Source organism: Liolophura sinensis, unplaced genomic scaffold (genome assembly GCF_032854445.1).
Source record: "Liolophura sinensis isolate JHLJ2023 unplaced genomic scaffold, CUHK_Ljap_v2 scaffold_14, whole genome shotgun sequence".
NCBI classification, from domain to species: domain Eukaryota; kingdom Metazoa; phylum Mollusca; class Polyplacophora; order Chitonida; family Chitonidae; genus Liolophura; species Liolophura sinensis.
Window position 1 is genome coordinate 445,769 of NW_027017953.1, and position 121,896 is coordinate 567,664.

The 121,896-nt window shown below is 42.7% G+C and overlaps 4 protein-coding genes across 4 annotated transcripts; 2 read left to right on the forward strand and 2 right to left on the reverse strand.

The window, feature by feature from the left end:
- Positions 1 to 16,971: 16,971 nt before the first annotated feature.
- On the reverse strand, positions 16,972 to 25,105 carry LOC135481247 (kelch-like protein 24). The gene is made up of 2 exons (XM_064761090.1): positions 24,996 to 25,105; positions 16,972 to 21,268 (listed from the first exon to the last, which is right to left on the reverse strand). Exon 2 carries the CDS (start codon positions 21,044 to 21,046, stop codon positions 19,319 to 19,321), a length of 1,728 nt encoding a protein of 575 aa, XP_064617160.1. The 5' UTR covers positions 21,047 to 21,268; positions 24,996 to 25,105; the 3' UTR covers positions 16,972 to 19,318.
- Positions 25,106 to 25,973: 868 nt separating this feature from the next.
- Positions 25,974 to 38,689, forward strand: LOC135481236 (transmembrane protein 14C-like). Its single transcript, XM_064761068.1, has 4 exons — positions 25,974 to 26,083; positions 30,922 to 31,023; positions 33,773 to 33,860; positions 38,320 to 38,689. Exons 1-4 carry the CDS (start codon positions 26,011 to 26,013, stop codon positions 38,360 to 38,362), a joined length of 306 nt encoding a protein of 101 aa, XP_064617138.1. The 5' UTR covers positions 25,974 to 26,010; the 3' UTR covers positions 38,363 to 38,689.
- Positions 38,690 to 38,697: 8 nt separating this feature from the next.
- On the reverse strand, positions 38,698 to 65,225 carry LOC135481235 (p21-activated protein kinase-interacting protein 1-like). Its single transcript, XM_064761067.1, has 10 exons — positions 65,134 to 65,225; positions 64,429 to 64,594; positions 63,116 to 63,236; positions 62,339 to 62,466; positions 60,653 to 60,735; positions 57,838 to 57,900; positions 53,383 to 53,480; positions 42,806 to 42,914; positions 41,051 to 41,354; positions 38,698 to 40,303 (listed from the first exon to the last, which is right to left on the reverse strand). Exons 1-10 carry the CDS (start codon positions 65,218 to 65,220, stop codon positions 40,236 to 40,238), a joined length of 1,227 nt encoding a protein of 408 aa, XP_064617137.1. The 5' UTR covers positions 65,221 to 65,225; the 3' UTR covers positions 38,698 to 40,235.
- Positions 65,226 to 65,305: 80 nt separating this feature from the next.
- On the forward strand, positions 65,306 to 112,719 carry LOC135481255 (tRNA selenocysteine 1-associated protein 1-like). The gene is made up of 10 exons (XM_064761100.1): positions 65,306 to 65,455; positions 66,972 to 67,069; positions 67,228 to 67,327; positions 74,539 to 74,585; positions 77,182 to 77,285; positions 79,548 to 79,695; positions 87,137 to 87,302; positions 98,177 to 98,222; positions 108,769 to 108,827; positions 111,854 to 112,719. The coding sequence occupies exons 1-10, from the start codon at positions 65,414 to 65,416 to the stop codon at positions 111,932 to 111,934; spliced, it is 891 nt and encodes a 296-aa protein (XP_064617170.1). The 5' UTR covers positions 65,306 to 65,413; the 3' UTR covers positions 111,935 to 112,719.
- Positions 112,720 to 121,896: the final 9,177 nt, after the last annotated feature.

The following is a 121,896-nucleotide window of genomic DNA, read 5'->3' on the forward strand; positions in this document are numbered from 1 at the left end:
GTGAATGTTTTATGTAGATAAAGTTGTTTGCGCACGCGCTAAATTTTGGTGCATATTTATTGGGTGAATTTTATTGAGTATTATTGTTGTATTCTTCATTGTTGCATGCCTTGTTTTGATTTTTTGGTACCCAGTTAAGTGCTAAACAATTTGCGTTACATGATTAGTAATTGAATGATTGACAGCGATGTTTTTAATTCAATAAATGAATATATAAATCTAAAGGGTTTGGCTTGCTCCTTTTTTAAATATATATTTTTTTTTCATCATTCTTATCTGAATCTGTTTTTCAAGTAACGGTTATTGCCTTCGCAGGGAGCCGTTTGTGAGGTTATAGCCCTATATCCATTTAAACTGGATTTAACGGTCACGCAATCAATGCACGCCACAAATGGCGCCTTGAACAATCTATGTGAAGCCAGGCTAAACAACATGACGTCCTCTCAGTTCTTGTTTGGTTTTCTCAGTCTTCTTTCTGTTGTTTTGGAATATTAGGGGATGAAACAGAAATATTTCTAACATCCGGATTCTAGTTTATTTATTTATTTATTTATTTATTTATTTGACTGGTACACAAGAATTGAATTCAGCTACAAGACAGAGGTCAGCGTTGTGGAGGAAACCGGACTGCCCTGATTTTACCACAGCCTTTCGCCAGGCAATTGACAAAACCCCTTGACCTAAGGTACTGCTCAGATCTGCGACAGTTGGGTTCGAACACGCATCCATCCAGTTCGTAGTATAGCTATAAAGATGTGATGATAAGGCGTAATGTCATCTCTACGTGTTATAAAGCGATTGTCCTGCTAAATTCGCCACGAGAAATCACTGATTTCGGTCATTACCAGCAGGCCTCCATTATTACAGTGGTCAGTTACTGTCAAAGCGACCTGGTCATTTTTCTCATTACACAACTCTACTCCGAATATGCAGTCCACGTGATGTTTCTTTACTCACCCCAGACTTTCACGGCTCACCTTTATCCGCACGGATATTACCGCTAGCTGATTTAGAACTGCCGCCTTCATCAGCTTATTACAACATGTTGACGGCAGATATTAAAAGGACATAACTAGGCATTGTCCTCAGTGCTAGCCACACATGCCCCCGGCAAGGACTTTGCGTCTGGGATAGTCCGGTCACCGCTGGGTGGTTGTGACAGCTCTATGCGTAGACACGACGACCCTGTCCTTTCCCGGGCCTGTCCCTCAGCCCTCTGATCTTGTCTTACATCCGACAGGAGCCCAATTTTGTGGATTCACACGGGACGTGGCTTGGACGAGATAGCCGGGAACTACGTCAGCCAACGGCTTCAGCTTACAGTCACCGAGATGTAAAAGCACTTCCGTTTTGAGTGGTTTCTACAAAGCAGCTGGCGACCTGGGTCTGTGCTCCAAGCACCCTGACATTCAATACAAATCAGCCGCTGCTGACCGACCGCGTGCCCTTTGGTTGGTAACTGGATGGTTGTTCGTCATCAGTCAAAGCACAAAGCTCTACATGGAGGAGAAATAGCTGACCAATCAAGCTGATTTTTGCGCACTCACCGCATTGTCATATATTATTTTGCTACAGACTGTCCACCACAAACCATTCGCCTTTCCAGTCATACCAAGTGGTCTTCAAATCCTTTCTAAGACAACCTGACAAGCCAACATTTGCAGTTAGGTGTGTACACTAATGAAAACATTTGCTTCCCCCTCAACACCGCCATCACCACCACCCCACCCCCCCACCCCCATTATATGAGATCACCTCACACAATATCTATTCACTCAAATCAACATCACTGCATTTTTTCTACCGAAGTCTGCCTCAGTCATGGTGCTAGGAGATGTGTGAGCTCTTTCAGTTTAAGCTTTTACCTGAACAGTTGGAATAAAACCTTAACTGAAGTGAACTGACATGATCGTACTTCGCCAAGGTTTAGTTCGCATGCCCATGTCTACAATATCGGCTGTCTTCATAAATGTCATCATGTATTTCCTATCAATATACTTAACCAATCGCTTCAAATATACATGTATTCAGAGGGCCCAAGAGTCTTTCACCAATGCGGTCGCTGTGAGTTCAAGCCCAGCTCATGCTGGCTTCTTCTCCGGCCGTACATGGGAAGATCTGTCAGCTATCTGCGGAAGGTCGTGGGTTTCCCCTGGGCACTGCCGAGTTTTCTCTCACCATACTGCTGGCCGCCGTCGTATAAGTGAATTATTCTTCAGTACGGCGTAAAACATCAATCAAAAAAAATAAATAAATAAAATATATTTAGGGGGCCTCCGTGGCTCAGTTGGTTAGCGCACTAGTGCAGCGTAATGACCCAATGATCTCTCACCAATGCGGTCGCTGTTCAAGTCCAGCCCATGCTGATTTCCTCTCCGGCCGTACATGGGAAGGTCTTCCAGCTACCTGCGGATTGCAGTGGATTTCACCCGGTCTCTGCCCGGTTTCCTCCCACCATAATGTTGGTCGCCGTCGTATTAGTGAAATATTCTTGAGCACAGCGTAAAACACCAATGAAATAAATAAATAAATAAAATCAAATATATTTAAGCTGAGAAACATAAATACCGGTGCAAAAATTTCCTTCCGACGCTTGAAAACTTTGTGAAAAAAAATGGTCTGAACGGGAGAAGGTAAAGATTAAATTCAGTCCATGACAGTTGGCTTGAGCTAGTAAAGGAACGGTTGTATATGCACTTCATCACAACAACACTAACAAACAAGTTCTGAAGGACCCTACTGCGGGAAAGATACTTGATGACTTCCAGTGAAAATACCTGACTTTTCCTGCAGACAAAGCTCCTAATAATATTATATATGTCTGCAAGAATTATTACTATCAGGTTCTTGTAGAGGAGCTTAATGTGACCACTCCCGCAACATCAACGTATTCCATAACGACATATACTCTGGAGGAACTATCTAAAAAACACCAGTCCTTTCTCAAACAGAGGAGTATATCCGTACCTTCCCTTCACACCGACATGCCATAACTTTACTGGTTTCCAAAAATGCATAAATCCCCATACAAAGCTGGCTTTATTGCGGGGTCAAGATGCTGTACCGCCAATCTTATAGTCACTCTTAACAAAGGCACTACAAGAACTACGGTGATTTTGGAAAAACGTACTGCTCAATTGCAAAACAGTCAGGCGTCAACTGTGTGTGGATTATTAAAAACGCCAAACGTCTGCGGAACCAGACGCTGAAATACAGGTAGAGTATAAGGACATCTCTCCCTGGCATTTCTCTACTCTCCATACAGACGCTGAAATACAGGTACAGTATAAGGACATCTCCCCCTGGCATTTCTCTACTCTCCATACAGACGCTGAAATACAGGTACAGTATAAGGACATCTCCCGCTGGCACTTCTCTACTCTCCATACAGACGCTGAAATACAGGTACAGTATAAGGACATCTCCCGCTGGCATTTCTCTACTCTCCATACAGACGCTGAAATACAGGTACAGTATAAGGACATCTCCCCCTGGCATTTCTCTACTCTCCATACAGAAGCTGAAATACAGGTAGAGTATAAGGACATCTCCCGCTGGCATTTCTCTACTCTCCATACAGACGCTGAAATACAGGTACAGTATAAGGGCATCTCCCCCTGGCAATTCTCTACTCTCCATACAGACGCTGAAATACAGATACAGTATAAGGACATCTCCCCCTGGCATTTCTGTACTCTCCATACAGACGCTGAAATACAGGTACAGTATAAGGGCATCTCCCCCTGGCACTTCTCTACTCTCCATACAGACGCTGAAATACAGGTACAGTATAAGGGCATCTCCCCCTGGCACTTCTCTACTCTCCATACAGACGCTGAAATACAGGTACAGTATAAGGACATCTCCCCCTGGCATTTCTCTGCTCTCCATACAGACGCTGAAATACAGGTACAGTATAAGGACATCTCTCCCTGGCATTTCTCTACTCTCCATACCGACGCTGAAATACAGGTACAGTATAAGGGCATCTTCCCCTGGCATTTCTCTACTCTCCATACAGACGCTGAAATACAGGTACAGTATAAGGACATCTCCCCCTGGCATTTCTCTACTCTCCATACAGACGCTGAAATACAGGTACAGTATAAGGACATCTCCCGCTGGCATTTCTCTGCTCTCCATACAGACGCTGAAATACAGGTACAGTATAAGGACATCTCCCGCTGGCATTTCTCTACTCTCCCTACAGACGCTGAAATACAGGTACAGCATAAGGACATCTCTCCCTGGCAGTTCTCTGCTCTCCATGCTACTATTCCTCACAAATATTTAATTGATCGAGTTTCACCATTAATTGAATGTATCGGTGTTTAATATAACGTCAAAAGTAACAAACATTTCTTCTGTTCCACGATATTCAAAGGTTTCCATTCATGGGATGTTTCATTGTTCAACGAGTTTCTTGAATTTCTCATTAATAAAATTTATGTGAAATTCGCGGAAACCACATATCAACAGTGTAGATGTATTCCAATGGGTACAAAATGCACACCCTTTTTTGACTGACCTATACCTGCTCTCGTACAAACAATACTGTATACAGAAACGACATGTATCACAGAGTAATTCTCACCAGGTACGATCTTCATCATTCACTGAACGGTGTACTTATGATCTGCTAGCTTTAAACAATCCATATACAGCAAATACAATTAAAGAGAGAATTACAGCACAGAGAGTAAGGCCAGAGTAGTGACGCCAGTGTGATAATTGGCCAATGGTCACAGGTAACCGGTGAAATACGGCCTCTTGTCAATTTACCTCAGAAACGGTTTTATTCTAACTATTCATGTAAATGCGTAACTAGTAGAAATGTACACGTCGTCTAACACCATGGCTTAAGCGGAATTAGGTCAAAAATTAATCACAAAAGGCTGTCAAAGATATACATCCACCTGCTCTGGATTTAAACGAAGCCATAGGCTATCCAGGTGTGCATCTTATCTGGGCCTGCTTAAGTGGCATTAAATAATATGATTGGGCCTGGGCCTGATCCCTTTGTATTGTGTTAATGCTATTATATGTTAAGTGGCAACAACACAGCATTTTTCGTTTTAGTCAATCTAGACCAGAGACGACTAACAAATACATGTTGTAATTAACATCACTGAACTTTTTTTTACCTAATTCTGCTTAAAGCCAAGGAGCTAGTGGCCGTATTTCACCGGTTACGTGTGACCTTTTTCCAATTATCACACTGTCGTCGCTGCTTTGGCTTTACTCTATATGCTATACGTCTTTAATTATTTTGTACAAGGACCATATCCGTTTCGTCTCTTGCATGGCGTGTGCATACCTCGCCTTGTAGCATTTGCTAAATCCTCTGTGTTATGTGACTATTTCAATCAGTCTCACAAGTTGATACTGTAAAATCTAGTGTGTCAAGGTTATTCCATCAAGCGCCTTAACCCCGAGTTTCTGAAGTTTTACAATGAGTATAATTTTCTTGTAAGTAAATACAGCCAGAGTGTCCAAACTCTCCGACATTCGGCTTTATGGTTGTATCTACGTGTAATTCCGCTTACCCCGGGGCCGTGTGTTTATCGTGTTCAACAAGATCGCCATGTTGGATATATGAATAGTTGCAATCAAAGCTCAACTAAGATATCTATTATAGACAGCTTATATACTAGCACGGTACACAATTTGAATACCGTTTTCACTCATTCCCCTCGAACACTGCTTGCCTCTTTCAAACATCACTGAAAACAGTTGACTGCTTCTCTTTGCATGATTCAGAACTGATTACGAAAAATTAATTGAAAACTGATGACTGCTAATCAAGTCATCACCACTGCCGCAGTGGTTTGTTCGTGCCTCCTCACATCACTCCAGTCACATCCTCACCAACCGCTGCCACAGAGGTTTGTTCTTAGCTCCTCACATCACTCCATTCACGTCCTCACCAACCGCTGCCACAGAGGTTTGTTCATAGTTCCTCACATCACTCCATTCACGTCCTCACCAACCGCTGCCGCAGTGGTTTGTTCTTAGCTCCTCACATCACTCCATTCACGCCCTCGCCAACCGCTGCCACAGAGGTTTGTTCATAGTTCCTCACATCACTCCAGTCACGTCCTCAACAACCGCTGCCACAGAGGTTTGTTCATAGTTCCTCACATCACTCCATTCACGTCCTCACCAACCGCTGCCGCAGTGGTTTGTTCATAGTTCCTCACATCACTCCATTCACGTCCTCACCAACCGCTGCCACAGAGGTTTGTTCATAGTTCCTCACATCACTCCATTCACGTCCTCACCAACCGCTGCCACAGTGGTTTGTTCTTAGCTCCTCACATCACTCCATTCACGTCCTCGCCAACCGCTGCCACAGTGGTTTGTTCTTAGCTCCTCACATCACTCCATTCACGCCCTCGCCAACCGCTGCCACAGAGGTTTGTTCATAGTTCCTCACATCGCTCCATTCACGTCCTCACCAACCGCTGCCGCAGTGGTTTGTTTATAGCTCCATACATCACTCCATTCACGTCCTCACCAACCGCTGCCGCAGTGGTTTGTTCGTACCTCCTCACATCACTCCATTCACGTCCTCACCAACCGCTGCCGCAGTGGTTTGTTCATAGCTCCATACATCACTCCATTCACGTCCTCACCAACCGCTGCCACAGTGGTTTGTTCTTAGCTCCTCACATCACTCCATTCACGTCCTCACCAACCGCTGCCACAGTGGTTTGTTCATAGTTCCTCACATCACTCCATTCACGCCCTCGCCAACCGCTCCCGCAGTGGTTTGTTCGTACCTCCTCACATCACTCCAGTCACATCCTTACCAACCACTGCCACAGTGGTTTGTTCTTAGCTCCTCACATCACTCCATTCACGTCCTCACCAACCGCTGCCACAGTGGTTTGTTCATAGTTCCGCACATCGCTCCATTCACGTCCTCACCAACCGCTGCCACAGTGGTTTGTTCTTATCTCCTCACATCACTCCATTCACGCCCTCGCCAACCGCTGCCACAGAGGTTTGTTCATAGTTCCTCACATCCCTCCATTCACGTCCTCACCAACCGCTGCCACAGTGGTTTGTTCTTAGCTCCTCACATCGCTCCATTCACGTCCTCACCAACCGCTGCCGCAGTGGTTTGTTCATACCTCCTCACATCGCTCCATTCACGTCCTCACCAACCACTGCCGCAGTGGTTTGTTCATAGCTCCTCACATCACTCCATTCACGTCCTCACCAACCGCTGCCGCAGTGGTTTGTTCATAGCTCCATACATCACTCCATTCACGTCCTCACCAACCGCTGCCACAGAGGTTTGTTCTTAGCTCCTCACATCACTCCAGTCACATCCTCACCAACCGCTGCCGCAGTGGTTTGTTCATAGCTCCATACATCACTCCATTCACGCCCTCACCAACCGCTGCCACAGTGGTTTGTTCATAGTTCCTCACATCGCTCCATTCACGTCCTCACCAACCGCTGCCGCAGTGGTTTGTTCATACCTCCTCACATCACTCCATTCACGCCCTCGCCAACCACTGCCGCAGTGGTTTGTTCATAGCTCCTCACATCACTCCAGTCACGCCCTCGCCAACCACTACCACAGTGGTTTGTTCATACCTCCTCACATCACTCCATTCACGTCCTCACCAACCGCTGCCACAGTGGTTTGTTCTTAGCTCCTCACATCACTCCATTCATGTCCTCACCAACCGCTGCCACAGTGGTTTGTTCTTAGCTCCTCACATCACTCCATTCACGCCCTCGCCAACCGCTGCCACAGAGGTTTGTTCATAGCTCCTCACATCACTCCATTCACGCCCTCGCCAACCGCTGCCACAGAGGTTTGTTCATAGCTCCTCACATCACTCCATTCACGCCCTCGCCAACCGCTGCCACAGAGGTTTGTTCTTAGCTCCTCACATCACTCCATTCACGTCCTCACCAACCGCTGCCGCAGTGGTTTGTTCATACCTCCTCACATCGCTCCATTCACGTCCTCACCAACCACTGCCGCAGTGGTTTGTTCATAGCTCCTCACATCACTCCATTCACGTCCTCACCAACTGCTGCCGCAGTGGTTTGTTCATAGCTCCATACATCACTCCATTCACGTCCTCACCAACCGCTGCCGCAGTGGTTTGTTCTTAGCTCCTCACATCACTCCATTCACGCCCTCGCCAACCGCTGCCACAGAGGTTTGTTCATAGTTCCTCATATCGCTCCATTCACATCCTCACCAACCACTACCGCAGTGGTTTGTTCATAGCTCCATACATCGCTCCATTCACGTCCTCACCAACCGCTGCCGCAGTGGTTTGTTCGTACCTCCTCACATCACTCCAGTCACATCCTCACCAACCGCTGCCACAGTGGTTTGTTCATAGCTCCATACATCACTCCATTCACATCCTCATCAACCGCTGCCACAGTGGTTTGTTCTTAGCTCCTCACATCACTCCATTCACGTCCTCACCAACCGCTGCCACAGTGGTTTGTTCATACCTCCTCACATCGCTCCATTCACGTCCTCACCAACCGCTGCCACAGTGGTTTGTTCATACCTCCTCACATCGCTCCATTCACGTCCTCACCAACCGCTGCCGCAGTGGTTTGTTCATAGCTCCATACATCGCTCCATTCACGTCCTCACCAACCGCTGCCGCAGTGGTTTGTTCTTAGCTCCATACATCACTCCATTCACGTCCTCACCAACCGCTGCCGCAGTGGTTTGTTCTTAGCTCCTCACATCACTCCATTCACGCCCTCAACAGCCACTTCTGCAGTGGTTTGTTCATACCTCCTCACATTGCTCCATTCACGTCCTCACCAACCGCTGCCGCAGTGGTTTGTTCATAGCTCCATACATCACTCCATTCACGCCCTCGCCAACCGCTGCCACAGTGTCACATCGCTCCATTCACGCCCTCGCCAACCACTACCATAGTGGTTTGTTCTTAGCTCCTCACATCACTCCATTCACGCCCTCACCAACCACTGCTGCAGTGGTTTGGTCTTAGCTCCTCACATGGCTCCATTCACGTCCTCACCAACCACTACCACATTCGTCAGTAGCCCCATTGTCCATGCCCACCTTAAGTGATGGCATTCGTCAGAAGCCCCATTGACATTGTCCATGTCAACCTTAAGTGATGAGACTCTTCAGAAGCCCCATTGTCCATGTCAACCTTAAATGATGACATTCGTCAGAAGCCCATTGTCCATGTCAACCTTACGTGATGACATTCGTCAATAGCCCATTGTCCATGACAACCTTAAGTTATGACATTCGTCAGAAGCCCCATTGACATTGTCCATGTCAACCTTAAGTGATGAGACTCTTCAGAAGCCCCATTGTCCATGTCAACCTTAAATGATGACATTCGTCAGAAGCCCATTGTCCATGTCAACCTTACATGATGACATTCGTCAATAGCCCATTGTCCATGTCAACCTTAAGTGATGACATTCGTCAGAAGCCCCATTGACATTGTCCATGTCAGCCTTAAATGATGAGATTCGTCAGAAGCCCCATTGATATTGTCCATGTCAACCTTACGTGATGAGATTCGTCAGAAGCCCCACTGACATTGCCCATGTCAACCTTAAGTGATGAGATTCGTCAGAAGCCCCATTGACATTGTCCATGTCAACCTTAAGTAATGAGGCTCATCAGAAGCCCCATTGTCCATGTCAATCTTAGTGATGACATTCGTCTGAAGCCCCATTGTCCATGTCAACCTTACGTGATGACATTCGTCAGAAGCCCCACTGACATTGTCCATGTCAACCTTAAGTAATGAGACTCATCAGAAGCCCCATTGTCCATGTCAACCTTAAATGATGACATTCGTCAATAGCCCATTGTCCATGTCAACCTTACGTGATGACATTCGTCAGAAGCCCCATTGACATTGTCCATGTCAGCCTTAAGTGACATTCGTCAGAAGCCCCACTGACATTGTCCATGTCAACCTTAAGTGATGACATTCGTCAGAAGCCCCATTGTCCATGTCAACCTTAAGTGATGAGATTCGTCAGAAGCCCCACTGACATTGTCCATGTCAGTCTTAGTGATGACATTCGTCTGAAGCCCCATTGTCCATGTCAACCTTAAGTGACATTCGTCAGAAGCCCCACTGACATTGTCCATGTCAACCTTAAGTGATGACATTCGTTTGAAGCCCCATTGTCCATGTCAACCTTAAGTGACATTCGTCAGAAGCCCCACTGACATTGTCCATGTCAACCTTAAGTGATGACATTCGTCTGAAGCCCCAATGACATTGTCCATGTCAACCTTAAGTGATGAGACTCTTCAGAAGCCCCATTGTCCATGTCAACCTTACGTGATGACATTCGTCAATAGCCCATTGTCCATGTCAACCTTAAGTTATGACATTCGTCAGAAGCCCCATTGACATTGTCCATGTCAGCCTTAAATGATGAGATCCGTCAGAAGCCCCACTGACATTGTCCATGTCAACCTTACGTGATGAGATTCGTCAGAAGCCCCACTGACATTGCCCATGTCAACCTTAAGTGATGAGATTCGTCAGAAGCCCCATTGTCCATGTCAACCTTAAGTTATGAAATTCGTCAGAAGCCCCATTGACATTGTCCATGTCAACCTTAAGTAATGAGACTCATCAGAAGCCCCATTGTCCATGTCAACCTTAAATGATGACATTTGTCAGAAGCCCCACTGACATTGTCCATGTCAATCTTACGTGATGACATTCGTCAGAAGCCCCATTGTCCATGTCAACCTTAAGTGATGAGATTCGTCAGAAGCCCCATTGTCCATGTCAACCTTAAGTGATGACATTCGTCAGAAGCCCCATTGTCCATGTCAACCTTAAGTGATGACATTTGTCAGAAGCCCCACTGACATTGTCCATGTCAATCTTACGTGATGACATTCGTCAGAAGCCCCATTGTCCATGTCAACCTTAAGTGATGACATTCGTCAGAAGCCCCATTGTCCATGTCAACCTTAAGTGATGAGATTCGTCAGAAGCCCCATTGTCCATGTCAACCTTAAGTGATGACATTCGTCAGAAGCCCCATTGTCCATGTCAACCTTAAGTGATGAGATTCGTCAGAAGCCCCATTGTCCATGTCAACCTTAAGTTATGACATTCGTCAGAAGCCCCATTGTCCATGTCAACCTTAAGTGATGACATTCGTCAGAAGCCCCATTGTCCATGTCAACCTTAAGTTATGACATTCGTCAGAAGCCCCATTGTCCATGTCAACCTTAAGTGATGAGATTCGTCAGAAGCCCCTTTGTCCATGTCAACCTTAAGTGATGACATTCGTCAGAAGCCCCACTGACATTGCCCATGTCAACCTTAAGTGATGAGACTCGTCAGAAGCCCCACTGACATTGTCCATGTCAACCTTAAGTGATGACATTCATCAGAAGCCCCATTGTCCATGTCAACCTTAAGTGAAGAGATTCGTCAGAAGCCCCATTGTCCATGTCAATCTTAAGTGATGAGACTCGTCAGAAGCCCCACTGACATTGTCCATGTCAACCTAAGTGATGAGACTCGCCAGAAGCCCAATTGTCCATGTCAACCTTAGTGATGGCATTCGTCAGAAGCTCCACTGACATTGTCCATGTCAGCCTTAAGAGATGAAATTTGTCACAACAACTGCACTGTGCAAAATACCTGTAAAGAGTACATATGGTAAATGACCGAATAAGTTAATTTTTAGAGGCTAGACCGATGTCACAAAATTTCCCTTTTGGTGCTGAAACTGACATTTTTCAAGCTGAATATCATTCAAACTACCAAACAATCCTCCAAAGACTTTGAATAAAACTCTTATAATCTGGCAAAATGAGCAACTTAGTCAAGCGCGAAATTGTAAGTAATTTACTGTAGACATATTTGTTTTATATATCTGGAAACATTTGAAAACACGAAAAAAAACACAAAAAATTTGTGAATATTTCAACATGTATATTTGATCTTTTTTTAAATTTAATATTAACATCATACAAAACAAACAGCTTAAATACTATACATAGCAAAAAAGTATACACCTTGATCCCAAGTTTTGAAGCTGGGAAAATATTGTGAGATTCTTTGACTTGACTACAACACCAGACGTATACTTCTACCCCACAGGTCAAACAGCTCTGATAAAACAAAACATACAATTACAGGAAATATTCAACACAAAGCCACAGTATATACCTATACATGTATACACATGTACATATATTAGCTTAAAGGCAAGAACAATAATGATCAATAAATAGAAAACCTCCAATTCTGTTCACTGTTCGGGAAACATGAAAAGGGAAATTCACTATTGGAATACATGCATTTTTACTAAGATAATGTCCAAAAGTGAATTCATGGTACGCTGATAGACACTTAACGTTTGTGTCCACATCACATATCCACATGGTACAGAATAAAGCTGAAGGATGCAAAGGAAGAAATACAGTTAACAGCAGAAGTAGTATTGCTTGTCAGGGAAGCAGTTTGGCAATGATAATAATTCTAATTACAGAAAACCATGACGTAGGTAACAAGGTATTTCAACTTCCACAAGATAGTGTGATGAAAAGGCAGAGAGAATATTTGTGTGGGGTTGAGAGGAGGGGAATGGTGGTTGGGTGAGGGTCAAGGTGGAAGAACAAGGTGGTCGTGGTGGTGGTGTGTGTGTGGTGGGAGGGTGGGGACATGTGGGAAGAGAGATCTGTCTATTTTTTGCCCGTCAACTTGCTCCCTGCAGGCTATGTCATTAATGGAGGCTTGTAAAGAAAAAACAAAATATTCCTTGCCTCACTTTTATTTTTCATAGTTCCAGATTTGCACCCTTCCTTAGTTTTCACAGTTCCTGATTCGCACTTTGCCTTATTTTTAACAATCCCAGATTTCCTCCTTTCCACACTTTTCACTGTTCCAGATTTGCACCTTGCCAAACTTTTCACGGTCTTATATTTGCAACATACCTTATTTTGCACAGTTCCAGATTTGCACCTTGCCATATTTTTCACAATCCAGATTTGCACCAATCGTTATTTTTCAGTTCCACATTTACACCTTGCCTTACCCTACATGAAGTCTTGTGGCCTGCCTCTTGTCTCTATCCTGATGGATGACATGGGATTCAACCCACAAAATCATTCAGGTGACAAACAAATATACAAAGTTTGGGCAAATTCTCACGCTTAATATGACATCAGGATGGAGAGATGTGGCAGTGTGAAGATTGCCACACAATGTAAATGAAGGCTGAATTCTCCTGTAGGTGACCCCTGTACACAAGCACTACTACCACACATATCCTACACGTCTTAAAACTCTCAAGAACTCTGTCTGAACCTAATCGGTAGTAAATAAATATTCGGTGGCTTTCACACACCATGCAAGGATTTCCTTCTTTTCACACATCTCATGGGTCAAGTTGACAGGCTATATGAAGGCATTATCATGACAAGTTGACAGGAATTTCTCTGACCAGCTGATAGCACAGATGTAATACAACATATATGAACTGAAGCCACCTTGATCAATTAGTTCAGGCTAGAAACACAGTACATCTGTCCACACAATACAGAGGTATCTTTGCTTGTATTACTCCAGTTCTCTTAAAACTGAAGGGCACAATTGCATGTTTACCACTACAATCTTTTTCACAATCTGGACAGTTAAGGATGGGTGCGACATGAGGTAATTTATCTTTATTGCCATCAAACCATCAGGATTATGAATTTTGTACAGACTATGATTGACTGTACCTGATAATTCATTTAGGTACCTTCATACACCCAGTCAAAAGGCACCTTCATGCATGTACTGTCATAAGGTACCTTCATGCATGTACTATCATAATGTACCTTCATACATGTACTGTCATAACCTATCTTTATACATGTACTGCCATAATGTATCTTCATGCATGTACTGTCATGATGTACCTTCATACAGGTACTGTCATAATGTACCTTCATACAGGTACTGTCATAATGTACCTTACACGTACTATCATAATGTACCTTCATACAGGTACTGTCATAATGTATCTTCACACATGTACTATCATAATTTACCTTCATACACTAAATTTAGCATAAACACAAGCACTGGTGTTGGAGTCCATTTCACCATCATTGGAACTGCAGAACACTGGAGGAGAACTAGGAAAAGGCCCCAGCAATCTTCATGTAATCTTACCTGGAGTTTGCAAGAAAATAACACTGGGTTATGAGAAATTTATCCTTGCTATTTTACATAGGATTGTTGAACAACTTTACAATGTATCCATCTTCGTACATATATGCATGTGCAGACTTTTTCGACATTTTGGATAAGTTGACCAACTTAAGAGCTTCAAAAAAGTGAGTTTTAATTACTGTAAATATAACAATGCTGTTAAAGTATGCAAAAAAAAAGAATACTTGAACTGGTGGGGGCAGGTGGTGGGCGGAAAATATGTAACTATTGCAGCAAGATAAAATTTCTTTCTTCAAAGTTTAGGGTTTCAATTTTATTAACAGCAAAAATTTAATCTGATGAGAAAAGTGGAGAACTTAAAAACTACATTATTTACAGAGCAATGACTAGACTAAACTGTCATCATGTTAATAGGTGTGTCTGACCTAGATGTACTTATAATACCTCAAGGCGATGAACAAGACATGAGAAGACATACATCATGGAAAATCAAATATCGCAGTTATTGGGCAATGACAATGTCAATGACACTTTACAGATTACAAGTATTGAGGAATTAAAATACATCCTTAATAGGCTAATAAGAAATGCTGGAGATAAAGAGGACAGGCCCCAAATGATAGTGGGTAATACAGTACACATATATTCGGCATAGCTGTTTGTCGACAGTCGTCATGTGCTAACATTGCTCTTGTTAGAGAAAAGCTTGACAGATAACTTGTCTTTTTTATGGAAGAGTTTGTGGCAATGTTGTACAATCAGCATGGGGGGTGCTTCAGGGACAGCTGAATCATCCTAACACGTGGCATTATCCACACAGATATCATACATGTAACTTGTCAAGTAGGCTAGAGCCTCCGTGGCTCAGTCGGTTAGCGCGCTAGCGCAGCGTAATGACCCAGGAGCCTCTCACCAATGCGGTCGCTTGGAGTTCAAGTCCAGCTCATGCTGGCTTCCTCTCCGGCCGTAAGTGGGAAGGTCTGACAGCAACCTGCGGATGGTCGTGGGTTTCCCCCAGGCTCTGCCCGGTTTCCACCCACCATAATGCTGGCCGCCGTCGTATAAGTGAAATATTCTTGAGTACGGCGTAAAACACCAATCTAAAAAAAAAAAAAAAAAAAAATCAAGTAGGCTAGCCTTGAAAAAAATAGGCTAGGCACATGAGGGATATTCTTTATTCTAGCTAACGAAAAAGATATGAATTTTAAAGAAATTATAACTGAGACAGAAATATATTACAACACTTTCACAAATCCCAATAAATCTGCAGAGTTGACTGAGTTGGGTTTACATACAATAACCTTATAATGAATGACGGCGTTACCAGTGAATACATTGCCTTACCAGTCAATGCATGGCCTTACCAGTCAATACATGGCCTTACCAGTGTATACATGGCCTTACCAGTCCATACATGGCCTTACCAGTGTATACATGGCCTTACCAGTCAATACATGGCCTTACCAGTGTATACATGGCCTTACCAGTCAATACATGGCCTTACCAGTGTATACATGGCCTTACCAGTCCATACATGGCCTTACCAGTGTATACATGGCCTTATCAGTCCATACATGGCCTTACCAGTGTATACATGGCCTTACCAGTCAATACATGGCCTTACCAGTGTATACATGGCCTTACCAGTCAATACATGGCCTTACCAGTGTATACATGGCCTTACCAGTCCATACATGGCCTTACCAGTGTATACATGGCCTTATCAGTTCATACATGGCCTTACCAGTGTATACATGGGCTTACCAGTTCATACATGTATTTGAGTTCACACCAAAAAAAGAACACATCGTAGTTCGTTTTAAATTTGAATGCCTTCAGACACATTGATCCCTTAGCCTATTTTCTGCCAGTCTGATTGCCATATAGAATGACTTTATCCTAATTTACACAAAAAGCAGTGAAAAGTAAATGGGTTGAAGAGATTGTCTACCAGTACATGTACTCATGTCTCATTGGGGTAAGATTTTGGCAAATAGGTCACTGATTTCTGCTGCACTTCATCTCCATCATGTCAGCAACCTGTGCACTATACCAGATGATAATGTCCATATCCGACACTGGCACTATACCATATAATTATGTCTCTACATCTGACACGGGGGCTGTACCATATGATTATGTCCCTATATCTGACACAGGCGCTGTACCATATGATTAGATCCCTATATCTGACACGGGCACTATACCATATAAGTATGTCCCTACATCTGACAAAGGCGCTGTACCATATGATTATGTCCCTATATCTGACACGGGCACTATACCATATGATTATGTCCCTATATCTGACACAGGCACTATACCATATGATTATGTCCCTACATCTGACACGGGCCCTATACCTGACACAGGCACTATACCATATGATTATGTCCCTACATCTGACACGGCACAGGCACTATACCATATAATTATGTCCCTATATCTGACAAGGGCACTATACCATATGATTATGTCCCTATATCTGACACGAGCACTATACCATACGATTATGTCCCTATATCTGACACGAGCACTATACCATATGATTATGTCCCTACATCTGACACAAACACTTTACCGTATGTCCAGGTATCTAACACAAGCACTATACCATATGATTATGTCCCCATTTCTGATGCAGGCACTGTACCATATGATTATGTCCAGGTATCTGATATGGGCACTGTACCATATGATTTTGTCCCTGGATCTGACACAGGTGCTGTACCATATGATAATGTCCTTAATTCTGACACAGGCACTGTAAGACATGATAATGTCTCTATACCTGACACAGGCACTATACCATGTGAATATGTCCCTATATCTGACACTGGCACTGTAACACATGATAATGTCTCTATACGTGACACAGGCACTATACCATGTGATTATGTCCCTATATCTGACACGGGCACTGTTCTACATGATAATGCCACTATATCTAACACAGGCACTGTACCATATGACAACGTCCCTATATCTGACACAGGGACTGTACTACATGGCACTCTAAAACATGATAATGTCTCTATACCTGACACAGGCACTATACCATGTGATTATGTCCCTATATCTGACGCTGGCACTGTAACACATGATAATGTCTCTATATCTGACTCAGGCACTGTACCATTTGATAATGTCCCTATATCTGACACAGGCGCTGTACCATATGATAATGTCCCTATATCTGACACAGGCGCTGTACCATATAACAATGTCCCTATCACTGATACAGGCATTGTACCACATGATAATGTCCCTATACCAGACACTTGCACTGTACCATATGATTATGTCCCTATTTCTGACAAAGGCAGTCTACCATGATAATGTCACTATATCTGACACAGGCAATGTACCATATGATAATGTCCCTATTTCTGACACTGGCACTGTACCATATGATAATGTCCCTATATCTGACACTAGTACTGTACCATATGATAATGTCCCTATTTCTGAGACAGGCACTGTGCCATATGATAATATCTCTATATTTGACATGGGCATTGTACCACATGATGATGTCCCTATCAATGACATGGGCACTGTACCACATGATAATGTCCCTATATCTGACACAGGCACTGTACCATATGATTATGTCCCTATTTCTGACAAAGGCAGTCTGCCATGATAATGTCACTATATCTGACACAGGCACTGTACCATATGATAATGTCCCTATTTCTGACACAGGCACTGTACCACATGATAATATCTCTATCACTGACATGGGCACTGTACCACATGATAATGTCCCTATTTCTGACAGAGGCCAGAAGTATGATGATGGTGATTACTGGCTGTAAGCTGTTTCACAATATCCATATAGCATTGTGAGACTACAGTCAAACACCGTAGATGCTGACAGAAAACAGAAAAAACATTTGTATTATACATGTACATATAGCTTGCTGTGCAGGACACATTAAGTGCTTGTCTGACCTGCTTTAAGAACATAATAGCATATACATGCAAGAGCTGCACCTCTCATTCACATTCTGTACAATTATATTTTGTGTAATACCTATATGTAGAGAAATTAATCACAAAACATTTTCTGTTCATCATAGGCAGGCTGATAAATGATGAAGAGAAGCGAGCAATGACATTCTAAGCAGATTTCAATGTTCACACAGGTACAAGTGCTGTAACCTATTCTCACAGCCATGTTGGAGACCGTCAACTTTGGTTGTTAGAGATCCAACATGGCAGCCAGTACAAGTAACTGAGCAGCACTTATAGCAGCCAGTACAATTAATCGACCAGTATTTATGGCAGCCAGTACAATTAATCAACCAGTATTTATGGCAGCCAGTACAATTAATCAACCAGTATTTATGGCAGCCAGTACAATTAATCAACCAGTATTTGTTTGGATAAAGCTCACCTTGGAATTCAATGCCAATTTTACACAATCAACACAATGTAATGACAAGCAGAACATTAGTGTTAATCATTATTTGTTCAATGTAAAATCACCACCACTCCCCACCACCCCACCTCAAAAAACTTAATATACCTTTTAACAACGTAAGCACAGAGGTGGCAATATGCTTACCAAAGCATACACATTACACCAACTCACACTACAAGTCTACACGATACTGTTTACTCTCTGATATGTGGCAACCATCAAGATTTGGAATATGGACAAAAAGAAAAAACATACTAGTGCATGAGTCAACTTTTAGTGAATCTGCTATGGCATGGAAAGTCTGTTGTTCTTCCCTGAAAATTGTGGAAATGTTCATGTGTAAATTGTGACCTATTCCTGACCTTTGACCTGAATTACCCACAAGTCTATGTAACACACCTGTCTACAATATCAGAGTAGCATCACCACCTTAGAAACAACCTGAACAAACAACATGGCAAAAACAACGAAATATCAAATTTACATCTCTTAGGTACATCTTCAAAAGTAAAGCTATCCGTTTGGTTCTTGTGACATGAAATATTTAAGAAAAACATGTAATGCCCTTGTGCTTTATGATAAGTTATCACAACCAAACCATTTAAATGATTTCATACCACAATTCAGCAACAGAACACACAAAGTCTTCAGCAGTGCTCAGTAGCAGCATCAGCAAGGACGCCGTGACACAAACAGTGTGTCACATAGAAAGCGCCACACAACCATGACACGCTCGCGGATCAATCATTGACCGCTCTATGGTCCACTTGTTAGTGGCCGGATCATAGCACTCTACAATCTTACTGGGTTTAGAGTCGACCAATCCGCCCGTGATGTAGATCTTACCGTTGAGAACGGTAGCGCCACTGTGGATATGTGCATAGTGCATGTCAGGCAGACGCCGGAATGTCCGCTTGAGTGGATTGAGCGTGATCACCTTCTTACTGTCCTCCCAGATGATGTAGAATATTCGATTCAGAACAACGATCTGTGAGAACTGAATAGGCTCAGGAAGAATGTACTGTTCCCCCGAAGTCTTGACAGCTGAGCTGGTGCATAGATAACTGTCTAACGTGTTTACTTTGGCGTCTCCCTGAAGTCCTCCGATCTCAATCAGCGTCGTGCTGTACGGAACGATGCGCGACTGCTTCCTGGGGAAGGGGCACTGACCGACCACTGCCCACGAGTCCGTCACTGGGTCGTACCGGTCAATATCCTCACGGTCAACCACACGGTCATCGTAACTAATCCCACCTATAATATAAAGCTTCCCGTCCACTGCCGCAGACGTGTGACGAGCACGCGGCTTCAGGAGAGACGCTCCCGCCGACCACGTCCTTTTCATTGCATCAAAGCGCCACACATTCGTCACAATCCGTCCGTCTAAAATTCCACCTGTGACTACGATAGAGTTATCTACGGTAGCCACACTGTACCAGGACACGGGCTGGGGGAGGTCGTCCACAGAGCTCCACTTGTCCTTCTGGGGATCAAACATCTCCACCCCCTGTGTAATGAAGCCGTTGATGCCGCCCACCACAACCATCACCTCCTTAGCCACCGTGGAGGGTCGTGGGTGCACCTGTTGCGCCTGCATGCTGCGCCTCCGCTTTCCCTGCTGGTCATAGATAGACTCATGGTGTTTCTGGGCCTCTGTCACCAGCAGCAGACTCTTCTCACAGCTCTGTATCAGCGAGTCCTGCTCTATCACTTGAAGGTATTGTCTGTCTACAATCGGCAAACGCACCAGCTCCAGGATCTCATACAGGTACTGTTTACGACTGTTCAGGTCGTGATGCATCCACCGCATTACAGCATCATAAACTGTCTCCTCGCTGCGCACGTCAATCAAATCACTAGAAATGTACGCTAGAAGACGATCCTTGGGAAGAATGAGGAACTCATCGTACTCCACCACTATACTGAAATTATCTAGAGTATATTTGTGACTTTCCTCGTGGAGTTTCTTACAGGAATGCAACTGGGCAAAATGCTCTATACCAATACAGTTGGACGGATGCAGCTGTTTCTGAAGGAACTTGCAGCATATATCCACAATGGCAGGGTACTGAAACAGGCTTCCTGCAGCTAATAACTCCTGCGCGTTTTCCTGTGTCACCTCTAACTGACCACTGTATGCGTAATCCACCAAACGTCTTAAGGTCACAGGGGAGATCTCATTAAACAGGACTTTAGCCTCGCGACTTTCTCGTAAGTCACTGCTGAACATGGCTTTAAAGTAAGGACTGCTCACGGCTAAAACATTTCTGTGGACGGGGAACTCTTCACTCCCCACACACAAGATGGCGTCTGTGAAGGCGGCCTCACTGCGGAATAGATTAAGCTTGTTGAGGATGTCGTCACCATAGTCTGGATTCCTCAGCAGCATGGTCTGCTCAGGGAAAGGTTCGCTACCTCGCCTTTCCATGGTCAAAGGGCTGGTCAGAAGTGAATAGTGAGAGCGTTGGCTTGTTGGCTGGTCTGCTGGTCAGTCTACACCCTGACAGAGCTGGGAGTAGCCGTGTCAAGGACAGCTTAGGGACATTCCCTCGCACACACAGCTGATCTCCATACTGCATTGGAGGAGGGCGCTGCCAAAAGAACAATGTTGCTCCTGAGCCTTTGTTGTTGTTGTTGTCAAGGCAGGCACCTGGATAACAGATCAAGATAATCTCAGATTATGAAAGTTCGATGGTAATCTCTCAGAGTTAAACCCTTCCCTTATTGAAAGCTTAGCACCTGGGCTTAGTATACCCTGGGGCGTGTGGGTACTGGCACTGTATGTAACAGACAGTTTAACAAAACACCTGTGTTTAGAGATCCATGTACAGGATGTTGGCAATTAGTAGCTGCAGCAGGAGAATCAGTACCGATTCATCTCTAACAGCTGATACACTTATTTCATCCAGTCACCTCACCTGCACACAGTAACTTACATCTTCTAAATCTCCTTCCATTAATGCAAATATCTCATGTTAAGGTGACAAATATGCGGTAAAACATTTATACATTTCAACTTTTATGCGGCTGCCCTCTGTGCACTTGTTAGTGGAGTAGACAGATTTTAAGTTGAAAACAGAGGGTGTTAATGACTACCAGGTGTATATTAACAATGCCCTGACTACAGCCTGGGTCTGAACATGCAAACAGCTTGGTCAACGGTGACAGCCCTCTACAAAATGACTCCGCCTAATCCTGACGCCCCTGTGGTTTGGGTGGTACACATGCTGATACCAGCAGGACCACTCGCACGCTCCCACTAAACCAGCTAGGGTTATCGGGTATTATTCACCGGCGACAATGGGTGAGATAAACAAGCTTTAGTCTCAGGCAATGTCCATGGACAATGAATAGAAACCAGTCAACTATGAAAGGCAACCAATAAATGACCACTTGTCATGCCAGAACGGCTGCCTATAAAGAAGTCTGCCTTACATATAACCATTATTTAAGTTGTGGCAGATGTACATGTAGGTTCAGAGATCATGCCAGTTGTCTTTTTAGAATGTATAAAGACCTACAAGGACAGAAGCTACCATGTTATGATCAACCCATGGATATGGCTTTGATATATGTGAAGGTCAAATCTGGCACTGCAAGTTAGTCCGTAAGATAAAACATTTAAAAATACTAAAGGTAACAAATTTTACTTGCATCTGAAAGGAAAAAAAAGTGACTAAGTAAACATAAATACCAATTGGGAAGATATCAAGTCATTTAAAATTTACCCCCAAAAACATACCCTAGCAAGAGAGGTCTCAGCCAGGTAATAACACTGATAACAAATCAAAATTAGAAAAAACTTCATTTTTGAGGATTTTCTTTCTTTCATATAACCCCTCTGTTTTAGGCATATTTTCTGTCAGTGGTCGAAAATATCTGAAAATGATGTTATCGATGAACATACTGGGAATGGGGACAGGTCTAGCGCCCCTAATTTGGGCTCTCCTTCAAACAAGGTGGTTTTGTCAGCTATCATTGTTGACGTCACCCAAGCAGGCTATTTAATTTCCAGACTGACAGCTGGGACCTTAGAACTAGTGTAGTCAAAAGGCATCTTTACACCCCAGCAAAAGATGTTTTTTTATACTTTTGCATCTTCATCAACATCATATACTCCCTGTTAAGAAATAAAAACCTAATATTTCATGTCTTCTTCAGCTTAGCCCTGGAACAGCTTCAGAGTATGAGAACGGAAAAGATTAGGCTGACTTTCTTCTTTTAATCTGAGTGTTACTATAACATAGCCAAGCTGTGCCAAATGGGATCAGATGTGAACTTGGAAAGGAAGGACTGATATTGTTCATCACTATAACATAGCCAAGCTGTGCCAAATGGGATCAGATGTGAACTTGGAAAGGAAGGACTGATATTGTTCATCACTATAACATAGCCAAGCTGTGCCAAATGGGATCAGATGTGAACTTGGAAAGGAAGGACTGATATTGTTCATCCACTATGGCACTCAACATACTGAATGAAACAACCATATGACCAATAAATGATGCGTGAAAATTACAATCAAATCTAAATCAAGTCAACAGTTTTCACGGTTCAACCAAGAGCAGAAATGACAGAAATGATCCAGAGATGAGTCATGAATGCATGTCGTCGGGGGCAGAAGAGGGAGAAATCTGTGCCATGCACTTGTCGTCACGGACAGAAGAGGGAGAAATCTGTACCATGCATTTGTCGTCAGGGACAGAAGACGGAGAAATCTGTGCCATGCACTTGTCGTCACAGACAGAAGAGGGAGAAATCTGTGCCACGCACTTGTTGTCATGGGAATAAGAGGGAGAAATCTGTGCCATGCACTTGTCATCACAGACAGAAGACGGAGAAATCTGTGCCATGCACTTGTCGTCACAGACAGAAGAGGAAGAAAACTGTGCCATAAACTTGTCACAGACAGAGGAGGGAGAAATCTGTGCCATGCGCTTGTCGTCACGAAAAGAAGAGGGAGACATCTGTGCCATGCACTTCAAAAGGAGCTCAGACAAAGCGTCATGTCAACTTAGATTTGCTGGCAAAGTTGCTCCATTTGAAAACTTGATGCACTGAACTACCCAGGCTTGCACTTAAAATATGTTGAGGCTGGTCTTCTCTTAGCATTGCCAGAGGAAAGGAATCTTATTTTAGAAATATCTCATTTAGAGTGAAATGGACAGAACACCCTGTCTGCCCTCACAAAATATTTATTGTTCCCCTCATCTAGTTTATTTATGCATCTTTTTTGACATCTTTTCTTCCAAGCAGTTCTGCAATGTCTGGACTCAAAATTTTACCTAATAATTTATTTCATGATGGTGTTTAGTACATACAGAGAGTTCATGACCCTTCCAGAACACAACTTACAAATAGCAATCAACAAGACAAAATGAAGACAACTTATGCACAGAAGTTGTACATATTGACATAGGGTTCATGTTTGTTTTGCAGCATCCATTCACATGTCATTTAGTCTGAGTACACTGACTGTTGGATGAAGAATATTTGGATATGTCATATTCAGGGCAGCTCAATCTAGTCCGATACCAGCACAAATGGTTAAGAACAGATGACGACCGAAATAAGCATTCCACTTATCTCTAGCTGGTCAAATCCACGTCATAACACTTCTTCTTCCCATCACTGCACATAATTCTGTAATGGACAATGGAGCTGGTCTGAAGGTGGAGCAGCTTTGAAAATGGCATATATAAATATTCCTCAACCAACACTCAGTGTACTCGGATTTTGTTAATTGGAACAAGTTTTAAACGGGTTAGAACATAAGAAAATCGCAAAAACCTGTTTGACAGCCAATCATCACAAATGTTTTGAATCTATGGTTAAATGTAGCTGATCAGTGTAGATCAACTGCCTCAGCAACTGTGTCAGAATTCAAAACAAAGAATGTTCTGATATTCACTCTGGGGCCATTCTTGGGCGATCAAAATGTTGCAAAATCTTTAGCGCACTTTGGTACTACAGTAAGTAATCATTCAGTAGCTGAGTAAATTGCAATGAACCGGTAGTGTAACTCTAAAATGTAAATTAAAATCAAAGAGAATGCAATTAAACTTAAAATGTATCCACTTTTTCATTTCAATGTAAGTTATGTAAATGATCCAGAATTAAATTGTGAACAAATATCATAATTAACAAAAACTTAATCACAATGGTGACAATCCTCTGGACATCACGTTGAAAGTTGTGATTAGCACATTTACCCTGGAAATAACATAAACGCTTCTATGTCGTACATGTAATCCGTTCGCTGCACTAAATTTAATCTTATATTGCTAAAAAGACTAAAGTTTGCCGGCCAATCCATCATTAAATCTATTCGACGTATTTATCTGTATGAATGCCCCAAAAAATGTTCAAAAACTGACCAAGAAGTCTCCATGACTCATTTCACGTCTTTCTAGACGGCCATCTTTCAGTGTTCTCGAGGAACCCCCATTTCTGACGTCACGAACAAGTACTGTCGGAATCCCCCAACAAGGGAAGACTTCCTAGGTGAAATATACCCTACAGTTTATAGCAGATAACAGACGTTCACATTTTATATGACATAACTTTTCGCACTGCGCCCCTTCTGTAAACTTCAGACCTTCGTGTACGTGGTAATACTGTATTATATTGAATTTGACGATTCGGATTTCACACCTTCCGGTATCACTGAAAACTGCTGACTTCAGTTTACCGGGTAGTTTAGTTTTTCTTTCAAGCAGTAATATCTTCCATTAAAACCATATATTCAGGAGTTTATTTGACTGCCGCTTGACGCCCTGGACCCTGATTTGAACACTTCGTTGACGTGGCGGCTGATATAACTGTTGTGTTAACCCCAGTGATTACATTTGTGGCATTTGTATTACAAACAAAAGCAAGAAGTAAAAGATTTTTTGTGACATCATACTGTACTGTATTCATACTGTAAAGCCTCGTAATAAAACATATTTGGGAGTTTGAAATTCATTGAAATGCTCTTCCCAAAGTTAACAACGTTTTAAAATGTAAATATCGGTTTTAGAACCTATAAATAGGCCTACAACTCGAGCAAGGGTTTCCATGAACTATTGATAAGTTTAAAGCTTTCAATACATTTTTTTAGTCATTTTAAAATGCTTCCCACCATTGAAGAAAGAAAACCTTTCCGACTGATATAAACAATACACTTGCAATTCCTGTCAAAATCAGCCTTTTAGTTGCTGTTAAATATGCAACCAATTTGCAAGCTACAAAGCCGTCTCCGAGTGTCCTTAGACCTGTACCGGTAACTGGAATATGACGTCATGGTTTTGTGGGGGGTTATTTGTCACCAGGCCTTTTTCATTCGGTCCCATTTGAACATCGCGAGTGCTGGCTCGGAGACATAACTTCTATTTGTCAACCAACTCAGAGATGGCAGATATAATCAGTATTGTTTATGCGTCTGTCGTGGCAATTGGTGGAATTATCGGATATGTCAAAGCCGGTGAGTAGTCCATGTGTACAACACAATCTGTAAAATATTTCCTTCTGCGGTAAATATGTGCAGTTTTTCACGAGTTCAGCCTCGGCCTGGGTGAGTTACGGTTGCACTTCCTCAGAAAGACCTCATCATAGAAGTGTTAATGTCCGTCCAGTTTTCGTGAATCTTGTATTGACATTGTGCTTCTCTCACTTTTTAGCTCGGGTTTCGAAGTAAGGGGAGCAATTGTGAAAGGGGGATCAGATGTTGTCGGTGACGGTGTAGGTAGGCGATGTCGAGTTTGGTTAAAGTTTTTGGCAAATAGGTTTTCAGTGTCCACCTTATAGTACACAGATATAGCCAATCGTCAGCAGCGATTTGCACATGAAATACCCAGTTCACATGGCCAAAATTTAAATCGGATCAAATCACAAGTGGTTTCAGCCAGTTGTGAAAATGCATGCGTTCACACGACCATGTGGTCAAGCCAGGTTTAAGCCTGTTCAGGCATTTGTCAATTCACACTGTCACATTTAAGCCAATTCAGGCATTTTCAGGCATTGGCTCAGTCGGTTAAAGCGCTAGCGCAGCGTAATGACCCAGGAGTCTCTCACCAATGCGGTCACTGTGAGTTCAAGTCCAGCTCATGCTGGCGGCTGTACGTGAGAAGGTCTTCCAGCAACCTGCGGATGGTCGTGGGTTTCCCCCGGGCTCTGCCCGGTTTCCACCCACCATAATGCTGGTCGCCGTCGTATAAGTGAAATATTCTTGAGTACGGCGTAAAACACCAATCAAAAAAAAAAAATAAATAAACTCAACTAGCGTGTAAGCTCAACATAACACAAACAGTGGGCAATAGTTGAAATGTGCCAAAAGAAATTGATTTTGTCTTGCACTCAGACCTTAACTGTTAAGAGAATGTCCCTTGTGAAATGATTGAATGTCATAATTATATTGATATTAGATTGGTGTTTTGACGTTGGTTTGGAGGGATGATCATGTGTAAATGTTACTTTCAGCACCAAAAGTAATATTTTGTATTTATTAACCCCTTAAAATGCACCTTTTTAGAGTGAACTTTTAGAGCAAATACAATATATAACTCTTAATTTCATGCACAAAAAAACAATCACGTGAAAAATGGATGAATTTCTTGTGTTTAGTTGGTTTTAAAACATATCAAGTGATCACTGCATGTTTATGTTTTGAGTTTTTCTTTTGCCATGAATTTCACGTGCTGACCTGGTTGTTAGACAGACCCAGTCTGGACTATATTCCAGTTTGTGGCCGTTATCTGCACACTGGTTAAGTGTAATGATGGAACTGTGTGTAGGACACGAGACCCTGTACTGTATAAGTTTATTGCCTGTTACATACCTGTGACGTGCTACACAACAGTGGGCAACAGCAACTGTCACATATCTGTGACGTGTGCTACACAACAGTGGGTAACAGCAAGTGTTATATACATGTGACGTGTTTTACGCAACAGTTGGCAACAGCAACAAAATGTGTTACACAACAGTGGGCAACAGCAACAAAATGTGTTACACAACAGTGGGCAACAGCAACCGTTACATACCTGTGACATGTACTACACAACAGTTGGCAACAGCAACTGTTACATACCTTTAACGTATTTTAAGCAAAAGTGGGCAACAGCAACTGTTACATACCTGTGACGTGTGCTACACAAGAGTGGGTAACAGCAACTGTTACATATCTGTGACGTGTTTTACGCAACAGTGGGCAACAGCACCTATTACATACCTGTGATGTGTGCTACACAAGAGTGGGCAACAGCAATTGTTACATACCTGTGACTTGTGCTACACAATAGTGGGCAACAGCAACTGTTACATACCTGTGATGTGTGCTACACAATAGTGGGCAACAGCAACTGTTACATACCTGTGATGTGTGCTACACAGTAGTGGGCAACAGCAACTGTTACATACCTGTGACTTGTGCTACACAAGAGTGGGCAACAGCAACTGTTTCATATCTGTGACGCGTGTTACACAACAGTGGGCAACAGCAACTGTTACATACCTGTGATGTGTGCTACACAATAGTGGGCAACAGCAACTGTTACATACCTGTGATGTGCTACACAGTAGTGGGAAACAGCAACTGTTACATACCTGTGATGTGCTACACAGTAGTGGGCAACAGCAACTGTTACATACCTGTGATGTGTGTTACACAACAGTGGGAAACAGCAACTGTTACATACCTGTGATGTGCTACACAGTAGTGGGCAACAGCAACTGTTACATACGTGTGATGTGTGCTACACAAGAGTGGGCAACAGCAACTGTTACATACCTGTAATGTGTGTTACACAATAGTGGGCAACAGCAACTGTTACATACCTGTGACTTGTGCTACACAAGAGTGGGCAACAGCAACTGTTACATACCTGTGATGTGCTACACAGTAGTGGGCAACAGCAACTGTTACATACCTGTGATGTGTGTTACACAACAGTGGGAAACAGCAACTGTTATATACCTGTGATGTGTGTTACACAACAGTGGGTAACAGCAACTGTTACATACCTGTGATGTGGGTAACAGCAACTGTTACATACGTGTGATGTGTGTTACACAACAGTGGGTAACAGCAACTGTTACATACCTGTGATGTGTGTTACACAACAGTGGGTAACAGCAACTGTTACATACCTGTGATGTGTGTTACACAACAGTGGGTAACAGCAACTGTTACATACCTGTGATGTGTGTTACACAACAGTGGGTAACAGCAACTGTTACATACCTGTGATGTGTGTTACACAACAGTGGGCAACAGCAACTGTTACATACCTGTGATGTGTGTTACACAACAGTGGGTAACAGCAACTGTTACATACCTGTGACTTGTGCTACACAAGAGTGGGCAACAGCAACTGTTACATACCTGTGATGTGCTACACAGTAGTGGGCAACAGCAACTGTTACATACCTGTGATGTGTGTTACACAACAGTGGGAAACAGCAACTGTTATATACCTGTGATGTGTGTTACACAACAGTGGGTAACAGCAACTGTTACATACCTGTGATGTGGGTAACAGCAACTGTTACATACCTGTGATGTGTGTTACACAACAGTGGGTAACAGCAACTGTTACATACCTGTGATGTGTGTTACACAACAGTGGGTAACAGCAACTGTTACATACCTGTGACGCGTGCTACACAACAGTGGGCAACAGCAACTGTTATATACTTGTGACGTGTTGTATGCAACAGTGGGCAACAGCAACAGAATGTGTTTTACAACAGTGGGCAACAGCAACAAAATGTGTTACACAACAGTGGGCAACAGCAACAAAATGTGTTACACAACAGTGGGCAACAGCAACAAAAAGTGCTACACAACTTTGGGCAACAGCAACAAAATATGCTACACAACAGTGGGCAACAGCAACAAAAATAGAAATCTTTTTGAAGATCTTTCTGGCAATTTCCTTTTGTGAAAAGAAAAGGATCATCATCAATTTTCATGCAACATTAAAGACAAACACAAACTAAACTTTATCACTGAAAACATTGTCAATAGTGTAAATCACATGAAAGGCAGAGTGACTATAACTGATATATAAATGCCACCTTTTGATTATTTTTATTCCTACACTGGAAGCCACTGAGTGTGTGGCTTCAGAACTAGCCTTGGATTATAAATTTACAGCTTCTACTGCTCTCTCAGTTTATAGTGAACTGTAAATTTAAAGCGTCTACTGCTTTCTTAGTTTATAGTGAACTGTAAATTTACAGCGTCTACTGCTCTCTTAGTTTGTAGTGGACTGTAAATTTACAGCTTCTACTGTAAATTTCTGGCTTTTACTGCTCTCTCTCAGTTTGTAGTGAACTGTAAATTTATGGCTTTTATGTTTGTCTTAGTTTATAGTTTACTGCGTCTACTGCTCTCTTAGTTTATAGTGGACTGTAAATTTATGGCTTCTACAGCTCTCTTAGTTTATAGTGGACTGTAAATTTATGGCTTCTACAGCTCTCTCTCAGTTTATAGTGAACTGTAAATTTATAGCTTCTACTTTTCTCAGTTTATAGTGGACTGAAAATTGATAGCTTCTATCGCTCTCAATTTATAGTGGACTGTAAACACCTCACAATGTCACACAGCGTATTCGACAGCAATGACATTGCAGGATACCAGGTCAGACAGACTGGCAATCTCCAGGTTTATTATCTGTCACACGCCTGTGAAGTGTTACACACCTGTTAAGTGTTACACAACAGTAGGCTCACATGCCCTAAATACCTCACAACATCACCACAACCTTACACAGTGTATTCCACAGAGATCAGATTATGGGACTCTGTGTTGGCAGTCCCTTGGTTTTTAGTGGACTGTAAATTCATAGCTTTTGCTGCTCTCTCAGTTTATATAAAGCGGACTGGAAGTTTATAACTTCTGCCGCTGTCAATTAATGGAAAACAAGTCTTTTTCAATCCATGAGACAGACTACCATCAGAATTTGTGAGCGTGGTTTTCAATAAACAGATGCAAAGTATTTTTCTTTTTACCAGATAATCCTGAATCTGTTCCATGATACTACAGCCTGTAGTACAGGTCTAAGTGGGATGTTTTTCCATGTTTTCCAGGGAGTTCTATGTCACTGGCCATGGGTTTGTTCCATGATACTACAGGTCTAAGTGGGATGTTTTTCCATGTTTTCCAGGGAGTTCTATGTCACTGGCCATGGGTTTGTTCCATGATACTACAGGTCTAAGTGGGATGTTTTTCCATGTTTTCCAGGGAGTTCTATGTCACTGGCCATGGGTTTGTTCCATGATACTACAGGTCTAAGTGGGATGTTTTTCCATGTTTTCCAGGGAGTTCTATGTCACTGGCCATGGGTTTGTCATGTGGGGGTCTCATGGGAATTGGGGCCTATCAGACGTCAGTGGACCCCCGGAATATTTGGCTGTCTTTAGGTAAGTCTGTATGAAAGTCTGTATAGTCATGGTGCTGGTTCTAAATTAGCATGAAAGCATTTGGTTTGACAAGGAGGACAGGTAAGAGCAGATAGGTTATCATCAGGACACTCAGTGACAGTAATCTGTGAATGGTCTGGGTGTCATGTCTGCTGCTCAAGACAGATTGTTGCCACATAATCAACATATATCACATGCTGATTCAGCTGTAAACAGATTGTTGTCACATGGTGCAACATATGTAACATGCTGATTCGGCTGTAAGCAGATTGTTGTCACATGGTGCAACGTATGTAACATGCTGATTCAGCTGTAAACAGATTGTTGTCACATGGTGCAAGATATGTAACATGCTGATTCGGCTGTAAGCAGATTGTTGTCACATGGTGCAACATATGTAACATGCTGATTCGGCTGTAAACAGATGGTTGCCACATGGTGCAACATATGTAACATGCTGACTCAGCTGTAAACAGATTGTTGTCACATGGTGCAACATATGTAACATGCTGATTCGGCTGTAAACAGATTGTTGCCACATGGTGCAACATATGTAACATGCTGATTCGGCTGTAAACAGATTGTTGCCACATAATCAACATATATCACATGCTGATTCAGCTGTAAACAGATGGTTGTCACATGGTGCAACATATATAACATGCTGATTCGGCTGTAAACAGTTTGTTGTCACATGGTGCAACGTATGTAACATGCTGATTCAGCTGTAAACAGATTGTTGTCAAATGGTGCAACATATGTAACATGCTGATTCGGCTGTAAACAGATTGTTGTCACATGCTGCAACATATGTAACATGCTGATTCAGCTGTAAACAGATTGTTGTCACATGGTGCAACGCATGTAACATGCTGATTCAGCTGTAAACAGATTGTTGTCACATGGTGCAAGATATGTAACATGCTGATTCGGCTGTAAACAGATTGTTGTCACATGGTACAACATATATAACATGCTGATTCAGCTGTAAACAGATTGTTGTCACATGGTACAACATATATAACATGCTGATTCGGCTGTAAACAGATTGTTGTCACATGGTGCAACATATATAACATGCTGATTCGGCTGTAAACAGATTGTTGTCACATGGTGCAACGTATGTAACATGCTGATTCAGCTGTAAACAGATTGTTGTCACATGGTGCAACATATGTAACATGCTGATTCGGCTGTAAACAGATTGTTGTCACATGGTGCAACATATATAACATGCTGATTCGGCTGTAAACAGATTGCTGTCACATGGTGCAACGTATGTAACATGCTGATTCGGCTGTAAACAGATTGCTGTCACATGGTGCAACATATGTAACATGCTGATTCGGCTGTAAACAGATGGTTGTCACATGCTGCAACATATGTAACATGCTGATTCAGCTGTAAACAGATTGTTGTCACATGGTGCAACGCATGTAACATGCTGATTCAGCTGTAAACAGATTGTTGTCACATGGTGCAAGATATGTAACATGCTGATTCGGCTGTAAACAGATTGTTGTCACATGGTACAACATATATAACATGCTGATTCAGCTGTAAACAGATTGTTGTCACATGGTACAACATATATAACATGCTGATTCGGCTGTAAACAGATTGTTGTCACATGGTGCAACATATGTAACATGCTGATTCGGCTGTAAACAGATTGTTGTCACATGGTGCAACGTATGTAACATGCTGATTCAGCTGTAAACAGATTGTTGTCACATGGTGCAACATATGTAACATGCTGATTCGGCTGTAAACAGATTGTTGTCACATGGTGCAACATATATAACATGCTGATTCGGCTGTAAACAGATTGCTGTCACATGGTACAACATATGTAACATGCTGATTCGGCTGTAAACAGATGGTTGTCACATGGTGCAACGTATGTAACATGCTGACTCGGCTGTAAACAGATTGTTGCCACATAATCAACATATATCACATGCTGATTCAGCTGTAAACAGATTGTTGCCACATGGTGCAACATATGTAACATGCTGATTCGGCTGTAAACAGATGGTTGTCACATGGTGCAACGTATGTAACATGCTGATTCGGCTGTAAACAGATTGTTGTCAAATGGTACAACATATGTAACATGCTGACTCGGCTGTAAACAGATTGTTGTCACATGGTGCAACATATGTAACATGCTGATTCAGCTGTAAACAGATTGTTGTCAAATGGTACAACATATGTAACATGCTGATTCAGCTGTAAACAGATTGTTGTCACATGGTGTAACGTATGTAACATGCTGATTCAGCTGTAAACAGATTGTTGTCAAATGGTACAACATATGTAACATGCTGATTCGGCTGTAAACAGATTGTTGTCAAATGGTACAACATATATAACATGCTGATTCAGCTGTAAACAGATTGTTGTCAAATGGTACAACATATGTAACATGCTGATTCAGCTGTAAACAGATTGTTGTCACATGGTGCAACGTATGTAACATGCTGATTCGGCTATAAACAGATTGTTGTCACATGGTGCAACATATATAACATGCTGATTCAGCTGTAAACAGATTGTTGTCACATGGTGCAACATATATAACATGCTGATTCAGCTGTAAACAGATTGTTGTCAAATGGTGCAACATTTATGATTTTGGGGAAGAAGATGACCATGTAAAATGTTAATGTCATCTTAGCGAAAGCCATATAATGGCACCTGTTTTAGGATGATTTGGTACAATTAACCTGCGTGTGAACTGTTTCAGCTGTGAGTGCATTGCTGACTTGTGTGATGGGCTACAGGTTCTCTAACTCTGGGAAGTTCATGCCAGCCGGACTTGTTGCCAGCCTCAGGTACACCTCTTACCTTTGTCTTGTGGATACTGTGTAGTGTATATAGTGAGTACTGTGTAGTGTATATCGTGAGTAGTGTGTAGTGTATATCTTGGGTACTGTGTAATGTATATCATGGGTATTGTATAGTGTATATCATGGGTACTGTGTAGTGTATATCATGGGTACTGTGTAGTGTATATTGTGGATACTATGTAGTGTATATCTTGGGTACTGTGTGGTGTATATCATGGATACTGTGTAGTGTATATCATGAATACTGTGTAGTGTATAATTGTATCATGGAAACTGTGTAGAGTATATCATGGGTACTGTGTTTTGTATATTGTGGATACCGTGTAATGTATACATGTATCAGCTGTGTAGTACAGCTGTGGATACTGTGTAGTGTATATCGTGGGTACGGTGTAGTATGGATATCATGGATACTGTGTAGTGTATATCATGGGTACTGTGTAGTGTGTATCGTGGATACTGTGTAGTATGGATATCATGGATACTGTGTAGTGTATATCGTGGATACTGTGTGGTGTGTACCATGGATACAGTGTAGTGTATATCATGGATACTGTGTAGTGTATATCATGGATACTGTGTAGTGTATATCGTGGATACTGTGTGGTGTATATCGTGGATACTGTGTAGTGTTTATCATGGGTACTATGTAGTGTATATTGTGGATACTGTGTAGTGTATATTGTGGATACTGTGTGGTGTATATTGTGGATACTGTGTGGTGTGTACCATGGATACAGTGTAGTGTATATCATGAATACTGTGTATGTATATGTGTATCGTGGAAACTGTGTAGAGTATATCATGGGTACTGTGTTGTGTATGTATATCATGGACACCGCGTAGTGTGTAAATATACATGTGTCAGCTGTGTAGCACAAAGGCCACAATGTAACACCCACCATCCCACCCGCCATCCTAACTTTAGTTTTACATGGGCCTGAACTGCTTTGCTGGCCTAGGCCTACTTCTACGAAGCCCACCTAAGGGTATGAGGGTACATAACGGCAGTGTCGACATAATTTCTACATCGCTGGTTGCCATGGTATTTACACGCTCATAATGTTAAGAAGGCTTCGTACACTTTGTACAATGGTTAGAGTGGCTGCCTCGTAGTTAACATACAGGGAATCAAACCCAGGTCTGGTCATACCAAACATTTTAAAAATGGTACTTGTTGCTGTCTCGCTGTGCGCTCAGCACTAAGTTTAGAGCCAGCTAACAGGACTGGGTTGCCTGGTGTTCAGATATCGTGACTGGGTGGGATGTCATGTCTGGTGTCTTCGGCATAATACTTCAGTGGTACCAGCACTTTCGTGACATGAGCTCGCCCAGCCACAAGATGTATTTACACATGCACACAGGCCCAATGACTCATTGTTGTGATGAGACTGATAAATTGTTAAGCTCGACGTAAAAAGTATGCACACATACATGCACACTTACATACATGGGCCAGGGTCTCCATGGCTCAGTTGGTTAGATCGCTAGGGCCGCATAATCACCCAGGAGCCTCTCACCAATGCTGTCGCTGTGAATTCAAGCCCAGCTCATGCTGGCTTCCTTGCCGGCTGAACGTGGAAAGGTCTGCTAGCAACGTGCAGATGGTCATGGGTTTTCCCTGGGCTCTGCCCAGTTTCCTCCCACCATAATGCTGGCCATCGTCATATAGGTGAAATATTCTTGAGTGCGGCGTAAAACACCTATCAAATAAAAATAAATATAAACATCAAATAAATAAATAAATACTTACTTAGGCCCTGAAATAAATTAAAAAATCGATACGCTTTCTGAAAATTTTGTCTTCAGAAAAAACAAATTTTAACATTTGAAGTACATTATGTGATTAAATGTACTTATCCGTATTGGTTGGCAATTTTGAAACTGCGCATATCTAAAGCTGTGTAAGGCAGAAGATGGGGGACAACTGTGGATTGTTTTGATCATATCAGACATTGCAAAGTGAGAATAATGTTACACATTAGTCACTTCAACTGTGTTGAGAGCTATGCGATTGGCTTATCAAGAGAGTTGGGGGCCTCTGTGGCACAGTGGGTTAGCATACTTATGCAGTGTAATGACCCAGGAGCCTCTCACCAATACGGTCACTGTGAGTTCAAGTCCAGCTCATGCTGGCTTCCTCTCCGGCCGTAAGTGGGAAGGTCTGCCAGCAATGTGCAGATGGTGGTTGGTTTCCCCTGTGTACTGCTCGGTTTCCTCCCACCATAATGCTGGCCACTGTTGTATAAGTGAAATATTCTTGAGTGCGGCGTAAAACACCAATCAAATAAATAAATATTAACAGAGTTAAGAGCTATGCAATTGGCTTATCAAAGCAGTTAAGATCTATGCGATTGGCTGATCAACCGATTTCAGAGCTATACGATTGGCTTAGAGCAGTTCATTGATAAAAATCAGCCAGTGAAAAGCTACACATGCGTCAAACTGTTTTACGACGTGATTTTGTTGTCTGCATTGAGTGCAAAAATATAGAGACTCTATGCTATGGAGGGTCCTTCATCAGTTTCACCTCTTGTAACATAAGAATGATGTTTCCATTTTTTAATTTTCTTGTCTGGTAGAGTGTAGCTGCTTTTCAGCTGGGTTATTGTACATGCTGACATGCACACTAAGCACTCATGTTGTCAGGACTCCTCGACATCTTCCTTTGTATGACAGGCATGTTTGTGAACTGTTGGAAACAAGTATCTGTTGCTCTGTTATATATAGATGATAATGTCAAATATCCAGCCAAACTTGTCAGTAAAGGTAGTCCTGAAGTGTATATTTTTCCTGTGTATAAATGTTACACTTTGGAGTCACACCTTCTACATGTCTATAAGAGAAACATGGTATAAATGTTACACTTTGGAGTCACATCTTCTACATGATAACATAATCTTGCTGATTGGAAGCTTAAATACTTTTCAGTACTTAGTACTTTTTCAACAATGCATTTATGGCATAAACAGAATCTCCAACTTTTAACCCTGCAGTATCAGATTTATTAAACTTGTCCAAAAAAAGAGAAGTTTTAAATTTGATATTACACCATCACTCATTGGAGATTCTCCATGTATTTATACTTTATTGTTTCATTGTGTTTGAGGAGTCTTGTCTTGGGACTAGACTACATGTACATCTGTCTGTCATTGTGTTTGAGGAGTCTTGTCTTGGGACTTGACTACATGTACATCTGTCTTTCATTGTGTTTGAGGAATCTTGTCTTGGGACTAGACTACATGTACATCTGTCTGTCATTGTGTTTGAGGAGTCTTGTCTTGGGACTAGACTACATGTACATCTGTCTGTCGTGTTTGAGGAGTCTTGTCTTGGGACTAGACTACATGTACATCTGTCTGTCGTTGTGTTTGAGGAATCTTGTCTTGGGACTTGACTACATGTACATATGTCTTTCAATGTGTTTGAGGAATCTTGTCTTGGGACTAGACTACATGTACATCTGTCTGTCATTGTGTTTGAGGAGACTTGTCTTGGGACTAGACTTCATGTACATCTGTCTGTCGTTGTGTTTGAGGAATCTTGTCTTGGGACTAGACTACATGTACATCTGTCTGTCATTGTGTTTGAGGAATCTTGTCTTGGGACTAGACTACATGTACATCTGTCTGTCGTTGTGTTTGAGGAGTCTTGTCTTGGGACTTGACTACATGTACATCTGTCTTTCATTGTGTTTGAGGAGACTTGTCTTGGGACTAGACTTCATGTACATCTGTCTGTCATTGTGTTTGAGGAGTCTTGTCTTGGGACTAGACTACATGTACATCTGTCTGTCATTGTGTTTGAGGAGTCTTGTCTTGGGACTTGACTACATGTACATCTGTCTTTCATTGTGTTTGAGGAGACTTGTCTTGGGAATAGACTTCATGTACATCTGTCTGTCATTGTGTTTGAGGAGACTTGTCTTGGGACTAGACTTCATGTACATCTGTCTGTCGTTGTGTTTGAGGAATCTTGTCTTGGGAATAGACTTCATGTACATCTGTCTGTCGTTGTGTTTGAGGAATCTTGTCTTGATATTAGACTGCATGTACATCTGTCTTTCATTGTGTTTGAGGAATCTTGTCTTGGGAATAGACTACATGTACATCTGTCTGTCGTGTTTGAGGAATCTTGTCTTGATATTAGACTGCATGTACATCTGTCTTTCATTGTGTTTGAGGAATCTTGTCTTGGGAATAGACTATATGTACATCTGTCTGTTGTTGTGTTTGAGGAATCTTGTCTTGATATTAGACTGCATGTACATCTGTCTTTCATTGTGTTTGAGGAATCTTGTCTTGGGAATAGACTACATGTACATCTGTCTGTCGTTGTGTTTGAGGAATCTTGTCTTGATATTGGACTGCATGTACATCTGTCTTTCATTGTGTTTGAGGAGTCTTGTCTTGGGACTTGACTACATGTACATCTGTCTTTCCAGCATCCTGATGCTCATCAGATTTGGCTCCAGACTGTTGCAGTGAGATGATTGGATGACGGACAGCAAAATGGGAACAACGTCGCAAATGTACATGGTTGCAGTTTAATATTCCATCACTGGTTGTGATAAAAACAGACATTTGGGTTGTCGGGAGAAATGATGGTGATTGACCTACAGAAGATATTCAAGGGACACTGAACCGAGAAAAGTGGATAATGACGTAATCTGTTGTGGCTAGTAATCACATTAGACTTGCCATCGATACAGCCATTGTTTTAATTGGTACGCTCCAGGGTGATTGTCCCTGTACTAAGCGGTTGTAGCATAAGGCACATTCACATTTCAAGTTGGGCAATACTACACTTGCCATAACAGATTAGAAGACAATGGCCTTTGAAGTTTTATTCTTCATCTGCTTTCGAAGGCTAATTTAACAACAGCACTTTAAGGTCACACATTCTACTTGGTATTTTCAGTGTCTCCATAATATTTGCTTTGAGTTACTTCAAATGGAATTATGATTTAGGATGTAGAGTTTTAATGACACAGATATTTACTGTGAACACTCACATTAATAGTGTGTTTGTGTACACAGAAATACTCCACTTGTACATATCCAATACCATGTAGGGGTACTTAAACTTGATTTGATCAAGTTTGTCACATTTCACATACAGCAACTTTTACAGCCTTGATCCAACAGGCAGAGAAGACTCGATCCACTCGACTTGATAGCTGATGAATATTAATAAATATGGTATTTATGAACAGAAAATGAACAGAAAAAAAACAACCACATGCATAGGTTCCTCTCCCTCTTTAGTATGACTGAGGACAAAACCAGCCAGAACAGCTAGCTGCTTCTTTCACAAACATTTAAAAAATAAATGAAACTGTAATTCTGCATAGTTTTAAACGGTCTTTTTAGTGATACCTACTTTGAATTTTTCAGGTCTTTTCCTTTAATGAAGGTGAGTTAATCACACTATTTGGTTTACTGTCTGCTTCTGGTATAGAATAGATCAGGGAAATGGATTTCCTTGGTCAATGTACATAATTTCATATGAAGAAGATAACTCAGTGGCACCAGTGATAGCTTGTCATTTAGAATGTTTTCACAATGTTCAATGTATGTACCGTCTTGTGTGTGTGTGTGTACATATACTTGTGGATTAATGTATGACTGCGACTTTTCATCGAGGACCTTGCAATTTTGTTTCTGCTAAATTTCAGAGAAACTGGCGGTGTTACTTTTGTCATGTTGAATTTTAGAATGCTTTGGTTAACTTGTGTAATACTTTTTTAAAATATTTTGTTCATTTATATCATCTGATTGCTACTCCCGGACTGGTTAATGCATCAGACAGCTCAAAATGCAGTACGTCCCTGTGTACAAAATGAAAAACTTGCTTGGTGCTAGGTTGTATGTCTTAGTTTTTAGTTACACATGAAATAAAGAAATTCCTCATATATTTACAACATACTCTGTTCATATGAAGTTTTTCATTGAAGATGAAGTGCAGAGATGAATGAAGGTTTATGCCTGATAATTTCTAGAGCGGATTGGGCTGCTCATATGGTGGTGTGGTCACACATGGTCTTTAATGTTCATCTGATGACCCAGAGTGCTAGAGGACAGGACGCTGCTGGAGAAAACCAGGGTGGTGGAGGAAACCAAAGAACTGTGTAAATTAAATGTTCTGCATTTTTTTTCGTAAAATCAAAATTTCATGCACGCAGCGCCACTTAGAATAAAAGTTACACAAAATAATTTCAGAAATATGTCTTAAAAATTGGGTGAAGACAGGGTGTGAACAAATGAAAAAGCCCTAAATATGATAATAAAAAAACTGAAAATGCAGGTCAATGAGCTAAAATTTCAACATTTAATGATGATTACAATGCAAATTGCAAGCTTATGAAACTTTCTTTGGATTTCTCCTTTTCTTCTTCATGGACCTATGCTCCGAAGGTGGAAATTCATCTGTTCAAAGGAAATGAAAACTAATAAAAGTACAACTTCTTCATGAACTGTGCTATGTGCACACTGTTATCAGAACTGTGCTATGTGCACATTGTTATCAGAACTGTGCTGTGTGCACACTGTTATCGGAACTACATGTATGCTATGTGCACATTGCTATCAGATCTGTGCTACATGCACACTGTTATCAGAACTGTGCTATGTACACACTGTTATCAGAACTGTGCTGTGTGCACACTGTTATCAGAACTACATGTATGCTATGAGCACATTGCTATCAGATATGTGCTACATGCACACTGTTATCAGAACTGTGCTATGTGCACACTTATCAGAACTGTGCTATGTGCGCACTGTTATCAGAACTGTGCTGTGTGCACACCGCTATCAGATCTGTGCTATGTGCACATTGCTGCACACAAGCAACCATATTTTCTGTTCTAGTCTACCAAGTCAATCCCATGAAGTCATCGATGATCCAGTAAAGGTCATGTCATTTGCTGACTGAATGAATAATCGATTGGGGTTTAAGTACGAATTTTGTAGACTTCTCTATGAAACTAAATATGAAAAGCACATTCTGCCTTGGATGACATGTCTGCTCAAAACAGCATTAACAATAAGTTAAGGAAGGCAAACAGACTTCCTACTTCCGATTTTGACCAGATTGCCAAACATCAACATCTCTGTAAATGTGAGATTACAAATACAACACTGTATATAAGCTGACTAACATTGAGTAAGTACCTGTGGCAGGTCTTTGCTTTCTCTTCCGTTTAGCTCTGTTAACATATTTCCTGTCTGGTTGCTGATTGGTTACCTTTGATGAAGGAACCCTGTGTGCTGTCAAATCAGCATCAGACTCACTCTCAGACTGACCTTCCACCAGATCATTTGATCCTGTCCCCACAGAGTTGTCTTTCTTGGATTTCTCTTCACTGGCACTCTTAACTGTGGCAGAGTTATCTAGTTTTGATGGAGTTATGGCAACACATGTCAGCCTGAATTTTGTATTGTGTTCACATAAAAGGCTGCACTGTACATCTGCCTTCTGAAAAACAAACAAAACATCCTGCATCATACACAATATATAATGTTTACAGTCCATGAGTTCAAACTGACTGACACTGTGACGGTCATTGTATTATATGATGTTTACAGTCCATGAGCTGACACTGTGACAGTCATTGTATTATATGATGTTTACAGTCCATGAGCTCAAACTGACTGACACTGTGACAGTCATTGTACTATATGATGTTTACAGTCCATGAGCTCACACTGTGACGGTCATTGTATTATATGATGTTTACAGTTCATGAGCTCAAACTGATTTAGACTGTGACAGTCATTGTACTATATGATGTTTACAGTCCATGGGCTCAAACTGATTTAGACTGTGACAGTCACCGTACTATATGATGTTTACAGTCCATGGTCTCAAACTGATTTAGACTGTGACAGTCATTGTACTATATGATGTTTACAGTCCATGAGCTCAAACTGATTTAGACTGTGACAGTCATTGTACTATATGATGTTTACAGTCCATGAGCTCAAACTGATTGTGACTGTGACAGTCATTGTACTATATGATGTTTACAGTCCATGGGCTTAAACTGATTTAGACTGTGACAGTCACTGTACTATATGATGTTTACAGTCCATGGGCTCAAACTGATTTAGACTGTGACAGTCATTGTACTATATGATGTTTACAGTCCATGGGCTCAAACTGATTTAGACTGTGACAGTCATTGTACTATATGATGTTTACAGTCCATGGGATCAAACAGATTTAGACTGTGACAGTCATTGTACTATATGATGTTTACAGTCCATGGGCTCAAACTGATTTAGACTGTGACAGTCATTGTACTATATGATGTTTACAGTCCATGGGCTCAAACTGATTTAGACTGTGACAGTCATTGTACTATATGATGTTTACAGTCCATGGGATCAAACAGATTTAGACTGTGACAGTCATTGTACTATATGATGTTTACAGTCCATGGGGTCAAACAGATTTAGACTGTGACAGTCATTGTACTATATGATGTTTACAGTCCATGGTCTCAAACTGATTTAGACTGTGACAGTCATTGTACTATATGATTTTTACAGTCCATGGGCTCAAACTGATTTAGACTGTGACAGTCATTGTACTATATGATGCACACATACACAAACAACGAGTTCCCATCTGATTAAGACTTTGTCACCTTCCATTAAAGGCAAAAAACCAATATAGTCATCATCATAACACACACCTTTTTAGATAACATTTTCTGTATGTCATATCAGTTTTTTGCTTGAAAAGAAATTTAACTGCTATGGATGCCATCAATGACAGAGAAATATGATCCTGTAAACCAATTAATACAAAACCTATCAGGACAGTTGCAAATGACAGAGTCTGGTACTCAGATGTCATCTTAATCGCAACATTAGACAGGCAAAAGGGCCTTAACACGCCATAACAGATGTAATGACTCTTACCTCATCTGTGTCAATTTCCCACACCTTTATAAGACCGTCACTGGAGACTGACACCATTAGCTGCTTGTTGTTGTTGTAAGGACTATGCCTGCACCCCAAGCCACGGATTCTGTGAAATAATGGCACACAGGTGATAACAGAGTTTCTAGAGGACGGAATGATGATTGGCACGCAGGTGATAACAGAGTTTCTAGAGGACGAAATGATGATTGGCACACAGGTGATAACAGAGTTTCTAGAGGACGGAATGATGATTGGCACGCAGGTGATAACACAGTTACTAGAGGACGAAATGATGATTGGCACGCAGGTGATAACAGAGTTTCTAGAGGACGGAATGATGATTGGCACGCAGGTGATAACAGAGTTTCTAGAGGACGGAATGATGATTGGCACACAGGTGATAACAGAGTTTCTAGAGGACGAAATGATGATTGGCACGCAGGTGATAACAGTGTTTCTAGAGGACGGAATGATGATTGGCACACAGGTGATAACAGAGTTTCTAGAGGACGGAATGATGATTGGCACGCAGGTGATAACAGAGTTACTAGAGGACGGAATGATGATTGGCACGCGGGTGATAACAGAGTTACTAGAGGACGGAATGATGATTGGCATGCAGGTGATAACAGTTACTAGAGGATGAAATGATGATTGGCACACAGGTGATAACAGAGTTTCTAGAGGACGAAATGATGATTGGCACGCAGGTGATAGAGTTTCTAGAGGACGGAATGATGATTGGCACGCAGGTGATAACACAGTTACTAGAGGACGAGATGAGGATTGGCACACAGGTGATAACAGAGTTTCTAGAGGACGGAATGATGATTGGCACGCAGGTGATAACAGAGTTTCTAGAGGACGGAATGATGATTGGCACACAGGTGATAACAGAGTTACTAGAGGATGAAATGGTGATTAGCATGCAGGTGATAACAGAGTTACTAGAGGACAAAATGATGATTGGCACACAGGTGATAACAGAGCCTGTACAGGTGTACTACAGTATAGTTGTCTGCTTATTGTCACCAAGGCTCTATGAACAGTGAGAATGGTGGAGTGAGTGAGTGAGTGCTTGGGGTTTAACGTCGTACTCAACAATTTTTGAGAATGGTGGAAGTCAAGTGACCTTCAATAAACGTTACACTACAAACAGCAACACCAGTATAGTTGTCTGCTTATTGTCACCAAGGCTAAACCCTACACTACAAACAGCAACACCAGTATAGTTGTCTGCTTATTGTCCCCAAGGCTCCGTGTACAGTGAGAGTGGTGGAAATCAAGTGACCTTCAATAAACTTTACACTACAAACAGCAAAACCAGCAAAGTTGTCTGCTTATTGTCACCAAGGCTCCGTGTACAGTGAGAGTGGTGGAAATCAAGTGACCTTCAATAAACTTTACACTACAAACAGCAACACCAGTATAGTTGTCTGCTTATTGTCACCAAGGCTCTATGAACAGTGAGAATGGTGGAAGTCAAGTGACCTTCAATAAACGTTACACTACAAACAGCAACACCAGGGTAGTTGTCTGCTTATTGTCACCAAGGCTAAACCCTACACTACAAACAGCAACACCAGTATAGTTGTCTGCTTATTGTCACCAAGGCTCCGTGTACAGTGAGAGTGGTGGAAATCAAGTGACCTTCAATAAACTTTACACTACAAACAGCAACACCAGTATAGTTGTCTGCTTATTGTCACCAAGGCTCCGTGTACAGTGAGAATGGTGGAAGTCAAGTGACCTTCAATAAACGTTACACTACAAACAGCAACACCAGTATAGTTGTCTGCTTATTGTCACCAAGGCTAAACCCTACACTACAAACAGCAACACCAGTATAGTTGTCTGCTTATTGTCACCAAGGCTCCGTGTACAGTGAGAGTGGTGGAAATCAAGTGACCTTCAATAAACTTTACACTACAAACAGCAAACCAGCAAAGTTGTCTGCTTATTGTCACCAAGGCTCCGTGTACAGTGAGAGTGGTGGAAATCAAGTGACCTTCAATAAACTTTACACTACAAACAGCAACACCAGTATAGTTGTCTGCTTATTGTCACCAAGGCTCTATGAACAGTGAGAATGGTGGAAGTCAAGTCACCTTCAATAAACGTTACACTACAAACAGCAAAATCAGCAAAGTTGTCTGCTGACTGTCACCAAGGCTCCATGTACAGTGAGAATGGTGGAAATCATGTGGCCTTCAATAAACATTACACTACAAACAGCAACACCAGGGTAGTTGTCTGCTTATTGTCACCAAGGCTCTATGAACAGTGAGAATGGTGGAAGTCAAGTGACCTTCAATAAATGCTACACTACAAACAGCAAAACCAGCAAAGTTGTCTGCTGACTGTCACCAAGGCTCTATGAACAGTGAGAATGGTGGAAGTCAAGTGACCTTCAATAAACATTACACTACAAACAGCAAAACCAGCAAAGTTGTCTGCTTATTGTCCCCAAGGCTCCATGTACAGTGAGAGTGGTGGAAATCAAGTGACCTTCAATAAACACTACACTACAAACAGCAACACCAGGGTAGTTGTCTGCTTATTGTCACCAAGGCTCCATGTACAGTGAGAGTGGTGGAAATCAAGTGGCCTTCAATAAACGTTACACTGCAAACAGCAAAACCAGCATAGTTGTCTGCTTATTGTCCCCAAGGCTCCATGTACAGTGAGAGTGGTGGAAATCAAGTGACCTTCAATAAACATTACACTACAAACAGCAACACCAGGGTAGTTGTCTGCTTATTGTCACCAAGGCTCCATGTACAGTGAGAGTGGTGGAAATCAAGTGACCTTCAATAAATGCTACACTACAAACAGCAAAACCAGCAAAGTTGTCTGCTGACTGTCACCAAGGCTCTATGAACAGTGAGAATGGTGGAAGTCAAGTGACCTTCAATAAACATTACACTACAAACAGCAAAACCAGCAAAGTTGTCTGCTTATTGTCCCCAAGGCTCCATGTACAGTGAGAGTGGTGGAAATCAAGTGACCTTCAATAAACACTACACTACAAACAGCAACACCAGGGTAGTTGTCTGCTTATTGTCACCAAGGCTCCGTGTACAGTGAGAGTGGTGGAAATCAAGTGGCCTTCAATAAACGTTACACTGCAAACAGCAAAACCAGCATAGTTGTCTGCTTATTGTCACCAAGGCTCCATGTACAGTGAGAGTGGTGGAAATCAAGTGACCTTCAATAAACATTACACTACAAACAGCAACACCAGGGTAGTTGTCTGCTTATTGTCACCAAGGCTCCATGTACAGTGAGAGTGGTGGAAATCAAGTGACCTTCAATAAACGTTACACTACAAACAGCAAAACCAGTATAGTTGTCTGCTTATTGTCACCAAGGCTCCGTGTACAGTGAGAGTGGTGGAAATCAAGTGGCCTTCAATAAACATTACACTACAAACAGCAAAACCAGCATAGTTGTCTGCTTATTGTCACCAAGGCTCCATGTACAGTGAGAGTGGTGGAAATCAAGTGGCCTTCAATAAACATTACACTACAAACAGCAACACCAGGGTAGTTGTCTGCTTATTGTCACCAAGGCTCCATGTACAGTGAGAGTGGTGGAAATCAAGTGACCTTCAATAAACGTTACACTACAAACAGCAAAACCAGTATAGTTGTCTGCTTATTGTCACCAAGGCTCCGTGTACAGTGAGAGTGGTAGAAATCAAGTGGCCTTCAATAAACATTACACTACAAACAGCAAAACCAGCAAAGTTGTCTGCTTGTTGTCACCAAGGCTCCGTGTACAGTGAGAGTGGTGGAAATCAACTGGCCTTCAATAAACATTACACTACAAACAGCAAAACCAGCAAAGTTGTCTGCTTATTGTCACCAAGGCTCCGTGTACAGTGAGAGTGGTGGAAATCAAGTGGCCTTCAATAAACATTACACTACAAACAGCAACACCAGTATAGTTGTCTGCTTATTGTCCCCAAGGCTCCATGTACAGTGAGAGTGGTGGAAATCAAGTGACCTTCAATAAACGTTACACTACAAACAGCAAAACCAGCAAAGTTGTCTGCTTATTGTCACCAAGGCTCTATGAACAGTGAGAATGGTGGAAATCAAGTGACCTTCAATAAACGCTACACTACAAACAGCAAAACCAGCAAAGTTGTCTGCTTATTGTCCCCAAGGCTCCATGTACAGTGAGAGTGGTGGAAATCAAGTGGCCTTCAATAAACGTTTACACTACAAACAGCAAAACCAGGGTAGTTGTCTGCTTTTGTCACCAAGGCTCTGTGTACAGTGAGAGTGGTGGAAATCAAGTGGCCTTCAATAAACATTACACTACAAACAGCAACACCAGGGTAGTTGTCTGCTTATTGTCACCAAGGCTCCGTGTACAGTGAGAGTGGTGGAAATCAAGTGGCCTTCAATAAACATTACACTACAAACAGCAACACCAGGGTAGTTGTCTGCTTATTGTCACCAGGGCTCCGTGTACAGTGAGAGTGGTGGAAATCAAGTGACCTTCAATAAACATTACACTACAAACAGCAACACCAGGGTAATTGTCTGCTTATTGTCACCAAGGCTCCGTGTACAGTGAGAGTGGTGGAAATCAAGTGACCTTCAATAAACATTACACTACAAACAGCAACACCAGGGTAGTTGTCTGCTTATTGTCACCAGGGCTCCGTGTACCAGTGAGAGTGGTGGAAATCAAGTGACCTTCAATAAACATTACACTACAAACAGCAACACCAGGGTAATTGTCTGCTTATTGTCACCAAGGCTCCGTGTACAGTGAGAGTGGTGGAAATCAAGTGACCTTCAATAAACATTACACTACAAACAGCAACACCAGGGTAGTTGTCTGCTTATTGTCACCAAGGCTCCGTGTACAGTGAGAGTGGTGGAAATCAAGTGACCTTCAATAAACATTACACTACAAACAGCAACACCAGGGTAGTTGTCTGCTTATTGTCACCAAGGCTCCATGTACAGTGAGAGTGGTGGAAATCAAGTGACCTTCAATAAACGCTACACTACAAACAGCAACACCAGGGTAGTTGTCTGCTTATTGTCCCCAAGGCTCCATGTACAGTGAGAGTGGTGGAAATCAAGTGGCCTTCAATAAACATTACACTACAAACAGCAACACCAGGGTAGTTGTCTGCTTATTGTCCCCAAGGCTCCATGTACAGTGAGAGTGGTGGAAATCAAGTGACCTTCAATAAACGCTACACTACAAACAGCAACACCAGGGTAGTTGTCTGCTTATTGTCACCAAGGCTCCGTGTACAGTGAGAGTGGTGGAAATCAAGTGACCTTCAATAAACGTTACACTACAAACAGCAAAACCAGCATAGTTGTCTGCTTATTGTCCCCAAGGCTCCATGTACAGTGAGAGTGGTGGAAATCATGTGACCTTCAATAAACGTTACACTACAAACAGCAAAACCAGTATAGTTGTCTGCTTATTGTCACCAAAGCTCCGTGTACAGTGAGAATGGTGGAAATCAAGTGACCTTCAATAAACGCTACACTACAAACAGCAACACCAGGGTAGTTGTCTGCTTATTGTCACCAAGGCTCCGTGTACAGTGAGAGTGGTGGAAATCAAGTGACCTTCAATAAACGTTACACTACAAACAGCAAAACCAGCATAGTTGTCTGCTTATTGTCACCAAGGCTCCATGTACAGTGAGAGTGGTGGAAATCATGTGACCTTCAATAAACGTTACACTACAAACAGCAAAACCAGTATAGTTGTCTGCTTATTGTCACCAAAGCTCCGTGTACAGTGAGAATGGTGGAAATCAAGTGACCTTAAATAAACGCTACACTACAAACAGCAACACCAGTATAGTTGTCTGCTTATTGTCACCAAGGCTTCGTGTACAGTGAAGATGGTGGAAGTCAAGTGACCTTCAATAAATATTAGAATGAGGGGAGCAGGATTTCATCCTTAGACACTGATTGGTTTTGGGCTAACCAACGCTTTACCCAAATGAGACATCCGCCCTCATTTTCATCATCGTGGTCTGGGTTGCCACAACGCATGTGCTGTCTCAGTGAATCACCATGAAAACACCAGCAATGGACACCCACCAACACACATGTCGCCTCAGTGAATCATCATGACAACACCAGCAATGACACCCACCAACACAACTCGGCAATAACATGCACCGACACAACTGCTGTCTCAGTGAATCATGATGACAACACCAGCAATGATGCCCATCAACACAACTCAGCAATGACACCCACCAACACAACTGCTGTCTCAGTGAATCAAGATGACAACACCAGCAATGACAACCACCAACACATGTGCTGTCTCAGTGAATCATGATGACAACACCAGCAATGAAACCAACCAACACAACTGCTGTCTCAGTGAATCATTATGACAACACCAGCAATGACACCCACCAACACAACTGCTGTCTCAGTGAATCATCATGACAACACCAGCAATGACACCCACTACCACAACTGCTGTCTCAGTGAATCATCATGACAACACCAGCAATGACACCCACCAACACATGTGCTGTCTCAGTGAATCATCATGACAACACCAGCAATGACACCCACTACCACAACTGCTGTCTCAGTGAATCATCATGACAACACCAGCAATGACACCCACTACCACAACTGCTGTCTCAGTGAATCATCATGACACCAGCAATGACACCCACCAACATAACTGCTGTCTCAGTGAATCATGATGACAACACCAGCAATGACACCCACCAACACAACTGCTGTCTCAGTGAATCATCATGACAACACCAGCACACGTGCTATCTCAGTGAATCATGATGACAACGCCAGCAATGACACCCACCAACACATGTGCTGTCTCAGTGAATCATGATGACAACACCAGCAATGACACCCACCAACACAATTGCTGTCTCAGTGAATCATCATGACAACACCAGCACACGTGCTATCTCAGTGAATCATGATGACAACGCCAGCAATGACACCCACCAACACATGTGCTGTCTCAGTGAATCATGATGACAACACCAGCAATGACACCCACCAACACAATTGCTGTCTCAGTGAACCATGATGAGAACACCAGCAATGGCACCCACCAACAGATGTGCTGCCTCAGTGAATCATGATGACAACACCAGCAATAACACCCACCAACAGAACTGCTGTCTCAGTGAATCATGATGACAACACCAGCAATGACACCCACCACCACACGTGCCGTCTCCGTGAATCATGATGACAAGACAAGGAATAACACCGACTAACACAAATGCTCCCTCAGTGAATTATCACAATGACGACACCAACCAACACATATGCTCACATTAGCCTTAGTTATCCCAAGAAAGATAACAAGGTCAAGGAAATCAATTTAGATCTAAATCTGTTCTCCACCAAAGAAAACTATCACATGCAACATGAAATCAGATACAATGAAGAAAACTGTTCAAGGCAACATGAAATCAGGTAAGTGGGAAAGTACTGTCAAAGGCAACATGAAATCAGGTAAGTGGAAAAATACTGTCAAAGGCAACATGAAATCAAGTAAGCAGGAACATACTGTCAAAGGCAACATGAAATCAGGTAAGCGGAAAATACTGTCAAAGGCAATATGAAATCTGGTAAGAAAGAAAATACTGTCAAAGGCAACATGAAATCAGGTAAGCGGGAAAATAAAGTCAAAGGCAACATGAAATCAGGTAAGCGAGAAAATACTGTCAAAGGCTACATGAAATCTGGTAACAGGGAAAATACTGTCAAAGGTAACATGAAATCAGGTAAGTGGGGAAGTACTGTCAAAGGCTACATGAAATCAGGTAAGCGGGAACATACTGTCAAAGGCAACATGAAATCAGGTAAGCGGGAAAATAAAGTCAAAGGCAACATGAAATCAGGTAAGCGAGAAAATACTGTCAAAGGCTACATGAAATCTGGTAACAGGGAAAATACTGTCAAAGGTAACATGAAATCAGGTAAGTGGGGAAGTACTGTCAAAGGCTACATGAAATCAGGTAAGCGGGAACATACTGTCAAAGGCAACATGAAATCAGGTAAGCGGGAAAATACTGTCAAAGGCAACATGAAATCAGGTAAGCAGGAACATACTCTCAAAGGCAATATGGGATCAGGTAAGCAGGAAAATACTGTCAAAGGCAACATGAAATCTGGTGAGAGGGAAAATACTGTCAAAGGCAACATGAAATCAGGTAAGCGGGAACATACTGTCAAAGGCAACATGAAATCAGGTAAGCGAAAAAAATCCTGTCAAACGCTACATGAAATCTGGTAACAGGGAAAATACTGTCAAAGGTAACATGAAATCAGGTAAGTGGGGAAGTACTGTCAAAGGCAACATGAAATCAGGTAAGCAGGAAAATACTGTCAAAGGCAACATGAAATCTGGTAAGCAGGAAGATACTATCAAAGGCAACATGAAATCAGGTAAGTGGGAAAGTACTGTCAAAGGCAACATGAAATCAGGTAAGTGGAAAAATACTGTCAAAGGCAACATGAAATCAGGTAAGCGGGAACATACTGTCAAAGGCAACATGAAATCAGGTAAGCAGGAAAATACTGTCAAAGGCAACATGAAATCTGGTAAGCAGGAAAATACTGTCAAAGGTAACATGAAATCTGGTAAGCAGGAACATACTATCAAAGGCAACATGAAATCAGGTAAGTGGGAAAGTACTATCAAAGGCAATATGAAATCAGGTAAGTGGAAAAATACTGTCAAAGGCAACATGAAATCAGGTAAGCGGGAACATACTGTCAAAGGCAACATGAAATCAGGTAAGCGGGAACATACTGTCAAAGGCAACATGAAATCAGGTAAGCGAAAAAAATCCTGTCAAACGCTACATGAAATCTGGTAACAGGGAAAATACTGTCAAAGGCAACATGAAATCAGGTAAGTGGGGAAGTACTGTCAAAGGCAACATGAAATCAGGTAAGCAGGAAAATACTGTCAAAGGCAACATGAAATCTGGTAAGCAGGAACATACTATCAAAGGCAACATGAAATCAGGTAAGTGGGAAAGTACTGTCAAAGGCAACATGAAATCAGGTAAGTGGAAAAATACTGTCAAAGGCAACATGAAATCAGGTAAGCGGGAACATACTGTCAAAGGCAACATGAAATCAGGTAAGCAGGAAAATACTGTCAAAGGCAACATGAAATCTGGTAAGCAGGAAAATACTGTCAAAGGTAACATGAAATCTGGTAAGCAGGAACATACTATCAAAGGCAACATGAAATCAGGTAAGTGGGAAAGTACTGTCAAAGGCAACATGAAATCAGGTAAGCGGAAAAATACTGTCAAAGGCAACATGAAATCAGGTAAGCGGGAACATACTGTCAAAGGCAACATGAAATCAGGTAAGCAGGAAAATACTGTCAAAGGCAACATGAAATCAGGTTAGCGGGAACATACTGTCAAAGGCAACATGAAATCAGGTAAGCGGGAACATACTGTCAAAGGCAACATGAAATCAGGTAAGCAGGAAAATACTGTCAAAGGCAACATGAAATCTGGTAAGAGGGAAAGTACTGTCAAAGGCAACATGAAATCAGGTAAGCGGGAACATACTGTCAAAGGCAACATGAAATTAGGTAAGAAAGAAAATACTGTCAAAGGCAACATGATTTATTTATTTATTTGATTGGTGTTTTATGCCGTACTCAAGAATACTTCACTTATACAACGGCGGCCAGCATTAATGTGGGTGGAAACCGGGCAGAGCCCGGGGGAAATCCATGACCATCCGCAGGTTGCTGGCAGACCTTCCCACGTATGGCCGGAGAGGAAGCCAGCATGAGCTGGACTTGAACTCACAGCGGCCGCCTTGGTGAGAGACTCCTGGGTCATTGTGCTGCGCTAGCGCGCTAACCAACTGAGCCAAGGAGGCCCCAAGGCAACATGAAAACAGGTAAGCAGGAAAATACTGTCAAAGGCAACATGAAATCAGGTAAGCGGGAAAATACTGTCAAAGGTAACATGAAATCAGGTAAGCGGGAACATAAAGTCAAAGGCAACATGAAATCAGGTAAGCGGGAAAATACTGTCAAAGGTAACATGAAATCAGGTAAGCAGGAAAATACTGTCAAAGGCAACATGAAATCAGTTAAGCGGGAACATACTGTCAAAGGCAACATGAAATCAGGTAAGCGGGAACATAAAGTCAAAGGCAACATGAAATCAGGTAAGCGAGAACATACTGTCAAAGGCAACATGAAATCAGGTAAGCGGGAACATACTGTCAAAGGCAACATGAAACCAGGTAAGCGGGAAAATACTGTCAAAGGTAACATGAAATCAGATAAGTGGGAAAATACTGTCAAAGGCAACATGAAATCAGGTAAGCGAGAACATACTGTCAAAGGCAACATGAAATCAGGTATGTGGGAGATTCAAGTTTAACCCTGACTTCTGTCTCACATACTGGCAACCTTAATCCTCAAATAATCAGTTATTTACCAGCAAAATAATAAACCCATTTTACTGCCGAATTCATAACATAAAACTGTGAAGCCATCAACACTTGACCAGAGCAGAATGCCTACAAGCTTACCTTACAGTGTTGGACTTCACACAAGACAGGTGTTTGTTGTCCTTGATGTTGTGAATAAAGATTTCGCCACCTTCTCCACCATACGCTATCACCTCATTCTGTAAACATACAAAAAGATAAATCACCTCATTCTGTAAACAGACAAAACATAAATCACCTCATTCTGTAAACAGACAAAACGCAAGTCACCTCATTCTGTAAACAGACAAAACATAAATCACCTCATTCTGCAAACAGACCAAACATAGATCACCTCATTCTGTAAGCAGACAAAACACAAATTACTTCAATCAGTACACAGACAAAATATAAATCACCTCATTCTGTAAACAGACAAAACACAAATCACCTCATTCTGTAAACATACAAAACATAAATCACCTCATTCTGTAAACAGACAAAACATAAATCACCTCCTTCTGTACACAGAGAAAACATAAATCACCTCATTCTGTAAACAGACAAAACACAAATCACCTCATTCTGCAAACAGACAAAACATAAATCACGTCATTCTGTAAACATACAAAAAGATAAATCACCTCATTCTGTAAACAGACAAAACATAAATCACCTCATTCTGTAAACAGACAAAACACAAGTCACCTCATTCTGTAAACAGACAAAACATAAATCACCTCATTCTGCAAACAGACAAAACATAGATCACCTCATTCTGTAAGCAGACAAAACACAAATTACTTCAATTAGTACACAGACAAAATATAAATCACCTCATTCTGTAAACATACAAAACATAAATCACCTCATTCTGTAAACAGACAAAACATGAATCACCTTCTGTACACAGAGAAAACATAAATCACCTCATTCTGTAAACAGACAAAACACAAATCACCTCACTCTGCAAACAGACAAAACATAAATCACCTCATTCTGTAAACAGACAAATCACAAGTCACCTCATTCTGTAAACAGACAAAACACAAATCACCTCATTCTGCAAACAGTCAAAACATAAATCACCTCTTCTGTAAACATACCAAACATAAATCACCTCATTCCGTAAACAGAAAAAACACACACGTGGGGAAAGAAAGTACAGCGAGAACAGTTAGGACATCATGCTACAATAACTGTGGCTCTGTCAACTATAATCTGATGAATTTGATTTGAAAGGTGTACCTAACTAAGGTAAATTGACCAGAGACAACCAATTTGCAATGAATTTGCAAATATAAACAAAAAACTGAACATATAAATGTACATGTTAGGAGACAACTTTACATGTCCAGCATTCATAAAGGTCCTTGATCGATCATTCAGTTTGCGCAGAGGGTATGCAGATTTAAAAAAAAGTGTGATCGATCACTCAGTTTGTGCAGATATTACGCAGTTTAAAAAAACAGTGTGATCGATCACTCAGTTTGTGCAGATGTTACGCAGATTAAAAAAAAAGTGTGATCGATCACTCAGTTTGTGCTGATGTTATGCAGATTAAAAAAAGTGTGATCGATCACTCAGTTTGTGTGTTATGCAGACTAAAAAAACAGTGTGATCGATCACTCAGTTTGTGCAGATATTACGCAGATTAAAAAAAGTGTGATCCATCACTCAGTTTGTGCAGATATTACGCAGATTAAAAAAAGTGTGATCAATCACTCAGTTTGTGCGGATGTTACGCAGATTAAAAAAAAAGTGCGATCAATCACTCAGTTTGTGCAGATGTTACGCAGATTAAAAAAAAAGTGTGATCGATCACTCAGTTTGTGCAGATGTTACGCAGATTAAAAAAAGTGTGATCGATCACTCAGTTTGTGCTGATGTTATGCAGATTAAAAAAAGTGTGATCGATCACTCAGTTTGTGCAGATATTACGCAGATTAAAAAAAGTGTGATCGATCACTCAGTTTGTGCAGATGTTACGCAGATTAAAAAAAGTGATCGATCACTCAGTTTGTGCTGATGTTATGCAGATTAAAAAAAGTGTGATCGATCACTCAGTTTGTGCAGATGTTACGCAGATTAAAAAAAGTGTGATCGATCACTCAGTTTGTGCAGATATTACGCAGATTAAAAAAAGTGATCGATCACTCAGTTTGTGCTGATGTTATGCAGATTAAAAAAAGTGTGATCGATCACTCAGTTTGTGCAGATGTTACGCAGATTAAAAAAGTGTGATCGATCACTCAGTTTGTGCAGATGTTATGCAGATTAAAAAAAGTGTGATCGATCACTCAGTTTGTGCAGATGTTACGCAGATTAAAAACAGTGTGATCGATCACTCAGTTTGTGCAGATGTTACGCAGATTAAAAAAAAAGTGTGATCGATCACTCAGTTTGTGCAGATGTTACGCAGATTAAAAAAAGTGTGATCAATCACTCAGTTTGTGCAGATGTTACGCAGACTAAAAAAACAGTGTGATCGATCACTCAGTTTGTGCGGATGTTACGCAGATTAAAAAAACAGGTGAACAATTTCCTGTTCACTCAAACTGTTGTAAAAAAAAAATACTGAAGTGAAAGAAGTGATAAGTTATCACGTCTACATTGTACAAGTGGGTTGAAAAAGCTACATTTTACAAAAATACTGACAGTGAAGTGAAGTGGGTGCCACAGGTAACATGTACATGTCTACCAACAAATGGATGTCAGGTAAAATGTGGAGGTACAGTTATTTATTACAGTTAGTTATTTCCCGATGATCTAACCAAAAAAACCCAAAGCTCGAGATGTTAAAAGGGAGGTATGAAATGCCTCTCCACCCCAGTTGTATAACCCTTGCTGTAGCATTAACTAATATGAATAAAGGTATAAGGTGTACTGCCACTGACAAAATGAGGGGGCATGAGAATGAGGCCCACTGCTTTTCTCGCGCAGATTCACAATGGAGATCTAGTGACATACTGTGATGTCAAAATCCAATGTAACAATGATGTGAATCAATCTGAATGACAAGGTAATCACAGGCTTAACACAATGTCAATGTAATCACAGACTTAACACCAGTGTCAAGGTAATCACAGAGTTAACACCAGTGTCAAGGTAATCACAGACTTAAAACCAGTGTCAAGGTAATCACAGACTTAACACCAGCGTCAAGGTAATCACAGGCTTAACACCTGTGTCAAGGTAATCAGACTTAACACCAGTGTCAAGGTAATCACAGGCTTAAAACCAGTGTCAAGGTAATCACAGGCTTAACACCAGTGTCAAGGTAATCACAGGCTTAACACCAGTGTCAAGGTAATCACAGACTTAACACCAGTGTCAAGGTAATCACAGACTTAACACCAGTGTCAAGGTAATCACAGGCTTAACACCAGTGTCAAGGTAATCAGACTTAACACCAGTGTCAAGGTAATCACAGGCTTAAAACCAGTGTCAAGGTAATCACAGGCTTAACACCAGTGTCAAGGTAATCACAGGCTTAACACCAGTGTCAAGGTAATCACAGACTTAACACCAGTGTCAAGGTAATCACAGAGTTAACGCCAGTGTCAAGGTAATCACAGGCTTAACACCAGTGTTAAGGTAATCACAGGCTTAACACCAGTGTCAAGGTAATCACTGGCTTAACACCAGTGTCAAGGTAACCAGATTTAACACCAGTGTCAAGGTAATCACAGAGTTAACACCAGTGTCAAGGTAATCACAGACTTAAAACCAGTGTCAAGGTAATCACAGGCTTAACACCAGTGTCAAGGTAATCACAGGCTTACATTCATTCATTTCATTCCTTTAAACCATTAAACAAAAGAGGACTGAGTGACTGATGTTTACCTGAGCCCTGGGGATTGACTGACTGTATGACTGGCATTTACCAGAGTCCTGGGGATTGAGTGACTGACTGCATGACTGGTGTTTACCTGAGCCCTGGGCATTGAGTGACTGACTGCATGACTGGCGATTACCTGAGCCCTGGGGATTGAGTGACTGACTGCATGACTGGCATTCACCTGAGCCCTGGGGATTGAGTGAGTGACTGCATGACTGGCGTTTACCTGAGCCCTGGGGATTGAGTGACTGACTGCATGACTGGCGATTACCTTAGCCCTGGGGATTGAGTGACTGACTGCATGACTGGCGATTACGTGAGCCCTGGGGATTGAGTGAGTGACTGCATGACTGGCGATTGCCTTAGCCCCGGGGATTGAGTGACTGACTGCATGACTGGCATTTACCAGAGCCCTGGGGATTGAGTGAGTGACTGCATGACTGGCATTTACCTGAGCCATGGGGATTGAGTGACTGACTGTATGACTGATATTTACCTGCCCTGGGGATTGAGTGACTGACGGCTTGACATGTTTACCTGAGCCCTGGGAATTGAGTGACTGACTGTATGACTGATATTTACCTAAGCCCTGGGGATTGAGTGACTGGCTGTGTGACTGATGTTTACCCGAGTCCTGTGATTGACTCACTGACTGCGTGACTGATGTTTACCTAAGCCCTGGGAATTGAGTGACTGCCTGTGTGACTGATACTTACCTGTAGGAATATCACTGCGTTTACCCTCCCTGGAGCTTCAATGGAACACTGGACTGTGGCAGTCTGGGAATGACATAACACAAGATAGGACGTGCAAATTTAAGTTTGAATATTCCCACATGTGTACACTGAAAACAAAATCTTTGTTCACAAATTAAGTTTAATTAGACATTCCCTGACACTCTCTCAAAAATTAAAACGTAACCGAATATATTATGCAAAATATAATAAAAATTATAACTAATAAATATCAAATGTAATCATTAATAATGGACAACGCAGACCCCTTCACCCACAGTACCCCGTGAACACAGGGAATGCAGTACAACGCAGACCCCTTCACCCACAGTACCCCGTGAACACAGGGAATGCAGTACAAGGCAGACCCCTTCACCCACAGTACCCTGTGAACACAGGGAATGCAGTACAAGGCAGGCCCCTTCACCCACAGTACCCCGTGAACACAGGGAATGCAGTACAACGCAGACCCCTTCACCCACAGTACCCCCTGAACACAGGGAATGCAGCTTTTCCATCCATTTTAAGCTAGTCTCTTAAATATTTTTTATTTTAACAGAACACAACAAGTTTATCCTTAATGCTATTTAGTTGTGCTATAAATGACCCTGCTTGTCAGTTTTAGACATAGATGTACATGTACATACCTCAGTGTTATAGACAGCCAAGCTGTTGTCGGTTACCATGATGTGCATACCTCTTTGTTGTAGACAGCCAGGCTGTTGTTGGTTACCATGATGTACAAACCTCAGTGTTGTAGACAGCCAGGCTGTTGTTGGTTACCATGATGTACATACCTCAGTGTTGTTGACAGCCAGGCTGTTGTTGGTTACCATGATGTACATACCTTAGTGTTGTAGACAGCCAGGCTGTTGTTGGTTACCATGATGTACATACCTCAGTGTTATAGACAGCCAGGCTGTTGTTGGTTACCATGATGTACATACCTCAGTGTTGTTGACAGCCAGGCTGTTGTTGGTTACCATGATGTACATACCTCAGTGTTGTAGACAGCCAGGCTGTTGTTGGTTACCATGATGTACATACCTCAGTGTTGTAGACAGCCAGGCTGTTGCCAGTTACCATGAGATGCATACCTCATTGTTGTAGACAGCCAGGCTGTTGTTGGTTACCATGATGTACATACCTCAGTGTTGTAGACAGCCAGGCTGTTGTTGGTTACCAGGATGTACATACCTCAGTGTTGTAGACAGCCAGGCTGTTGTTGGTTACCATGGTGTACATACCTCAGTGTTGTAGACAGCCAGGCTGTTGTTGGTTACCAGGATGTACATACCTCAGTGTTGTAGACAGCCAGGCTGTTGTTGGTTACCATGATGTACATACCTCAGTGTTGTAGACAGCCAGGCTGTTGTTGGTTACCATGATGTACATACCTCAGTGTTGTAGACAGCCAGGCTGTTGTTGGTTACCATGATGTACATACCTCAGTGTTGTAGACAGCCAGGCTGTTGTCGGTTACCATGATGTACATACCTCAGTGTTGTTGACAGCCAGGCTGTTGTCGGTTACCATGATGTACATACCTCAGTGTTGTAGACAGCCAGGCTGTTGTTGGTTACCATGATGTACATACCTCAGTGTTGTTGACAGCCAGGCTGTTGTTGGTTACCATGATGTACATACCTCAGTGTTGTAGACAGCCAGGCTGTTGTTGGTTACCATGATGTACATACCTCAGTGTTGTAGACAGCCAGACTGTTGTTGGTTACCATGATGTACATACCTCAGTGTTGTTGACAGCCAGGCTGTTGTTGGTTACCATGATGTACATACCTCAGTGTTGTAGACAGCCAGGCTGTTGTTGGTTACCATGATGTACATACCTCAGTGTTGTAGACAGCCAGGCTGTTGTTGGTTACCATGATGTACATACCTCAGTGTTGTAGACAGCCAGGCTGTTGTTGGTTACCAAGATGTACATACCTCAGTGTTGTAGACAGCCAGGCTGTTGTTGGTTACCATGATGTACATACCTCAGTGTTGTAGACAGCCAGGCTGTTGTTGGTTACCATGATGTACATACCTCAGTGTTGTAGACAGCCAGGCTGTTGTTGGTTACCATGATGTACATACCTCAGTGTTGTAGACAGCCAGGCTGTTGTCGGTTACCAGGATGTACATACCTCAGTGTTGTAGACAGCCAGGCTGTTGTCGGTTACCAGGATGTACATACCTCAGTGTTGTAGACAGCCAGGCTGTTGTCGGTTACCAGGATGTACATACCTCAGTGTTGTAGACAGCCAGGCTGTTGTCGGTTACCATGATGTACATACCTCAGTGTTGTAGACAGCCAGGCTGTTGTCGGTTACCAGGATGTACATACCTCAGTGTTGTAGACAGCCAGCCTGTTGTCGGTTACCAGGATGTACATACCTCAGTGTTGTAGACAGCCAGGCTGTTGTCGGTTACCATGATGTACATACCTCAGTGTTGTAGACAGCCAGGCTGTTGTCGGTTACCATGATGTACATACCTCAGTGTTGTAGACAGCCAGGCTGTTGTCGGTTACCATGATGTACATACCTCAGTGTTGTAGACAGCCAGGCTGTTGTTGGTTACCATGATGTACATACCTCAGTGTTGTAGACAGCCAGGCTGTTGTTGGTTACCATGCTGTACATACCTCAGTGTTGTAGACAGCCAGGCTGTTGTTGGTTACCATGATGTACATACCTCAGTGTTGTAGACAGCCAGGCTGTTGTCGGTTACCATGATGTACATACCTCAGTGTTGTAGACAGCCAGGCTGTTGTCGGTTACCATGATGTACATACCTCAGTGTTGTAGACAGCCAGGCTGTTGTTGGTTACCATGATGTAGGAATCCCCAGATGTCGACCAGACCACAAGATCACAAGCTAAAACCAGAAATCAATCAATGTAAATGAATGAAAAACTAGATTTTTCCTGATTTTTACTTGAATTCTCCCATAGCTGTTGAAAAAATTTCACATTAAACTGCAGAATGTCAAAAATGAACAAATTTAACAGCTTTAGAAGTAATTGTACAGTTGTCCTGACCCACAAACAACGCTAACTTCCCACTGGGATAACAGACACGTGATTCACGCACACACAGGTACAAACCTTGTTTGGTGTTAGTGATGTACCCTGATCTGCCCCGCACAACATTTCATGTCTGTATACAGTTGTCCTGACCCACAAACAACACTAACTTCCCGCTGGGATAACAGACACGTGATTCACACACACACAGGTACAAACCTTGTTTGGTGTTAGTGATGTACCCTGATCTGCCCCTCACAACATTCCATGTCTGTATACAGTTGTCCTGACCCACAAACAACACTAACTTCCCACTGGGATAACAGACACGTGATTCACACACACACAGGTACGAACCTCGTTTGGTGTTAGTGATGTACCCTGATCTGCCCCGCACAACATTCCATGTCTGTATACATGTGTCCTGACCCACAAACAACAATAACTTCCCACTGGGATAACAGACACGTGATTCACGCACACACAGGTACAAACCTCGTTTGGTGTTAGTGATGTACCCTGATCTGCCCCTCACAACATTCCATGTCTGTATACAGTTGTCCTGACCCACAAACAACGCTAACTTCCCACTGGGATAACAGACACGTGATTCACACACACACAGGTACAAACCTCGTTTGGTGTTAGTGATGTACCCTGATCTGCCCTGCACAACATTCCATGTCTGTATACATGTGTCCTGACCCACAAACTACACTAACTTCCCACTGGGATAACAGACACGTGATTCACGCACACACAGGTACGAACCTCGTTTGGTGTTAGTGATGTACCCTGATCTGCCCTGCACAACATTCCATGTCTGTATAGAGTTGTCCTGACCCACAAACAACACTAACTTCCCACTGGGATAACAGACACGTGATTCACACACACACAGGTACGAACCTCGTTTGGTGTTAGTGATGTACCCTGATCTGTCCCGCACAACATTCCATGTCTGTATACAGTTGTCCTGACCCACAAACAACACTAACTTCCCACTGGGATAACAGACACGTGATTCACACACACAGGTACAAACCTTGTTTGGTGTTAGTGATGTACCCTGATCTGCCCTGCACAACATTCCATGTCTGAATACAGTTGTCCTGACCCACAAACTACACTAACTTCCCGCTGGGATAACAGACACGTGATTCACACACACAGGTACGAACCTCGTTTGGTGTTAGTGATGTACCCTGATCTGCCCCGCACAACATTCCATGTCTGTTTACAGTTGTCCTGACCCACAAACAACGCTAACCTCCCACTGGGATAACAGACACGTGATTCACGCACACACAGGTACGAACCTCGTTTGGTGTTAGTGATGTACCCTGATCTGCCCCGCACAACATTCCATGTCTGTATACAGTTGTCCTGACCCACAAACAATGCTAACCTCCCACTGGGATAACAGACACGTGATTCACACACACAGGTACAAACCTTGTTTGGTGTTAGTGATGTACCCTGATCTGCCCCGCAGAAGATTCCATGTCTGCATAGAGTTGTCCTTACCCACGGACAATGCTAGTTTTCCACTGGGATGAACAGACACATGATTGACCCCTCCTCTGTAGAACAAAACATTTACAGCACATATACATATATACATTAGAACAGGTCAAACAAACTGATATTCCACTATTATATTGCAAAATAATACATGGTTTAACATTTCTCATCACTGTCATCACATTCATCCACGCTGCCTCTATGTAATGGAGTAGTTGACCCTGGCCACTCCCATTTCCTCCACCCTAAATAGTAAAAGTGAAGACGTCTTGAGTGTGGCATTGAACAATAATGCATTAATAAGTGTCTAGGAGCAAGGTGAAGGTTTTTCTTGGTGCTCTCACTGGACTACCAAAACCATAAACATCCACCATATCAATGAATTATTTGTTCGTACAAAATTAAGCACCAAGATATTATGTCACATAAATCAATGGGAAGACATATACCTTGCACACACAGTAATGTCATGTGAAGGACAACTGGTGAGATATCCTAATCAATCAAACAGTACCCTAACCAAGAAAACCAGGAAATGTCCTATCTCTTTGTGATCAGAATCAAGATTCTGGCAAATTTCTTGTGAATGATAGAAACTCAGATCTCCTGGCTATGAGAAAAAAAGAGAATTAAACAGTCAACAATTATTTCCTGTCTATGAACTTTGTCAATTAAAAAAACCCAACAAAATGTACTTTATCAACTCACTTATGTCCCCTTAATGTTCTCAAACATTCCCATGTAAAACTTTTCCAGATACAGATGGTTTTGTCTTGACTGGCTGTGAACAAGTGTGATCCTCGATAAAACTGTACACATGTGATAGCTCCTGTGAACAATGTAACAAAACATGTCAGAATCTGTACAACTGTATGCATGGAATAGCTCCTGTGAACAATGTAACAAAACATGTCAGAATCTGTACAGCTGTGTGTATGGAATAGCTCCAATGAACAATGTAACAAAACATGTCAGAATCTGTACAGCTGTGTGTATGGAATAACTCCAGCGAACAATGTAACAAAACATGTCAGAATCTGTACAGCTGTGTGCATGACATAGCTCCTGTGAACAATGTAACAAAACATGTCAGAATCTGTACAGCTGTGTGTATGGAATAGCTCCAATGAACAATGTAACAAAACATGTCAGAATCTGTACAGCTGTGTGTACGGAATAGCTCCTGTGAACAATATAACAAAACATGTCAGAATCTGTACAGCTGTGTACATGGAATAGCTCCTGTGAACAATGTAACAAAACATGTCAGAATCTGTACAGCTGTGTGAATGGAATAGCTCCAATGAACAATGTAACAAAACATGTCAGAATCTGTACAGCTGTGTGTAAGGAATAACTCCAGCGAACAATGTAACAAAACATGTCAGAATCTGTACAGCTGTGTGTACGGAATAGCTCCAATGAACAATGTAACAAAACATGTCAGAATCTGTACAGCTGTGTGCATGACATAGCTCCTGTGAACAATGTAACAAAACATGTCAGAATCTGTGCAGCTGTGTGCATGGAATAGCTTACTTATTATTGTCATACTTATTTAATTACGCAGATATCACTACCTTAGAAAATCGAAATATGCCCATCAATACATAACTACGCCATCAAAATATACCCGACGAGTGTCACTATGTTTGGTGCGTGGAACCTGGGATATAGTATCCTATATATATCCATACTACATCCCTGGTGTAACCCAACCAGATTGCCAAAACATGGCTCTGCTTTAAAGTTTGGCGAATTTTGACAAAAGTTTTTCTCTATTGGTTTCTGAATGTTAATTCTTTAAAATCCCTATCATGTTCAGTTTTCAGAATAAAAATTTAGCCAACAGAATTACCTACTGAGCTGTTTTTTCTGGATTAGAGTCGAGTTACGCTCAAGAAAGAATTTTGTTTGCAGTACATTGTAGTTGGCCTTCATTGCACATGTATTCTCTGCTGACACATATCCAATCAGGCCTATTCCTTGTTGTAGCTCCCTTGTCATACATGTACATATACCTTCATGTTCCATCAGAGATCCCAGCTCTGTCCTCTTTTTCAGGTTTATCAGTCTCACGACCTCGTCCGAGCCGCCAGACGCCAGAACACCTCTGCGGGAAATCGCCACGGTCTTGATACAGCCTGTGTGGGAGTGATCTGTGAAACTCGGCTGTAACCTGAAACTCTGTCAGACACACACACACACTACACACATCATGTACAGTCACAGATAGCCAAACTCAGTGCAATTATATGTTTACATGTACAAGTACTAAACAGGACTGTTTACATTACTGGTACCATAGTGGCCAGACTCGATCATGTGTTGAGTATGTGGACAGAGCCTGACCTACAGGTATTTCACAAACCTTCTTACGTCAATTATAGTTTAATTTTAATAAAATGACTGGAACAGCAGTTGGCGAAGCATGCAACTTTAGCAGGCGCCATTTTGTAAGGAATTCGCATCAAAAAATAAAATACAGAATAATTGATATTTCTTCAGCAACAATATAGGACTGTATAAACTGATTACTCATCAATGACCGAGTCCATGCTGTGTCAGGGTATCTCCACTTTAACACGAGTATCATTTTGGTATAAACACTACAGTAATGTTGACTACCACAGTTCATGTCTTTGGTCTATGGTGTGGTTTTTCCCTTGTTTTTTTTTGTTTTTTGTTTACATAAAAACTGTACGGTACAAACACCCGACACTTACTCCATCCTCTTCCACTAGTTTATAACCCAACAACAATTCCTCGTATGTGCCCGCCACAATTTCTACCTCCTGCATGTCCATTTTCATGAAGTCAAAACAGGAAGCACGTGGAGCACTTTGACATCGTTCCTTGCAAGGTACGCGTTTGTTACAACATCGACTTCCGGTATGGGGTTAGCAGACGAGTTGCACAGAACTGAATTTTCAAATCCAGTTAAAGATATAATGCTTTCATAATTGTTTTGTTACTGGTGTTCAGCATATTTCTTTGACTTCAATCATGTCGTCAACGCAGTCTATGGCAACAGTTTGGATTGGAAATGTAAGTATTGTGTTGCTAACGTTCCGAACGGTGTTCACACAACAACAACATCATTATCACGATTCGCTATGGAGAAAATGATGTTTTGTGTTGAGTGTTTGTGTGTTTGAAGACATTGATAGAGAAGTTTACACTGTGTAGAACAATTAACAGAAATGACAACAACTGATGTAAAATTTATGTCTTTACATAGAATATTTACATTTTAAATAGACTTACAACAGATATTGTACTAATAACGCCTATGGGTAACGGCATGTACTGCAGGTCTGCTTAGAAGTCACTTAGAATGGTTAAGAGTTTCCAAGCAACGTTAATCTCTAAATTACCCACCTTAATCACCAAATTACCCACCTTAATCACTAAATTGCCCACCTTATTCACTAATATTCAGGCGTGGAGGGAGAATGGTAAGAAGGAGAACAACTTGCATATGCAGTTAGCTATTGAGTCAACCAGACATACCCACTGTGCCTTCATACTCTGAATCGAACCACCCATGGCCACGCAGCCATCGATGTTCAATGATACAGTGCTTCAGAAAGCATTTCCAACCCAAGCTTAGCATGAACTAGCTGCCTTGAAAAGGATCCAATCACGCATACTTACTTTAAGTAAAAACGGTCAACTCGCAATTCTGCACAAAGATGTAGTAACGTCATATCTTAACTATTTTTTTTTTAAATGATTAAAATTTGCCCATTTGCCACGGTCATTTCGTAAAAATATCCAAACTTGGTCTTGTTTGAGTTCGATAAAATCACATTTCTGCAGAACTAACATAATATTATAGTGTTCAAGGCCCCCATAAGCGTTGTTTTTAACAAGTTTGATTTTTGTTAACACTACATTCCATGTATTAATTCAAAATGCGCAGCTGGTTGACATATATGTAGGTTTGCTTGCATAGCTGACACACCTCTGTGAGCAAGCTTTATGTAACTAGGTGCTGAGTACTTTTCAACCCAGATGTCAAAAGTTGCTAGTCTTCAGGGCATATGTGCTGACCTGCCACAAGGCAGATGGTTAATCTCCTGTTAAACAGAGCTCGAGTCTACTATTGTATATCAAACATGTTGAAAACCCAGAATTACTCCTCTTCTTGCGTGGTTCAGAGTCTCTCCCTCTTTGTCTGCTGTATTCTTGCCTGGTAAATCAATTTGGAATAATATTTTAATGAAGATTACAAATTCTTTGACACTTCAGTGGCAGGTTGTACGTAGCAAATACTGGTTAGTTGGGGCTATGCACTAGTCCTGCTTAACTCCCGAGAGGAAAATGTCTTACTTTCACCTGGCTCTGGCTAACCCTCCAGTATTCTTTGATGAGTCAAACCGACTCCCCCCATGTTTCACATTCAAATCTCCAGAATGGTAGGGCTGGTGTGACTTTTTGTTGAGAATTTGCTTTATATACCGCTGGATTACTGTTGAAAGAAACAGGCTAGTTTTGACATGAAATGTTTTCTATGTGTGTTCAGTATTATTTTGTTGAGTACTGATTTTGTGTGTTTCAGCTGGATGTGTACATGGATGAGTTGTTTATCACTCAAGCCTTCGCTCATTATGGAGAAGTTGTGTTCAATGTGAAGCTGATACGGAACAAACATAATGGGTAAGTATAACAGTTGAATACCAAGAAAATTCAAAACCATAGATAATGTTGAAATCTATGTCTTCTCGTAAAGATATGTTCTCAGAAACGTAAAGTATTGCTCAGTTAACGTAAACAAAATCAAGACCTCATGTTCAGTTTTCTGTCTTATCTTTCAGACAATATGCTGGCTATGGTTTTGTGGAATTCTCAGATGCTGATGCTGCCCAAAAAGCTATAAGCAAACTAAGCGGAAAGATCATCCCAAATTCGTCACCGGTAAGTTTGAGTGTAAATGTTGACAAAGCTTCACTGACCCAGAGCTTTGAGTGTAAATGTGGATGAAGCTTCACTCACCCAGGGCTTTGAGTATAAATGTTGACAAAGCTTCACTGACCCAGGGCTTTGAGTGTAAATGTTGACAAAAGCTTCACTGACCCAGGGTTTTGAGTGTAAATGTGGATAAAGCTTCACTGACCCAGGGCTTTGAGTGTAAATGTTGACAAAGCTTCACTGACCCAGAGCTTTGAGTGTAAATGTGGACGAAGCTTCACTGACCCAGGGCTTTGAGTATAAATGTTGACAAAGCTTCACTGACCCAGGGCTTTGAGTGTAAATGTGGATAAAGCTTCACTGACCCAGGGCTTTGAGTGTAAATGTGGATAAAGCTTCACTGACCCAGGGCTTTGAATGTAAATGTGGATAAAGCTTCACTGACCCAGGGCTTTGAGTGTAAATGTGGATAAAGCTTCACTGACCCAGGGCTTTGAGTGTAAATGTTGACAAAGCTTCACTGACCCAAGGCTTTGAGTGTAAATGTGGATAAAGCTTCATTGACCCAGGGCTTTGAGTGTAAATGTTGACAAGACTTCACTGACCCAGGGCTTTGAGTGTAAATGTGGATAAAGCTTCACTCACCCAGGGCTTTGAGTGTAAATGTTGACAAAACTTCACTGACCCAGGGCTTTGAGTGTAAATGTGGATAAAGCTTCACTGACCCCGGGCTTTGAGTGTAAATGTTGACAAAGCTTCACTGACCCAGGGCTTTACTTCAGCATGGATGTGTATGGATATCTTTTTATGAATTCCCATTAAAAGGTCACAAAAGTAATTTGTTCTGCCACTGTATCTGCAACTGGCAACTACAGACCGCGCGCCTGTGCATCTGAGCATGATTACACATCTGCAATGGTAATCCCACATGAAAACGTCATTGTGGCACACGTCTGAGGTGAGTGTAATCTAGTCAACTGTCCAGGTTAGGAATACGTATGAGAGCATGAAGTACTGCCGTTCCACACACATATAGGTCATTGCCCTATAACTGTCCAGGTTAGGAATATGTATGAGAGCATGAAGCACTGTCGCTCCACACACATATAGGTCATTGCCCTATCACTGTCCAGGTTAGGAATACGTAGACCTGAAGCACTGTCGCTCCACACACATATAGGTCATTGCCCTATCACTGTCCAGGTTAGGAATACGTATGAGAGCATGAAGCACTGTCCCTCCACACACATACAGGTCATTGCCCTATAACTGTCCAGGTAAGGAATATGTATGAGAGCATGAAGCACTGTCGCTCCACACACATATAGGTCATTACCCTATCACTGTCCAGGTTAGGAATAGGTATGAGAGCATGAAGCACTGTCCCTCCACACACATACAGGTCATTGCCCTGTCACTGTCCAGGTTAGGAATACATAGACCTGAAGCACTGTCGCTCCACACACATACAGGTCATTGCCCTGTCACTGTCCAGGTTAGGAATACGTATGAGAGCATGAAACACTGTCGCTCCACACACATACAGGTCATTGCCCTATCACTGCCCAGGTTAGAAATACGTATGAGAGCATGAAGCACTGTCTCTCCACACACATATAGGTCATTGCCCTATCACTGTTGAGGTTAGGAATACGTATGAGAGCATGAAGCACTGTCCCTCCACACACATATAGGTCATTGCCCTATCACTGTCCAGGTTAGGAATAGGTATGAGAGCATGAAGCACTGTCCCTCCACACACATATAGGTCATTGCCCTATCACTGTTCAGGCTAGGAATACGTATGAGAGCATGAAGCACTGTCTCTCCACACACATACAGGTCATTGCCCTATCACTGTCCAGGTTAGGAATAGGTATGAGAGCATGAAGCACTGTCCCGCCACACACATATAGGTCATTGCCCTATCACTGTCCAGGTTAGGAATACGTAGACCTGAAGCACTGTCCCTCCACACACATACAGGTCATTGCCCTATCACTGTCCAGGCTAGGAATACATAGACCTGAAGCACTGTCGCTCCACACACATACAGGTCATTGCCCTATAACTGTCCAGGTTAGGAATAGGTATGAGAGCATGAAACACTGTCGCTCCACACACATACAGGTCATTGCCCTATAACTGTCCAGGTTAGGAATAGGTATGAGAGCATGAAGCACTGTCGCTCCACACACATACAGGTCATTGCCCTATCACTGTCCAGGTTAGGAATAGGTATGAGAGCATGAAACACTGTCCCTCCACACACATATAGGTCATTGCCCTATCACTGTCCAGGTTAGGAATACGTAGACCTGAAGCACTGTCCCTCCACACACATATAGGTCATTGCCCTATCACTGTCCAGGTTAGGAATAGGTATGAGAGCATGAAGCACTGTCCCTCCACACACATATAGGTCGTTGCCCTATCACTGTCCAGGTTAGGAATACGTAGACCTGAAGCACTGTCGCTCCACCCACATATAGGTCATTGCCCTATCACTGTTGAGGTTAGGAATAGGTATGAGAGCATGAAGCACTGTCACTCCACACACATACAGGTCATTGTCCTATCACTGTCCAAGTTAGGAATACGTAGACCTGAAGCACTGTCCCTCCACACACATACAGGTCATTGCCCTATCACTGTCCAGGTTAGGAATATGTATGAGAGCATGAAGCACTGTCCCTCCACACACATACAGGTCATTGCCCTATCACTGTCCAGGTTAGGAATAGGTATGAGAGCATGAAGCACTGTCGCTCCAAACACATATAGGTCATTGCCCTATCACTGTCCAGGCTAGGAATACGTAGACCTGAAGCACTGTCGCTCCACACACATATAGGTCATTGCCCTATCACTGTCCAGGTTAGGAATACGTAGACCTGAAGCACTGTTGCTCCACACACATATAGGTCATTGCCCTGTCACTGTCCAGGTTAGGAATACTTATGAGAGCATGAAACACTGTCCCTCCACACACATACAGGTCATTGCCCTATCACTGTCCAGGCTAGGAATACGTATGAGAGCATGAAGCACTGTCCCTCCACACACATACAGGTCATTGCCCTATAACTGTCCAGGTTAGGAATAGGTATGAGAGCATGAAGCACTGTCGCTCCACACACATACAGGTCATTGCCCTGTCACTGTCCAGGTTAGGAATACGTATGAGAGCATGAAGCACTGTCGCTCCACACACATACAGGTCATTGCCCTGTCACTGTCCAGGTTAGGAATAGGTATGAGAGCATGAAGCACTGTCGCTCCACACACATACAGGTCATTGCCCTGTCACTGTCCAGGTTAGGAATAGGTATGAGAGCATGAAGCACTGTCCCTCCACACACATACAGGTCATTGCCCTGTCACTGTCCAGGTTAGGAATAGGTATGAGAGCATGAAGCACTGTCGCTCCACACACATATAGGTCATTGCCCTATCACTGTCCAGGCTAGGAATACGTATGAGAGCATGAAGCACTGTCCCTCCACACACGTATAGATCATTGCCCTATCACTGTCCAGGTTAGGAATAGGTAGACCTGAAGCACTGTCGCTCCACACACATACAGGTCATTGCCCTATAACTGTCCAGGTTAGGAATAGGTATGAGAGCATGAAGCACTGTCGCTCCACACACATATAGGTCATTGCCCTGTCACTGTCCAGGCTAGGAATAGGTATGAGAGCATGAAGCACTGTCCCGCCACACACATACAGGTCATTGCCCTGTCACTGTCCAGGCTAGGAATATGTATGAGAGCATAAAGCACTGTCCCGCCACACACATATAGGTCATTGCCCTATCACTGTCCAGGTTAGGAATACTTATGAGAGCATGAAGCACTGTCCCGCCACACACATATAGGTCATTGCCCTATCACTGTCCAGGTTAGGAATACGTAGACCTGAAGCACTGTCGCTCCACACACATACAGGTCATTGCCCTATAACTGTCCAGGTTAGGAATACGTATGAGAGCATGAAGCACTGTCGCTCCACACACATATAGGTCATTGCCCTATCACTGTCCAGGTTAGGAATAGGTATGAGAGCATGAAGCACTGTCCCTCCACACACATACAGGTCATTGCCCTGTCACTGTCCAGGCTAGGAATAGGTATGAGAGCATGAAGCACTGTCCCTCCACACACATACAGGTCATTGCCCTATCACTGTCCAGGCTAGGAATAGGTATGAGAGCATGAAGCACTGTCGCTCCACACACATATAGGTCATTGCCCTGTCACTGTCCAGGCTAGGAATACATATGAGAGCATGAAGCACTGTCCCTCCACACACATATAGGTCATTGCCCTATCACTGTCCAGGTTGGGAATAGGTATGAGAGCATGAAGCACTGTCCCTCCACACACATATAGGTCATTGCCCTATCACTGTCCAGGTTAGGAATACGTAGACCTGAAGCACTGTCACTCCACACACATATAGGTCATTGCCCTATCACTGTCCAGGTTAGGAATACATAGACCTGAAGCACTGTCACTCCACACACATATAGGTCATTGCCCTATCACTGTCCAGGTTAGGAATAGGTATGAGAGCATGAAGCACTGTCCCTCCACACACATATAGGTCATTGCCCTATCACTGTCCAGGTTAGGAATACGTAGACCTGAAGCACTGTCACTCCACACACATATAGGTCATTGCTCTATCACTGTCCAGGTTAGGAATAGGTATGAGAGCATGAAGCACTGTCCCTCCACACACATATAGGTCATTGCCCTATCACTGTCCAGGTTAGGAATAGGTATGAGAGCATGAAACGCTGTCCCTCCACACACATACAGGTCATTGCCCTATCACTGTCCAGGTTAGGAATAGGTATGAGAGCATGAAACGCTGTCCCTCCACACACATACAGGTCATTGCCCTATCACTGTCCAGGTTAGGAATACGTATGAGAGCATGAAGCACTGTCGCTCCACACACATATAGGTCATTGCCCTATCACTGTCCAGGTTAGGAATAGGTATGAGAGCATGAAGCACTGTCCCTCCACACACATATAGGTCATTGCCCTATCACTGTCCAGGCTAGGAATACGTATGAGAGCATGAAGCACTGTCGCTCCACACACATATAGGTCATTGCCCTATCACTGTCCAGGTTAGGAATACGTATGAGAGCATGAAGCACTGTCGCTCCACACACATACAGGTCATTGCCCTATCACTGTCCAGGCTAGGAATACGTATGAGAGCATGAAGCACTGTCCCTCCACACACATACAGGTCATTGCCCTATCACTGTCCAGGTTAGGAATAGGTATGAGAGCATGAAGCACTGTCCCTCCACACACATATAGGTCATTGCCCTATCACTGTCCAGGCTAGGAATACGTATGAGAGCATGAAGCACTGTCGCTCCACACACATATAGGTCATTGCCCTATCACTGTTGAGGTTAGGAATACGTATGAGAGCATGAAGCACTGTCACTCCACACACATATAGGTCATTGCCCTGTCACTGTCCAGGTTAGGAATACGTATGAGAGCATGAAGCACTGTCTCTCCACACACATATAGGTCATTGCCCTATCACTGTCCAGGCTAGGAATACTTATGAGAGCATGAAGCACTGTCGCTCCACACACATATAGGTCATTGCCCTATCACTGTCCAGGCTAGGAATACGTATGAGAGCATGAAGCACTGTCCCTCCACACACGTATAGGTCATTGCCCTATCACTGTCCAGGTTAGGAATAGGTATGAGAGCATGAAGCACTGTCCCTCCACACACATATAGGTCATTGCCCTGTCACTGTCCAGGTTAGGAATACGTAGACCTGAAGCACTGTCCCTCCACACACATACAGGTCATTGCCCTATCACTGTCCAGGTTAGGAATACGTATGAGAGCATGAAGCACTGTCGCTCCACACACATATAGGTCATTGCCCTATCACTGTCCAGGTTAGGAATACGTAGACCTGAAGCACTGTCGCTCCACACACATACAGGTCATTGCCCTATCACTGTCCAGGTTAGGAATACGTATGAGAGCATGAAACACTGTCGCTCCACACACATACAGGTCATTGCCCTATCACTGTCCAAGTTAGGAATACGTAGACCTGAAGCACTGTCGCTTCACACACATATAGGTCATTGCCCTATCACTGTCCAGGTTGGGAATAGGTATGAGAGCATGAAGCACTGTCGCTCCACACACATACAGGTCATTGCCCTATCACTGTCCAGGTTGGGAATAGGTATGAGAGCATGAAGCACTGTCGCTCCACACACATATAGGTCATTGCCTTATCACTGTCCAGGCTAGGAATAGGTATGAGGGCATGAAGCACTGTTGCTCCACACACATATAGGTCATTGCCCTATCACTGTCCAGGTTAGGAATACGTAGTCAGTAATCCAAGGGGACACACACATATAATCAGCGGTCACTCAGTATCAGGCCTGTATGCGACTAGCATAAACACACAGTCAGCAGGAGCAGTGCTTCCTTGCGCCAGAGAATTGACATTCACCACCCAGGTAATAATCCTCAAGTTTCTGCAACGCTACACTATCTGAAGATGGCCTACATCTCTAGTAAGTCCAGGGAATATATAGTACACATGATACCTACCATTCCAGAGTCTGGCTTCGAGTGTCAAAACCGCCAATCTGCCCTCTATTTATACTGTTCACAAGGATTGTGCTATTTTACACACTGCTGTCTTAGCCAATAGTTTCTAACTGTTTGGTTAGAAACTATTTAACTAACTTTTCAAGCCTCCCAGGTCTGTAACACGGAACTACGGTGTCTGTCGGCAACACTCCGCCGCTCGAGGTTTAGGGACACAGGGGGGAAATGTTCACTGTGACGGATGTGTCAAGGACGTCCAGTATATGTATATATAATATATGGCAGTGGTGCTGTAGATGTATATTATAAGAATGAGGCAACACAGTATCCTGTGATTATTCTCAGAACAACATTTTTAAAGAGTAGTTTACAGACTTTGTTTTAAGTAATTTGGATTATTTTATGTAATGTATGTCAAAATCTGGCTTTCTGTATTTACACAATATATTAAAGTCTGACATGGTAACGTAATCCTGTAGGAAAGAAATGTGTATAAATGTGTGCTGATATGTGTACAGATATGTTTACTGATGTGTGTACCAATGTGTGTCCCGATATGTGTACTGATGGTTGTTGTTTTTCAGCCAAAACGCTTCAAACTGAACAATGCAAGTCACAGCAAGGATCACATGTAAGTCAGAACTTTGTAATGCTCTTCGTATTTAGATGGTTGCCTGTTACAGATGAAACTGCTAAATTTTAAAACTGACCTTTATTCATTGGTTTCGAGTTCTTCAAATTTAGAATATCCAGTCTTTTCATATGAGTAGATTATCAGTTTGCTTATGTCTTGGTGTTCACAACATGTCACTACTGTCATAAGGAGGGACCTATTGGGGTGGGACGTGGTGCCAATGTCTTACCATGGTCGTTAAGCTGCCTTAACATGGAGAAATATGATGAATTGACTTCTGGAATTTGTTAGATCAGACCATGTGGGTGAGATATAGAGCCAGCAGAGTAACACGTGTCCTTTTTGTGTTTGACTAATCCAATTTGCCAAGTTTATTGGACAAACCAAACTGTGAACATTGTATTTTGAAGGTGAACTCTGATCATTACTGGTGACATTTGTGGAGAGTTGTGTCCCCTTGAACAGAGTGACTTGGGGTTTTCAGGTGATAGTTCTGCTTCTTAATAGAGCAGATGTTAATGAAAACAGTTTCTCATATATTGTTTGCTGTTTGTGAAGATAAACTTCTGTAGGCTTTTAAATTGTTCTTAGATATGGTACATGTATTGAGCATGGAACAATTGAAGAAAAAAATACTCCAATATCGCATGTGACAAGTAAATTAAGATGCAGCCTGAATTACTATTCATACATTCCAATGTCTGAAGAAATGATAGTCAGTTGTGGGGTCAGGAACCTGATTTATGTCTTTTTAGTCCTTTCATGCTCGGCCATTCCATCAGCCTGTTACCATTTAAGGGTTTTTTTAGACAGTTCCATGAAATTCTTTAAAAACAGAAACAGTAGCAGAGCTTCCACTGGTGCTCGCCATTGTCATTAGTGAGGCAGCACTGTGTATGACAGGAACACAGCACCATATGTATGATAGTGGGGCAGCACCTGTGTATAATAGTGAGGCAGCACGTGTATGCTAGTGAGACAGCACCTTGTGTATAATAGTGAGGCAGCACCTTGTGTATGACAGCAAGGCATCACCATATGTATGATAGTGAGACAACGTAGTATGTATTAAAGTGAGGCAGAATCTTGTGTATGATAGTGAGGCAGCACTGTGTACAATAGTGAGGCAGCACCATGTGTACGATAGTGAGGCAGCACCATGTGTATGATAGTGAGGCAGCATCATGTGTATGATAGACACCACTGTGTATGATTGTCAGACAGCACCTTGTGTATGACAGAGGCAGCACCTTGTGTATGATAGTGAGGCAGCACTGTGTACAATAGTGAGGCAGCACCATGTGTACGATAGTGAGGCAGCACCATGTGTATGATAGTGAGGCAGCATCATGTGTATGATAGACACCACTGTGTATGATTGTCAGACAGCACCTTGTGTATGACAGTGAGGCAGCACCTTGTGTATGATAATGAGGCAGCACCTTGTGTGTGATAGCAAGGCAGCACCATGTGTATGACACTGAGGCAGTACCTTGTGTATGATAGTGAGGCAGCACCATATGTATGACATTGAGGCAGCACCACATTTAGGATAGGCAGCCCTGTGTGTATAATAGTGAGACAGCACGTTGTGTATGATAGTAACGAGGCAGCATTATACATATCGCAGCACTACATTTTAGGAAACATACTGTTCTAATCTGAATATGCCATTGTAACACAACAATGGTGTTAACTATAAAAAAATAATATTAATAATAATAGCAAAACCTCATTTTGCCTTTCAATAATCTCAAGAACATTAGGGAAAATGATTGTCTGAAATTTTATTAGTGAATTGCCATGTGAAACATGCCTTGATGATACCATATGGTTGTCATAATGATGTTTTTTTTAAACAAATACTGCATAAGCCCTGACAATCCAGAATATTGGAGTGATTATTGATCCTTTCCAGCTGGGATTATAATCTGGTGCTCAGCTCACAGGCAGTCCATTTGTAAGTGGTCGTCATAAAGAGTGAAATTGAATCTGAAATGATAAGTACCATAGTACTTATGATAGCCGCATAAGTACCAAATCGATAGTGTGCCTAAAAATGATTGAAAATGGTGGAAATGGGCTTTGTGCTATAATCAGTTGGTAAGTTTAATTAGGGATACAGCTGTGCACAACATTGCTGGGTCAATACATCGGCAAGTGTAGTGGTGTACATGTAGCTGTGTGTGATGGTAATGTGTAAATAAGGTAGATCAGCTGTGAGATAACAGCGATGCTCCCACGGCCTGTACTCACTCTTATAAAGCCAGTTACATGTCTGTCACAGCACAATTGTCCCCTTACATGTCTGTCACAGAGGACTATTCCCTTAGTGATTGATAGTTAATATGGAGGAAGAGCGACAGGCAGACAGAACAGCCGAGAAAAGTGAAAATTGTGCGGCTGAAAAAAAGAGTGAGCGCGTGTCTGAAAGAAAAGTAGATCGTTCTGGAGAAAAAAGGATGGAGAGAGTCAGTGATAAGAAATGTGATCGTAGAAGCGAGAGGAAGAGTGACCGTGATGGAGAGAGGCGGAGCTCTGATGCATACAACACATATCTCTCTTGGTGGTACAAATCTTGTCATCGTTACAGGCCAGAGTTCTCCCTCTTTGTGGGCGACCTATCCGAGGACGTGGACAACTACATGTTGTATGATGCCTTTGCCAAGCGCTATAGATCCTGTCGTGCAGCTAAAGGTAAACCTCCTTCTTCACATGCTGCTCTCTGCATGTTTAGTTTTTCTTCATTTTTTATTGCCTTGCCTGCACAAACTACAGGCATAGCTTATATCATATCCTGAGTGTCTGTGTTGTGATCTACTAACAGCTGTAGCAATGTTAAGGTGATGCCACATCTACTGAAGTCAATGCTCTGTGTGCCAAATACACAAATTCACATCATAGCCTCTTCCCTATTGGAATCAGTGTTAAATTTATTTCTTTGAGTGGTGTTTTATGCTGTATACACGACCATCCACAGGTTGCTGACAGACCTTACCACATATGGCAGTAGAGGAAGCCAGCGTGAGTTAGACATGAACTCACAGCAACAAGTCAGTGTTAAAGGATACATGGAACACTTCTTTTTTGTTTTTCTTAGTACAGATTATATGATGTGGTCTAGCCTGTAAAAAAGAAGTACAAAAAAGCTCCTCTGCTTTCTTCATGGTGTGTAAAACTAGATTTGAACTACACTTTTCCTTAGGCATCAGCGGTCAGCCCAGAAATGAAGTAGCCTGCCATGGTGATGTGTGTGGTGGTGGTTGTGAAAACAACTCAGTCATGGGGAAGAACCCCAATTGGGGTGCTAAGATGGTCCCGCACAGTATGTTCATCAGTGACACCATTTCCCAATATTTCTGCTCACTGATGGAAAATGTGCATAAAATATAGGGACTATTAAGAAATATAAAATGTCTCAAAGATGATTTCCTTGATGTGCTATGTGCATAATATTTACCATAAATTACAAAATTCATAATTAGTCTCTTGTGTATTAGAATCAGTCTTGTGGCAGATCTTGTTTTAGGGTCGGGTCTCAATAAGTACTCAATAATTTACTGTACTAAATTTTGCATATACCTGAAGCACAATCACACCAGCAGGATGATATGTTATTGATGTACTTCATGTGTTAATTATCACCAAGTTTGTGCATTAATTTTTTGTTAAGGCACATGTAAATGTGAAAGTTATGAAGCAGTATAGAGTTCTGCATCCATGTGTCTCATGATAGCAAGCTCTTTGCTAGCCTTTCTTCAAAATCTGTGTCTATTTATTTCATTTATGTTTTACACCATACTTAAAAATATTTCAATTATACAACAGCGACCAGCATTATGGTGGAGGGAAACCCACGACCATCTGCAGGTTGGTGACAAAAAATGTACCTTCCCACATATGATCAGTGAGAAGCCAGCATGAACTGGACAGGCCGACAAACTGCATTGGTAAGAGGCTGTTGGGTCATTGTGCTGCCAGCAGCCCGATTAAACAGCCTTGCCCACAAACAGCCTACATGTATGCCTATTTATACCTAATATATTATTGTAATGACTTTTCATTTAAATTTCTTTTTTCTTCTATGCGCTGTTGTTGACATTTTTTTTATGAAGTAAAACATGTAGTTTATGTCTTTGTTTTTTTTTTGGTGGGTGGTGGCATTGGGGGGTTGTCAACAGTGTTGACAGTTGTGTATGACAGTGCTCTGGTTTCTGTTTTGACAGCTGTATGTGACAGTGCTCTGGTTTCTGTGTTGATAGCTGTGTGTGACAGTGCTCAGATTTCTTTGTTGAAAGCTGTGTCTGACAGTGCTCTGGTTCTGTGTTAACAGTTCTGGATGACACTGCTCTGGTTTCTGTTTTGACAGTGCTTTGGTTCTGTGTTGACAGTTTTGGATGGCAATGCTCTGATTTCTGTGTTGACAATTGTGTGTGACAGTGCTCAGGTTTCTGTGTTGAAGCTGTATATGACAGTGCTCTGGTTTCTGTGTTGACATTTGTGGATGACAGTACTCTGTGTTGACAGTTGTGTATGATGATGCTCTGTTTCTGTGTTGACAGCTGTGTATGAGAGTGCTCTGGTTTCTGTGTTGACAGCTGTGTATGAGAGTGCTCTGGTTTCTGTGTTGAGAGTTGTTCATTATGGTGCTCTGATTTCTGTGTTGACAGTTGTGTATGGCAGTGCTCTGATTTCTGTGTTGACATTTGTGGACGACAGTGCTCCAGTTTCTGTGTTTGACAGTTGTGTATGACAGTGAACTGATTTCTTTATTGACAGTTTTGTATGACCGTGCTCTGGTTTCTTTGTTGACAGTTGTGTGTGACGATGCTCTGGTTTGTGTGTTGACAGTTGTGTATGACAGTGCCCTGATTTCTGTGTTAACAGTTGTGTATGAGAGTGCTCTGATTTCTGTGTTGACAGTTTTGTATGACAGTACTCTAATTTCTGTGTTGACAGTTGTGTATGACAACACTGGTAAACACAAGGGCTATGGATTTGTGAGGTTCTCAGAGGAGCATGACCTTCACAGAGCCGTGAAGGAGATGCAGCACATGACAGGAATTGGACGCAACCCTATCAGAGTCGGTCCTGCGCTGCACAAAAAGTGAGTCTGTCTCAGTTAAGTTTTTATTGAGTCCCAAATATTGACGTATGAATACTGCAGTTTAAATTAAAGCCATTGCATAGTAAGTTCCTGCCTCAGTTATGGCTTGGGGTTAGTGCCTGGAGCTATGGGTTGAATCTCGAGTCAAGTCTGAGACTTGCACATTTGAGTCGTCATACTTCGTCACACGTCACTCGGCAGAAGAAGATAGGCCAAGGAGTGTCCATGTACTCTAACTGGGTGGTATCTGTCTGGTGTTGGCATGAATACCAGGCTGTCTGTTCGTGTTCTTCTGATGGGTGGAGAGTTTGTCTGGTGTTTCGTTCCAGTTAGGTAGCGCTAGAACTGTCACCAGGCTGCCAGTCCGTGTATGGCATACCATACTGTCTGAAAGGCATACCATTCCAGTGAGGCAGCACTAGCACTGTGTTTGTTCATGTACTGTTTACAGGGTGAAGAGTTTGTCTGGTGTCTCAAGCCTACCATTCCAGTGAGGCAGCACTAGAACAGTGTCAGCATTGACACCAGGCTCTTTGTATACTGTGACTGGGTGGTGTGTGGTGTCTCAGGCATACCATTCCAGTGAGGCGTCACTAGAACTGTGTTGGCATATGTCATATGTACACGAGCCCATATGTCAGTGTACTGTGACTGGGTAAATTTCCATATCTGTCCGGTATCTTAAGCATACCATTCCAGTGAGGCAGCACTAGAACTGTGTCAGCTTCGCCATTTGTCTGTATACTGTGACTGGTTGGTTTCTGTGAGGCAGCACTGGAATTGTGTTGGTATTGACACCAATCTGTTGAAAGAAGAGGCATTGTGATGTAGAAAGTGACATTAAACTACAGGCCAACAATCACTATGGAATGACATTGAACTACAGGCCAACAATCACTCTTTTTCGTAAAGAATGATCATTACAGACCATTAATAGGCATAAAATTCATAAAAGTGTGCACTGTCAGGTTTGCATTTCAATATTGTTTGCCCTTGTGCATATTTTCCAGACCATTGACATTTTGTGTGAGCCATACCCTAGCAGTTATTTGGCATAGAATTTTCAAAGATGACATGCAGTCATGCACGGTCAAGTTACTTTTTCACATGTTGTCTGGCCAAGTGGTCTAAGGAGCTGTCCTGACAATTGCTGCTCACACCATTGAGGTCAAGGCTAAAATTGAGCTCACGCTGTATTCTGGCTGGCTTTAACTGTGTAAGCCTGTATCAGCAAAGCTTGCCAATGAGTGTGGGTTCCCTCCAGGCTCTGTCAGGCTTCCTCCCACCGTAATTCTCTGACTGCTGTCATATCAGTAGAAATGCTGCGTATACGTACTAAAGCAGTATGACAGAGTACATGTATGGGCTGGAGTGGATTATAGGGTGTCAGAGGTCAAACAAGTAGGATTCATGACCTCACTCATTGTGTGCTATGCACTGCTCCGTCAAATTTATGCGGATTGATTTACTGCGAAATCGGAACTAACGCAATGGTGTGATGTTCCCCCCCCCCCCTTTTTTTTTTTGTACCAGTATCAAAATGTTCATGGGAAAAAGGGCAAAGTTGTTGTCACAAGTACGTCTTTAGGAGGCATCACTTCTAACCAGATTTGAGTGTGTATCAAGTTTTCATTAATGTAAATTGGTAATATCACAAATAAAAACTGTGCTGAGAATCGTAATCGTACTGTGCCTGGGTAAAGAATAAGACATGCTCGAGCGGGAGTCTAGGATTTCAGCTGAATTTCTGCCCTCCACTCTTGTTGGATGCTATTGAAGCTCTCCACATATGATGCTATCATTGACTCCAGGTTGTTTAATTCTATTTTCCAAAAAAATTTAAAACTTCAATGACTTTGTTTTCTTACACATTGTCAAAGCGGATTAAGGTTTGTTCTCTTCAAAATACATTATTCCATGATAAAGTAAAGAATTCTTGACATACTCTTGTCTGCAGGTCTAAAGTTCACCTTTCTCAAAGATAACAGACTCTCGATTGGCAGATAATGCAATATTTTCTATCAGACGGTACAACTGTCGTCAGTCACATTCAGAATTCTGCTTATTAAGTGCGTTAATTCGAGAGAGCAGTGTATTTATGTTTTTCTAGAGGGGAGAGTGGACGTACATCTTTGCAGTCTCTGATTGCTGTCTTCTTTAAACAGTTAGTTGTAGGTATCCACAAATCAGACTTTTTATCTCCCAAAATACAGAATATTTAAAGAATGTACAGACACAGCAAATATGCAGCCAAATTTTATCATGACACATGTACATGCATTTAAATTATAAAGCATTGTTAAGTAATCTTTGCACTTGCTGAATATGACCTACACTATACTGGCCAAACTCACACTGCACAGCATGGCAAAAACTCAATCCACCAACCATCTGACGGCCCGGATATGACCTACACTATACTGGCCAAACTCAGCTAAACTCACACTGGACGGCATGATAAAAACTCAATCCATCAACCATATGATGGCCCAGATTTCTGACATCTGCTCACTGTGTGTGATGGATAGCCGTCAACACATTTCTGACATCTGCTCACTGCATGTGATGGATAGCCATCAACACATTTCTGACATCTGCTCACTGTGTGTGATGGATAGCCGTCAACACATTTCTGACATCTGCTCACTGTGTGTGATGGATTGCCATCAACACATTTCTGAAAGATTGGTCATAACTTAGAAAAATTACTTCACAGCACATGTTTACTTTGTCTGCACTGTTTACAATGAACCTAATGCCTGCAGATGTCTACACTGTTTACAAACTATTTACTTTGTCTACACTGTTTACAAACTGTTTACTTTGTCTACATTGTTTGCAAACTGTTTACTTTGTCTACACTGTGTACAATGAACCTAATGTCTGCAGATGTCTCCACTGGTTACAGTGAACCTAATGACTGCAGTTGTCTACTCTTTTTACTTTGTCTACACTGTTTACAATGAACCTAATGCCTGCAGATGTCTACACTGTTTACTTTGTCTACACTGTTTACAGTGAACCTAAAACCTGCAAATGTCCACGCTGTTTACAGTGAACCTAATGCCTGCAGATGTCTACACTGTTTACAATGAACCTAACACATGCAGATGTCTACACTGTTTAAAATGAACCTAATGCCTGCAGATGTCTACACTGTTTACTTTGTCTACACTGTTTACTTTGTCTGCGCTGTTTACAGTGAACCTAATGCCTGCAGATGGCTACTTGCTACGTCATTTACGACTATCTGCAGAAATTACAGAGGGCAAACTGGTTTTAGTGTAAAGCCACAAACTGACTAAGCAGTCAGTCAGAACAACATCTAAATAAATTCACGTTAAATGTCACTTTCATTTTTTTTAATGTAAATTTGCTGGAGTAGGACTTAAGGTTTTTTTTTATATACATTGTGCTTATACAGTTAAATTCCTTGGTGAAAGAAGAAGGAAGGCTGCTACATTCTACATTCTACCTCTGCATACATTTGTGAATGTAGGAGACAGATAATATCTGGTTATTAAATTCAGGCGCATGTCAGTTCAGTCATTAACTGATATTGGCTAGCATTTTCACTGTAAATTATGAAGATATTTCCCCTAGTGTGTAATTGACTAGCTGGTATCCATAGAAACACAGTTATCATGGTTCAGATCACATTGTTGGTTACTGATACTAAAAGGTTCTCCTGCCATTATGCTGGCTGTCATCGTTTAAGCGAAATATTTTTGAGTACTGTGTAAAATACTATCAAATACATAAATAAAGGGAACTCACACTGTAAATACATGTACTGACACACGAATACTAAAAGGCTCTCACTACAAGGTATGGGGGAGGGATTATGTTGTGGAGGAGGGATTGTGTTGTAGGGGAGGGATTATGTTGTGGGGGAAGGATTATGTCATGGGGGAAGGATTATGTTGTGGGGGAGGGATTATGTTGTGGGGGAAGGATTGTGTTGTGGGGGGAGGGATTGTGTTGTGTTTGGGAAGGTTTATGTTGTGGGGGAGGGATTGTGTTGTGGGGGACGGATTATGTTGTGGGGGAAGGATTATGTTGTGAGGGAAGGATTGTGTTGTGGAGGAGGGATTATGTTGTGGGGGAAGGATTATGTTGTGGGGGAGGGATTATGTTGTGGGGGAGGGATTATGTTGTGGGCGAGGGATTGTGTTTTATGGGAGGGATTGTGTTGTGGGGGAGGGATTATGTTGTGGGGGAGGGATTGTGTTGTAGAGGAGAGATTGTGTTTTGGGGAGGGATTATGTTGTGGGGGGAAGTTCATTTCAGCTTTTATTGATTTTCTGTGCTCTGTCCACCAGCAAGTGGTTGTGCTTTATGCACTGTAAGATGTGAATGTAATAAGCTGTTTTGGATTGGATGTGGTGTTAAAGCATTTGAGTGCATGTATTGAGAAAGTTTCTAAGGCCCCACAGCCTCAGGTGGTTAAAGCACTGACCAACCACAACTATTAGGCCTTTGATCAAGGAGATCACATGTTCAAAACCTTATGCTTCCACCTTGACTGTTAAGTCCGGAGGTTTACCTGCACTGCATTAAGCACCAGTCAGTCTGTCAACCTAAGAACAAGTTTGAAGGTTGTTGTGGACTGAAAGTTGTTGATGTCCAGCTACATGTACATGTATCTATGGATAACGCCAGTGCAGAAGTTTGCAAGTTGACAACAATTAGGCAAGGTCAGTTTTATGTGGAAGACCATGCCAAACTAATTCATGTTTCATATTCTTTCCTTTAAAAACTGAATATCATTGTTACATTGAGTATTAATACATGCAAACAAATAGCTTATTTTAATTTATTTATTTCATGTTTTATGGAGTTTTATGCTGTACTGAAGAATATTTTCACTTCAACGGCGGTCTTCTTGGTGCAAGGAAACCAGACAGAGACAAGGGGGAACACATGACCATCTGCAGGCTGTTACTGTGCTTGGTGTCATGTCTGATGCCAGCCTGCTGTGACTGAGCGGGGCATCCTGTCTGATGCTAGTCTGCTATGACTGAACGGGGCATCATGTCTGATGCCAGCCTGCTGTGACTGAGCAGGGCGCCATGTCTGATGCCAGTCTGCTGTGACTGAGCAGGGCGTCATGTCTGATGCCAGCCTGCTGTGACTGAGAGGGGCATCGTGTCTGATGCTAGTCTGCCGTGACTGAACGGGGCATCATGTCTGATGCCAGCCTGCTGTGACCGAGCAGGGCGCCATGTCTGATCCCAGTCTGCTGTGACTGAGCAGGGTGTCATGTCTGATGCCAGCCTGCTGTGACTGAGCGGGGCATCCTGTCTGATGCTAGTCTGCTGTGACTGAGCATGGCGCCATGTCTGATGCCAGCCTGCTGCGACTGAGCAGGGCATCATGTCTAATGCCAGCCTGCTGTGACTGAGAATGGTGTCATGGTTGATGCCAGTCTGCTGTGATTGAGTGGGGCGTCATGTCTGATGCCAGCCTACTGCGACTGAGCGGGGCATCATGTCTAATGCCAGCCAGCTGTGACTGAGAATGGTGTCATGTCTGATGCCAGTCTGCTGTGACTGAGCGGGGTGTCATGTCTGATGCCAGCCTGCTGCGACTGAGCGGGGCATCATTTCTGATGCCTGCCTGCTGTGACTGAGCGGGGCATCATGTTTGATGCCTGCCTGCTGTGACTGAGCGGGGCATCATATCTGATGCCAACCAGTTGTGACTGAGCATGGCATCCTGTCTGATGCCAGCCAGCTGTGACTGAGAATGGTGTCATGTCTGATGCCAGTCTGCTGTGACTGAGCGGGGTGTCATGTCTGATGCCAGCCTGCTGCGACTGAGCGGGGCATCATTTCTGATGCCAGCCTGCTGTGACTGAGTGGGGCATCATGTCTGATGCCAGTCTGCTGTGACTGAGCGAGGCATCATGTCTGATGCCAGTCTGCTGTGACTGAGCGAGGCATCATGTCTGATGCCAGTCTGCTGTGACTGAACGGGGCATCTTGTCTGATGCCTGCCTGCTGTGACTGAGCGGGGCATCATGTCTGATGCCTGCCTGCTGTGGCTGAGCGGGGCATCATGTCTGATGCCAGCCTGCTGTGACTGAGCGGAGGCATCATTTCTGATGCCAGCCAGTTGTGACTGAGCGGAGCATCATGTCTGATGCCAGCCAGTTGTGACTGAGCATGACGCCCTGTCTGATGCCAGTCTGCTGTGACTGAGTGGGGCATCATGTCTGATGCCTGCCTGCTGTGACTGAGCGGGGCATCATGTCTGATGCCAGCCTGCTGTGACTGAGCAGGGCATCATGTCTGATGCCAGCCAGTAGTAACTGAGCATGACGCCCTGTCTGATGCCAGTCTGCTATGACTGAGCTGGGCGTCATGTCTGATGCCTGCCTGCTGCGACTGAGCGGGGCATCATGTCTGATGCCAGCCAGTTGTGACTGAGCATGACGCCCTGTCTGATGCCAGTCTGCTGTGACTGAGCAGGGCATCATGTCTGATGCCTGCCTGCTGTGACTGAGCGGGTCATCATGTCTGATGCCAGCCTGCTGTGACTGAGCGGGGCATCATGTCTGATGCCAGCCTGCTGTGACTGAGCGGGGCATCATGTCTGATGCCAGCCAGTTGTGACTGAGCATGATGCCCTGTCTGATGCCAGCCAGTTGTGACTGAGCATGATGCCCTGTCTGATGCCAGCCTGCTGTGACTGAGCGGGGCATCATTTCTGATGCCAGCCAGTTGTGACTGAGCATGACACCCTGTCTGATGCCAGTCTGCTGTGACTGAGCTGTGCGTCATGTCTGATGCCTGCCTGCTGTGACTGAGCGGGGCATCATGTCTGATGCTAGTCTGCTGTGACTGAGCGGGGCGTCATATCTGATGCCAGCCTGCTGTGACTGAGTGGGGAGTCTTTTCCATATGGTACATTTTTCAGACACTTTTTGTGAATTTACCTTAAATCATTTAGCATTAATAGCCTGTTGAACTTCACTTTCACCTGAAATGTGCAATCAATTTCTCAGAGTAGATTTACAAAATAAATAAAGTATGTTTACTCTACCATTTTTCCCAGAAAAGCTCAGTGCAAACCATTATTACACCTCAGAGTGGTTTGTTTGGCTGCCTTGTACAAACCTGTTCAAGGTTTTGAAAGTACTAATAAAGGAGCTATGCTCAAATTACATCATAAGATAAACAAACATACCTGGTGTGCAAAATTACAAACCATGTCATGGGTGTTTGCTTTGTCCAAAATGACAAAGGAAATCACAACATAATTCCTGTCTCATGTAAGAAAGCAGTTATCCAAAATATGTAGGCTGTGTCATCCAGTACTATACATTATCTGGTTATACCTATTTGGCATAACTATACCTTGTTATTTGGCATGTAATTAGAACAGTTTTGTTGCCTTTAATCTGTGTTGTAAGACTCTCTCTTTCTTGTGTTTTCAGTCGCACGCCTGTAGAGGTTCCTGGGACTTCGTATCGTGACCCTTACTACAGCCATTACTCCCAGCATTACCCTCCTTACAACAGTTACTATGGCTCTTGGACCAACTACTCTGACCAGTACTACCAGTACCCTTACCCCCACACTGACTACACAGGACAGACACAGGTAAGGCCAGTTTGTGTGGTGATGTCAGTGGACTACAGCACCTCACCAGGCTACCAGTACCCATACCCTACACTGACTACACAGGACAGACACAGGTAAGGCCAGTTTGTGTGGTGATGTCAGCGACTACAGTTCCTGACCAGGCTACCAGTACCCTTACCCTCACACTGACTACACAGGACAGACACCTCTAGGTAAGGCCAGTTTGTGTGGTGATGTCAGTGACTACAGTTCCTGACCAGTACTACCAGTACACATACCCCTACACTGACTACACAGGACAGACACAGGTATGGCCAGTTTGTGTGGTGATGTTGTCAGTGACTACAGCTCCTGACCTTTACTACCAGTACCCTTACCGTCACACTGACTACACATGACAGACACGGGTAAGGCCAATTTGTGTGGTGATGTTGTCATTGACTACAACTCCTGACCAGGCTACCAGTACCCTTACGCTCACACTGACTACACAGGACAGACACAGGTAAGGCCAGTTTGTGTGATGTCAGTGACTACAGCTCCTGACCAGTACTACCAGTACCCTTACCCCCACAGTGACTACACAGGACAGACACCTGTAGGTAAGGCCAGTTTGTGTGGTGATGTTGTCAGTGACTACAGCTCCTGACCAGTACTACCAGCACCCTTACCCTCACACTGACTACACAGGACAGACACAGGTAAGGCCAGTTTGTGTGGTGATGTCAGTTACTACAGCTCCTGACCAGTACTACCAGTACCCTTACCCTCACAGGACAGATTGAGGCCACTCTTTGGAGAGTGCTGGATACAATTATAATGTGACAGATTGAGGCCACTCTTTGGAGAGTGCTGGATACAATTATAATGTGACAGATTGAGGGCACTCCTGTAGAGTGCTGGATACAATTATAATGTGACAGATTGAGGCCACTCTTTGGAGAGTGCTGGATACAATTATAATGTGACAGATTGAGGGCACTCTTGGAGAGTGCTGGATACAATTATAATGTGACAGATTGAGGCCACTCTTTGGAGAGTGCTGGATACAATTATAATGTGACAGATTGAGGGCACTCCTGTGGAGTGCTGGATACAATTATAATGTGACAGATTGAGGGCACTTTTTGGAGAGCACTGGATACAAGTATAACATGTGACAGATTGAGGGCACTCTTGGAGAGTGCTGGATACAAGTATAATGTGACAGATTGAGGGCACTCTTTGGAGAGTGCTGCGTACAAGTATAACATGTGACCGATTGCGGGCACTCCTTGGAGAGGGCTGTGTAATAGTATAACGTGACAGATTAAGGGCACTCTTTGGAGAGTGCTGCTCTTGTAACAGATTTGAGGTCCTAGAGTGCTTTTCCTAGAAAACCAATCTGTGTATTATGCTATAAATTGTAGAATGCAGAGTTATGGTACTAGTAAGTAGGTCTCACTTACTATTAGAAATATCAGTGTACACAGTTTAGAAATCAGTCCATTACATTATAAATATGCCTGAAAACTAATCTGAATGAACTAGTTTTAAATTGCTAATTAGCAAATATATTGTGCTGTAAAGATAACATGATCTGAGCAGTGATAGATAGCATCTATGTAGACAATACTTTGAAATTGCTAATTAACAAATATATTGTGCTGTAGGGAATACTTATCCTGGCTGTGCTAGTTAGCATCTAGATTGTGTTGTAGGGAATACTTACCCTGGCTGTGTTAGTTAGCATCTAGATTGTGTTGTAGGGAATACTTACCCTGGCTGTGCTAGTTAGCATCTAGATTGTGTTGTAGGGAATACTTACCCTGGCTGTGCTAGTTAGCATCTAGATTGTGTTGTAGGGAATACTTACCCTGGCTGTGCTAGTTAGCATCTAGATTGTGTTGTAGGGAATACTTATCCTGGCTGTGCTAGTTAGCATCTAGATTGTGTTGTAGGGAATACTTATCCTGGCTGTGTTAGTTAGCATCTAGATTGTGTTGTAGGGAATACTTATCCTGGCTGTGCTAGTTAGCATCTAGATTGTGTTGTAGGGAATACTTTCCCTGGCTATGTTAGTTAGCATCTAGATTGTGTTGTAGGGAATACTTATCCTGGCTGTGCTAGTTAGCATCCATATTGTGTTGTAGGGAATACTTATCCTGGCTGTGCTAGTTAGCATCTAGATTGTGTTGTAGGGAATACTTACCCTGGCTGTGTTAGGTAGCATCTATTTAATTAACACTTTTCTGAGAAGATAAATATAGTCTACTGGTGATGATAGTTTGCAGCTATTTAATGTACATTTTTAAATGATAATTAACAAATATATATGTAAAAGGGGATTGCACTGAGGAGTGCTGTGGATGCAAACTATTGCTACAAATGCTAGCAACAGATAGTATTTCTTAATGGGATGTCTGCAGTCCGATGGACAGGTAAAACATCTGGTGGCCTCTTGGAGAGAGACTGTAATGATTTGTCTCTGTGTGGTCGTTATGCTGTAATGATGTAAACCTGTCATTTATGTTCCCAGAAGGTTGACTGTGCAGAACTATAGGTTTTGTAGGCCAGCAGATCTCAGGGACATCAGCACCTGTTGGTCTCTCAGAAACACCATCTTCCCCACTCCATCCTTGTGAAGGCAGAGGGGTTCATACAACTGAGTGTGTGAATAGGACATGTGCAGCAGGGTTTTCTCCCTTGTGCTGTGGGAGTGCCCTGCAGACCAAACATGGACTGACTGACCTAAGGAGGGCAGGAGTTCAGGCTGTGTGTTTACCTTGAGAGTGCAGGAGTAAACAGAGTAGTGGCTTTGAATGACTAGTGGGTCAAGCAGCTGACCAGTGTCTGGACTGGCCTTGTCCTCTGGCCTTCCCCCAGGCTGGGCTGGGCTGACCATCTGGTGATTGAGCCAGACCACTCCTGAGACTCAGCCGGGCACACAACATCTGCCCGGACCATGACACAAACAGAGACACACAACCACACATCTCCCTACTAACAGGACTAAACTTGTGACAAGTGAGCTCACAAACTCTGTGGCTTATCCAGATGTGCTTCACAACAAATGCATTTCCCTATATTGTTTTATGTTGGTATATATAGAGACCAGTGGAAACAATGAATAATTTTAAGTTTTAGATACCAACTACAAGGATTTTGAGAACATGTAACTTATGTTTGGTGACTGAAACCAAAACAGTATTTAACCACTGTTGGGCATCTTAATACACTGTAGTATCCAAACTTTTTGTTTATTAATCAGGACTTTCTCTAGTAAATGACAGCTGCAAGGTTTATGGGTAGAGAAGCCCTGAGTAAAATAGCACCCTTCACTAGTTCCCTGATAAACCTCCTAACTGAAAGCTGCAGCCTAACTGACGAGATGGATTACACCTTGTGATGTCATTGGTCAATGGCTGATCGTCAGCAGAACACTGCGTTGGCTGATTGTCACCAGAACATTGCGTTGGCTGATTGTCACCAGAACACAGCGTTAGCCAACCGACTTGAGGGCCTGTAAAGCACAAAAATGTAGAAAGAATTGAAATTCTGTCTGTTGTATAAGTTTGACATTTTTGTTCTGTTATTTTTTTTTAATATTTTCCCAGTTCTGTTTATTTGGATTGGTAAATGTTCAAAGCATTGGTAGAATATACATGTTGTCCAGATGTTTTTCTTCGTAGAAGGCATACCTGTCAGTATTAAAATATATATATAGTTAATAATTTTTTTGTGGTGAAATACTGATATGTTTGACATTAGATCCCCTTGAACAAAGGTAGTGTGCTTACCGAAGATAACACTTGCTTTAGGATAGGTTTAATCTACGGTCACCTTTGACCTTTGTTGATATAGATTAGGGTATCAGTTCAGAGTTTCAAGCTCTGACTATGTTGGTGAAATTTAAACTCAAGTAAAGTTTAGCCTCATAAATTCAGTGCGCTGCAGTGGCAGTGTGAAGTGGTGTGAGAATACTGGACCCTGTGGAGCTTAGTTGTCAGAGTGTTAAGGAATGGAGGTCAACTCTTTTCTGGCTGAGGAGTGTACAGGAGAAATGAGCAGAAGGCAGGATGTGGTTAGTGGGGGGGGGGGGGGGGGGGGGGATTGTCAGTCCCAGGAATCAGAGGGCATTAGTGTGATAACATAGTCTTAAGACGTTTTTTTGTGTGATTAATATTGATCCCCACTCCCTGCATAATACTTTGAATAAAAATAGTATTTATTGATTTTTTTGGCAAAGTAACATATGTCCATCAACCTTTTCTGTCAAAGTATCCAGGGAGATAGGTGTCAATCACAGATAGCAGTGGAGTCATTGTTGTGGGACTGTCGAAGTATCCAGGGGGATATGTGTCTATCTCAGATAGCAGTGGAGTCAGTGTTGTAGGACTGTCAGAGTATCCATGGAGATAGGTGTCAATCACAGATAGCGGTGGAGTCAGTGTTGTGGGACTGTCAAAGTATCCAGGGGGATATGTGTTTATCTCAGATAGCTTTGGAGTCAGTGATGTGGGACTGTCAAAGTATCCAGGGGGATACGTGTTTATGTCAACTAGGAGTGGAGTCAGTTTTGCGGGACTGTCAAAGTATCCATGGGGATATGTGTTAATCTCAGCCAGGAGTAGAGTCAGTGTTATGGGACTGTCAAAGTATCCAGGGGGATATGTGTTAATGATGGTTAGGAGTGGAGTCAGTGTTGTTGGATCTGAAGACAGATCCAAGCACTGTGTCATACATGTATCCCAGTTTGTCAGTTTGGATTACTCACAAACTCTAGTCTTTACCTTAAAACACAATCTCTACAGTTTGTAGTATACCTTTGCCCAGTTTTAGACCAGCCACAAGTTCAGTCTAATAAATATCCATCTATTTCACATAGGACAAGTAAGCCAGCTTGTTTGACACTTTGATGTCTCTTGGTTTTGGACTTCAGTGAGAGCATCATTATTTTTTCAGTGGTCTAAGTCTAAGGCATGTCTGAGATTTGTTCCATAGATTATCTAAATTGGTGGATAAAACCAAAGCATGTGGATTATTTCTTTTATTTTATTTTTTTTTTTGAAAGCATCTGTTGGGAGGAATTTTTTACATTGTTCCAAATTTCAAATTCATTGAAGAACTATACACTGCTTGAAGAGTAACACACTCAGCATAACATTACAGCGTAACATATACAGTGTAACATGCGCAGCATGACATACACAGCGTAACATATACAGTGTAACATGCGCAGCATGACATACACAGCGTAACATCCTCAGCCTAACATACACAGCGTATAACATCCTCAGCCTAACATGCACAACGTAACATCCTCAGGGTAAGATACGCAGATTTACATAGACGTAATCTGCAGGTAGAGCCAACATACCCATGCTTGTATGTTGAAAAGTTGACAGTTGCAACTTGTATTAAATTCTCCATCTCTTGTCTATCTGTATTGATTGCGAATTAAGGACGACATAGATATAGCACGTACGTACGTACAGCCTGATTTACACTCATACTTGTCTGGAAAACAGCATTGTATTGATGGTAAGCTGATAGGGCTGCACATTGGGACTGTGTGCAGCATAATTAATGGCCTTGCTTGAGTGGAAGGCTTTAATATCCTCATTCTGAGGCTTAGGCTACATGGTGCCAGCTCTGTTGTATTTACATAGTGCATAAATCTGGGATGACCAGGTGTTGACTGCGGAGTGAACTTACCTGTGAGTCTCCTCAACAGGTGAGAGACATCTTCACCTCAGGTGTCTAGGTAATCAATGATGCAACTGCTCATTAGGTGGACAAAGAAATAAAACACAGATTAAATCCCTGCTTACACGTACCTTACTGTTTTACTGCATGTTTAACTGTGCAGCTGTGTGTGCATGTGCAGTTGTGTACACTGTCATTCTTCAACCTTTTTGCATGTCTGGAAAATGTTTATTCCATCATATCCTGAGGACATTTTTTTGTTTGAATATAAAATTATACCTTTGTGAAGCCTTGAAATCATTACAGTGTCCAGAGAAGTTTATTTTCCATGCTGCAGGATTTGTGAACATTTTCATTGTTGATACAAAGCTGTTAAACACCATTTGCATGAATAAAAGTACATGTACCTTGAAAATGAACTTGTTTTAGTGGCAGAGTTGTAGCCCATTTCTGCACATGTTAAGATAACTGATGGATATTAGCATGTCTGGACCTCTCCAGTCCTGTAAAGACATGTGGCTATGGAGTGTTGTGATGGCAGACTTAAGATTGGGGGTAGAAAAGGTTGGATTGACCTGACCCCTGGTGACCTAGATATGGGAGCCTCTCTCCTGCAACGCACTGCACTGCACAACTTACATTTCTCTGAAATAGCCGGGACATACCTGTGTAGACAAGTACCTGTACAGACATGGTATAGAGGGGTAGCACTGCCCAGTCTTGTCCTGTAACAGATAGTCTAGTCCTCCTTCCAGGATACCTGATCATCGTCCATGTAATATTTACCATTATTTTGTGGTGAATAGCAGAGCGGAGACCATGGATACAGTACAAGCTCATGCCACAACATGTACTGATCACTGGACTGTCTAACGTTATCTCTGTAAGGCATGTACATGCACGGTGTGTGTGAAGACAAAAAAAACACATTCTGAGGACAAACAATATGGCTAATAATTTGTTCAGTTCACTGGGAATCGATGAGGAAGGTAGCATATCATTATCTTACATCATTTTAGTAAGACGTCATCAGGTTGCGAAATGTGTAAGCACATGCCTCTGATATTTCAAGAAAAGATCAAGTTAGTCAGAAAGCTTGATGAACAGCATTTGTACCTGCATCCTATAGTCAGGATATCTTGTCCACATATTGTCACAATTATGAGCACACTTTATGTCCTTGGGTGAAAATGCTAGGATGTATCATTTTGAGTTTTACTTTACAGTCTTACCATCACATTTTTCAGATGGTTTCAAATGACATAAGTAGTGTATGAAATTCACACTGTTTTGTCTTTGTAGACTATTATACCTATCTCCAGTTGATACATACATGTACACATACATGTGTCTTAAGCTGAACAACTCTGTGACCTGGGTATTATTAGCCATTGTGCTGAGGCTGTATTATATCTCCAGAGGACACATACACATACATGTGTGGTCAGCTGAACAACTCTGTGACCTGGGTATTATTGGCCATTATGCTGAAGCTGTATTATATCTCCAGAGGACACATACATGTGTGGTCAGCTGAACAACTCTCTGGCCTGGGTATATTAGCCATTGTGCCGAGGCTGTATTATATCTCCAGAGGACACATACACATACATGTGTGGTCAGCTGAACAACTCTGTGACCTGGGTATTATTAGCCATTGTGCCGAGGCTGTATTATATCTCCAGAGGACACATACATGTGTGGTCAGCTGAACAACTCTCTGGCCTGGGTATTATTAGCCATTGTGCTGAGACTGTATTATATCTCCAGAGGACACATACATGTGTGGTCAGCTGAACAACTCTCTGGCCTGGGTATTATTAGCCATTGTGCTGAGGCTGTATTATATCTCCAGAGAACACATACACATACATGTGTGGTCAGCTGAACAACTCTCTGGCCTGGGTATTATTAGCCATTGTGCTGAGACTGTATTATATCTCCAGAGGACACATACACATACATGTGTGGTCAGCTGAACAACTCTCTGGCCTGGGTATTATTAGCCATTGTGCTGAGACTGTATTATATCTCCAGAGGACACATACATGTGTTGTCAGCTGAACAACTCTGGCCTGGGTATTATTAGCCATTGTGCCGAGGCTGTTTTATATCTCCAGAGGACACATACATGTGTGGTCAGCTGAACAACTCTCTGGCCTGGGTATTATTAGCCATTGTGCTGAGGCTGTTTTATATCTCCAGAGGACACATACATGTGTGGTCAGCTGAACAACTCTCTGGCCTGGGTATTATTAGCCATTGTGCTGAGACTGTATTATATCTCCAGAGGACACATACACATACATGTGTGGCCAGCTGAACAACTCCCTGGCCTGGGTATTATAAGCCAGCAATGTGCTGTCCATAGTGCTGAGGCTGTATTATATCTCCAGAGAACACATACACATACATGTGTGGTCAGCTGAACAACTCTCTGGCCTGGGTATTATTAGCCATTGTGCTGAGGCTGTATTATATCTCCAGAGAACACATACACATACATGTGTGGTCAGCTGAACAACTCTCTGGCCTGGGTATTATTAGCCATTGTGCTGAGGCTGTATTATATCTCCAGAGGACACATACACATACATGTGTGGCCAGCTGAACAACTCTCTGGCCTGGGTATTATTAACCATTGTGCTGAGACTGTATTATATCTCCAGAGGACACATACACATACATGTGTGGTCAGCTGAACAACTCTCTGGCCTGGGTATTATAAGCCAGCAATGTGCTGTCCATGGTGCTGAGACTGTATTATATCTCCAGAGGACACATACACATACATGTGTGGTCAGCTGAACAACTCTGTGACCTGGGTATTATAAGCCAGCAATGTGCTGTCCATGGTGCTGAGGCTGTATTATATCTCCAGAGGACACATACACATACATGTGTGGTCAGCTGAACAACTCTCTGGCCTGGGTATTATTAGCCATGGCGCTGAGGCTGTATTATATCTCCAGAGGACACATACACATACATGTGTGGTCAGCTGAACAACTCTCTGGCCTGGGTATTATTAGCCATTGTGCCGAGGCTGTATTATATCTCCAGAGAACACATACACATACATGTGTGGTCAGCTGAACAACTCTGGCCTGGGTATTATTAGCCATTGTGCCGAGGCTGTTTTATATCTCCAGAGGACACATACATGTGTGGTCAGCTGAACAACTCTCTGGCCTGGGTATTATTAGCCATTGTGCTGAGGCTGTATTATATCTCCAGAGGACACATACACATACATGTGTGGTCAGCTGAATAAGTCTCTGGCCTGGGTATTATAAGCCAGCAATGTGCTGTCCATGGTGCTGAGGCTGTATTATATCTCCAGAGAACACATACACATACATGTGTGGTCAGCTGAACAACTCTCTGGCCTGGGTATTATTAGCCATTGTGCTGAGACTGTATTATATCTCCAGAGGACACATACACAAACATGTGTGGTCAGCTGAACAACTCTCTGGCCTGGGTATTATTAGCCATGGCGCTGAGGCTGTATTATATCTCCAGAGGACACATACACATACTTTTGTGGTCAGCTGAACAACTCTCTGGCCTGGGTATTATTAGCCATTGTGCTGAGGCTGTATTATATCTCCAGAGAAACACATACACAAACATGTGTGGTCAGCTGAACAACTCCCTGGCCTGGGTATTATAAGCCAGCAATGTGCTGTCCATAGTGCTGAGGCTGTATTATATCTCCAGAGAACACATACACATACATGTGTGGTCAGCTGAACAACTCTCTGGCCTGGGTATTATTAGCCATGGCGCTGAGGCTGTATTATATCTCCAGAGAACACATACACATACATGTGTGGTCAGCTGAACAAGTCAGTGACCTGGGTATTATTAGCCATTGTGCCGAGGCTGTTTTATATCTCCAGAGGACACATACATGTGTGGCCAGCTGAACAACTCTCTGGCCTGGGTATTATTAGCCATTGTGCTGAGACTGTATTATATCTCCAGAGGACACATACACATACATGTGTGGCCAGCTGAACAACTCTCTGGCCTGGGTATTATTAGCCATAGTGCTGAGGCTGTATTATATCTCCAGAGGACACATACACAAACATGTGTGGTCAGCTGAACAACTCCCTGGCCTGGGTATTATAAGCCAGCAATGTGCTGTCCATAGTGCTGAGGCTGTATTATATCTCCAGAGAACACATACACATACATGTGTGGTCAGCTGAACAAGTCAGTGGCCTGGGTATTATAAGCCAGCAATGTGCTGTCCATGGTGCTGAGGCTGTATTATTGATATATCTTCTCATTTCTCATAGACCGCTGAAGTCTGAACATTTATTATTTGTATATGTAAATGGACAGTATATATGTAAATGATGTCAGCAACAGGCCCTGATGACTCGTAGCAGGGCAGAAATGGCTTTGATGTCAGCAACAGGTCTTGATGACTCGTCAAAGCACTCACTCACTCATGACTCGTCCAAGCACTCACTCACTCATAACTCCCCCAAGCACTCACTCATGATTCGTCCAAGCACTCACTCACTCATGACTCATCCAAGCACTCACTCACTCGTGACTCGTCCAAGCACTCACTCACTTGTGACTCGTCCAAGAACTCACTCACTCATGACTCATCCAAGCACTCACTCATGACTCGTCCAAGCACTCACTCACTCGTGACTCGTCCAAGCACTCACTCACTCATGACTCGCCCAAGCACTCACTCACTTGTGACTCGTCCAAGCACTCACTCACCCATGACTCATCCAAGCACTCACTCATGACTCATTCAAGCACTCACTCACCCCTGACTCGTCCAAGCACTCACTCACTCATGACTCGCCCAAGCACTCACTCACTTGTGACTCGTCCAAGAACTCACTCACTCATGACTCATCCAAGCACTCACTCATGACTCATTCAAGCACTCACTCACCCCTGACTCGTCCAAGCACTCACTCACTCATGACTCGCCCAAGCACTCACTCACTTGTGACTCATCCAAGCACTCACTCACCCATGACTTGTCCAAGCACTCACTCATGACTCGTCCAAGCACTCACTCACTCATGACTCGTCCAAGCACGCACTCACTCATGTAGCAGTTAGTGCATGCATGTTCAGCAGAAATACGCATGTGTTAATTTTAGCTTACAAGGCTTTCATTTCATGTTTTCATTGTTTCTTTTTTTCTTTTCCAATTTCAGAGTTATTACGATGTCCAAGGAGAGGATGAACTGGAATCCCTGGAAGGTAAGTAGCCGTCCCTCATTCACCTGTGCTGCTCTGTTTTACCTGTGCACAACTTGTGTTGTCAAACAAATTTAGAAATAGATAAATAGATAGAGCTTTCACCTAGAGAAGACAGGTGTTGTGTGTGTAGTGCCTGTCTGGAGGGCTGGAAGTGTTTACACAGGGGTCAGAGGTCAGCCTTGTGGATCAGAGGTGGTGTAGAAAGGCCAGGTCAGTAGAACAAGGGGGTTTTTTGGCTGTTTAATGAGGACTATCTTACAGTAGGTGGAAGGTTTCTGGACGTCACCTCACATTGTAAACTCCCAGATTGTGGACTTGGTCATGGCAGTGGCAATGTGTACAATAGTACATGTTCGTGAACAGTTTGTTTTCAGGGCCTAGTACATCTTGTGCATTTGTATAAAGTAAACAAGAAAAAAAATGAATATGAGAGACAGATATGTGTGTTGTTTGCTCAGGAAACTTTCCAAGACAGAATAATTTTCATATGTAAAGTAACCCAAACACAGCCTTGCACAAAGCAATGACATTCTTGTTTGTCAATACTGTCCAAGAAACACATGTAAAGATTTTCATTGGGCACAGGTAGACAGAGAGGAATTGCACTCATAATACTAGAAAAGTGACAAAACAGCAAGATCATCTCTACATCACAATTACTTGTGGAGGGGATTATATAACTCTGGACCAATATCCCTTCTTCAGAACCCTCTGACATCCATCCTATGATCAACCACATCTTACAGCAGACTGTGTATCAAGATGTCACTAAGCCCACATTATAGCTGGACCCACAAGCTGTTGTAGACAGGGCACATTACCTAAGCAGCTCTTCTCTCTGCCTCCCCATGTTACCCATGGCACCCTGACAGTGTCATGGGCAGGACAAGCTTCATTCCCAGGTGTTACAGCAGACTCTGTATCAAGATGTCACTAAGCCCACATTGTAGCTGGACCCACAAGCTGTTGTAGACAGGGTCCATTACCTAATGAGATCTTCTCTCCGCCTCCCAATGTTACCCATGGCACCCTGACAGTGGCACAGATGTGACTAGCATCATTCCCAGGTGTTACAGAAGGCAACTGACCATATGCGGTAGTGCTCCAAGATGTTGTCAAATTACCTGGTAGAATAGAGGAATACAATACAAGGAGAGCCATGTGATTACTCTTCAGGTTATCAATGTGGAAATTGGATTTAGAGAGAAAATGTGACCAGCTTTTGTAGTAAATACCACAGATGTTACAAGTGTCAGGTGAGGAAGGATCTGGCTGTTGTAAACCTTATTTACCACCCAGATACTTAGTCTCTGGTGATTTCCTATGTCCCTTTCCCATGGAATTATATTTTGTCATGTTTAAGTGTGTTATAAAACTGTTCAGAGCTGCTTCCATAAGTGGGAAGGTCTGTCAGCAATCTGCAGACGGTCGTGGGTTTCCCCTTGTGCTCTGCCTGGTTTCCTGCCATCATAATGCTGGCTGTCATTGTATAAGTGAAATATTTTTGATTACAGCATAAAACACCAGTGAAATAAAACAAATAAATAAATAAGTAAGAGCTTCGTGACTTTGTTGTTAGACACATATATGAATTTGACATAGGAAATATATATTAAGGAAACTTCATTTATCATATATTCCAAAGCTGTTTGTAAGTTTTTGTAAAAGTTTGTAATAGGCAGGATTTTTGTATTTTCAATTTAAATTTTGCTTTTTTTGTGCGTTTCACATGAAATGATGAAAAGGGTAAAACTGCTGAATTATTGCATCCTTAGTCCAGTACAGAACTTATCAAAATGAAAAGGTAAACTGATTTTATTTGTAACGTTCAAGTATTAATTAGATTTTGTACAAAATACTGTGCCACATTTGAACTGCCCCTTGTACAAGATAGTATGGGCTGTGATCTGTGATTAATTAACTGTGAAGGTTCCCCCTGTCACCCCTCCCCATTTGTAATAGTGGTATCACCCATTTCTGTGAATTCAACTTTCTGTTTGCTGTCATTGATATGGGTGAACTTCATTGTGGAGGCTTGGGATGTCATTATTTTCTAATAGTAGGACAGGTTATAAAGTATAAGCCCATTTACTCTTCATACAGCGTTTTTCTCAGTACTAGATGAGGGTTGTATGAGTGTGTATGTCACAGTACAGGTACTACCTTGTGTGGACTTCCACCTATAAAATTTATCTACACAGGTTAACAAGAGCGCAGGCAAAGCTGGGGTGATAGACTGTACTCCAGGGCAAACCATATCTGTGTGTCATTAATGTCTTACTTACTGAGGGGTGGACAGAGAGGTCTAAATCTACTGTGGGGTCTACTGTAAAAATATGCTTCTTCAGTGGCTTTGGTTGGTAAATTCAAAGCCATTTCAGTTGTGAGAAATACACATTTTTAGAAAACTAAGTTGAATGTGTGAAAGAGGAGTACGTGTAAAACAGGAAGCTGCCCTTCCCATGCCCACTGTAACCCTAGCCTCCTTTTTCTGCCTCCCACAACTCCAACATCAGTGAATGGTGAATGGAGACTTTCAGAAAGTCTGTCAGTTATTCCTAGTGAGGCTCCAGAGGCACCCCCATTTGCTGCTCCTCACGTCCTACTGACAGCTCTGTCATTGATTTAAGAGGCTCCATTGGACTCACCTCACTGTTGTCAATTTAAATATTTTCTCCACAAAATATACTCAAAACTGTCAGGTGACTAGGTTCTATGTTGTACTTGAAAATCGTTATTTTATACAATAGCAGCCAGCCTGCTCCATGGATGAATTAAACCAGAGTAAAGGTTCAACCTTTGTGGCATATTTACCCTTTGTATGGCATATACCTCTGTGTGACATATACCTCAGTGGCATATTTCCCCTTTGTGGCATATTTGAGCCTAAAATTCCAACCCCATTAGACATGTTAATCCGTCATTGCACAACCCAGAATTGCCTAATCCGCCATTGATCACACAGTAGCACACCCCAGTATTGCCTAATCTGCCATTGATCACACAGTAGCACAACCCAGTATCATCTAATCTGCCATTGATCACACAGTAGCACACTCCAGTATTGCCTAATCCGCCATTGATCACACAGTAGCACACCCCAGTATCACCTAATCCGCCATTGATCACACAGTAGCACACCCCAGTATCACCTAGTCTGCCATTGATCACACAGTAGCACACCCCAGTATCACCTAATCCGCCATTGATCACACAGTAGCACACCCCAGTATTGCCTAATCTGCCATTGATCACACAGTAGCACAACCCAGTATTGCCTAATCTGCCATTGATCACACAGTAGCACACCCCAGTATTGCCTAATCTGCCATTGATCACACAGTAGCACAACCCAGTATCATCTAATCTGCCATTGATCACACAGTAGCACACTCCAGTATTGCCTAATCCGCCATTGATCACACAGTAGCACACCCCAGTATCACCTAATCCGCCATTGATCACACAGTAGCACACCCCAGTATCACCTAGTCTGCCATTGATCACACAGTAGCACACCTCAGTATCACCTAGTCTGCCATTGATCACACAGTAGCACAACCCAGTATCGCCTAATCTGCCATTGATCACACAGTAGCACACCCCAGTATTGCCTAATCTGCCATTGATCACACAGTAGCACAACCCAGTATCACCTAATCCGCCATTGATCACATAGTAGCACACCCCAGTATCACCTAATCTGCCATTGATCACACAGTAGCACACTCCAGTATTGCCTAATCCGCCATTGATCACACAGTAGCACACCCCAGTATCACCTAATCCGCCATTGATCACACAGTAGCACACCCCAGTATCACCTAGTCTGCCATTGATCACACAGTAGCACACTCCAGTATCACCTAGTCTGCCATTGATCACAGTAGCACAACCCAGTATCGCTTAATCCGCCATTGATCACACAGTAGCACACCCCAGTATCACCTAATCTGCCATTGATCACACAGTAGCACACCCCAGTATTGCCTAATCTGCCATTGATTACACAGTAGCACAACCCAATATCACCTAATCTGCCATTGATCACACAGTAGCACACCCCAGTATCACCTAATCTGCCATTGATCACACAGTAGCACAACCCAGTATCGCCTAATCCGCCATTGATCACACAGTAGCACACCCCAGTATTGCCTAATCTGCCATTGATCACACAGTAGCACAACCCAGTGTCATCTAATCTGCCATTGATCACACAGTAGCACACCCAAGTATCGCCTAATCTGCCATTGATCACACAGTAGCACACCCCAGTATTGCCTAATCTGCCGTTGATCACACAGTAGCACAACCCAGTATCACCTAATTAGCCATTGATGACACAGTAGCACACCCCAGTATTGCCTAATCTGCCATTGATTACACAGTAGCACAACCCAGTATCACCTAATCCGCCATTGATCACATAGTAGCACACCCCAGTATCACCTAATCTGCCATTGATTACACAGTAGCACAACCCAGTATCGCTTAATCCTCCATTGATCACACAGTAGCACACTCCAGTATCACCTAATCCGCCATTGATCACACAGTAGCACAACCCAGTATCACGTAATCCGCCATTGATCACACAGTAGCACAACCCAATATCGCCTAATCCGCCATTGATCACACAGTAGCACAACCCAGTATCATCTAATCTGCCATTGATCACACTGTAGCACACCCCAGTATTGCCTAATCCACTATTGATCACACCCCAAAGGTAGCACACCCCAGTATTGCCTAATCAGCCAAAGATCACACAGTAGCACACCCCATTATCGCCCAGTCAGTTGCCTAATCAGTCATTAATCACACAGTAGCACACCCCAGTATCACCAAATCTGTTGCATAATCAGTCATTGGTCACAGTAGCACATCCCAGTATTATCCAGTCAGTCATTGGTCACACAGTAGCACATCCCAGTATTATCCAGTCAGTCATTGGTCACACAGTAGCACATCCCAGTATTATCCAGTCAACTGCCTACAGTCCACTAGGTGAGGTTTGAATTTGGAAAGTTCCAGCACTTGATGACCCTATTTGAGCTGGAGATTTTTTTTTCTTCATTATTTACAGAAGGTCTAAGTATGAATGGTTCAATTCTTAATGTTCTTTTTTTATCAGTAGTAGGGTGGAGGTTGAATAGGCTGGAAGCTCTCAAAGGGCAGGGTGATGTTATGGAAGGGTTCTTTGTGTCTCCTTGTGTCCCAAAAGGGCCATTTGCTGGGTATTGTGCAGGGCTGTGCCCCCACTAAATCTCCCCTCATGAGCACCCCCCACCCCCGCAACCACACACATTTCCCTGCATACAAATGCTCGTAGGCTACCTGCCTGTCCAGATTGCCCCTAGATCTTATGACCAGGTGAATTAGCACTCAACAGAAACTTTAACGTGTATCATAACTTTCCTGGAAGATACCTGTAGACTATAGTCTATGTAGCCGACTAGTCATGTGAACTCCCCAAATCTTTTATCTGTCAGATACCTGTAGACTATAGTCTCTGTAGCCGACTAGTCATGCGAACTCCCCAAATCTTTTATGTGTCAGATACCTGTAGACTATAGTCTATGTAGCCGACTAGTCATGTGAACTCCCCAAATCTTTTACCTGTCAGATACCTGTAGACTATAGTCTATGTAGCCGACTAGTCATGTGAACTCCCCAAATCTTTTATCTGCCAGGTACCTGTTGACTAAAGTCTATGTAGCAGACTAGTCATGTGAACTCCCCAAATCTTTTATGTGTCAGATACCTGTAGATTATAGTCTATGTAGCCGACTAGTCATGTGAACTCCCCAAATCTTTTATGTGTCAGATACCTGTAGACTATAGTCTATGTAGCCGACTAGTCATGTGAACTCCCCAAATCTTTTACCTGTCAGATACCTGTAGACTATAGTCTATGTAGCCGACTAGTCATGCGAACTCCCCAAATCTTTTATGTGTCAGGTACCTGTAGACTGTAGTCTATGTAGCCGACTAGTCATGCGAACTCCCCAAATCTTTTATCGGTCAGATACCTGTAGACTGTAGTCTATGTAGCCGACTAGTCATGTGAACTCCCCAAATCTTTTACCTGTCAGGTACCTGTAGACTGTAGTCTATGTAGCAGACTAGTCATGCGAACTCCCCAAATCTTTTACCTGTCAGATACCTGTAGACTGTAGTCTATGTAGCCGACTGGTCATGCGAACTCCCCAAATCTTTTACCTGTCAGATACCTGTAGACTGTAGTCTATGTAGCCGACTAGTCATGCGAACTCCCCAAATCTTTTACCTGTCAGGTACCTGTAGACTGTAGTCTATGTAGCAGACTAGTCATGCGAACTCCCCAAATCTTTTATGTGTCAGATACCTGTAGACTATAGTCTATGTAGCCGACTAGTCATGCGAACTCCCCAAATCTTTTATGTGTCAGATACCTGTAGACTATAGTCTATGTAGCCGACTAGTCATGGGAACTCCCCAAATCTTTTATGTGTCAGATACCTGTAGACTATAGTCTATGTAGCCGACTAGTCATGTGAACTCCCCAAATCTTTTACCTGTCAGATACCTGTAGATTGTTGTCTATGTAGCCGACTAGTCATGCGAACTCCCCAAATCTTTTATCTGTCAGGTACCTGTAGACTGTAGTCTATGTAGCAGACTAGTCATGCGAACTCCCCAAATCTTTTATCTGTCAGATACCTGTAGACTATAGTCTATGTAGCCGACTAGTCATGTGAACTCTCCAAATCTTTTATGTGTCAGATACCTGTAGACTATAGTCTATGTAGCTGACTAGTCATGTGAACTCCCCAAATCTTTTACCTGTCAGATACCTGTAGACTGTAGTCTATGTAGCCGACTAGTCATGCGAACTCCCCAAATCTTTTATCTGTCAGGTACCTGTAGACTATAGTCTATGTAGCCGACTAGTCATGTGAACTCCCCAAATCTTTTACGTGTCAGATACCTGTAGACTATAGTCTATGTAGCAGACTAGTCATGTGAACTCCCCAAATCTTTTACCTGTCAGATACCTGTAGACTATAGTCTATGTAGCCGACTAGTCATGTGAACTCCCCAAATCTTTTATCTGTCAGATACCTGTAGACTATAGTCTATGTAGCCGACTAGTCATGTGAACTCCCCAAATCTTTTATCTGTCAGATACCTGTAGACTATAGTCTATGTAGCCGACTAGTCATGTGAACTCCCCAAATCTTTTATGTGTCAGATACCTGTAGACTGTAGTCTATGTAGCAGACTAGTCATGTGAACTCCTCAAATCTTTTATCTTCCAGATGACTAGTCTAGTATAACAGCCCGATAATGTAAACTCCTCAAATCTTTCACCTGTCAGGTATCTGTGGATTGTAGTCTAGTATAACAGCCTGGTTATGTGAACTCCTCAAATCTTTCACCTGTCAGGTACCTGTGGATTGTAGTCTAGTATAACAACCTGATAATGTAAACTCCTCAAATCTTTCACCTGTCAGGTATCTGTGGATTGTAGTCTAGTATAACAGCCTGATAATATGAACTCCTCAAATCTTTCACCTGTCAGGTACCTGTGGATTGTAATCTAGTATAACAGCCTGGTCATGTGAACTCCTCAAATTGTCAGGTACCTGTGTATTGTAGCCTAGTATAACAGCCTGATTGTGTGAAATCCTCAAATCTTTCTCCTGTCAGGTCCCTGTGGATTGTAGTCTAGTATAACAGCCTGATAATGTGAACTCCTCAAATCTTTCACCTGTCAGGTACCTGTGGATTGTAGTCTAGTATAACAGCCTGATAATGTGAACTCCTCAAATCTTTCACCTGTCAGGTACCTGTGGATTGTAGTCTAGTATAACAGCCTGATAATGTGAACTCCTCAAATCGTTCACCTGTCAGGTATCTGTGGATTGTAGTCTAGTATAACAGCCTGGTTATGTGAACTCCTCAAATCGTTCACCTGTCAGGTACCTGTGGATTGTAGTCTAGTATAACAGCTTGATTATGTAAACTCCCCAAGCCATGCCCCTTTTTCCAGCCCGCCCCCAACCCCCCACCCCCCACCCCCCTCTAGCTTTATTTGGCGTGTAGCAGCGCTAGAACTACTGAACGATCAGATGTAGCTGCCTTATACAGAGTGATAGATCAGGCAATCCGTCAATCATGTCAGATCGTGTGCACCACATTCGGGGCTGGCTTTGTGCCATGAGCTACATGTAACTGCTGGAAGCCTTGAGACCTGACTCCACCTGTTGCTAATGGAGCCCTGTTAAAAGCCTGAATTATCCTCCATACTTACACTGGGCAGATACAACAGGTTAACTGCCTTTGTCAGATATAAACAGGACGACAAACTCCTGCTACAGACAGCTGGCATCCAGTCACTGGACTCTTACTTTAAATTTTTGTATGTATTTAAATGTGCACAGACTGGACTGAAGTGTTGAGTTTGCTACCAGACCAGAGAGCCAGCTGCCTGGGGCATAGATGGGCCAGCTGATTGTCAAGGGAACAATACCATATCTTTGCCTCCAGCTGAAATCTTAGGCTCTTTGTTATCTCTACTCATCCACAGACCCAGCTCACTTCTGTAGTAGGTCAAGTCAGCCTGTACTCACGCCCAGTCTGACAGCACACTCAAGTCAGCCTGTACTCACAGCCCTGTCTGATAGTACAGTCAAGTCAGTGTGTACTCACAGCCCAGTCTGACAGCACACTCAAGTCAGCCTGTACTCACAGCCCTGTCTGATAGTACAGTCAAGTCAGTGTGTATTCACAGCACAGTCAAGTCAGTGTGTACTCACAGCCCAGTCTGACAGCACACTCAGTCAACCTGTACTCACAGCCCTGTCTGATAGTACAGTCAAGTCAGTGTGTACTCACAACACAGTCAAGTCAGTGTGTACTCACAGCCCAGTCTGACAGCACACTCAAGTCAGCCTGTACTTACAGCCCTGTCTAATAGTACAGTCAAGTCAGTGTGTACTCACAACACATTCAAGTCAGTGTGTACTCACAGCCCAGTCTGACAGCACACTCAAGTCAGCCTGTACTTACAGCCCTGTCTGATAGTACAGTCGTCAGTGTGTACTCACAGCACAGTCAAGTCAGTGTGTACTCACAGCCCAGTCTGACAGCACACTCAAGTCAACCTGTACTCACAGCCCTCTCTGACAGATACCACACACACTGATAAGCTGTACACTTACCTGTCTGACAGATACCACACACACTGATGGCTTTTTTAACAAATTCTAGCTTGTGTAGATTAGATTGGAAAGTTAATATCAGAGCCATAGTCCTGTTGTTATTGGGAAAAGATAATTAGATCTGTAACATGTTGGATGTGAAAAGCCCTTTGTGACCCTAAAGAGCCACAGCCTTGTTGTTATTGGGGAGAGATCGGTCGATCTTGCAACATGTTGGCTGTGATCAGTCTTTGACCTTTAAGAGCCACAGTCTTGTTGTTATTAGGAAGAGATGAGTAGATCTGTAACATGTTGGCTGTGATCAGTCTTTGACCCTAAAGAGCCACAGTCTTGTTGTTATTAGGAAGAGATCAGTAGATCTGTAACATGTTGGCTGTGAACAGTCTGACCCTAAAGAACCATAGTCTCTATTAGCATGAAGAGATCTGTAGATCTGTAACATGTTGGCTGTGATCAGTCTTTGACCCTAAAGAGCCACAGTCTTGTTGTTATTGGGGAGAGATCAGTTGATCTTGCAACATGTTGGCTGTGAACAGTCTTTGACCCTAAAGAGCCACAGTCTTGTTGTTATTAGGAAGAGATCAGTAGATCTGTAACATGTTGGCTGCCAACAGTCTTTGACCCTAAAGAGCCATAGTCTTGTTGTTATTGGGGAGAGATCGGTCGATCTTGCAACATGTTGGCTGTGATCAGTCTTTGACCCCAAAGAGCCATAGTCTCTGTTAGTGGGAAGAGATCTGTAGATCTGTAACATGTTGGCTGCCAACAGTCTTTGACCCTAAAGAGCCATAGTCTGGTTGTTATTGGGGAGAGATTAGTTGATCTTGCAACATGTTGGCTGTGAACAGTCTTTGACCCTAAAGAGCCACAGTCTTGTTGTTATTAGGAAGAGATCTGTAGATCTGTAACATGTTGGCTGCCAACAGTCTTTGACCCTAAAGAGCCATAGTCTGGTTGTTATTGGGGAGAGATTAGTCGATCTTGCAACATGTTGGCTGTGAACAGTCATTGACCCTAAAGAGCCACAGTCTTGTTGTTATTAGGAAGAGATCTGTAGATCTGTAACATGTTGGCTGCGAACAGTCATTGACCCTAAAGAGCCACAGTCTTGTTGTTATTGAGGAGAGATCAGTCGATCTTGCAACATGTTGGCTATGATCAGTCTTTGACCCCAAAGAGCCATAGTCTCTGTTAGTGGGAAGAGATCTGTAGATCTGTAACATGTTGACTGTGAACAATCCTTAGTGGGCGTAAAACCTGACATAATTAAACTGGGCTGGATTTTCCAGGAGTTTCTCAGGAGATCACATTGTGATGTGTTTTATGTTTTGTTTTAGATCCGTGTCTAGAGGTGGATGTAGAGAAGATGAACAAAGAGTTTGTTGAGCAGAGTGAGGTAAGTGGTTAAGGACGGTGGGGGGCTGCCTCTTTGATCATCTGTACCTGTGACGTAAACATGTCACTCATAATTAACGTGTCACTCAACAAAAACAGAGGATTAATTATGGTGTATTTTGTATTAAATTGATGAAGTAATGCCAACAGAAAAGTTAAAGATACACATCTGCTTAGATGAAGTTACAGTACCAATCTTAATTTAACCAGTGCTTCAGTTAAATGTGAGGGGCAGGGTGGGAAGATGTTCTGGGAAAACTGAAGGTGCATACATGAGGTATTGCTTATATAGTGAGAGGAAACTGTGTATTGGAAGGGAAAGAAAAAGAGATGAGCTGTTGGGATGTCAAAACAGTATGTAATCTGATGAACCAGAGTTAAGGTTGTATCCTGTTAGGGACAGACAGAGTTAAGGTTGTATCCTGTTAGGGAGTTGTGGGACACACCGAGTTAAGGTTGTGCCCTGTTAGGGACACACAGAGTTAAGGCTGTGTCCTGTTAGGGACACACAGAGTTAAGGTTGTATCTTGTTAGGGACACACAGAGTTAAGGTTGTATCCTGTTAGAGACACACAGAGTTACGGTTGTGTCCTGTTAGGGACACACAGAGTAAAGGTTGTATCTTGTAAGGGACAGACAGAGTTACGGTTGTATCCTGTTAGGGACAGACAAAGTTAAGGTTGTATCCTGTTAGGGACACACAGAGTTACGGTTGTGTCCTGTTAAGGACACACAGAGTAAAGGCTGTATCTTGTAAGGGACACAGAGTTAAGGTTGTATCCTGTTAGGGACACACAGAGTTAAGGTTGTATCTTGTTAGGGACACACAGAGTTAAGGTTGTATCCTATTAGGGAGTTGTGGGACACACAGAGTTAAGGTTGTGTCCTGTTAGGGACACACAGAGTTAAGGTTGTATCTTGTTAGGGACACACAGAGTTAGGGTTGTATCGTGTTAGGGACACACAGAGTTACGGTTGTGTCCTGTTAGTGACACACAGAGTAAAGGTTGTATCTTGTAAGGGACAGACAGAGTTACAGTTGTATCCTGTTAGGGACAGACAGAGTTAAGGTTGTATCCTGTTAGGGATACACAGAGTAAAGGTTGTATCTTGTAAGGGACACAGAGTTAAGGTTGTATCCTGTTAGGGACAGACAGAGTTAAGGTTGTATCCTGTTAGGGAGTTGTGGGACACACAGAGTTAAGGTTGTGTCCTGTTAGGGACACACAGAGTTAAGGTTGTATCTTGTTAGGGACACACAGAGTTAAGGTTGTATCCTGTTAGGGACACAGAGTTAAGGTTGTGTCCTGTTAGGGATACACAGAGTAAAGGTTGTATCTTGTAAGGGACACAGAGTTAAGGTTGTATCCTGTTAGGGACAGACAGAGTTAAGGTTGTATCCTGTTAGGGACAGACAGAGTTAAGGTTGTATCCTGTTAGGGAGTTGTGGGACACACAGAGTTAAGGTTGTGTCCTGTTAGGGACAGACAGAGTTAAGGTTTTATCCTGTTAGGGACAGACAGAGTTAAGGTTGTATCCTGTTAGGGACAGACAGAGTTAAGGCTGTATCCTGTTAGGGACACACAGAGTTAAGGTTGTGTCCTGTTAAGGACATACAGAGTAAAGGCTGTATCTTGTAAGGGACACAGAGTTAAGGTTGTATCCTGTTAGGGACACACAGAGTTAAGGTTGTATCTTGTTAGGGACACACAGAGTTAAGGTTGTATCCTGTTAGGGAGTTGTGGGACACACAGAGTTAAGGTTGTGTCCTGTTAGGGACACACAGAGTTAAGGTTGTATCTTGTTAGGGACACACAGAGTTAGGGTTGTATCGTGTTAGTGACACACAGAGTTACGGTTGTATCCTGTTAGTGACACACAGAGTAAAGGTTGTATCTTGTAAGGGACAGACAGAGTTACAGTTGTATCCTGTTAGGGACAGACAGAGTTAAGGTTGTATCCTGTTAGGGACACACAGAGTTACGGTTGTGTCCTGTTAAGGACACACAGAGTAAAGGCTGTATCTTGTAAGGGACACAGAGTTAAGGTTGTACCCTGTTAGGGACAGACAGAGTTAAGGTTGTGTCCTGTTAGGGACACACCGAGTTAAGGTTGTATCTTGTTAGGGACACACAGAGTTAAGGTTGTATCCTGTTAGGGACACACAGAGTTAAGGTTGTATCCTGTTAGGGATACACAGAGTAAAGGTTGTATCTTGTAAGGGACACAGAGTTAAGGTTGTATCCTGTTAGGGACAGACAGAGTTAAGGTTGTATCCTGTTAGGGACAGACAGAGTTAAGGTTGTATCCTGTTAGGGAGTTGTGGGACACACAGAGTTACGGTTGTGTCCTGTTAGGGACAGACAGAGTTAAGGTTTTATCCTGTTAGGGACAGACAGAGTTAAGGTTGTATCCTGTTAGGGACAGACAGAGTTAAGGTTGTATCCTGTTAGGGACACACAGAGTTAAGGTTGTATCCTGTTAGGGACACACATAGTTAAGGTTGTGTCCTGTTAGGGACACACAGAGTAAAGGTTGTATCTTGTAAGGGACACAGAGTTAAGGTTGTATCCTGTTAGGGACAGACAGAGTTAAGGTTGTATCCTGTTAGGGACAGACAGAGTTAAGGTTGTATCTTGTTAGGGACACACAGAGTTAAGGTTGTATCCTGTTAGGGACACACAGAGTTAAGGTTGTATCCTGTTAGGGACATGCAGAGTTAAGGTTGTATCCTGTTAGGGACACACAGAGTTAAGGTTGTATCCTGTTAGGGACAAACAGAGTTAAGGTTGTATCCTGTTAGGGACACACAGAGTTAAGGTTGTATCCGGTTAGTGAGTTGTGGGACACACATGTTTATCTGGATTGATATTTAATATGTAGATATACTGTACAGAACCAGCTAAGTTTGAGACTGAATGAGACAGCAGTGTTGAAAATTCAGACCTACTTCAGTCCATAAATAAATAAATAAATAAATGCTTGAGTATTCTTTATGTGAATAGTGGTCTTCTATCCCAATTTCAGGAGTTTTATAGTGCCCTGGAGAGTTCACGGTGGTACCCTCTGGATAGTGCCTCGTCGCAGATCACACCAGTGTCTTCCTGAGGGCAGGAGACACTTCTGACTGGGACAACCCTGATGGCATCATGACCATGGTACACAAACATTGCCTGGAATGCCCTGGAAGCTTCAGTAACTTCCCCAGGTACCACAAAGGTGTCTGCACAACCACAGGTGCTGTGGCAGTTAGAAACAAGACATAAGGAGAATGTGATGATAAATTCACTGATCAGCAGAGTTACAGAACAAGACACCATATTAGCAGATAATGGTATGGGTGTGGACTGATTCTTGTCTCCTGATGTACATGCGCTGTGGATGAAACCAGGCTGAAAGTGGATGAAACTAGGCTGAAAGTGGGTAGAACCAGGCTGAATGTGGATGAAACCAGGCTGAATGTGGATGAAACCAGGCTGAATGTGGATGAAACCAGGCTGAAAGTGGGTAGAACCAGGCTGAATGTGGGTAGAAACAGGCTGAAAGTGGATGAAACCAGGCTGAAAGTGGGTAGAACCAAGCTGAATGTGGATGAAACCAGGGTGAAAGTGGGTAGAACCAGGCTGAATGTGGATGAAACCAGGCTGAATGTGGATGAAACCAGGCTGAATGTGGATGAAACCAGGCTGAAAGTGGGTAGAACCAGGCTGAATGTGGGTAGAAACAGGCTGAAAGTGGATGAAACCAGGCTGAAAGTGGGTAGAACCAGGCTGAATGTGGATGAAACCAGGCTGAATGTGGATGAAACCAGGCTGAATGTGGATGAAACCAGGCTGAAAGTGGGTACAAACAGGCTGAATGTGGATGAAACCAGGCTGAAAGTGGGTAGAACCAGGCTGAAAGTGGATGAAACCAGGCTGAAAGTGGGTAAAAACAGGCTGAAAGTGGATGAAACCAGGCTGAAAGTGGGTAGAAAAGGCTGAATGTGGATGAAACCAGGCTGAATGTGGATGAAACCAGGCTGAAAGTGGGTAGAAACAGGCTGAATGTGGATCAAACCAGGCTGAAAGTGGGTAGAAACAGGCTGAAAGTGGATGAAACCAGGCTGAAAGTGGGTGAAACCAGGCTGAAAGTGGGTGACACCAGGCTGATTTCATATCGATGGATGAACGTCGTCACATAGGCGATGGAGTCACAAAAACAGTGTTACTTGTATTTAAATGTTGATGGATGCTGACATTGTGAATTCTGTGTAGATTGCAAACGTGAAAAATTCCAAACTGGTGTTGTAACAAAAGAAACGGGCAAATTCCTTAGGCAGCTCAATCACGTGATAGTACAGTGGATGATTGTACTGTCTTTATTGTTCTACGAGCAAAATGTCTTCATTCCAACCACAAAATGTTTGTCCTTTGATAGTAACAAAATAAAAGTAAATACCAGGTAGTTACTACATCATAAAAGTTTGTATTGTATTTGTTAATATCTTCTGAAAGTTCAAATCTGCCATCATGCAATTAAATTTTCATCTGTCCAAAAGAAATATGCGGTCAAAAGCCCTATACCAGTTTGTCAGTGTTCAAATCCCTTTACAACCGGACCCAGTAGCACAGTTGGTAGAGCGTCTGCTTTGGGAGCCGTAGATCCAGGATCAACCTTGGGTTGAGTCACACCTAAGACGTTAAAAGGGGAAGTTGTAACTTCCTCGCTTGGCGTTCAACATGAAGGGGATAGTGCAATGACTGGTTGATGGATATCAGTATAATATAGTATAGATAAAACAGCTGTGGAAATCCGTCCTGCAACATGGGGGCACATTTCATACACTCTAAGGACTCCTTCATCATCATATGACTGAAAAATTGTTAAGTATGACATTAAACCCCCAATCGCTCACACACTCCCTCACTCAAATCCCTTTACCCCGGATCAGCCACACCTTCAGTTGATTCAGTTTCATTCATTCCTATACCTGAATGGTTTTACATATGGGAGTACCGGGTAAGTCATCACGAAATAAACAACAGCCCATCCTAAAGTGTCCAGTGCACTTGAGAACAAAACAAATGGATCTATTCATGTGTTTATTTGATTGGTCATGGATGCCCGATTGACGAGGTTTTCATTAAAAAATGATGGCTGTCAGATTTAGTGTCTAGGATAAACCGGAGTGCCTGGCGTAAAATACAGTGCCTGGGGTAAAATAGTGCCTGGGATAAACCACTGATATTTGGCAAGTTAGACTGATGTAAAATATTTCATTTAAGAGCAATCCGTCACATGTGGGATCGTGTGGCCACATTTAAGAGCACGCTGCCTGGACACAGTCACTCACTCATGTGGGATCATGTGGCCACATTTAAGAGCACGCTGCCTGGACACAGTCACTCACTCATGTGGGATCGTGTGGCCACATTTAAGAGCACGCTGCCAGGACACAATCAGTGACTCACATGGGACGTGTGGCCACATTTAAGAGCGCGCTGCCTGGACACAATCACTCACTCACGTGGGATCGTGCGGCCACATTTAAGAGCACGCTGCCTGGACACAATCACTCACATGTGGGATCGTATGGTTACATTTAAGAGGACGCTGCCTGGACACAATAAGTCACTCACGTGTGAGATCGTGTGGCCACATTTAAGAGCACGCTGCCTGGACACAGTCACTCACTCATGTGGGATCGTGTGGCCACATTTAAGAGCACGCTGCCTTGACATAATCAGTCACTCGCATGTGTGACCGTGCGGCCACATTTAAGAGCGCGCTGCCAGGACACAATCAGTGACTCATATGTGGGATCGTGTGGCCACATTTAAGAGCACGCTGCCTGAACACAATCCGTCACTCACGTGTGGCCACATTTAAGAGCACGCTGCCTGGACACAATCACTCACTCACATGTGGGATCGTGTGGCCACATTTAAGAGCGCTCTGCTTGCACACAATCAGTCACTCACGTGTGGGATCGTGTGGCCACATTTAAGAGCACGCTGCCTGGACACAATCACTCACACATGTGGGATCGTGTGGCCACATTTAAGAGCACGCTGCCTGGACACAATCCGTCACTCACGTGTGGCCACATTTAAGAGCACGCTGCCTGGACACAATCACTCACTCACTCACATGTGGGATCGTGTGGCCACATTTAAGAGCGCTCTGCTTGCACACAATCAGTCACTCACGTGTGGGATCGTGTGGCCACATTTAAGAGCACGCTGCCTGGACACAATCACTCACACATGTGGGATCGTGTGGCCATATTTAAGAGCACGCTGCCTGGACACAATCACTCACTCACGTGTGGGATTGTGTGGCCACATTTAAGAGCACGCTGCCTGGACACAATCACTCACTCACGTGGGATCGTGTGTCTAGCTTGTAACATCATTTAATGTTTTACACCTTATTTACATAACATACCATTTGACACAATATTCTAAGGTCACATCCAACGGTTGAGGCAAGCTTTCTTTCACCATGGAAAACGTGGCCTTTTCTTTCTCAAATGACCACGATATACATGGCTGAAATACAGCCAGTGTGACGTTAAACCCCTGTCATTTACCCTCTCCCGATCAACGTAGATCGACCCTTTTACTACGTATTTAATTTTCATCGCATTGGACATCCGCCAAGACGCATCAGCCATAATTACATGCACCTGCATGGACTGGTGTCGGACTAGAGCTCTTGCTGATTGTTCTTTATCTGATGTTTCATCTGTGGAGAAATCAACCGAAGACGTGACAAACAGCCAGCTCCTTCCCTCTAGTAGGCTACACGTGTATAATTTCGCCAGCATGGTTAGGTTGTAAGTGAAAAATTAGCGCTTGCTGATCAGACAGATAGAAAACTGTGGTTGTTAAACTTGGGTGTAATCAGTCATTAGACATGCAGGTGATTAATACTATCTGGGGAGATAATCCATGGAGTTATGGGCAGCCTAATCCGAGACACTCTATGCATAAGGGACGGGCAGGGGGGCGGTGGAGCTGTGGGGAATATCAGGGAGGTCACCGTGGTCATTATGATACCATGCATGTGTTGGAAATGATGCCGGTACTGAGTCTGACGGCTTCATTTAATAAACACATCCACAACTGATAATCCAAAATACATTAACGATTTTTTCTATAGTGTTTTTATTAGACCCCAAACAACGGAAATGCTCTCTGTTTAGTGTGATGACATAATGACCAGTGCTACTGTTAATGCCCATGATTTATCCTGTTCACTGAATTCTGTAAAAATCTACAAGGCCTGTGATTATGACAATATTTCAGGTCTACTTTTGAAAGAGTGTGCAGAGGAACTGGCCGTTCCCTTAAGCTTAATTTTCAATGCATCTCTTTAAAATGGGTGCTTCCCAACAGATTTTAAGAGAGCTAACGTGATTCCAATTTTCAAAAAAGGCGACCGGACTGACGTTACTAACTACCGCTCTATATCTTTGCTACCACTCTTCAGTAAAATTTTGGAAAAGGCTGTATATGAAACATTGTTTCGATATGTTCGAAACAAAATAGCGTTAAATCAATCATTTTTTCGTAAACGTGACACAGCTACCAGCCTAGCCTGTTATGTTGATGGTATCACTAAGGCTTTTGACGTAAAACTGCAGACCGATACAAACAAGTGCGTTCCGCGCAAGAATGTGAGCTATTACAGGATAACCTTGCACGTTTAACAAACTGGTGTTCAGTTTGACAGCTTAAGTTAAATGTGGACAAGTGTTGTGCCATATCATTCACGAATAAGACCAATAAAATTATATCCAATTATAGCATGGACGGACATGCACTTGAAAGAGTTGAGACTGTGAAAGATCTTGGGATAACATTAACCAGTAATCTGAACTTTAGAGTACATGTCACCAATACCGTTAGAAAAGGTTATAAAATGCTTGGTTTTCTCAAGCGATCGTGTATTTCTTTTACAAAAACCAAGTCACTTGTGTCATTGTACAGATCTTCAGTTCGCTCCAACTTGGAGTATGGGTCAGTTATATGGTCACCCACCAAAAAATATCTCTCAGACAAGTTAGAGACTGCTCAAAAAAAAGTTCATCAAATATATATGTTTTAAGACTGATGACGCTTATTCCTCTGAAAAATACAGTGGTTTGAGTAAACATTTTCAGCTGCCAACACTATCTGATCGCCGCAGAGCTGCAGGTTTAAAGTTCTTACAAAAAATGTGTTCACTCTATCGTTGACTCGCCTTACCTAGAAGAGCAGGTCCTGCCCGGGCCTTACGACAAACGGCAACTCTCCGACCTGCGTCAACTAGAATTAACGCTCGAAAACATTCTTTTTTCCCTCGAGCCATGAATTCCTATAATGACCCGAGTTCTAACCATTCCATAGAAATTTTTTCTTCACAACAATCTTTTAGAAAGTCAGTGCACTCGATTCTTTTTTAACGGTTTGTGTGTGGTTAACATATTTCATGATCTTAACTTCTGATTATAACGGTTTACAGTTCTTATTTTTTGTGAAATTTCAACAAGAATAGTTTTATATATTCACCTATGTTTACACGTAGGCTTATAACATTTCTGGACAAAGAATTACATCATATGTTTACCTGCGTTTACACTATCTTTGTACAAAAATTGTATTTTATATTTACCTAGCTCTACATATACGCTTCTGTTACATTGTATGTATTCTGTTATCAGACCTGTAAGTGGGCTCCTGGCCTGTTGACTCTGAATATTAATAAACCATAAACTTTGTCATAAGAGACAATTTAACCTAATAAAAATGGGCTGACAGGGCACAGATGTATACTTACTGTCATGCAGGCACAAGTACAGGCCGACCCACGAAACATATAGGATCGCTTGTTAGATCAACGAAGTATAGGATCCCTGGTTAGACCCACGAAGTATAGGATCCCTGGTTAGACCCACGAAGTATAGGATCCCTGGTTAGACCTACGAAGTATAACATCCCTGGTTAGACCCACAAAGTATAGGATCCCTGGTTAGACCCACGAAGTATAACATCCCTGGTTAGACCCACGAAGTATAGGGTCCCTGGTTAGACCCACGAAGTATAACATCCCTGGTTAGACCCACAAAGTATAGGATCCCTGGTTAGACCCACGAAGTTCAGGATCCCTGGTTAGACCCAGGAAGTATAACATCCCTGGTTATACCCACGAAGTATAGGATCCCTGGTTAGACCCACAAAGTATAGGATCCCTGGTTAGACCCACAAAGTATAGGATCCCTGGTTAGACCCACGAAGTATAGGATCCCTGGATCGACCCACGAAGTATAACACCCCTGGTTAGACCCACGAAGTATAGGATCCCTGGTTAGACCAACGAAATATAGGATTCCTGGTTAAACCCAAGAAGTACAGGATCCCTGGCTAGACCCACAAAGTATAGGATGGCTGGTTAGTCACACGAAGTATAAGATCCCTGGTTAGACCCACGAAGTATAGGATCTCTAGTTAGTCCCACAAAGTATAGGATCTCTAGTTAGTCCCACAAAGTATAGGATTCCTGGTTAGACCCACAAAGTATAGAATCCCTGGTTGGACTCAGGGAGCATAGGATCCCCGGTTACACCTACCAAGTATACTATCCCTTGTTAGACCCACGAAGTATAGGATGGCTGGTTAGTCACACGAAGTATAAGATCCCTGGTTAGACCCACAAAGTATAGGATTTCTGATTAGACCTCAAGAAGTATAGGACCCGTGGTTCGACCCACGAAGTATGTAGGATCCCTGGTTAGATCCACGAAGTACAGGATCCCTGGTTAGACCCCAAGAAGTATATAGGATCCCCGGTTAGTGGCGAAGTTCCAGCGATCATTTGTGATAAACTGATACGATGCTATCTATGAAGCAGTCGCATGAAAATGGCTCTTGTATATATTATGTCGTCAGATTAATTTTTTGATTTTGATAAACGTTTCATAACGTAATGTAATCGAACATCAACCTTTATTCCGTACAGACAATTGCCACTTTATAGCTGAAATGCTGTCGATGTGGCGTTAAACAATAATCATTCATTTATTCAATGCAGGTCCATACTGTCACTGTGTACTCCTTGTACACTCGATGTGTCATTTCTTATATAGATGATAAAACGCAATGAATACCAAATCACTGGTTTTCATTATCATTTAATTTCCACATACAATGAAGTCTATAGTGTTACTCAGTGTTGTGAGATTCCCACTGAATCACTGAATCTTAAAATCGGAAATGTCACAGATATCATATTATATACCCTGCGTGTCTGGACCTGTGAAGACCGGTCGGCTACATATATGCCCTGAGACACTTTCAACAGGTTTTTAAGACTTAACGTGCACGAGATGTGGATTCGAATCGCCTATAATTACCCTTAGAGCACAACTTTCCCTAAGCTTCTCTGCCTGCCCGGATTGCGAGAAATTTTGTTTTGAAGATACACCACGTAACATATCTGTAGTCTAGTACAAGATATGTATACAGAGACAGCTGGACAGGCGCCGTGACCGAGCGGGAGTGGGCATCGAGGTCACTCCATACCACCCAGCGTGTTGTGCCCGGCCTCAAAACGGCGACTAAATGACAGCTAATTCATTCATGCCGCACATATCCCGTAGGCGCGTTATACAGCACTGTGTAGAACTAGTACACAGTAGTTTTTAGAGAGTATATCTGATAACTGACTCAAATTTAAAACCCAAATCTCCGTGTCCCACAAAAACAGCCAGTCCAATAACTAAAGCGTATTATGTGGGCAGTGAACAGTCAGGTGCCTGGTTATTTGTGGCCTATAGTTAGTCATTGAACTGATTAGGGCGAATATTTGCATGGTATAGCTGTCATCGCCCAGTCTAGTTCAGAATTTGAATCGCTAACCCCTGTAAGTCAGCCTGCTGTATGAAAATATGTGTATGGCCCAGTAGCGCTGATCTATAAGGGATATGCATGTGGGAATGTGTTGATTTGAAACCGACTAGCTTCCTCGTCTTTTTTCTTCTTCTTTATCCTCTGAAGGATAGTTTTTGCCAGCAGCGAAGAAATACGACAATAATTTTATTTTGTGTTTCACAGAAGAGGCGACAACAAAATCATGAAATGGAACAAAAATAAAATTTTAAATCTGCCTTTTATTTCTCCGATCTTGATAGGTTTTTATGATATTCCTGTTTCTAGGGTCCTCCGTGGCTCAGTTGGTTAGCCCACTAGCGCAGCGTATTGACCCAGGAGCCTCTCACCAATACGATCGCTGTGAATCCAGCTCAGGCTGGCTTCCTCTCCGGTCGTACGAGGGAAGATCTTGCAGCATCCTGCAGATGGTCGTGGGTTTCCCCCGGGCTCTGCCTTGTTTCTTCCCACTATAATGCTGCCCGTGTCGTATAAGTGAAATATTCTTGAGTACGGCGTAAACCACCTATCAAATAAATAAATAAATAAAATATTCCTGTTTCTCAAGGTTTTCCGGTTATGTTAATCTGTTCCTAACAGTAAGAGTTGCTACGACAGTTCAGCATTTCCCACAAATTTGATGTTTTTGGTTTTTAAATTTATTTTTATACCCACTCTTCAAAAACTACACAAGATGTGTACCGCACGCACACATTAATTGTAAGAGATTTGCACGGGAACATTAATATGTACCTTGTATGCATCATCGTACGTACACATTTAATGTATTTGTTGTGTACCTCTGGTACTCATTTTGTTTACATCACGGTACACATTTGCTTTTTGAGAGCACCCCTGACATTGAAAAAAAAGATTCATTTTGCATGTAAAGCAGAAAGTTAAATTGTTGTGGCCTATACAAGGAGAAAAGGATGAAAAAACTGAGCGGACGGATGGCATCTAAAGGCGGTGGACCGGCCTGGATAGCACAGTTGGTAGACCGTCCGCTTCGGGACCGGTAGATCCAGGATCAATCCTTGATCGAGTCACACCTAAGACTTTAAAAGAGGAAGTTGTAACTTCCTCGCTTGGCGTTCAGCATGAAGGGGATAGTACAACGACTGGTTGACCCGTATCAGTATGATGGCTCGGGCGGGCGGCTTACTTCGGTAAGTCGTCTCAGTGAAGCAGCACTAAATAAAAGAGAAAAAAATAAAATCCGTCCTGCAACAAGGAGGCACATTACACGTACATGCACCCTAATGATTCCTTCGGCGTCATATGACTGAAAAATTGTTGAGTACGACGTTAAACCCCAAACACTCACTCACTCACTCTAAAGGCAGTGGTGGAAACTATATTGACGGATGGCACCTAAAGGCGGCGGTGTGAATTATACAGGCGGATGGCATCTAAAGGCGGCGGTGTATACTATACTCACAAATGGCATCTAAAGACGGCGGTGTAAACTATACTGACGGATGGCATCTAAAGGTAGAGGTGTGTATTATACTGACGGATGGCATTTAAAAGCGGCGGTGTAAACTATACAGACGGATGGCATCTAAAGGCGGTGGTGTAAACTGTACAGACGGGTGCCATCTAAAGGGGGCGGTGTAAACTATACAGACCGATGGCATGAAAAGGTGGTGTTGTAAACTATACAGACGGATGGCATCTAAAGACGATGGTGTAGACTGTATAAACAGATGGCATCTCAAGCCGGTATTGTAAACTATTCAGACGGATAGCATTAAAGGCGATGGTGTAAACTATACATACGGATGGCATATAAGTGCGGTGTGTGCCATGGCATCTAAGTGCAGCGTATGCTTTACACACGGATGGCATTTAAGTACGGCGTGTGCTATACACACGGGTGGCATCTAAGTACGGCGTATGCTATACACACGGATGGCGTGTGGTGTATGCTATAGAGCCTTTAGGCACCCTCACTGGCCGAGTCCTTTAAGGCCCACTTCTCGTACAAGAGCCGATCGCCCTAGGTTGCAGGTTCGAATCCACCTCTTGTTCATTTTTTGGATGAAGGCGCATGGGGTAATGAAATACATGTACCCTAAAACGTTAACTACTAATCACATGGACCGTAAGTCACCTGACTTAAGGCTGCAGCACAATGTTAATACTCATAAATGCATTGATATTGGACATGACAGG

What these genes read in the sequence shown, in the direction of transcription:
- LOC135481255 (XM_064761100.1), top strand. Translation starts at nt 65,414, where the DNA reads ATGTCGTCAACGCAGTCTATGGCAACAGTTTGGATTGGAAAT. An exon ending in CAACAGTTTGGATTGGAAAT is followed by an intron (nt 65,456 to 66,971) that starts GTAAGTATTGTG and finishes TGTGTGTTTCAG; the next exon opens with CTGGATGTGTACATGGATGA. An exon ending in TGAACTGGAATCCCTGGAAG is followed by an intron (nt 98,223 to 108,768) that starts GTAAGTAGCCGT and finishes GTTTTGTTTTAG; the next exon opens with ATCCGTGTCTAGAGGTGGAT.
- LOC135481236 (XM_064761068.1), top strand. Translation starts at nt 26,011, where the DNA reads ATGGCAGATATAATCAGTATTGTTTATGCGTCTGTCGTGGCAATTGGT. An exon ending in TATCGGATATGTCAAAGCCG is followed by an intron (nt 26,084 to 30,921) that starts GTGAGTAGTCCA and finishes CATGTTTTCCAG; the next exon opens with GGAGTTCTATGTCACTGGCC. An exon ending in GGACTTGTTGCCAGCCTCAG is followed by an intron (nt 33,861 to 38,319) that starts GTACACCTCTTA and finishes CTGTCTTTCCAG; the next exon opens with CATCCTGATGCTCATCAGAT.
- LOC135481235 (XM_064761067.1), bottom strand. Translation starts at nt 65,220, where the DNA reads ATGAAAATGGACATGCAGGAGGTAGAAATTGTGGCGGGCACATACGAG. An exon ending in TGGCTGTCTACAACACTGAG is followed by an intron (nt 57,901 to 60,652) that starts GTATGTACATCA and finishes TGTCATTCCCAG; the next exon opens with ACTGCCACAGTCCAGTGTTC. An exon ending in GGGAAATTGACACAGATGAG is followed by an intron (nt 41,355 to 42,805) that starts GTAAGAGTCATT and finishes TTTGTTTTTCAG; the next exon opens with AAGGCAGATGTACAGTGCAG.
- LOC135481247 (XM_064761090.1), bottom strand. Translation starts at nt 21,046, where the DNA reads ATGGAAAGGCGAGGTAGCGAACCTTTCCCTGAGCAGACCATGCTGCTG.